Raw genomic sequence first — 144,179 nt, 5'->3', positions numbered from 1 at the left:
TCTGTCCTTCAATGCCTGAAAACTCCGTTCGCAAGCATCAGTCCATTGAAACCTTGCTCCCTTCTGAGTCAATTTTTTCAAAGGTGCAGAAAGGGAAGAAAATCCCTCTACAAATCTCCTGTAATAACCTGCCAAACTGAGAAAGCTACGAACCTCCATCGGTGTCGTGGGTCGAGGCCAAGTCTTTACTGCCTCAATCTTTTGTGTATCAACCCGGGTATCTTCACCCAAGAGATAGAAGGCTACAAAGTTCAACCAGAATTCACATTTAGAGAATTTTGCATACAATTTCCCTTTTTATAGAACTCTGAGCGCAGTACGCAAATGATCTGCATGCTCAGCCTCTGAACGAGAATATACCAATATATCGTCAATAAATACAATTACGAACAGATCTAGAAAGGGTCTGAAGATACGGTTCATCAAATGCATGAATACTGCTGGGGCATTAGTCAAACCAAACGACATAACATGAAACGCAAAGTGCCTGTATGTGCTCCTGAATGCTGTCTTCGGAATATCTTTCTCCTTAACTCTTACCTGATGGTACCCGGACCTTAATTCTATCTTTGAGAAACACTTGGCACCTTGCAACTGATCAAATAAATCATCAATCCTCGGGAGCGGGTACTTATTCTTGATCGTCACCTTATTCAACTGTCTATAATCAATACACATTCGTAAGGAACCATCTTTATTCCTCACAAATAACACCAGTGCTCCCCACGGTGATGTACTAGATCTGATAACACCTTTTTCTAGCAAGTCCTTTAGTTGTTCCTTTAACTCTTTCAGCTCTGCGGGGTCCATTATATAGGGAGGAATAGATATTGGATGAGCATATGGTAGTAGGTCAATAGCAAACTCAATTTCTCGCTCTGGCGGAATACCTGGAAGCTCATCGGGAAAACATCGGGAAACTCATTAACCACAGGGATAGATTGCATGGTTGGTGACTCTACTTTCACATCCTGAACCCGAACTAAGTGATAAATATATCCCTTTCTGATCATCTTTCTTGCCTTGAGATAGGAAATAAATCTATCTCTCGGTGACGCCGTATTACCTTTCCAATCCAAAACAGGCTCCCCTAGAAATTGGAATCGGACCATCTTTGATCCACAATCAACGTTGGCATGACAAGAAGCCAACCAATCCATACCCATTATAACATCAAATTCTACCATATCTAATTCAATTAGGTCTGCTACTGTAGATCGACTATGAACTACTACTATACAACCTCTATATACCCGCCTGGCTATCACTGGATCCCCAACAGGTGTGGACACCTCAAAAGGCTTAACCAACTCAGGTTTTATTCCAAACTTACTAGCAACCAATAGAGTAACATATGATAAGGTGGAACCTGGGTCAATCAGTGCATACACATCATATGAGGAGACTGATAATATACCTGTAACAACATCGGGTGATGATTCTTGATCCCGTCGTCCTGCTAATGCATAAATTCAGTTCTGAGGACCGCTCAAGCTAGATGCTCCGCCTCTGCCTCTACCACAACTTATTGGTGTTTGTGAACCTTGCCTGGGGAGGGGGGCGTACTGATGATGACGAACCAACTATAGATCCTGCTTGCTGAGCTATGCTCGCATCACCTCTCATCGGACAATTCCTCATAACGTAGCCCGGATAACCACAAGTTTAACAAACACCCAACCCCATACGGCACTTCCCGACATGCTACTTACCACACTGAGCACATCATGGCAAGGGCAGCCTTATCTGACTTGACTCACCTCTATACTGAGAACCTGAGACCCTAGCATTCTGACCATGCCCTGAATATGTGGAACGATCAAATCTTTTACCACCAAACTGAAGGGGTGCTCTAGCCGATGGCTGGGCTGGATACCTTGGGTATTGTGGTCTCTGACCACCTCGAAACTCACCAGAAGGACCTGAAGACCTCGCTCTCTTATTCTGGGCCCGATCATGCTCACTATCGGCCCTCTGCTTCTTGCTTACGCTCCTCTACACCCTGAGCGTATGCCTGAATACGAGAAATATTCGTGTCTGGCTGAAGTGAGACCGATATACAGTCGTTAAGCAAGTGCGGCTCTAACCATATCATGAACTGGTGAACCCGATCCTCTATCTTAGATACAATAGTGGGAGCACACCCAGCCAACGAATCAAACTGAAGTCTGTACTCTCGAACACTCATGTTACCCTGCCGAAGGGTCAAGAACCTACCAACTCTGGCCCGTCTAAGCTCTGGTGGCAGATAATGTCGAAGAAAAGCTTCTGTAAACTCCTGCCATACTACTGGAGGGGCATCCTCACCTCTGGACAATTCCCAAGACTCGTAGAAATTAACAGCAATGTCTTGGAGTCTATAGGAAGCTAGCTCTACTGACTCAGTCACAGTAGCCTTAATTACCCTCAAAGTCCTCTGCATTCTATCAATAAATACCTGAGGGTCCTCATTTGGATCTGCCCCAGTGAATACCGGAGGGTCCAAATTAATGAAATCATGAACCCTCGCACTAACAGACCTATTTTCATGACCAATATCTACTTCCTGACACCGAGCCTGTGTGGCTACTAATCGAGTTGACAACTGAATAGCTTCTCTCATCTCCTGACCCGGTGCATCTGGCTGAGGGGCTGAACGAATAGGGGCGGGTGTTGGAGCTGGTGCCCCTCGGAGCTCTTCTGGAGTGGGCGGGGTATGTGACGTATGAGATGGAATCTCACTATGAGACTCTCCCTGAGGCCTGGTAACTCGTGGCACTCTAGTAGTAGTATCGCCAGCCACGGACTTTCCCTTCTGGGCATCGCTGAAAATGTAACATATCGTTAAGAACATGAATTCTTATATCGCACGATCTAAGATAAGAAGAGAGGATAACATCCTATATGTCCTGTAGCCTCCCTTCTATAAGTGTGGGGCACAACACACCCATAAACAAGACTCTACTAGACACGGTCTGTAGACAACCCTAGGACAGAACTACGCTGATACCACTTTTGTCACGACCTAAACTGATGGGCTGCGACGAGTGCCCGAGTCCTACCTGTTGAACACCCTTAAGCATGCGACTAATATATGAACATGAATAATATCTGCTAAATTAAGAGAATAACATGTGTGAGGAAAATCTGTCCAAAAGACATATATACATATACGTGCGAAATACGTAGGGCGAGCCGGCAAGGCTGCTATAGACAACTACATGTCCAAAATTGAAAGACGACAAGGACATATACTACCCAACTATACATGACTGTCTACAGACCTCTAACAGAATATATAACTATAAAAGGACGGGACTGGGATCCGGCATACCCATATATGTAAACAAACCTATTGTACCAAAATCCAAAACAACTACGGATCAAATGGAGCACACCAACTCTCGCTGATCAAGGATCCTAAGAAGGGGGACCGTCTTCTTATCTACCTGTACCCGCGGGCATGAAACGTTGCATCCCCAGGAAAAAATGGGCCGTCATTACGAATAATGTACCGAGTATGTAAGACATAAAAATTAGTACACAAAAGACATAGATGAAACATGGAATAAAGAATTTCGCCTGTAAGCCTAAATGACTTGTAAATCCTGAAACATTTATAATGTCATGCACGTGCGTACAATTGTCGTGTCATGCATGGGTATAGGTGTACATAACATTATCAAGCCTCTGAGGGCATCCCATCATATCATCTCGGCCACTGTGGGCAAAATCATCAACATATACTAGCTGATCAGGTGGTGGTACGTATACGCCGTAACCTCTGATCAGGTGGTGGTGCGTATATAACGCCATAACCTTTTTTCATATCCCATATATATATATAATATACGCGTATATAACGCCATCTGGTCATGGGTCAATGTACATGTATAAATGCATGAAATGCATAAGAAATAAGTTAATAAGATTTTCTCGGAAAGTCATAAGAATAATATGCCCGTCGGATAAATTTTATCAAATACGTATTTTTGTGAAACCCATGAACAGAAGATATAATAATAATTCAAATGGGGAATCAAGAATATAGAAACCCCTAATATTTCGATAAATAGTCATTTATGGAAATTGTGTATTTGCTCATTTCGTTTGTGTTGTATAGATCATGCCAAAAGGAAAGAAGGGGTAGCCTTAACATACCTGAACCGATTCTCTTAGAATTTGCAAATTACGCTTTATAGAATCAACAACTAACGTTATCAAATTTTGGTATGGAATTGTTCTGCCCTTTGAAGAACTCACGTTTATGAAGAACTCACGTTCTTAAGACTTAAATGGGCTTTCTGTCCTTAGATGAATATGTGACTAATGACTCATGTTCCTAAGACTTAAAAATGGATCTCTTTCATTAAATGAATAATTTGACTCACGTTATAAGACTTGTCAAATTCTCACATCTCTTAATCTTGCCACATATATTAATGACTTAAGAGTCATACATGGGGATGGGGGTGCTGCCACGTGGGGGGAGGGTTAGTCTTATCCAACCATTCCTTAATTAAATAGTTAATCTCCCATTAACCAATAATTAACCAATTACCCGCATAATTAAGAATTATCTCAAATTACTTAATATACTACTCCCTTTTAATACACTTTACGTACCCTACTATCGTGGTCATGGGGTACCTTGTATAACACTAGTCCATAAGTTTCGGGTATTATGGCTCGGACCATATTTTATCCCAAATCGACAACCTTCGATGAAACTCACTTCCTTTATTTCGTTTACCCTTTATCCTTCATGACACTTACTTATCACTTGTTATAAAATAGAATAAATATGTATAACCTCAAGATAATCTCATCCCCGAGCTTACGTCGATTAACATACGACAAAACTTTAACGTACACGAACAAAAACATTCATCAGAGAATAATAGAACAAACATGATTTTAACCATAAACAATTAAAATAAAGGAAAGGGTCGAAGTACTAACTTTCCTTTAAGCAAAAAACTAAACAAGGATTCTTTTTAGATGTTTAGGAACCAAAGCTCAAACGACTACCAATGAATTGAACTCAGAACCGGAAATAGATGAAGATAAAGAAACAGTTGGAAACTAGGGTTTCTGATGGACTCTGTAAACTCATATTAGATTGTTTTTCTTACATTGTTAGGTGTTATTAAGTGAGAGCATTGAAGTCCCTATTTATAGTGGCATTCAATGCCTTAGATTCAATAGAAATCAAATTGGGTAGTGGAGAGTGACGGGGGGAGGGGGGGGGGGGTTATGTGAGCTGAAAATCTCAGCAGATAGGAAAATCAATAGAGATTTTACCTGAAAGGAGAAAAGTTGACTGTTGAAGGAAAACTCCATCGGGTAAGAGCCTCAATGTCCAGAGGTCACTTCGCTTGACATTTGGACCAAGAATACGTATGATAGCACCGTGAGAAGGCCATGCATGCCACTAATGTAACAAAATATAAAGGAGTTTTGAGGATTTGACCTTGCATCGTTTGGTCCAGAGTTTCGGATTTGGGGATTTTTGAATCTCAAATACGAAAAGGGTAAAAATTCAACAATAATCGTGGGTAACGAAGACAAAATGGATGATTTATGGGTAATTGGAAATTTGTGCAAAGGTGTCTTGACTAATTATGGTGATGTGAGTTGAGAGAATAGAGAGGAAAGGGGAAAGGAGGAGCGGCTGGTCCTAGACTGAATGATTTAGGGTTTAGGCATTCGTTTTGTTGTCTATAGGTTTAAGATAAGGAGATCGGATCTGGGCCGTTGGATCTACAGATCAACGACCCTGAAAATTAGGGCATTAAATGGTTTTAATGAAGAATTTTGGTGGCTGTTGGATTCTTGTGTTCCAACGACTGTGATTAAGCCTGATGGGTGTTTAAATTAAAGAGAAAACAGAGACAAATTGTGAGCTGTTGATATAAGGAACGGATGACTTAGATTCACTGTGTTTCTTTTGTGAGTGTTATGGAGAGCTGACGTGGCGAGTTTTGATTGGTTCGCATGGATGGGGTGGATTGCCAACATGGACTAGGGGTTGTTCCTGGACCGGGCAGATGAGGGATTGGGCATGTGTATTGGGCTATTATTAATTTAAATAATAGCCCTTTTGTGTTTAATTACACAATTGAAAATGTAGCCATTTGGTCATTGTTCTTTTAAAGATTAATTTAATTAAACTTAAATAAATCCAATATGAATTATAATGATCAAATACACTACTAATTACTTTAATTAGTTGATTAATCACTAAAATATCTTATTTTCCTATTTACTCCATTAATTTTGAATTTATTTTTAAATAAAGGTTATGTTGCCAAAAATTGAGAAATAACTTTATTTAATAAATAATATACCTATGTGAGGAGTATGAAAATTATTTTAATAGTTTACAATGGTAAAATATTAAAGATAATATTTTTATAATTATAGTTACTAAATTACTAATTAACACCATTAATTACTTAAAGTATTATTAACTAGAAAATATATTTAACATATTTATTGAAATCAATAAGTGTAAGTAAAATAATTTTGAAAAGGAGGGTCAAAATTGGTCGTCAACAGCTGCCCCTCTTTGATCGGAGACGATGAAAGAGTTTTCGGGTAAAGAAATTGAACTAAGGCCAATTTTGTCCCAAATTTAAGCATACATTGCTGGAATGTCATATGGATTTAAGGAAGATTATGGGTTATAAAATTTGAGAAAGAGCTAAGGAAAATTCCAGGAAATATTTGAAGAGTTGGGGCCGAATTATCACGACCCAAACCGATGGGCCGCGACGGGCACCCGGTACCTTACTCAACCGAGTATCAACGTAACATATCTTTCTTATATTACTATTATTGGTAACTGGGCCAACATGGCCACAACTCATAATGTATAACTATCAGTGGGAAACACTGTATCAATGAACCATCTTTCTTGAACATGAATACATATGGCCATCAAGGCCTCTGACATACTGTACAAAATGAATCTCTATCTACAAAGCCTCTAAGAGTATTTAACATCAAATAGGACAGGGTACCGGCCTACCCATAAGTCTGTAGCAAAATTCTGACACGATAACTAATAGACTCAGCTGCACTCCGAATGAGGTGGAGTCTTACCGATCCTTTGTTGAATGCTAACCTCGTTTACTATGAGGGCTCGACAAACTGATTTTCTATACCTGCAGGCATGAATACAACATCGCCAACAAAGGACTTCAGTACGAATAATGTACCGAGTATGTAAGACATATAAATAAGTATATAAAAGACATAGAAGACACATGGAGTGCATGACTCAACCTGTAAGTCTAGATAGCTCTGTAAATCTTGAAATACTTATAGTGTCATGCATATACGTATGAATGTCATGTCGTGCATAGGTACATGTGTTCATAACATCATTAAGCCTCTGAGGGCATCCCATCATATCATCTCGGCCATTGTGGGGAACATCATCAACGTATACCAGCTGATCAGGTGGTGGTGCGTATATAACGCCGTAAACTTTTCCCATATCCCATATATGTACATATATATATATATATATATATATATATATATATATATATATATATATATATATATATATCACATATATACGCATATATAGAGCCATCTGTTCATGGGTCAATGTACATGTATAAATGAATGCAATGCTTGAGAAGTACGTCAATAAAATCTCTCGGAACGTCATAAGACCATTATATCTCTGATTAATATCATGAAACAAACTTTATCAACTTACGTATTTTCTAAGACCCATGAATAGACGATAGAACAATAAGACATATGAGAATTCAAGAACATAGGCACCTCTAATACTTCTATGAATAGAGTCATTTATGAAAGTTGTGCATTTGCTCGTTTCGTTCGTGTCGTATAGATCATGCCAAAAATAAAGAAGGGATAGCCTTAACATACCTGAGCCGATTCTCTTGGAAATCCATCTAACATACGTCAATTGCGAAAAATCAAGTAACGGCAGATCGAAGTAGGGAAAAATCCGTATGACATTCTTGAGAAAGATTGCACCGTACTCCCTTAGAATCGCAAATTTCATGCTTTATTGTACTATGAAGTTTCAAACGGGCTATTTGAGCTTCATCCGTTAGCAAGCTTAGTATCCAACGTTGCTGGTCTAATTCACATCCATAATGATGCAAACTAAGGTGGTAATCATATCCAACTCCTAGGAGATTAAAGCTTCTCTATGTAAAATATGTCTCTCCCACTTGCCAAAATATGTATCAAATTTGTTTAGGCTTAAAGGCAATCTTTCAACTATATTTGAAAAGGAGTAAAACACAACAGAACTATTAACATACTTATGAAAGTGAATTACCAAATAAGAAACCTAACCAAGGTAATTCCAAGAACTCTTACGTGTAAACAAGGAATTTTATGTCTTGTGACTCATCATGCACATTGGTGCCACTTTGGCCTAGTTTCATGCCATGTGGCAGCCCCCAAAAGGATCCTAATCCACTTAATCCTACTTAATACCATAATTATCCCCACAATTAATCAATTATCCACATAATTAAGAATTATCTCAAATTACTTAAAATACTACTCACTTTTAACACACTTTATACATCTTGCTATCATAGTCATGTGGTACCTTGTATGGTACTAGTCCATAAATACCGGGTATTATAGCTTGGACCGTATTTTATCCTAAATTGTCAAACTTCGACGAAACTCGTTTTTTTCAATTCGCTTACCCTCTCACCGTCACGAATTTACTTATCATTTGTTTTAAAATAGCATAAATGCTTATAATCTCAAAATAATCTCATTCCCGAGCTTACATCGATTAACTTACGACCAAACTTCAACATACGAAAATGCGGGATGTAACATCTTATTTCCGAGCTTTCATCAATTTACTTATGGCGTACTTTCACGTACGAAAATATGGGGTGTAACATGCGGATAAAGTAGCTGCAGAACTGGCTGGTTGTGCCATGCCCCTGCCCGCACCCTGTTGGGACGAACGACAATCCCTCTGAGTGTGACCCCTCAATACACATCCATAGCATATGGGTAAGTCCATGTAGAATATTACTAGGTGCATCTTTCCACACCTAGGGCATGGGGGCCTCCTTTGATGATGGAATCTACCACCATGACGACCCTGCTGATAGGATCACTTGTTACCTTGATTGGGCATAAAATAGCTCCATTGTTGCTGTTGACTAGGTCTTGATGGCGGTGCACTAGCCGAAGACTGAGCAAAGGACTGTGATGTCCCCGACGACCCTCCCCTGAAGGCTGACCTGCCGCCACCAGAAGAACCACCAAAGTTTCCCGCAGAATGGGCCTTATTGCTACCCTCTCGCTCCATTCTGTTCCTAAACTTGTGAGTCTCTGTTGCTTGAGCGAATGCCACCATTTTTCCATAGTTCATATCAGAATTCAAGGCTACTGTAGCGGCCTCATTAACTACAAAGGGACTGAGGCCCTGTACAAATCAGCGCACTTTAGCCTCCATAGTGGGCAGGATGTAAATAGCATACTTAGACATGTACGCAAATCTCATATGGTAATCCCACACACTCAGGATACCTTGCCTCAAGTTCTCAAACTCAGCAGCACGTGCTGCCTTAGTCTCGGCACGCAAGAAATGATCAATGAAGGCATCAACAAACTCACCCCACCTCGACGGAGGGCTCCCTTATTCACGGTACTCCTCTCATAGTTCAAACAAAGAATATGCCACCTCTTTCAGGCGGTAGGAGTCCAATCCCACTGCCTCTATCTCAGTAACACGCATAACTTGGAGAGTCTTGTGCATCTCATCAATGAAGTCCTGGGGATCCTCCTCTGGGTTAGTACCCGTGAACACTGGAGGATCCAACTGGAGAAACCTGTTCACCCTGGAACTAGTAGAATCCCCTAGCTGACTGGAAGAACTGGGTGCAACATTTCACCTCTGGGCCTGGGAAGCCACTATCTAAGCTAACATCTGTATGGCTCCCCTAATATCAACACTAGAAACACCAGAATCGGAAACTGGAACTGGAGGTGGAATTGGTGTATCAGTTGGAAGGATCGTTGCACCCTCAGTATGTGTAGGGACAGGTGCAGTCTGATCAGTTATAGTAGAGTCAGGCAATGTAGTAACTGGAGGAATATCCTCACTCCTTGGGTGCTCACCCGCATCATCAATTATAGGGTCAAATGTCACTCCTGGGGTGACATTGGCTCTTTGGCCAGTTCTTGCCTTCTTCTTAGGTGCCATGTACTGAAAGTTAAAGTAAAACACGAGTTAAAGGGGGAACAATCTTACCATCAGCTTTATTGCATAACCGAGAATATGAAAGAAGGGTATTATTCCAAAATGCCCATGCAACACCCTAATTATAGATGTGGTCGACAACACACCGATAATAAGGACTCTACTAGACACGGCTTCGAGACATCCTAGGACACTTTAAAACCTTAGGCTCTGATACCAAGTTTGTCACTCCCCAAAACCGAGGAGCGTGACTGGCGCTCAACCGAGTGAACCCGACCGAGCAAGCCTGTTAGATTTTCTTCTACCCAAACTCATCCATGAATGCAAATAATACATATTTTCATTAATTAGAGAAAATCGTGATCATGTATACAATACCAATTCATTACCAATAGTTTTCATCATTTTTAAAGTCTCAAATGGAACAAGTAATACAACCACAAAATAAGATAGTTTGATTTCCCCAGCACCAATACACAACCCACACTATGTCTACGGAGCCTCTATAGATAAAGAAGAGTACAATAATAATGCTGGCAATAAGGCTCCGGCTATACCTCAGACACAATACACGAGGAACAAAGATACATGACCCCGAAATGAAATGGGGCTCACCAAGTCAGCTTGGAAGAGGATGTACCGCTGTAACTGATCAATATTTCCTACTATGGAACCACTTGCATCCATTGAAGATGGAGCGCCCCCGGCAAAAGAGACGTTGGTAGTTATGGAATAGTACTAGTTTGAATGACAAAACACCCTCTCAATAGAATGATAAATAATACAAACAAGAATATCATAATATCAATGGAAGCCTTAATCAACATAAAACCTCAATTTAGGATCACGACAGTGTTCAAATTAATTTCCATATCTCACATTGGGAGAATTTTAGCATCGATATACCATTGTTCACAATACCATTATAATAATACCAATACCACCGTACTCTCGGCACAGAGTCCGATCACGACCCTATCAGCTAGGCTATCTCATTAGAGACATCAACCACAATTACTCTCAATATCAATACCACCATCTTTAACACGGAGTCCAATCATGACCCGATCGGCTAGGCTATCCATTAGGGACATCAATCACAATCACCATTTCAATTACAATTTCTAGCACAATCACCACCATGTGTGCGGCATGGTGTCCGATCACGCCCCGATCGGCTAGGTTGTCTTATTCGAGACATCAACCTTTTTATATCAATCATCTCATTTCATACTTCTCTCACATCTTTTCATTTCATTGGCACTAGTAGCCACAATTATAAAATTATTCTTGGAACGTTGGCCGTATTTAGTATTTCATGCTCACCTTTTCACTTTCAAACATCAACATCATCATTACCTACAACAACAATTCATATCAAGGTGTATAGTACACATGTGAGCAATTATGAGTCTAAGGCACATAGAGATATTTCATAGAATTTGGCATAATAGCCTTCGTTTGAACTTGAATTTAGGTCGAAACATTATTAATGCACAGCCCATACTTGAACACATCCTCAATTGATGACATAATATGAATAAAGAACTTATGGTACTTATTGAACATATATCTTTCAACACAAACTTACTCGGAATAGCCAATTTTATAATGAACCACTCGGGTCTTACATAAATTACATGAATATCATGGGAATCAATTCTAAGAGAAGAGTTTAGCCAACATACCTCAATTGAGCTTCCTTACACTTTAAAATGTTTTAGAATTTTTAGCAACTTCAATCTATTTTTGAAATATAACAAATTGAACTAAAATTAGGAAGATGATCATGGTTCTAGCTCATTTGAGCATTTATCAAACACTAGGTGTGCATAAGGTTTCAAGTTCCTTTTATGGATGATTCCATCATCCAACAACCCATTATTTACCATTCTTAGCTCAACAATCTTCTTACACCCTTTGATAACACATGCATGCAAGATGAACAACTTCTATGTCCAAAAATTATCTTACTAATTACCCGATTCTAGACAAATTCGAAATTGAGGGTTAGAGTGTAGAATCTTACCTTTAGAATGAAAAACTTGTGGGTTATCTTTGTTAATCTTCCAAGATTTGAGCAAGACTTGATGAATAATTAGCCTAGGGTTTCCTCTCTCTCTCTCTCTCTCTCTCTCTCTCTCTCTCTCTCTCTCTCTCTCTCTCTCTCTCTCTCTCTCTCTCTCTCTCTCTCTAAAACACTCCCCCTTCTATCTAAAACATCAGAATGTTTGCTAAAAAATGATCCTTTTCGTGTATTTAACGAAGTAGGGTCGGGTTATAAAAACCCAAAAATGAAGTTTCGGAACAAGGTCTGCGATCGCATAATCGATATGTGGACCGCATATTGGCCGCATAATTGGTGTCTAAAACTGGCAAAAATCTGCCTGGGTCTACGGTCCTTATGCGGCCTGCAGACCTGTTCTGCGGTCGCATAATGAACTGTAGAATGGAATCCAAATTGCCCCTCTCCTGCCTCACTTCTACAGCCATGATGCGGTCCGCAAAGTGATTTTGCGGTCGCATAATGGACCGCAAAAATGCATTTTTCTGCCAATTGTTTTCTGGGCTTTACACTTAAGTGCTTCAAAATTTTCCGGGGTATTACAAAAGTCTTTGCCTAGACCTACGACACCGACGAAGGTTCGTAGCTTTCTCGGTCTGGCAGGTTATTACAGAAGATTTGTAGAGGGATTTTCTTCTCTTTCAGCACCATTGACAAAGTTGACTCAGAATGGAGCATAGTTGTACACTCTATTAGAGGTCTGTAGACTGTCAAGTATAGTTGGAAAGTATGTGGCCTTGTCGTCTTCTAGTTTTGGATATATAGTTGTCGATAGCATCCTTGTCAGCTCGCCCTACCGTTTTCCACATGTATATGTATATATGTCCTTTGGACATGTTTCCCTCGCGTATGTTATTCACGTAATTCAGCACTTTATTGATAGATGTTATTCATGACCTACCCTTAATTCATGTTTAAATCTTAGATGCGTTCTTAGGGGTGTTCGATAGGTAGGACTTGGGCACTCGTCATGGCCCATCAGTTTGGGTCGTGACAATGAGGTGGAAAGGCCGATTTGTGTAGAGTTTTGGTATTGTGGAATACACCTCCACCCGCATACATTGGGGTGAGATGGCAAGGCCACTTTGTGTAGAGTTTTGGGATTGTGGAATATATCTTCCCTCACAAAACTCACAAAACTCACGATTTTTCTTTGGATGCAGGCACGATAAAACAACATTATCCGCAGATACATCAAGTCACTACCTTCATGATGACAAATTACCTAGCGCAGACACCTCTAGCTAAGAAATACTTTACATTCTCACCGTATTCTCATCATTTGCATGAGGTTAAGCTCTACCTCCCTAATTGCATAAGGCTAAGAATTTCCTTTCCCTGCATGAGACTAAGCATTGTCTCCTCTTCTTGCATGAGGCTAAGCATTGCCTCCCTAATTGCATAAGGCTAAGCATTGCCTTTCCCTGCATGAGACTAAGGATTGTATCCATTTCTTGCATGAGGCTAAGCATTGCCTCCCTAATTGCATAATGCTAAGCACTGCCTTCCCTTGCATGAGGCTGAGCACTACCTCCCTTCTTGCACCAGGCTAAGTACTGCCTTTCCTACATGAGACTAAACATTGTCTCCTCTTCTTTCATGAGACTAAGCATTTTCTCCTCTCCCTGCATGAGACTAAGCATTGTCTTCTCTTCTTGCATGAGACTAAGCATTGTCTCCTCTTCTTGCATGAGACTAAGCATTGTCTCCTCTTCTTGCATAAGGCTAAGCACTGCCTTTCCTGCATAAGACTAAGCATTGTCTCCTCTTCATGCATGAGGCTAAGCATTGCCTCCCTAATTGCATAAGGCTAAGCACTGCCTCCCTAATTGCATAAGGCTAAGCATTGCCTTTCCTTGTATGAGACTAAGCATTGTCTCCTCTTCTTGCATGAGGCTAAGCACTGCCTCCCTAATTGTATAAGGCTAAGCATTGCCTTTCCTCGTGTGAGAACTGAATACTGTCTCCACTACATGACCTAAAACCTAGAACTATCCCTATGTTCACCTAGGGCTAAACACTACCCTCATCTTACACAAGACTAAGCCTTGTCTTGTCTCATCTATGCATGTGACCAAGCATCATAATTTTGCATTTCATGGGCTGAAACATCATCGTCTTGTCCAAAGGCATCATAGTCCTAAGGTATCATCCTCATAGCCGGGCGACACCATGCCATGGCCTGAGGATCTCTCAATATTGCACATCATTATTCAAAGGCGTCATCGTCCAGAGGCACCATCCTCATAGCCCGAGGACACCATTTCATGGCCTGCAAATCCTTGTCATGCGCTTCATGGCCTAGGACGTCATGGTCTAAGGATATCATCCTCACTGTCCAAAGACAACCTTCATGGTCCAAAGGGAATTTGCATCATGTTTTAAATTTTTGCAATAATCTATATATATATTCGCATGCACCATGTTTTAAGTTTTGAAGGTAGTCCAGGAGGTAACCGTTCTACAAACGGGAGCAATCTTCGCTCTGATTTTTGTTCACAACGTTCACATCCTTCAATTGTTTCAAACATAACCAACCACCAATAATTGCCCACTTTTTACTCTATGACCATTCAGATACTCTCTATGTGATACATCCGTAACATTTCAGATTCACATGCATGACTCTGCATAAATTCATCCAATACTATTCTACCCAAAAGAACCCTCTCCGAAACATGCAAACACTCCTATAACAACTCTATCGGTTTCGTTCCCCGTTGGGTCCAGAACTACATACGGCCTGATGCCCGTAACACCATGGATATGTAGGAAACTCAGAAACCAGGGTTCAGCCCCCATTTTTCAAATCACATCATTCCTCACCCAAATCGGACAAAATTGTTCATCATTTTCTTTACACGACAACTCTTTCATCATTTCCGGGTAAATATGGGCAGTTGTTGATACCCAATTTTGCCCTCATATTTTCTCAAATAGTATATATACTTTCAAAACATCATTTGGCATCATTATTTAGTTACAAATCTATACAAGCATTTTTCTATAATGTTCCATAATTTTCAGAGCTTTAAAGTTGATTTTTTTAAATTACTTGAATACTTATTAATTACTCTTTTCAATTCTTTTGTGATGACTTAACTACCTAAAATTATTATTATTATTGTTATTATTCTTTGCATCTATAATACTTGCTTCATATATTTTACTCTATTTTTTATAATTACATTAGTATTTTTACGCCATTTGCACAATCTTGCAATAATAGCCTGTATTTTACAATTATATTGCATTTGTCATTTTATTTAAGGTCAAAATAATATCTTATATTTATATAATCTTCTAATATTATTTTAAAATATTAATTTGTATAAATAGCAATTTTTATAATTTAATTAATTATTTTATTAAATTATTCTTCACTTAATTTTCTATTTTTAAAGTCTGATCCAAAATTGGGATTAATTTCGGACCAGACAAGCCCCAAATCCCTGGCCTAATCATAAACCCAATCCAAACAACCCTTTTATCCCTAACCCAATCCAAAAAACCCGACCTAACTCTTCTTAAATCATAGCCATTGATCAAAAGTGACCAACGACTCACAACACCCCACTCTCTTTCCTTATATCCCCGTAACCTAACCCTAATCCCCCATTTCCTAAAGACCGCCACCTCTGTTCTCTATCATGCCCTTATCCTTCACGAACCCTAGTCGTCACACCCCCAATTATCTCTGATTCCGACCTTAATATGGAATCTCTCCACAATTTGCCTTCCATATATGCTCCATTACCGTATTACTTACACAATTTTGGTATCATTTAGCACTTGCCTATTTTTGGCAAGTACCAGGCCGGGAATCATGTGAAAACCGTCTTCAATCTTCAAGATCTAGACATTATTCCGTCTATATACATTCATGGCAAGGCGATATGAAGCTAATTCACCAAAACCTTTGGTCGATTCCCTGAATTCTATCGAATTAGGGTTTGGAATTATATACTTTTCCTTTTACTTGTTCCATTACTGATAGCATGTGGTACTTTCTTTCCATATTTATGTTTGATTGATTGTTTTCCTTATTTGTTTGTTTGATTTCTACTACTATATAAACCCCTCCCCTTTCCCCTTTGAAATAGACTTTGGTCACCCGGATTCACTAAAATATCGAAGCTATTACTCTATTGTTCTCTTATTCTCTTGTTCTTTACTTTGGTTCTTGGTTGGCTGAAAGCCAAGGCCACCGGAATTCGATTTCAACTTTTCTTGGTGCGAGCACTGCCCGGGGTTCATTTGAAGCCCTTGGGAACTCTAACGCACTAAGAATATGGGTTCTTGCTCTTTGTTGACATTCAGAGCACTGTGGAATTTATTCTTTCTTGTTGTCTGTTTATTCAACTGATAACTGGTAAGTCTCTTGGCTTTAGTATTTCATGCTTCTGTGTTTATGTCTTGCATATTTACGCCTCTAAATTTCATGACCTAATGTGTTCTTAGACCATCTCTGTGTGTAACTTTGCTAGCATTAAACTTGCCTTTTGATCTGAACCTCTTTAGCATTTGATTTTTACTTAAATTTCCAGTTTTGAGAGATGTTATTTGAATATGCTTCCCTTGAATAATTTAGACCCTCTTACGTTCATTTAGCCTAATGTATTGGTACCTGAATGTCTACATTTGTGTTTGACATGAATTTGCTTTCCTACTCTACTTTGAATTCCTTCAATGGCTGCCTCACATCTGTAATGTGTTATTAACTATGACTTGCTCCCCTGGTATTGTGTCACTCAGCAGTTCTTTGTTTTTCTTGATTCTATATCCTTAGCAATTATTTGGGACCTTTAGAATGGCTATCTTAATTTGTGTTTCCTTGCAATGTTTGAGACTGTTTGTCTTAGTGATAAATAAGCATGTCTGCTTTCTGGTGTTGTGATGGATATTCAGCTTGATTTGGACCCCTAGGCTTTAAAACCTTTAAGTTAGTGCTTTACTTAGACTCGTTTGGTATTATGCATAGACTCGTTTGGTATTATGCACCTTTGTATGCTAATCTTGTAATCTCAAAAAACTTGATTCCCCTCTAACTCTCTGAATATGTTTTCTGCCAATATGTTACTTCTTGCTAAGTGTTAAACCTGTAATAGCAACCTGCATCTAAGTCTGGTTGACCCTCTTAACTAGCATGTTCTGTGTTTTGAACACCTTTGCTATGTCTGCTTTATAAAAATACAAGTGCATCTCCCCAAATTATGTCGCTTAATCACTGTTCTCTCACTCTCATTTGTTGCGTATACTACTCTGAATCTATCACTCTTGGCCGGCTGAAAGCCAAGGCCACTAAGACTTTCTCTATTGACCTCCCTAGTATGAGCACTGCTCGGGGTCCCTTTGAGACCCTTGTGAACTCTGACACACTAGGACTTGGGGTTCTTTGGCCACTCTCTTTACGACTGAGACTTGAGCTATCTCTGACACTCAATTCTTTCCTCATTCTCCCTACTGAATATGCAAACTGGTATGTTTAAGTGATTCAATGTTTGGGTCATATGGTCAATTTATGGCTATTTGGTTTGGCTTGCGTTTCTTTATAGTTTCTGGGCTGTGCTGATGAATATAGTCCCCTGTTGGGATCTGGGTATGCTATGTGTAAAGAAGGAGTTTGTGAAGGCCCGGGAAATATTGGTTATCTTTTGGGCCTGTTGTAGGCCTACCATAGTTTCTTATGTAATATTTATACTTGTATCCCTCATCTGGTCTGTAATAATTTTGTAATAACAATCGGGGTGTTAGTGAAATAGGGGAAATGGGTATACTCTCATGTCTGCATAAAAGGGTAGAAAACATGCATATAGGGTTTGTATGATCTACTTGTTATTTATCCAAACCAGTCATATATGCTATTCATTTTCCATGCACACTGGTAGAAATCATGCCATTAGGAGAATCACACACTCACACAACTTGTCTACTATCAAAGCTTAAGTACTCTATTTATTCCCATGTCTACTACTATGTGTCGCTAGACACCATGCCTATAGGAAATAAATGTCAATAACTACCTTTCAATTTGCATAACTGCAGCATGTTATTAGATATCATGCCTATAGGGTCATGCTAGCTTCTATTCTACTGGTCATCATCTAGATATCATGTCCATAGGTTCCTAATTGATTCACTAGCTGTTGTTCTATCTATCGCTCGCCTAGAAAGTATGCCTATAGGGATGAAGTGTTATCAAAATCAGTTTTTTAACTGCCAATTATTATAACATAGCTATACAATATTGCCACTCGCTTAAAAAGGATGCCAATAGGATCAAACACGAGTAATTCTGAGTATATCCAATGGTTTTCACTCCCTCTTTATTGCGTAGATCACTTAGAGACCATGTCTATAGGTTTTAATAACTTATAATTTGTAACCTCAGCAAACAACTTAGCAGTATCAGATGTTCTTAAACTATGCAGCTATTTAGAAATCATGTCTATAGGCTTAAAGTGGCGCCTTGCATTTGAAACTACCTGAACACTTGAAATCGGAACATATAGAAACCATATCTATAGGGCTTAATGACTTCAATTTGTCTCAATTCTGAACTATCCGACGTAGAAACCTGTTTTGCGTGCTTTTGTTGCTTAAGTGTGGAGGTTAACTTGAGCCCTTAACTGTCCTTACATGAAGTCAAACTTGTTGTGTATGTTGCCTAGTTTTATCATTCTGAGAAGCTTAAGTAAAGTCTAGAACCACCCTAAATAGAGGTCCAATGCCTCCTGAACCACAGGTATGGGACGGGCAGTGCACGCATAGGGCACGACTTAGAATTGAATTAGAGCACTTAAGTAAACAACTTTAACATAGTAATCGGGTAGTAGGAGATGTTAGTTTGTGCATGCTGAATAATATGAGTAACTCCCTACCTCAAGGGAATTGCGAAGCATTATTTATGTTGCACGGGGTGATCTTTTAGGCTAAAAAATTTAGGACCCCCCCTCTCTTCTTTATACTTTTAGCCGTCTAATGTAGACCGTCATAGTTATATTCTTGTAATCCTTATTTATCATTGTGTTATAATAAATTTCTTTGACCCTTACTCTCTTTGTTTATCTTGCCTAATTATAATCCACAAAATCTTAAGTTCGGGCGGGACCCACAGTTGTGGTCCTCGAAGAGTGCCTAACACCTTCTCTTTGAGGTAATTTGAGCCCTTACCCGATCTTAGGTGGCGTTGACTATTCAAACAGAGTTATCTGCATAATAGGTGCCCTAACGCACCTCAAAAACCGTTTGGTGGTGACTCTTCTTCTTTTAGCACTCTATCTCCCATCCAAAAGAGTTTTCGCAATGTCGAAACCCTCTTTCGCGAGAACAACGGGGCACGACATCAGGCAGTCATGCATTTACCACCGAGCTATGGTCGGTTGGGCAGTTACACATTTACCACTGAGCTACGACCGGTCGGACAGTCATGCATTTACCACCGAGCTATGCTCGGTTGGGCAGTTACCACTGATCAATTGGGCAGTCATGCATTATACAATATGGATAATAGTCTTAAAGAGAAGCATTATATATATAAGTATAATAAGTACGCATATACAGAGATTCTGGTTGATTTTTATATCTGTTTAATTAATGTTGACTTATTGTTATATTTCAGTTCTGCCTTATATACTCGGTACATTATTCGTACTGACGTCCTTTTGTTGTGCACGCAGCATTCATGCATACAGGTATAGGTAATCAGTTTGACGAGCCCTCATAGTAGACGAGGTTAGCATTCATCGAAGGATCGGTAATACTCCACTTCATTCGGAGTGCAGCCAAGTCTATAAGTTATCATGTCAGAGTTTTGCTACAGACTTATTGTTAGGCAAGGGCCCTATCCCATTTGATGTCGAATAATCTTAGAGGCTTTGTAGACAGAGGTTTATTTTGTACAGTATATCAGAGGCCTTGACGGCCCATATGTATTCATGTGTTAAGAACAATGGTTCATTGATACAGTGTTTTCTCACTTATACTTATACATTACGAGTTGTGGCTATGTTTGATAGCTCTACATAAAAAAAATTATAGAGTGGTTCGCTCGAGCCAGTACGGCACCGGGTGCCAGCCACGCTTCCCTACGTTTGGGACGTGACAAATTCAAAGAGAGGTGCTTATATCAAAATGGTAAGCAACGGATCTTCAACAAGAATTCAATCAAAAATTCTTTAGTATCTTAGCAACGTGGCATTTTTGGAATTCTAAGGAAGCCCGGTATAATCTTTCTCAAGAATATCATACGAATTTTTCCCTACTCCGATCTTTCCGTTACATGTTTTTGCGAAAGACATGTGATAGAGGGATTGTGAAGAGAATCAATTCAGGTATGTTATGGCTATCCCTTCTTTCCTTTTGGCGTGATCCATACGATACAAACGAAACGAGTAAACGCATAATTTTCATAAATGAGTCTATTCATAGAAGCACTAGGGGTGTCTATATTCTTAATTCCCTATGTGAATTATTATTATATGTTTTGTTCGTGGGTCTTGGAAAAATTCGTAGTTGATAAAGTTTATCCGAAAGGCATATTAATTTTATGACATTCCGAGAAATCTTATTAACGTATTTCATATGTATCTCATTCATTTATACATGAACATTGACCCATGACCAGATGGCATTATATATGCGTATATTATATGTATATGGGATATGGGAAAAGATTATGGCATTATATATTCACCACTACTTGATCAGCTGGTATAGATTGACATTTTGCCCACAGTGGCCGAGATGATATGATGGGATGCCCTCAGAGGCTTGATGATGAACGTATATACCTAAGCATGGTATGACATTTATACAGATATGCATGACATTGTAAATATTAATGACTCGCAGAGTTGTTGAGACTTACATATTGAGTCTTTTACTCCATGTCTCTCTCATGTCTATTATTTATTGATTTTCATTCCTTACATACTCGGTACATTATTTGTATTGACGTCCCTTTTGCCTGGGGACGCTGCATTTCATGCTTGCAGGTCCCGATAGACAGGTCGACAGTCCTCCAAGTAGGCTATCAACTCAGCGGAAGGTGTTGGTGTGCTCTATTTGCTCCGGAGTTACTATTTGGTCAGTATGATTAAGATATGTATTGATTGGTATGGCGGGGCTCTATCCCGACTTTTATGACAATTATGTATTCTTAGAGGCTTCTAGACATATGTCATGTATATGAAAGATTGTATGGCCTTATCAGCCTATGTTTAGTGTACGAGTGATCAATTTGGCTTTATAGGCAGTATGTCTTATGTATAAGTTGGTATTATATGTTTTATTCTAGTTATCTCATGACAGCCTTCCCGTCTCATTTTCCTATGATAGTATGATACGAAAAGATACGTTATATTGGTACTCGATTGAGTAATGTACCGGATTCCCGTCGCGGCCCATCGGTTTAGGTCGTGACAATTGTATTTGAGGTATAGTTGGGGCCTTGTTGCCGGCATTATCATAGTATTCTTCTTTATCAATATAGGCTCTGTAGACATAGTGTGGGTTGTATATTGGTAAAGGGGAAGTCAAACTAGTTATGTTGTTTTTGAATTACTTATTCCACTTCAGACTATGAAAACTGTGTGTGAAATTTGAGACTTTAAAATGAAGTAACTAATGGTAAGAAATTGGTATTGCAGACATGATCACCTTATTGTTTGATTAATGAAAATATGTATTCTCTTTATTCAGGGATGAGTTTGGGTAGAAGGAAATCTAATAGACTTGCTCAGCCTGGTTCACTCAATTGAGCGTCGGTCGCGCTCCTCGAGTTCGGGGCATGCCAAACTTGGTATCAGAGTCTAAGGTTTTGAAGTGTCCTAGGATGTCTCAGAGCCGTGTCTAGTTGAGTCCTTCTTATTGGTATGTTGTCAGCCACATCTATAATTAGGATGCTACTTGGGCATTTAAGAATATCACCCTTCTTTCATGTTCTCGATCGTGCAATAGAGCTGATTGTAAGATTGTTCCTCCTCTAACTCGTACTTTGCTCTAACTTTCAGTACATGACGCCTAAGAAGAAGGCAAGAACTGGGCAAAGAGCTAATGTCACCCCAGGAGTGGCAGTGAATTCTATATTTGACGATGCGAGCGAACACCCGTCCCTACACCTACCGAGGGCGAACACTTGTCCCTACACCCTCTCACCTACAAGTTACTACACTACCAGATTATACTACAACTGATCAAACCGCACATGTCCCTACACCTACCAAAGGTGCAACGGTCTCTCCAATTAATAATCCAGTTCCACCTCCAGCCCCAACTTCTGGTCCCGCTATTTCTGATGGGGATGTTAGGGTATCCATACATTTGTTGGCTCAGATAGTGGCCTCCTGGCCTAGAGATCAAATGTTACACCCACTCCTTCCAGTCAGCCATCGGATTCTGCTAGTTTTAGGGTGAACAGGTTTCTCTAGTTGGATCCTCCAATGTTCACAGGTACTGATCCTGAGGAGGACCCCCAAGACTTCATTGATGAGATGCACAAGACTCTCCGAGTTATGCGCACTACTGAGACAGAGGGAATAGAGTTGGCCTCCTACTGCCTGAAAGGGGTGGCCTATTCTTGTTTTGAAATTTGGGAGGAGTCCCGTGAGGAGGGAAACCCTCCAGCGAGATGGAGTGAGTTCACCGATGCCTTTATGGATCATTTCTTTCCTGCTGAGACTAGGCGGCTCGTGCCACTGCATTTGAGAGCCTGAAACAGGGTAGCATGAATATGTGGGAGTACCATATGGAATTCACGCGCCTGTCCAAGTATGCTATTCACATATTGCCAACTATCGAAGCCAGGGTGTGCCGGTTTGTGCAAGGCCTTAGCCCTTTGGTTATTAATAAGGCCGCTACAGCTGCCTTGAATTCTGATATGAATTATGGGAAGATGGTGGCGTTACCTCAAGCTACAGAGGACCGTAAACTAAGAAATATAAGGGAGCGTGAGGGTAGCAACAAGGCCCGAACTACGGGCAACTTGGACGGTTCTTCTGATGGTGGTCAGTCGGAATTTAGAGGAGAGTCATCAGGGCCATCTCAATCATTCGCTCAATCTTCGATGAGTGAACCACCATCCGGGCCCAACATCTCTAGCTCGAGGCACCCCAGCACCCACAGGGCGTGGTGCAGCTAGGGGTGGTGCACAGAATTTTGGAGGACCCAGCAGATTCTATGCTATGCAGTGGCGTCGGGATTTAGAGGCTTCTCCATATGTTGTCACAAGTATATTGTCTGTCCAATCCCATGATGTATATGCTCTTATTGATCCCGGTTCCACTTTGTCATATGTCACTCCTTATGTTGCTATGGAATTTGGGATAGAACCGGAACAACTTCATGAGCCGTTCTCTGTATCTACTCCGGTTGGTAAGAATATTTTGGCCGAGCGGGTGTATAGGGATTGTGCTGTCAAGTTGCATGGTCGGAACACCATGATCGATCTCATTGAATTGGGGATGGTCAATTTTGATGCGATAATGGGGATGGACTGGCTTTATTCATGTTTTTCCAAGCTTGATTGTCGAACCAGGACCGTTAGGTTCGAATTTCCAAATGAGCCAGTTATTGAGTGGAAGGGGGATGATTAACAAGGGGTGTATCTACCATATGGTCCGGGTAACAGACACCGACGCTGAGGCACTTACACTTGAGTCCGTGCCTGTTGTGAATGAATTTTCGGGAGTCTTTCTATATGAGCTCCCTGGAATCCCACCAGATAGAGAGATTGATTTTGGGATTGATGTGATGCTAGACATGCAGCCTATATGTATTTCGCCCTACAGCAAAGGAACAATTGAAGGATTTGTTAGAGAAAGGTTTCATCCGGCCGAGTGTGCCACCTTGGGGCGCACAAGTCCTTTTGTAAGGAAGAAAGATGGGTCGCTGAGAATGTGTATTGACTACCAAGGATATATGACTTGTTTGACCAATTGCAAGGTGCTAGGTACTTCTCCAAAATTGATTTATGATCCGGGTATCACCAATTGAAGATCGGGGGGCAGGATGTTCTGTAAACAGCTTTTAGAACCCGATATGGGCACTTTGAATTTTTGGTGATGTCTTTTGGGCTAACAAATGCCCCAGCAGCTTTCATGGATCTTATGAATCGAGTCTTCAAGCCTTATCTTGACTCCTTTGTGATAGTGTTCATTGACAATATTCTGGTATGTTCACAAAGTCGAGAGGACCATATTGATCATCTCAGGGTAGCTTTGCATACCCTATATCAGCACAAGTTATATGCAAAGTTTTCAATGTGTGAATTTTGGTTTGAATATGTCACATTCTTGGGTCATGTTGTCTCTAGTGAAGGAATTAAAGTTGATCCTCAGAAAATTGTAGCTGTGAAGAATTGGCTGAGGCCTACAACTCCAATAGAGATTCGCAGTTTCTTAGGCTTAGCTGGGTATTGCAGAAAGTTTGTAGAGGGGTTTTCTGATAACAACACAATAGGGGTCCAAGAATTAATAAAGAAAATCAAGAAACGTGCGGAAGCTAAAAGAAAATAAAGAAACAAAAAAACAACGGAAAATTAAAGATAGATTGAATTCAAGAAGTCTATACTTGAAGTTGAATCCTAACAACAACAATTAACCAACAAAGAACTAATCGCCTTTGGTAGAGAATTAAAAACAAGAGATAGATTGTGAAACCCGACCTTTTAGAATAACAAGAACAACAATAAGCCTAAACTTATCACCTTTCTTGAATACCTAAAAGTGATCTAAGATTTCGAAAGATTTTAATCTTACCACCTTAAGTTGAGTATTGAAGGTTGAAGAATAAATCCAAGAGTAGCCACACACAAGAGTGAAAGAAAAATCTCACAATTTTTATTGATATTGTCTATAATAATCTAAAATCTAAAAGTAAAGATGAAACCCCTTTATATAGAGAGGGGGTCACGAAATTCCTACTTAAAAATAAGGAAATAAAGTCCTAAACTACTTTGGACAACAAGTCCAAATACCTTGGGAAAAGGAAAAATACTAGGAAACAAAAACCAAGTTAATCTTGGAAAGTAACTCCAACAATCTTAGGAAAACGAAAACATAACCTTAACTACCTAGGAAAGCAATAAATCTAGTACCAAAATATATGGAAATAAGTTAAAACCAATCTTGGATAGAATCTTGAAAGTCCCAAACCAATCATGGATAGGATCTTGGAAATCTTGAAGGCAACTTGCAAGCAACTTGGCACCAACTTGTACCCAACTTCTATCACGCCTATTGAACCTTTATTGGTCAGCAAGTAAGTCCTTTTTATGTTATAAAAACATGGTTTCATATAGGACTTATTGGGCTGCAAGTCTGGATACATTTTTAGGTGCCAAATAATAGTGGCCTGATTTGGACCTTCTTCAGAGGATGTCTCTTAGGATCTAATCCACCTTTTCTTGGACATGAATTTGGACCATAAAATAATTATAATACCTAGACAACTCATATCCTTTATCCTTGAGCTCTCCATCCCAATTAACAACTTCTTTATTTGCACTTGAAGTCTAATGACCTTGTTTTGCAACTCTTTAGCTTGACATCTTGTTAAAGGCCCCCTTTGAGATTCCAAAGCTTCATTCTTGTCCTTGAATAGATTTGAGCTTCCTAGGATGCTATCATTTTCTACTCTTTCCTCTCCGTTGACTAAATTGACGCAGAAGGCAATTAAGTTCCAATGGTCAGATGCTTGTGAAAGGAGCTTCCAGGAGTTGAAAATGAGATTGACTACGACACCAATATTGACTCTACCATACGGTACACATGTTTTTGTAGTATATTGTGATGCTTCGATAATCGGACTTGGGTGTGTAATAATGCAACATGGAAAGGTGATAGCTTATGCTTCTAGGCAACTCAAGAATCATGACAAAAACTATACAACACATGACTAGAACTTGCGGCGGTGGTATTTGCATTGAAAATTTGGCGTCATTATTTATATGGGGTCTATGTGGATATATTCACGGACCATAAGAGCCTTCAATATATTTTCAAGAAGAAGGAATTGAATCTGAGGTAGAGAAGATGGATTGAGTTACTCAAGGACTACGACATTGATATTCTATATCATCCAGGGAAGGCTAATGTTTTGGCAAATGCTCTTAGCCGGAAATCTATGGGTAGTTTAGCACAATTGGAGGCATATCAAAGGCCATTGGCCAAGAAAGTTCACCGATTGGCTAGTTTGGGAGTTTGTCTTGCGGACTCTAGTGAAGGAGGGGTGATTGTGTAAAATAGGGTTGAATGATCACTTATTATGGAAGTCAAAGAGAAGCAATACAACGATCCATTGTTGGCACAATTGAAAGAGTAGATTCATAAATATAAGACCATGGCCTTTTCTCTTGGCATGGGCGATGGTACACTAAGGTACCAAGGGCGTCTATGTGTTCCAAATGTAGATGGTCTCCGATAGAGAATCATGACTGAGGCTCACACTTCTAGGAATTTCGTGCACCTGGGATCTACAAAAATGTATCATGATCTTAAGGAAGTCTATTGGTGGAATGATATGAAGAGGAATGTAGCAGACTTTGTGGCAAGATGTCCAAATTGTCAGCAAGTGAAGGCCGAACACCAAAAGGTTCGGTGGGTTGGCACAGAACATAGCAATTTCAAATGTGGAAGTGGGAAATGATTAACATGGACTTTGTGGTAGGGCTACCACGCACTCCTCGCCAATTCAACTCGATTTGGGTAATTGTGGACCGACTCACGAAATCAGCTCACTTTTTGCCGGTTAAGGCTACCGATATAGCGGAACAGTATGCTCAGTTGTATATCAAAGAAATAGTCAGTTTGGATGGCACTCCCGTTTCCATCATTTCTGAGCGAGGAGCACAATTCACTGCTATGCTTTGGAAGAAATTTCATCAAGGTTTGGGTACTCAGGTGAATCGCATTATAACCTTTCACCCGCAGACTAACGGGTAGGCAGAGCGGACTATTCAAACGCTCGAGGATATGTTGCGCACTTGGGTTCTAGATTTCAAAGGTAGCTAAGATGATTATTTTCCACTCATAGAATTTGCCTACAACAATAGTTATCATGCTAGCATTCAGATGGCACCATTCGAGGCTTTATATGGAAGGAGATGTAGATTTCCCATTTGGTGGTTCAAAATTGGGGAAGCAGAGATGATAGGGCCAGACCTCGTGCATCAGGCTATGGAAAAAGTTAAGATCATTAAGGAGCAATTGAAGACTGCTCAGAGTCGTCAGAAGTCCTATTCGGATGTTCGTCATAGGGATTTGGATTTCAAGGAAGATGATTGGGTATTTTTGAAGGTTTCACCCATGAAGGGTGTAATGTGATTTGGTAAGAAAGGGAAATTGAGTCCAAGGTATGCTGGATCGTACAGAATCACTCAGAGGACCGGTGAGGTGGAGTACAAGCTTGAGCTACCACCTGAGATGTCATTAGTGCACTCAGTGTTTCATGTGTCTATGTTGAAGAAAGTAGTTGGAGACCCAACACTCTGCCACAACCCAAAAATCACAAGTCGTGATGGCACCTAACTCGACCCGCTAGGTAAGCCAACAAACAAAAGATACAATTTAATTGAATTTAGAGGAAAGTAAAATAAGATTTTATGAACTTTTACAAATTTACCCAAGAACTGGTAGTACAAATCATGAGCTTCTAAGATTTAGGATTTACAAAAAAAAAAAAACTGATAGAAATAATTACACGATATGTTTGAAAACTACATAAACAGATTATCAAAGTCTAAAGTTACCAAGGACAAGTGGCAACTTTTATCCAGAATACACGAATATCTTCAGGGTCAGCTCCCGACATCACCAGCAGCTCCGCTCCAAAAATCTGCACGCAATGTGCAGAAGTGCAGTATCAGTACAACCGACCCCACGCACTGGTAAGTATCTTGTCTAACCCCGTCGAAGTAGTGACGAGGCTTTGGTTAAAACATGCTCATTGATAAAATATGTAATGTAAACTAATAATAGAACTATACTGTTACAGTACAACAGAATAAAGCACACGAAACAAATATACAAAGCAATAACGAAGTACTAGAAGAAAACAAAATTCAACAGGTATCAATATCTCACCCAATCCTTTCCTTAGAGCGAAAGCCAATAAATCACAATAATCATCTCGAAACTTTCATAATGTGAGAAATATACTCAAAATGTCAAATCCAACGGCATGACAACACCCTTCGTGCATTTATCTAATCCTCACAAATTATGCGTAAAACAGTACCAACCAAATGGCAGAAATGCCGATAACAGAAATGACAGAGTAGGAAATACGCAAATAGATATGGAGAACGAGAATGTACATGAGATCATCAGTAAATGACCGAACGGAAAGCATAGAGGTAATTAAAACGATTAGGAAAAATAAATGTAACTTCGACTAACTAGAATTGTGAAGGCATGAAGATAGATACGACAAATAAGGAAGCGAACACATGATATTTATAAGTTATCAAGTAGAGATATGAACGACTAGTATGGAAGAAGACCTATATTTAAGTGCAACAAAATAGATGACATGGATGCAATGATAATAGCAGGAAGTAGGCATGATATTGGCAAGTTTAAGCAAATATAAGGCATGATAACACGACAACAAAGGTGATAGAGTATAAAGACAGAACAGTAATGACATATCACATAAGAACCATGAACACGACAATAACAACTCTAGGTAAACACATGAAGATATCTGCAAGAAAGGGATATCACAACATAATGCATGTCTCTCATCCTCACTTGCATGGAAATACCCTTCGTGCCATGAACTCAGCATAACATAAAAGCGTAATAATATAATGCTATGGCACGACATCACCCTTTGTGCTTTTACTCACATAACATGGCACGACATCACCCTTCGTGCTTTACTATCAATAATATGGCACGGCATCACCCCTCATGCTTTTACTCTCAAATAATATGGCAGAGCATCATCCTTCATGCTTTACACTCTCCTTCACATGATAATGTATAAACAAAGGCACGACATCACCCTTCATGCTTTACACTCTCCCTCACATGATAATTTATAAATGAAGTTACGGCATCACCCTTCGTGCTTTACACTCTTCCTTACCAAGCATATGCATATCAATGACAAATAAGGCAGGAAGCATAAATAACGTCAAGGAGAGTTTTTAAACGAATATTCCAAATGAATCCCAATCACAACTTTCCAGGCCAAAAATAGCTCAATAAACCCACAAGAACCTTATTATTCAAGTTTTCCAACAAATCTCAGAAATAATCTACAACACAAGTATAGAATCTAGTATCTCAAGAATATCGGCCGTAGCAATGTATTAATGATTATGCATATTGATGACCGAATTAACCACACCAATGTATTCTTAGAATTCCATCAAATTTAATCAAGTTATAATAAGCTATGTCTTAGTTTCTAACATTTAATACTATGTTCATAGTATCTAGGAGCCAAGTAAGGCATGAAGCAAGAAGGTCACGTGATTCCACAAGACACAATTTATAACATAATTTACCCCCGAGCATGGTTACCCTGGCACATGCATATATACTCGTCACCTCATATATGTATCACCCCCGCATGTAGCAAATAATGTCAAAAAGTAGAAAAAATTTCATCAACAAAGTTAGGCAAGACACTTACATCAATTTGGTTAACTCAATACTCAATTTAGTTTTTTCCTTTACAAATTCAGCTCTGCTCGGCTCAATCTAGTCAAAGACGACTTAAATACATCACACAATGCAAGAGAAAATAATTTCAATTAATAAAGCTGTGATTTTTATTCAGTTTCTAAAAAGTCAACAAAAGTCAACCCCTGGGCCCGCCCGGTCAAAAACCCGGGTCCAAGGGTAGGTCTTGACTACCCACAACCTCACGAGTCCAAATATATGTTTTGTTTTCAAATTCGAGTCCTATTCGACTCTCAAATCCCAAATTTTCATTTTTTTAAAGTTTGACAAAATTCCCAAATTTTCCCTAGATTTCTTATGAATTTGATGTTAAATCTTATATAAAATCATGAAATATAGTTGAGAATTGATTAGAGGTACTTACCCAATGATTTGGAACGAAAATCATTTCACACAATCGCCTCTCACCGATACTAGGGTTCAAAACATATCAAAATGAAGCTAATTCTTGGAATTCTCAGCACTTAATAGGTTGCAGATGTCGCATTTGCGATAGGGGGTTCGCAAATGCGAACAATGTATCGCAAATGCGGACTAGAGGGCCTCCTGCTTAGGTCGCAATTGTGACCACATACTTCGCAAATGCGAAGGCAGAAATTTCGCAAATGCGGCAGGGTTCTTCGCAAATGCGAATCTTCCCCAGCAGCCCAGACTTCGCAAATGCGATGGCTTCTTCACAATTGCGGCTGTCGTATTTGCGACCAATACATCGCAAATGCGATGATACCAGTACCAACAATAAAAAATTATGAAGAATCAATCCGAAACTAATCCAAAACTCACCCGAGCCCTCGGGGCTCCAAACCAATCATGCACCTAGGTCTAGAAATACAACATGAACTCGCTCGCACACTCAAATCATCAAAATAACTTCTAAAACCCTAAATCGGATGCCAAAATGCATGAAGATCAAACTAAACTTCAAGAACTTCTAGAATCGTAACCAAGCGTCCGAACCATATCAAATCAACTCCGAATGGCGCCGAATTTTGCAGACAAGTTACATATGACGAAACGAACCTACTTAAAGCTTCAAATCACGCTTAACAACCTTGAAACGATGAATCACACCTCAAGTCAAAATACAAGAACTTTGAAACTTCAACTGCTACAAGCGATGCCGAAACCCCTCAAATCACCTCCGATTGACCTCACATTTTGCACACAAGTTACATTTGCCATTATGGACCTATTCCAACTTCCGTAATCGAAATCTGACCCCGATATCAAAATTCAAGACTTATTCGACTACGGACCTCCAAATTTCAATCCGGACGTGCTCCTACATCTAAAATCACCCAACGGATCTAACGGAACCGACGACGAAACTCCATTCCGAGGTCAAATGTTAAAAAGTCAAACTTGATCAACTCTTCCAACTTAGAGCTTAAATGTTGAACTTCATCTTTCCAAATCGATTCCGGATAACTTGAAAACCAACACCGACGATTGGCGCAAGTCATAATATATCATGTGGAGATACTCGATCCCTCAAAACACCGAGCGAAATGTAGATACTAAAAACGATCAGTCGGGTAGTTTCATCCTCCACCACTTAAACACATGTTCGTCCCCGAACGTGCCAAGAGTTGTTCTAAAGCTATCAAATCATGGTGTAACCTTACTATGCATAAACCTGGGGGTAATCCCATGTCACCCTGCCCCATATAAACCTGCCAACACAACCAAACTAGAGATCCTTACTTTAAACTTGGTCCTTAAACCTTTGAACCCATTCTCTAACATCCCGAATTCATTACAAGCCCCAAATCTCACATCTACACACTGTATAAGCCTGAACAAGCTGTATTAGGTCATAACCATAAACCCCGAGATGAAATCGCATGATACGCCCCATCACTTGGACAATCACAGCAGGAGCTACATACCATCATTACTGCCCGAAAACAAATCTGGTGCCGATAGCGAACCTCATATCGATTAGAGCCTCGTTTAAAATCTTCATACCCTACCGATGATGAAAGAAACATGCATAACCTCATAACCACTCATCTGATCAACAATTCAAGAAACTCACTAGTCCGACCAGGGACATTTTGCCCAAATCATCAGCAAAACATAGTATTATTCTTCCAAACCTTCCTCATCCCAATACAATAGTGCCATTCTTAAGTCTAGAAACCTCATTTCAGCCAATACAGGCGGCCCCACCGACAAGTATCAACAATAATCATATGGAACCCCACACAACATGGTCTCGAACACCAATAAGTAATAATTCGGACATCAATCAACTTGTAATAATTCAGATATGACAGATAACAGTAGGAGAGCTAAACAAGAAGACTACTAAACAAGTTAAGCATGCATGAAAATTTTAGCATTTTCATATAAACTATTTTCAACAAGGCGGAAGCAAAACTACACAAAGTAAGCATCAGGAGTTACATTTCATCACAGTACCATTGCGGTGTGCAACCCGATCCCATCATATCAATCTATATAGGGTACCTCACAATCCATAATGCTCGGGCTCACTGATCACAAGTGCATCAATATCAAGCAAAATAGAGTGCACAAAATACAACCGTGGGAAAATTATTAGGAACAAACAATACTGAGAAGGACAAGCACCGCTATGGTGTAATAAGCAAATCAAAATCACGAGGCCATCTCGCCCATAGTGTCATGAAGTCTAAACTGAATTACATTATGCGTGCAAAGAACCATGTAACCCTTGAAATCCTTCATAGTATAAGAGAAAAACATATAACATAAATCAAGGCGCGAATAACATTCATTCCGACCGATGACATATATGTGGTAATAGCTGCGCAGGAGCAAGCAAATCCGATCCAATACAGAATACGCATCCTTATCGGGCCTACCAATGGGCCCCTAAATCAACTTCGGTCATCCCTGAACGGACAAAAATCCCTCCAAAAGTCCACAACGACATAGCCATAACACACACTATCATCTGGCTAGTTTTGGCCGTATTTTACAGTCCACAACCACGAAACAATCTGCTTCTGAGAACTCCAGTCTCCCAAATCCATAGAACATACGAATCACCCTACCTGATCCCAACTCTATCGCCCAAATGTCTAACACATCTCTCGTATACAATTATCTCACGAGGAATACTTCTATAATTCTTTCATGCCACATAAAAAAAATCTGAATCTCAGCAGTCGATTAACAAGGTGAGCTCCGCAATATCAATGATGCATCCATAAGTCAAAACACAATGTGTCTTCTGAAATGCACACCCTTCTCAGGCAATACGAAATAGTAATATCATCCATTTAGTCATCCAAAACCGTCCGTGCTGTCTAAGAATTCATAACCTTCCCTTCAAAACTGAATCGTGACCTTGCACATGCAAAACTCAATCCCGATCAGTCAGAAACATTCTATTTGATCTCATCCAGGAGGAAATCCCAATACGCAACATGTTCCTCACACTAGTAGGAAATATTCACTTCGAACTGTGATAGAAATCATCGAGAACCCCTTGAAAATCCATTTGCACATACCCAAGCTATCAGAACCGAATCCCTCTAACTCAACCAAGCAACGCAGTTGCCCAAAACCAATGAGCATTGTCACGAAACACCTATGGAGACCCATCACATCATAAGTACCCAAAGAACCGATCACATCATTACCGTGTTGATTCAATTTACTATCAAACCGCCCTGTTTCCTCTGAGTTCCTTCTAGATTACCCTCAAGTTGATACCCCTCCTTGCAAGAACACCATGATCCTTACCCCAAAGCTCGCCATAAGAGATTCTAGCATTAAAACCACACCACCCTAAGGCCTATAAGCCGCTGCATTCCCTCTTAGCACCCCAAAGTACCACAACCGAGGCACCCTCTCTGAAGAGACCTTCTGTGAATCTAAAGTCATTCCCTCCACCACTTAGTCTTCCTGTTAATGAAATGCATAATCCGCAATGATATAGAAATACCGCGAGCCTCGACACCATCCGATGTAAATCTTAAACCCTAGCCACAACCACTATGCCATCACTTAAGCTTCCTGAGTCTGAACTCATCAATAAGTCATGAGAATCAAGTTCGTTCCACAATTAAACAACATGAAAACCTTTCAATACACTCATAACTCGAGACTATACACCATATCAAGACAGAAATCAACGCCCATTAGCCCTTTTTACACCTCAAGCAGACTTTTTTCGTCACATTCAATCACCCGAATATAGCCTGCAGCCACATCCTACTCGTCATTTAGTCATCCAACCACTCGCCTGCCATAACCTCCACTAATTGGGACACTACCAGACCGTATAAGTCCAAAATTACATTCTCACACAACCGAGATTCTCGTGCTCAAGCTATAGTCACAACCCGGCCTCAACTCCTCCAGACTAATCCATCATCATCACACAGGAATCATATCTCGCATCTCATCCAGGGACTCACAAGCCGTCGATGCTCCGCCAATACCGAGCGCTCCCATGCGCATACGAATGCGTGGAAAGAAATTACACTTCAAGTTGAATCAATGTCGCATGATAAGGAAAGAAGGATGGGAAGTTTATCCTAAATGCCACGCAGCCTCTCGAAGATAGGTATGGACGTCATCATACCAATCCGCAAGACTTTACTAGACACTTGCTCATGACTCGTAGAACCTATGAACCTAGAGCTGTGATACCAACTTGTCACGACCCAAAAATCACAAGTCGTGATGACACCTAACACAACACGCTAGGTAAGCCAACAAACAAAAGATACAAGTCAATTGAATTTATAGGAAAATAAAATAAGATATTATGAACTTTTACAAATTTACCCAAGAACTGGTAGTACAAATCATGAGCTTCTAAGATTTAGGATTTACAAAAAAAACCTGATACAAATAATTACACAATCTGTTTGAAAACTACATAAATAGATTATCAAAGTCTAAAGCTACGAAGAACAAGTGGTAGCTTTTATCCAGAATACACGAATATCTTCAGGGTCAGCTCCCGACATTACCAGCCGCTCCGCTCCAAAAATCTGCACGCAAAGTGCAGAAATGCAGTATCAGTACAATTGACCCCATGTACTGGTAAGTATCTTGTCTAACCTCGTCGAAGTTGTGACGAGGCTTTGGTTAAAAGATGCTCACTGATAAAATTTGTAATGTAAACTAATAATAGAACTATACTATAGTACAATAGAATAAAGCACACGAAACGAATATACAAAGCAATAACGGAGTACTAGAAAAAAACACAATTCAACAGGTATCAATATCTCACCCAATCCTTTCCTTAGACCGAAAGACAATAAATCTCAATAATCACCTCGAAAAGACAATAAATCTCAATAATCACCTCGAAACTTTCATAATGTGAGAAATATACTCAAGACATCAAATCCAACGGTACGGCAACACCCTTCGTGCATTTATCTCATCCTCACAAATTACGTGTAAAACAATACCAACCAAATGGCAGAAATGCCGATAATAGAAATGACAGAGTAGGAAATACCCAAATAGCTATGGACAACGAGAATGTACACGAGAACATCAGTAACTGACTGACCAAAAAGCATAGAGGTAATCACAATGATTAGGAAAAAGGAATGTAACTTCGACTAACTAGCATGGTGAAGGCATGAAGATATATATGACAAATAAGGAAGCGAACACATGATCTTTATAAGTTAACAAGTAGAGACATGAACGACTATTATAGAAGAAGACCTATACTTAAGTACAACAAAACAGATGACATGGATGCAATCATAACAGTAGGAAGTAGGCATCATATTGGCAAGTTTAAGCAAATAGAAGGCATGATAACACGGCAACAAAGGTGATAGAGGATAAAGACAGAAGAGTAACGACATATCACGTAAGAACCATGAACATGACAATAACAACTCTAGGCAAAGACATGAAGATATCTACAAGATAGGGATATCACAACATAATGCATGTCTCTCGTCCTCACTTGCACGGAAACACCCTTCATTCCATGAACTCACCATAACATAAAAGAGTAATAATATAATGCAATGGCATGGCATCACCCTTCGTGCTTTTACTCACATAACATGGTACGACATCAGCCTTCGCGCTATACTCTCAATAATATAGAACGACATCACCCTTCGTGCTTTTACTATCAAATAATATGGCACGGCATCACCCTTCGTGCTTTACACACTCCCTCACATGATAATGTATAAACAAAGGGACGGCATCACCATTCGTGCTTTACACTCATCCTTACCAAGCATATGTATATTAATGACAAACAAGGCAGGAAGCATAAATAATGTCAAGGAGAGTGTTTTAACGAATATTCCAAATGAATCTCAATCACAACTTTTCAACGCAACAATAGTTCAATAAACCCACAAGAACCTTATTATTCAAGTATTCCAACAAATCTCACAAATGATCTACAACATAAGTATAGAATCTAGTATCTCAAGAATATCGGTTGTAGAAATGTATTAATGATTATGCATATTGATGACCAAATTAAACACACCAATGTATTCTTAGAATTCCATCAAATTTAATCAAGTTATAATAAGCTATGTCTTAGTTTCTAACATTTAATACTATGTTCTTAGTATCTAGGAGCCAATTAAGGCATGAAGCAAGAAGGTCACGTGATTCCACAAGACACAATTTATAACATAATTTACCCCCGAGCATGGTTACCCTGGCACATGCATATATGCTCGTCACCTCATATATGTATCACCCACGCATGTAGCAAACAATGTCAAATAGTTGGAAAAATTCCCTCAACAAAGTTAGGCAAGACACTTACCTCAATTCGGCTAATTCAATACTCAATTTAGCTTTTTCTTTACAAATGCACCTCTGCTCGACTCAATCTAGTCAAAGACGACTTAAATACATTACACAATGCAAGGGAAAACAATTTCAATTAATAAAGATGTGATTTTTATTCAATTTCTAAAAAGTCAACAAAAGTCAACCCCTGGGCTCGCCCGGTCAAAAACCCGGGTCCAAGGGTAGGTCTTGACTACCCACAGCCTCACGAGTCCAAATATATGTTTTGTTTCCAAATCTGAGTCCTATTCGACTCTCAAATCCCAAATTTCCATTGTTTTAAAGTTTGACAAAATTCCCAAATTTTCCCTAAATTTCTTATGAATTTGATGTTAAATCTTATATAAAATCATGAAATATAGTTGAGAATTGATTAGAGGTACTTACCTAATGATTTGGTATGAAAATCCCTTCACACAATCGCCTCTCACCGATGCTAGAGTTCAAAACATATCAAAATAAAGCTAAATCTCGGAATTCTCAGCACTTAACATGTAGCAGATGACGCATTTGTGATAGGGGGTTCGCAAATGCGAACAATGTATCGCAAATGCGGACTGGAGGGCCTCTTGCTTAGGTCGCAATTGCGACCATATACTTCGCAAATGCGAAGGCAGAAATCTCGCAAATGCGGCAGGGTTCTTCGCAAATGCAATGGGTGCTTCGCAATTGCGGTTGTCGCATTTGCGACCAATACATCGCAAATGCGATGATACCAGTACAAACAATAACAAATTATGAAGAATCAATCCGAAACTAATCTAAAACTCACCCGAGCCCTCGGGGCTCCAAACAAATCATGCACCCAGGTCTAGAAATACAACATGAACTCGCTCGCACGCTCAAATCATCAAAATAACTTCTAAAACCACGAATCGGATGCCAAAACGCATGAAGATCAAACTAAACTTCAAGAAGTTCTAGAATCGCAACCGAGCGTCCAAACCATATCAAATCAACTCCGAATGACGCCAAATTTTGCATACAAGTTACATATGGCGAAACGAACCTACTCGAAACTTCAAATCATGCTTAACAACCTCAAAACGATGAATCACACCTCAAGTCAAAATCAATGAACTTTGAAACTTCAACTTCTACAACCGATACCGAAACCCCTCAAATCACCTCCGATTGACCTCATATTTTGCACACAAGTTACATTTTCCATTATGGACCTATTCTAACTTTCGTAATCAAAATCTGACCCCGATATCAAAAATTACACTCCCGGTCAAACTTCTCAAAAATCCAACATCCGCCAAATCAAGACTTATTCGTCTACGGACCTCCAAATTACAATACGGACGCGCTCCTACATCTAAAATCACCCAACAGATCTAACTGAACCAACAAAACTCCATTCCGAGGTCAAATGTTAAAAAGTCAAAATTGGTTAACTCTAATAACTTAGAGCTTAAATCTTGAAATTCATCCTTCCAAATCGATTTCGGATATCTTGAATACCAACACCAACGATTTACGCAAGTCATAATACATCACGCATAGATACTCGATCCCTCAAAACACAGAGCGAAGTGCAGATACTCAAAATGATCAGTCGGGTCGTTACACACTCATTGTTCTGGTTGAGACTATTGAGGTTAATGAGAAATTGACTTTTGAAGAGATTCAAGTTTCTATTATTGATCGGCAAGTCCAAAAGTGGAGAAATAAAGAAATTTCCTCCGTGAAAGTGCTATGGAGAAACCAACAGGTTGAAGAGGTTACTTGGGAGACCGAGGAAGAAATGAAGAAGAAGTATCCTTATTTGTTTGAATAGTCATGTATTTATTGTCACACCCCAACCTCGGGGAGTGCGACCGGCACTCAACCGAGTGAACCCGGTCGAGCAAGCCGATTAAACATTTCCTACCCGACTCATTCATAATCTAAAAAGGGATCGCATCACCATTTGTAAAATAGGGGGGGAATCAGTTATATAAATATTTAAACATTGCTAGTTCATTTTTCCTTATATATATTATGCCATAGTTGAGTTCCCAAAATACAACTCGATCCAACGACCACCCCAACATACATACATAACCCACATAAACGTCTACGGAGCCTCTAAGAGTACAAAAGAGCAACATGACAATGCCGGCAATAAGGCCCCGACTATACCTCAAAATATAAAAATTTATACAAAAGAAGGACTACATGACCCCTGGGAGAAATGGGGCTCACCTAGACTGCTGTGAGGAGAGCACTACCTATCTGCAATCGGCACTATCTGCGATGGAACCACCTACATCCATTCAAAGATGTAGCGCCCTCGGCAAAAGGGACGTTAGTAGTGTAGAATAGTACTAGTATGTAAGGCAAACACCAATCTTAGTAGAATGAACAGTGAAACAAAGAGAAGGCAGTCATAATAATCAATAAGAGTTTCATAGAAATACAAAGAAAACACCAAGTAAGGGTCACATAGTTTCCAATTCAATCTTTCCATCTTTTTAGATTAATAATCTTTAGTGCCAAAGCCACAATTCACAATGCCACCGTGTTTTTACACGGAGTCCGGTCTCGGCCCGACCGGCTAAGACATCTCAAGTGAGACACATCCATATCCACAATGTAAATCAATAATTCCAATACAAATGCCACCATGTGTACAGCATGGCATCCGATCTCGGCCCGATCGGTTAAGCCATCTCACTTGAGACATAATCTCTTTCAATTGTTCACTAAATTCACATTTCTTTCCCATCTTTCGTTACATGGCACAAACAGCCTCATTTATTGAGTAGTTCTTGGAACTTGGGAACATTTTACAATTCAAGTCTTTTCCCTTTTTATCCGTTCAAATAGCATCATCACATAAGGCATTGCACACATAAGGGAAGGAGCTTGGAAAAAACATAATTACGTTCTCAAATAGAATGATGACATGGTAACCATCTAAAACAATTAGGGAACATGAATCTTTCAATCCAACACACTAAGGCAAACAATTCTAGTATGATAAAGTAAGAACTTACACCCATAATTCAGACACCAGGAGTTCGATTCTAGGAAGAAGAGAGTTAGCCATACATACCTCAATTGCGCTTCTTTAGACTCTACAATTATCCGGAACTATTAGCAACCACAATCTATTTTAGCAATATACAAATTAAACCCAGAATTAGGAAAACGTTCATGGTTCTAGCTCACTTTTTCCTCAGACTCTTTATCACACATGCATGCAGGAGAAACCAACCTCATACCCATGAAGTATCACCCTAGTACCCCATTATAGCTATGTTTGAAATTAAGAGCTGGGGTGATGAAGTCTTACCTTTTAGGGTGAAGAATTTTGGTGCTCTACTTGAATATTTCCAAGGCTTTGAGTGATGGTTGAAGATCAATTTGATTAAAAATTAGGCCCTCCCTCTAGAACCCTCTCTCTCACTCTAGAAATATCAGAAATTTGCTTCATAATAGACAAAAGGGATGTTTTAATGGAATGGGGGTCAGTTTTTAAATTAAGAAAAATGGTGCCCCGACACAGGTCTGCGACCGCATAATGGTTATGCGGTCCGCAAAGTGACCGCAGAAATGGCCCTCAGGGGCCTAAACTTTCGGCTGAGGTATACGACCAGTATGCGGCCCGCATACTTATTCCGCGATCTCATAATGCACCGCAGAACTCCCTCTGCAGAAACCCAAGAGGAAATATGCGACCGATATGCGGTCCGCAAATCGATTATGCGGTCGCATAATCGACCGTAAAACTGACCTCAAATTGGCCAAACTTACTGCTTCACACTATGGCCATTATGTGGTCCGCAGAGTGATTATGCGGCCGCATAATGGGCTGCAGAAACACTTTCTTCTGCGAAACATTTTCCTCTAAGTCCGTAGGGTACTGTTCAGTCCAAGAAGTACGAACCACAGCGAGCAAGCTCGCCGCGAAGAAATTTTACTATAGTAACGCAGGAATCTATCTTGGCACCACGAAACCCCGAGTTTTTGGTTAAAATTTTTACGGGTCCTTACATTTATAAAGTTGCGTTATATGAAAATGCTAAGAGTTACCTTCAATTAATTATGTATCATTTGTATATTTGATGTTAAAGATGTTCCTTTTCTGGTAATATATTACTTATGAGGCCACAGTTGGTGTTGTTCTTGTGTTATATTGCATCTTCATTTATGTATATGTTGTTAGGATTGGTTTCTGTGATTCTCTGACAGGTGGATAGGCCCAGTTACAGGGGAGACTATAGCGAAAATTTTGGAAATTTAGGGAGTTAGCCAAATTTTGAAACTACTGGGTGTGTGTGAATTAGCAGTTGAGTCGCATTGAATGCTAATGACAGAATTTTTCCCTCATTCAAGGACGAATGATCCTAAGTGGGGGAGAATGTAAGGCCCCGTAAAATTTCATAAAGGAATTATGGTTTCATGGTGCCGATTTAGGCTTACGTGTTTGAGGATTGTAGAAACTTGGACTTTTTGGGTTGAATAGTGCGCTGAAGAGTTAAAGGAAATTGTTTGGCAGAAGAAGGCATTTACACGGTCCAGTATGCGTCCGTAGAATCACTCTGCGGGCCGCAGAGTGGACGCAAATTGAGGCAAGACTGGGCAGGTTTGGGAGCCATTCTGTGGTCGATTATGCGACCGCAGAACTGTTATGCAGTTCATTATGCGACCGCAGAACAGGTATGCGGGCCGCATAGTGACCCCAAACCCATGCAAAATTTTCCCTGTTCTGGAGCTTCATTTTTTTGGGTTTTTATAACCCGACTCTACTTCTTTAAATAGATGTAATGGACCATTTCTTGAGCTAAAACCTGATGTTTTTAGAGTGGGAGAGTGCCCTAGAGTGGGAAAGTGATCCTCAACAATTTATTCTTCAATTCTTGCTCAAATCTTGGAAGATTAACAAGAAAAACCCACAAAGTCTTCATCATAGAGGTAAGATTCTACACCCTAACACTCAATTTCGAATTTTGTCTAGAATTGGGTAATTAGTAAGATAATTTTTGGGCATGGGAGTTGTTCATCTTGCATGCATGTATTATCAAAGGGTGTAAGAAGATTGTTGATCTAAGAATGGTAGATAATGGGTTTGGGATGGTAAAATCCACCATAGGAGGACCTTGAAACCTTAATGCACACCTATTGTTTGATAAAATGCTCAAATGAGCAAGAACCATGATCATCCTCCTAATGTTGGTTCAATTTGTTATATTTCTAAAATAGATTGAAGGTGCTAAGAATTATGGAATATTTTAGAGTTTAAGGAAGCTCAATTGAGGTATGTTGGCTAACTCTTCTCTTAGAATTGAACCTCACATTACTCTTGTAAGTTTCAAGTTGTTTACCATGAACCGATTATTCCGAATAAGCTTTGTGACAAGAGATATATGTTCCGCACATGTTCCAAGTGTTATTGTCGTGTTGTGTTACTATTGTGAGAACATATTCAAAGTATGGATTGTTTATCTAAATATTACAACTTCAAGTCGTGTTTCAAATGAAAACTGTGATGCTAAATTGTGTAGAGATTGTGATTGGGATTACACCACCACCCGCATACATTGGGACGAGCCGGCAAGGTCGCTTTGTGTAGAGTTTTGGTATTGTGGTATACACCTCCACCCGTACACATTGGAGTGAGGTGGCAAGTCCGCTTTGAGTAGATTTTTGGGATTGTGGAATACACCTCCACCCACATACATTGGGGTGAAGCGGCAAGGCCGCTTTGTGTAGAGTTTAGGTATAGTGGAATACACCTCCACCCACATATATTGGGGTGAGGCGGCAAAGCCGCTATGTGTAAAGGTAGTTGTAGAGAATCTCGGCTGGAAATTTATAAATATTATGGGAAGGTCTTAACAAATCTATTTGACTTTTATGGCTATTTAAGCCCTATGATTGTTACCATGATTCATCATATTCATGTTGTATTTCCAAATTCTTGAATAGATGTTTTGGTTTTCATACTATTACTATTCGATATGTACTAACGTCCCTTTTGCCGGGGGTGCTGCATCTTTAATGGATGCAGGTGGTTCCACAACAAGAGACATTGATCAGTGATAGCGGTATATCCTCCTCCCAGCTGACATGGTGAGCCCCACTTCATTTCGGGGTCATGTATCTTTTGTTTCTTGTGTATAGTGTTTGAGGTATAGCCGGGGCCTTATTGCCGGCATTATAATAGTACTCTTTCGTATCAATAGAGGCTCCGTAGACATAGTGTGGGTTGTATATTGGTGCTGGGGAAGTCAAACTAGTTATCTTGTGTTTGAATTACTTATTCCACTTCAAACTATTAAAAATGTGTGTGAAATTTGAGACTTTAAAATGAAGTAACTAATGGTAAGAAATTGGTATTGCAGATATGATCACTTTATTGTTTGATTAATGAAAATATGTATTCTCTTTATTCATGGATGAGTTTGGGTAGAAGAAAATCTACCAGGCTTGCTCGGCCAGGTTTACTCGGTTGAGCGCAGGTCGCGCTCCCCGAGTTCGGGGTGTGACAGAGTCATAGCTCGCCTCCTTTCACTATAACTACCTATTTGAGATATCTTGACATTAGAATAAATATGTATCTTGTAAATTTGGCTTTTTCCCTCTAATATTCTCACCTATCTTGCTTTTTTTCACTCAAAGCAACTTTTGGTCTTTAATCTTTAGATTTATTAGTAAACTTTACTAGTCACAACCTTAGTGATAAGAATGTAGAGTTAGAAAAAGAAAGGGAAAGTGAAGGGCTAAACCTAGGAAGAATAGGAATTGGTTAGTAGGAATAAAAAGGAAAGAATTTAGGAAACCCAAAACTCACAAGAAATACTAAAGAAAAACAAGATAGAAATTAAAGATAGATTGAATTCAAGAAGTCTATTCTTGAGGTTTAATCATAACAACAACAACTAGCTAACGAAGAACTAATCGCCTTTGATAGATAATTAAAAACAAGAAATAGATTGTGAAATCCGTACCTTTAGAATAATAAGAACAACAGTAAGCCTAACGTATCACATTTCTTGAATACCTAGAAGTGATCTAAGATTTTGAAGAATTCATCTTACCACATTAAGTTGAGTCTTGAAGGTTGAAGAATAAATTCAAGAGTAGCCATACACAAGAGTGCAAGAAATATCTCACAATTTTTATTGATATTGTTTATCATAATCTAAGTCTAAAAATAAAGAAGATACCCCTTTATATAGAGGGGTTCACGAAATTGTGCCTAAAAAATAAGGAAATAAAGTCCTAAACTACTTTGGACAACAAGTCCAACTACCTTAGGAAAAGGAAAAATATTAGGAAGCAAAAGTTAAGCCATTCTTGGAAAGTAAGTCCAACAATCTTAGGAAAAAGAAAACATAACCTTAACCAACTAGGAAAGAAATAAATATAGTCCCAAAATATTTGGAAATAAGTCCCAAACCAATCTTGGATACAATCATGGAAATCTTGAAAATCTTGAAGGAAATTTGCAAGCAACTTGGCACCAACTTACACTCAACATCTAGCACGCCTATTGTACCCTTATTGGACATAAAGTAAGTTCCTTTTATGTTATAAAAATGTGACTTTATGTAGGACTTCATTGGTTGCCAGCTTGGACATATTTTAGGTGCCAAATTGGTCCAAAAGTGGACTGGCTAGGACCTTCTTCAAAGGATGTCTCTTGGGATCCAATCCTCCTCTTCTTGGTCATAAATTTGGGTCATAAAACAATTGTAACACCTAGTCTAATGACCTTTTTTTGCAACTCTTTAGCTTGACATCTTGTTAAAGGCCCTCTTTCATATTCCAAAGCTTCATCCTTATCCTTGAATAACGTTGAGCTTCCTAGGATGTTATTAGAAGTTCCTGATCAAATTCTTCCCATCTCGGAAGACTAAGCGCTAAGGAGCTAGCTTTGTGGATTCCAACAAAAGAAAGGCAAAACTCTTTGCCAAGCTTGGGAGCGGTAAAAGAAACTACTAGGAGAAATCCCACACCATGGTCAGACAGATGAAATCTTGGGTCACACTTTTGTGGAAGGTGTAGATGAAGCCTTTAAGATGTACATAGATTCTGCTTGTGGAGGTATGTGAATGGAAAAACCATATGGGCAAATCCAAGCCTTGCAGAACAACTTTACTACAAATGATCATAATTGGCCCTGGGAAGGAGACCCAAGTAGAGAAATCAAGCCTAAGACAGGTGGTATGATCGAAGTAGATGCGCTCACATCATTGAGAACTGATGTAGCCAAGATAGCCAATCAGGTTGGAAAGCTCTCTCAAGCACAAGTGCAACTGGTGCAGCATGTGCAACAAATGCAAGTCTATTGTGAATTTGGTAGGGAATGTCATACTGATGACCAATGTCCCACAAACCCCGAGTCAATCTACTATGTGGGGAAACAAGCTAGAGGCTGATGAATCAAAATGCTTAATATGATAACACCTACAATTCGAACTAGAGGAACCATACTAACATCTCTTAGGGTAGAAATCAGAATAACAAGCCTCAAGGTAATTACAATCAGCCACCTAAACCCCCACAACAAGTAGAGGAAAGTTTGACTAGCATGATGAAAAAGCTCTTGATCGAAAACCACAAAATAATGGTTGACAATCAACAGTTACATATAGCGTTCAGAAATCTAGAAAGGCAATTCGGCGAGCAGGAAAACAATCAAAACACTAGACCTGCTGGAGCTCTCTCATGCAATATAGAGAAAAATCCTCAAGTCAATGCAGTGATGTTGAGAAATGGGAGAGAATTGGTTGAAGTGCCTAAGAAGAAAAAGTCATTGTCTGGGCTCGAAGATGAAAGAGTACCAAAACCCTAGAGGTAGAAGTAAAGAACATATCTGAGTCTGAGCATGTAGAAGAAAGGGTACCACCCCCTTTTCCTCAAAGACTGAAAAAGATAAATAATGACCACATATTTCACAAATTTCAAGATATGCTGAAGCATATACATTTGAACATCCCTCTGGTGTGGACATGCTCCGTGATGTCCCAAACTATGCAAAATAAATCAAGGATATAGTGGCAAATAAAAGGAGGTTAACTGAGTTTGAAACCGTCATACTTACTGAGGAGTGCACTTCCAGGATTAAGCTCAAAATTCCACAAAACCTTAAGGATCTAGGTAGTTTTACCATCCCTATGAGGATTGGTCAGATCGATGTCGTTGTTAGTGTTCAAGCAATTGCGCTTAGGAGCTCCGAGACCCATCATGATGATGCTACAGTTGGCTGATATATCTTATGTTTATCCCGAGGGGGTAACTGAGGACGTGTTGCTACATATTGGAAAGGTTTTTTCCAGTAGACTTTATCATCTTGGACTAAGAGGCTGATGAGCTAGTACCTATCATCTTGGAATGATCTCCTTTGGCCACTGGAGATGATAGTATCATAGGAAGCTCAACTCTATTCAAGGACAAGGATGAAGCCTTGGAATCTCAAATATGGCAATTAACAAGATGTCAAGCTAAAGAGTTACAAAATAAGACCATTAGACTTCAAGTGAAAATAAAGAAGCTTTTAATTGTGGAGGACGAGCTCAAGCCCAGAGGAGATAAATTGTACAAGTTTTACAATTATTTGGTGGCCCAAATTGATTTCCAAGAGGAGGAAGATTGGGTCCCGAACTCGGCCCTTGAAATCTAGCAAAAGAGCACCCAGAAGAGCCCAAATTGAGCTTAAAAGAGTCCCAAAAGGGGGTGTTTGAAAAGGATCCCAATTGGAGTCCAAACCAATGGCCCAAACTAGTAGCTTTAAGGCCCAAATCTGCTCCAAAGGGATTTGGCTGCCCCTACCTAATTTTTTGACTTTTCTTATTTCTTAGCAACCACCCTACATAATTTTAATGACTTTGTTACCCCTTAGCAGTCCCCTACCTAATTTTGATGACTTTTGTTACCCCTTAGCAACCCCTACCTAATTTTAAGGATTTTACTCCTATAAATAAGGAGTTCTTCTCATTCAGTAGGTGCTTCATGATTGATTAAGTATATCATACTTTGAGAGTTCATTTGAACCTTTGTTACTTATGTTTTGAGATTTATCTTTCAACCTTTACTAGTTCATAGTTCAAGATAGTATGATTACTTCTCGATTGTGATATCTGTGATTCCTTTGTGGTATTCTTAGAAGGAGATTAATACTAGTTATTAATTATTGTCTGAAGTTACTCGTAAAGCGGTCAAGATCTGAATCTATTGTTTTGATTTGATTTTAAGTAAAGGCGTTTGATTTCTTCAATAATTCAAGACGTTATTACTTTGATCTTGTCAAGGCTATAGAACTTGCATTCTTGGAAGTTCTTGGAATTCTTTCCTTGAATTTTCCCATATCCTTTATTTTTTGCCCTTTAGTTCTACCTGTTCAATTCCTTATTGTTATTGCTTCCGCATTTACTTCTCAAATTCATACTCTAGTTTGGATTCCCGACCTAGTCATTATAGAGTGGTATCAGAGCAGTTCTATAAAGATTTCGTACTTGATAATTCATGGGATTTCTTGAATATTAAAAACAGAGAAAAAATAATGAAAATCAGTTTAAAAAAATAGAATTGCTTGCTCTCCAGGAACTTTTTTTTGTATCTAATTTGTTTCAAAAAACTAACAAAGGAAACAAGAAGAGAGGATGCCGGATTTCAATTTTTCTTACGCTTTCTAATCTATATATATAATCCTTTCCTTTTTATTTGTATCTTGTTTCAACCGAGCCAAATAGTTCTAGGATTTGATTCTTCTTTCATTTGTTCTCCAAAAATCTGAATTTTACTACTAAGAACTTTACACGAGTTGGGTTTAACTATAAATCTACAAAGTATTTTGTTCAAAGTTTATTTCGAGAGGAAACAAAAGGCAAAGAGAGGTGAGAGCATTATATGGAAAAAGCCAAATTTGAGAGATACATATTTCCCATAATCTATATCAAGATGTCTCAAACAAGTAGTTACATGGGAAGGAGGAGAGTTATGGCTCAACAACTTGAAAAGTGGAACTTACAGTATACCGAATGGAAGGAAGACAATGGTAAAGTTATTTTTCAAACAAGAGCTAAAGTGATGTCTGCAATTTATACCCTTAGAATTGACAAAGCATTTGGCTATAACTTAATTAGCACTTATATGATTGAGAAATTGAACTTGCCTTGTGTTGAATATATTGAACCCTACGTGTTGAATGGAGTAAAGGTAGATAAAATAGTGTTCTTGCCATTCTCTATTGGAAGGTATGAGGATGTGATTTGGTATGCTATTATTTCAATGAATAGTTTTCATATCTTGTTGGAAAGGCCATGGTATGTCTACAGAAGTGCTTCATATAGTATTGAAAAAAATACATACTCTTTTGAGATTAATGGTAAGAAACTCATTCTTGGGCCTTTGACTCCCTCACAAATTTGTGAAGATGAAAAGATTGTTAAAGAGAATAAGGAAAAATATCAGAGAGAAAAGAATGAGAGGAATAAGGGAGTACATGTTGACATTCCAAGAGAGGGAAAAAGAGAGGTTGTGTTGAGTGAAAAGAGTGGGATGTCAAGTGAGGTAAAGAGTGATATTTAAAAAAAAGAAATTGAGAAAAGGTAATGAGATAAAAAAATCTGTGAGGTAGAGAGAGAAAAACAAGAGGGACTGAGTGAAAGAAAAGAAAAACTCTTTAGTGAGAGAAAAGAGGCTAAGGGTGAGGAAAATGTTAGTCTTGTGATAAAAGCCAAAGATAGTGTAAGCAAAAAAAAAAGTTTCTGTACTTCCTAACCCATTAACTCTTTCTTGTTTTAGTTCTTATGATTTTGTGCAGCCACGTGTTGAAATACCTTTTCAAAGGGGTGGTGAGGCGCAGGAGATGGTGGCAAAAGATCCAATCGGATTCCAACATGAATTTGGAGATATTTATTCTTGTTGGATGGTGGAAGATAAAAGCTTGGTTAAATTCTTTGTTATTGAACCTTTTGACTATTTTGATTCTTATTTACAGGGTTATGACATGGAGTTGCCTAAAAGAATTGCTAAGTTGGAGCCATTGCATGAAAGAATACAAGGTGATGATGTTCAATTGGTAAATAAGTCCAGGTATGGTATGTATAATTGGTTTATTTGCATTCTTGGCCTTTCTAGAACACCTAAGGTATTTTTGGAGGTAATGAATTATACTCTTATTTCTTATGTTGGTGACTTTATAATTTTTGTGGATGATGATATTTTGATGCAAATCAAGTCATTAACTGTAATATCTAAGTTAAAGTGCAAGAGTAATTTGCTTCTTTTTGAAATTGTGTATGACATAGATGATTATGTATTCCAACATGGTGGAAAGAGGCATGAAATTTATGAGAAGAGGCTTGTGAATGAGTTAAATATTTCTTCTTCTCTTATTCAAGTGGCTAATGAGTTTTCATGTGATATATTGCTAGAATGTGATTTTTGTTGTGTGATGGGGAGTCATTCTTCAAGTCATGTTCATTGTGAGCTTGTAAAAGTATTTATTAATAGTAAAGATGATATGCGTGATTGTTGTAACACTTGTGATCAAATACTCTTTCATGTAGAGGAATCCATGAGATTTGTAATTGTAGATAGTTGGCTATATCATGAAAGTATCTTCTTTGATACATGTGGTAGAGATACTTATATTAAATAGATGTGTGGTCAATCTTTTATAATTTTTTTGTCATGTATACCTATGGACTACCTTACCGACAAGATCGAATTGCAAGTTCCATTGCATGACACATCTAAGAGAGGTTTTTATTGTAATGATCTAGGTAGGCATAAATTTTATTGGGATGATGATTTCCATATGTTTATAAGGGAGTATTTACACCTATTAGGATTAATTGGGTTAAATGGACACATGGTCACTATCTTGTTTTATTCTTACTATTGTTTCAGTTTAGTGGATGCCATTTACTAGTGCGTGTTTTCTTTTTCTTGCAAGGCCAAAATTCGAGGATGAATTTTCTTCAAGAAGAGGGGTATGATAGCATCCTAGGAAGCTCAAATCTATTCGAGGACAAGGATGAAGCTTTGGAATCTCAAAGATGGCTTTTAACAAGATGTCAAGCTAAAGAGTTGCAAAACAAGGCCACTAGACTTCAAGTGCAATTAAAGAAGCTTTTAATTTTGGAGGACGAGCTCAATCCCAAAGGAGATAAATTGTACAAGTTTTACAATTATTTGGTGACCCAAATTGAAGTCCAAGGGGAGGAAGATTGGGTCCCGAACTCGGACCTTGAATTCTAGCAAAAGGGCACCCAGAAGAGCCCAAAATGAGCTTAAAAGAGGCCCAAAAAGGGCTGTTTGAAAAGGAGCCCAATTGGAGTCCAAACCAATGGCCCAAACTAGTAGTTTTAAGGCCCAAATCTGCCCCAAATGGATTTGGCCGCCCCCTACCTAATTTTATGACTTTTCTTATTTCTTAGCAACCACCCTACCTAATTTTGATGACTTTGTTACCCCTTAGCAGTTCCCTACCTAATTTTGATGACTTTTGTTACCCCTTAGCAACCCCCTACCTAATTTTAAGGACTTTTACTCCTATAAATAAGGAGTTATTCTCATTCATTAGGTGCTTCATGATTGATTAAGTATATCATACTTTGAGAGTTCATTTGAACCTTTGTTACTTATGTTTTGAGATTTATCTTTCAACCTTTACTAGTTCATAGTTCAAGGTAGTAAGATTACTTCTCTATTGTGATATCTTTGATTCCATTGTGGTATTCTTTGAAGGTGATTAATACTAGTTATTAATTGTTATCTCAAGTTACTCGTAAAGCAGTCAAGATCCGAATCTATTGTTGTGATTTGCTTTTAAGTAAAAGATGTTTGATTTCTTCAATAAATCAAGACGTTGTTGCTTTGATCTTGTCAAGGCTATAGAACTTGTGTTCTTGGAAGTTCTTGGAATTCTTTCCTTTGAATTTTCCAATATCCTTTATTTTTTGCCCTTTAGTTCTAGTGTTTCCATTCCTTATTGTTATTGCTTTCGCATTTACTTCTCAAATTCATACTCTAGTTTGGATTCCCGACCTAGTCGTTATCAGGAGATGCAATTATCAAAGCCAGAAAAGGTAAGATGATCATGAGGGTAGAAAATAAAGAAGCAGTTTTCAATCTGTATCGACCCATTCAGTTGCCTCGTTATTACGAAGACCTTGCCATGATTTCTGTAGTGGAGGTAAACGAACCAACCATGGAGATAAGTGCATTTAAAGAAGATGCACTGTGAAAAAGGCATTGATATTGTTCAGTCACTTGGAACTTCAAGAAGAGGTTGAGGAGATGATGAAAATTCTGGATACATCTCGCGAATATATAAGAGAAAGATCCCAGTTTGAGCGTCTGGATAGGCCAATCAGCCTGCCCCCTAAACCCTCCATTGAGGAGGCCCCAAAACTGAAACTTAAACCCTTACCCTCTCATCTTCATTATGCATATTTGGGGAGTTCTAAGACTTTACCTGTGATTGTTTCTTCATAGTTGTCTAACTTGCAGGAAGAAAAGCTATTGAGAGTGCTTAGAGAGCACAAGCGTGCCATTGGCTGGACAATGTCTGACATAAAGGATATTAGCCCTGCATTCTGCATGCACAAAATACTCATGGAGGAGGGACACAAGCCTAGCATGGAACATCAATGTCGCCTCAATCCAATCATGAAAGAGGTGGTAAGAAAAGATGTGATTAAGTGGCTCGACGTAGGTGTAGTATTTCCTATCTCCGACAATAAGTGGGTAAACCCTGCCCAGTGTGTACCTAAAAATGGGGGTATGACTGTTGTAGTGAATGAACAAAATGAACTAATCCCAACTAGGGTTGTGACTGGTTGGAAAATATGCATAGTCTACATGAAGTTGAATAATGCTACACGAAAAGATCACTTCCCCCTCCCCTTCATTGATCAAATGCTTGACAGGTTAGCCGAACAGGAATACTATTATTTCCTCGATGGCTATTCGGGGTATAATCAGATTGTTATTGCCCTGTAAGATCAAGAAAAGACCACTTTTACATGCCCTTATGGTACTTATGAATTTAAGAGAATGTCATTCGGGTTATGTAATGCACCTACAACTTTTCAAAGGTGTACGATGGTTATTTTCACTGATATGGTGGAATGGTTTGTAGAGGTCTTTATGGATAATTTTGTTGTGTTTGTGTCACGACCCAAACTTCACATGCCGTGATGGCGCCTATCTCAATACTAGGAAAGCCCATAACCTCAATAAACCACTATAATCTTTCAAGTTTGAAAATAGAATATTTAGATTTAATAGAAAATCCCACAAATACTGATACAAATACACTCCCAAAATCCGATGTCACTGAGTACATGAGCATCTAAATGATAACATAATCTGACTGATAAAAATGCTATCTGCAAATATAGAAAATCACAAATAACTGAAAGGGAGGGGAGTCAAAGTGTGTGGATGCCAAGCTACTACCTCGATAGTCACCAACAGATAAATCCACAAATCTAGCAACCGCTGTATCCGAAAGTACCTGGATCTGCACACGAAGTGCAGAGTGTAGTTGTAACGACCCGACCGGTTGTTTTGAGTATTACAACCCTATTTCCCCATTTACTGCTCAAATTTTTCTTTATAATTCTTTTGTAAATTGCCGGGGTAATTGGTTTGGGTCTAGTGAGGTTTTAGAATAAATTGGAACACTTAGTTCCAAAGTTTAAAGCTTAAGTTAAAATAATGACCGGATATTGACTTATGTGTAAACGACTTCGGAATTTAATTCTGATGATTCCAATAGCTTTGTATGGTGATTTTGGACTTAGGAGTGTGTCCGGAAAAGTATTTGGAGGTCCGTAGTGGAATTAGGCTTGAAATGTCGAAAGTTGAATTTTTGGAAAGTTTGACCGGGGGGTTGACTTTTTGACTTTTTGATATCGAGATCGGAATCCCATTCTAGAAATTGAAAGAGCTTCATTATGTCATTTATGACTTGTGTGCAAAATTTGAAGTCATTGCGGATTGATTTGATGTATTTCGGCACAAGATAAAAATTTGAAAGTTCAAAGTTCATTAGGCTTGAATTGAGGTGTGATTCATGTTTTTAGCATTGTTTGATGTGATTCGACGCTTCGACTAAGTTCGTATGATGCTTTAGGACTTGTTGGTATATTTGGTTGAGGTCCCGAGGGGCTCGGGTGAGTTTCGAGGTGGTATCAGACCATTTCTAGGCCATTCTTAGTTGCTGGTTTTTGGCCATAGAGGTATGCATTGAGATTCCGGACAAATGGTCGCGATCGCGAAGAGCAATTTTGTTGTTTGGGCACTGTGAATCGCGATCGCATAAGCCTTTTCGCGATCGCGTAGAGGAAAATCCTGCTGCACTGACCCGATTTTGGAAGCTTATATCTCGCGATCTATAAGGAATTTGGGGATGATCCAAAAATAAAAGTTGTAGCCCTTGATGTCTAGTTTTCATAAAGGTAAACCATTTCTCATTTGGAGTTGTGTACCAAAAGTTATGTTGGATACACTATAGGCTGTCCGGGAAGAGTTTGGAAATCTCTGTTGCATAGGGCTGACTTTGGAAGCTTATATCTAGAAATATATAAGAAATTGGGAGATGAGAAACAAATGAAAGTTGTAGCTCTCGGTATCTAAATTTCAGAAAGTTAAACCATTTGCCATTTGGAGTTTTGTACAAAAAGGGATGATCAATATACTAGAGGTTATCTGGAAGAGTTGGGGGAGTTTGTTCTTCGCGATCGCGATTGGTTTTCTGCAATCGCGAAGAGAAATTTAAGGGCTGAAAAATTTTGTACTTCGCGATCGCGAAGCATTTTCTACGATCGCAAAGAGTAAATGCCTGGACAGAAGATATATTTTGAGGTTTTGACCATTTTAACACATTTGGAGCAATGAAGCTCGGATTGAAGCGCTTTTTGAGGCGATTTTCACCATATGGATTGGGGTAAGTGATTCTAACTTGTTTTTGGTTAAATTACATGAATCTATTATTGTTTTTATCAACAAACTAGTGTTTTGGGTTGAAAATAGTAGAAAAAAGTCATAGACTTTAATTGAGGATTTGAAGGCCGAGTTGTGGTCGGATTTGAGTAATTTTGGTATGGTTGGACTCGTGGTTGAATGGGAGTTCGGATTTTGTGAGTTTTATCGGATTTTGAGACGTGGGCCCCACGGGTGATTTTGGGGCATAATTTCGGGTTTTTGGAAAATATTAGTATTTTGATATGGAATTTATTCCTATAATTTTTGTGAGCTGAATCAAATTAATTGTAACTAGATTTGAGCCGTTTGGAAGTTGATATGCGCATAATGGAATTTCGGGAGCATTTCTTAGCTTGCTCGATATAGGATTTGGCTTGTTCGAGGTAAGTAACTCTTCTAATCTTGGAGCTGAGGGTATAAACCCTTAATATATGTATTATGTGAATTGTTTGGAGGTGACGCACATGCTAGGTGACGGGCGTGTGGGCGTGCACTATAGAAATTGTGACATAATTGTATATGTGGAATTTTGTAGTTAAAAAATCTTAGCATTTTCCATGCGGTTTTTTACGTGTTAAAGAAATTGAGCTGAAAAAACATATTAAAAAATCATGTTGAGGCTATGAGCCAGTATTTTTGGACCCACCAAGGTCATATTGCTGTGAATTGTTTGTTTTAAATTGAAAATTCATACTCAGTCATATTCATTTCATTGCATATCATATCTCAGTATCTGTTGTTATTTATTGATACATCATATCATCATTTTTGGGCTATTTTCATGACATTGTGAGCCCGAGAGACTAGAGAGATTGATGAGTGAGTGAGGCCGAGGGCCTGATTGTGAGGATATTTATGGGATCAGGTTGCATGCCGCAACAGGCCATATTGGCTTTATATATTTTATTATTTATGGATTGGGCTGCACGCCACAACATGTTTGATATAGGCCGAAGGCCTAATTGATTTATGCCATGATTTGGCTTGATATAGCGCTTGGGATAAAGGAGCCCCTCCGGAGTCTGTACACACCCCCAGTGATTGCAGGTAACCACTGAGTGCGAGTGCCGAGTGCCGAGTGATGAGTGACTGGGAGTCATGAGTGATTGTGAGGTATGCCCGATGGGCTATTTACGAGTGATTGTGAGGTATGCCCGAGGGGATGTTTATGAGTGATTGTGAGGTAAGTCCGATGGGCTGTTTATGAATTTATCACTGAGTTGCATCGCATTGGCATGCACACATGACATACAGGCATAGAGATGTATTTTTCTCATGCTGTACAACATCACATCATTCATGATTTCTCATACATTTTGACAGATGGGCATAGTGATGCATTTGTTTTACACAGGTTATCTGAAAAGAAAATGAAACATCTCATTTATTATTTAAAAGATTTTGGGAGAAAATTATTACTTTCAAACTTATTCATATTTTTAGAAATTTCGGTAAACGATTTGGGTTTTTCATTGATGTAAGAATTATTTTTAAAAATCATGATTCAGCTGAGTATTTTATTTCTGAGTTACTTCTTATATTATTGGCTTTACATTGTTATGGACTGTGGTGAACTATTGGTTTTGGACCCAACCTTGGTAAAAGCTCGTCACTGCTTTCAACCTAACGTTAGGTTTGTTACTTACTCAGTACATGGGGTCGGTTGTACTGATACTACACTTCTGCACATTTACGTGTAGATGTTGGCTGCTGTTGTTGCTGTGCTCGACGGTTGCCGGATTTGAAGATGTACTTGCATTCCTGTTGTAGCCTTGGATTTATAAAATCTCTGTTTATGTATTATTAAAACAGACTATGTATTAATTTTATCTCCACTTTGTAAACTCTATTCCTGGAAGCTCATGATTTGTACTATCAGTTCTTGGGGAATGTATAAGGTTAAGATAATTATTTACTTAAATTGCTTTAAAAATTATTATTGGAAATTGGATAATTGAAAGTTGGCTTTGGGCTAGGTCCCATCACGACTAGTTGGATTTTGGGTCGTGACAAGGTGGTATTAGAGCTCTAGGTTCATAGGTTCTACCAGTCATGAGCAAGTATCTAGTAGAGTCTTGCGGATCGGTATGATGACGTCCATACTTATCTTTGAGAGGCTACAGGGCATTTAGGATATATACTTCCCATCTTTCTTTCCTTATCGTGCGGGATTGGTTTAGCTTGGGACATTACTCTTTGAATTCCTTCCATGTATTCGTATGCGCACATGAACGATCGGTGTCAGCTGTGCATCGCCGGCTTGTCATTCTATGAACGAGGTTCTAGGTGAGTATTCTGTGTTTTGGTGATGGGCTAGTCTGGAGGACTTGAGGCCATGGTTAGACCGTAGCTTGAGCTCGGTCGCTTCAGTTGTAACCTGTACAATTGGACTCATATGTCCGGTAATGATCCTACAGTGGAATTTGTGGCCCGATGAGCGGTGGAATGGCTTTGTGATGAGTATGATGTAACTGTGGGATGTGTTAAGACAATTTGAATGTGATGAGAGGTGTTTCCTTGAAATGTAAAGGAAGGCCATTGGGTGCTTGATTTTCATTTTGATGTGACGTACAATATCGAGTGTGAATGTTTTGAAGAATCTTTCACGATTGTTAAATTTTGGGACAAATTAAATTCTCATGTCTGGTTAGTGAGTTTGGACTCAGATAGACTAAGTGATTGCATAGTAATTGTGACTGCGAAAGGGTATATCAAGATACCAATTTGAGGTTAAGCAGGTGGGTTATCTCCCTGCAGAGTAATCTACGTAGGTGAATTCCTTATGATGAGAGTGGAGAGTTTCTTTTCTGCCAGTGGGGCATATGTGTGGAGATTTGAATTTGAATCTGGCTAAGAAAGTTGACTTGAGTGTCAAGAAAATGATTGCACGCTTAGCGGATGATTTGGTGTATTTTTATTATTGGCGTTGCATGAGTTGGAGAAGAAATTTCGTTCAACTGACTGTGGCATTATGACAATAATAGAGTATGAGTATTGTGAATTATGGAGTGCTTTAATCTATGGCTTGGAGCCAAGTGGGGGAGCCTGCTATTGATAATTCAATTTCATGATTATATGTAAAGGTTTAGTTTTGGGCCGAGGCATACTGGTGGGTTAGTTATGACTTGCAAAAGTTGAGATCGATGATGACTCGAATAAGGAAATTTTTGGATACGGGTTATATTGCACTTATGAGTATATGAAAATCGTGGGATGAGTGAGTTGTTATTTGTGAATGATGTAGTGCGCATGGAGTATGAATTTGATAGGTGGTATTAAAGTAGAGTAACTTCTTTGAGAGCTTTTGTGCTAATGGGGCACGTGTCTTTTAGCCCATTTGGGCGGTGCAATGTAGATTTGAACAAAAGGGGTGATTTTCGAAAAAGTTCTAATGGATTCAAAATTTATATGTAACAATTGAGAATTTTTGGTGGATTTGTCTGCGACTAAAATCTGAGATTTAAGTTGGATGATGTCGAGACTTGTGGCATTTTTGTATATCATTATGGATTTTATATTTTGGTATCAGGAAGGTGAATGAAACGGCCTTAGACTCAAATGAGGTATTCTCAGAGTGGGTGTTTCGGTTGTGGTATTTATATGGGTAATTATGATGTGGTGAGACTCTACAGATGTTTTGGTGGTAATATTCTTGGGTTTGGTGACCTACGTGGTTTGGTCGAGTTAGAGGAATTTAGTTCTAATATCTTGGTTATGTGCAGATGGATTTCAAAGTGTTCATGATGGTTTCTACCATGGTTTGAACCGGATATTTTCTACTGGTGTGAGAAAAGTGTTGTGTATTGTGATTTCCTCCTAGAAGAAAGCAAGATAAAGGTTTCTAACTAACCGGATATGTAATTTGCTGGTGACCAGAGTTGATAATGAGATTCTTATGCTTTTCACATGATGGCAAGATAGATGTTATGTGTTGTGCGAAAGTTAGATTTACATGTACAAGGTGGAAATTCAGTCTTGAAGGAAGGTAACGAAGTTTGGGCAGAATGTCATGAATTCTTAAACAACATGGGCGGTTCCAAATGACTAGATGAATACGATTACTACTTGGTATTGTGTGAGAAGGGTGCGTATTTCAGAAGGCACATTGTATTTTGACTTACAGATGTTTAATTAGTATTGCGGTACTCACATGGTTGATAGACTACTGATATTCAAATTTTGCCAAGTGGTACGGGAGAACTTTAAAGTATTTCTCGTGGGATGATCATGTATGAGAGAGGTGTTAGGCATTCGGGCGGTGGAGATGGAATCAAATATGGTGATTCGCATGTTCTATGGATTTGGAGATTGGGAGTTCTCAGAAACAGATTGTTTCACGATTGTGGACTGTGAAGTTGTGGCCGAAGCTATCCAGATGATAGAATGTGTTGTGATTCAGTCATTATGGATTTTCGGAGGGAATTTTATCTATTTGTGGGTAACCGAGTTGATTTGGGGGTCCATTGGTCCCAATTAAGATGTGTATTCTACATTGAGCCGGAATGGTTGGCTTCATACTGCTATTGTTGAGAGATGTGTCATTCGTTTGATGTTAAACTTATTCGTGTTCTGACATGATCTATGAGTTACTCTGTTATGTTACGAGGAGTTGTGATTCATTGATTATGTGCACAAATGGTGCGGTTCTATTTGAGCTTTATAGTGGAATTTGAGCGTGATGAGTATTTGGGTGTTGTATGATCGATTGCGTAAGGGTTATGTTCTTTCAGGATTTGTGTGGCATTTTTGTCATTTGCCTCTCTGTGGTTATTGATTTTGAGCGGGATGGCTCGAGGTATATATTATGGGCCAGCGTTTGGATGGGGTCACGCATTGCATCAGAGTTATGTCAAGGTATGAACCTTGTGTTAGAATCGATTGATGGTTCTACTGTGTATGATGAATTTTCAGCATTTTGTTGTGGCGGTACTTGTTAATCTGGCGGGGCAGTTCTCTCATTTGAGTCATTTTCCATGACTGGGTACATTTGAATTTTTGCGTATTGGTGTACGGATGGCACGGGTTGTGGCTTTGAGTTATATTGGTGTGGCATGTCTATGGAACAGTTGTGTTTAGTAATATAAGGTCATTGGACCTAGAATGGGTACTACCAGATTTGATTTCGGTATATTTGGGAGTATAATTTTAGAAAGTGATTATGGTACTAGTTGGGGCGAGAGAGCTCCGTGACTTGTTGATATGGTAAGTGGTCATGAAATTTTGCGTGTTTCTTTTATTATCATTAGTGTACGAAGTGTTTGGGATGAGGTTTGGTTCGATATGGGTTTAATACTAGTGTTTGGTTGGTTTTGGAGTAGTCACTGTGGTCAGGAATGGTGTTATGAGCATGCGAGTGGTGTACTATGTTAGGTGATTATGTCCGTGGTTATGGTTATGGTTATGGCTTGACACAACTTGTTCAAACTCATATAGTGTGTAAATGTAAGATTCGTGTCTTGAAAGAAATTCTAAAGGTTGGAAATTCAATTTCAAGGTTTATGGGCTAAAGTTAAATCAATGATTTCAGTTGTATTGCATTGTCAAGCTCATATGGAATAGGGTGACGTGGGTTCACCCCCGGGTACGTGTGTGGTAAGATAGAACAATGATTTGATGGCTTGGAAACAACTCTTGGCACGTTCGAGGACGAACATATGTTTAAGTTGGGGAGAATGTAACGACCAGGCCATTCGTTTTGAGTATTACAACTCTGTTTCCCCATTTACTGCTCAAATTGTACTTTACAGTTGTTGTGTGAATTGACGAGGGTAATTGGTTTGGGTCCAGTGAGGTTTTGGAATGAATTGGAACACATAGTTCTAAGGTTTAAAGCTTAAGTTAAAATAATGACCGGATATTGACTTATTTGAAAAATTTGACCGGGGGATTGACTTTTTGATATCGAGGTCGGAATTCGATTCTGGAAATTGGAATAGCTTCGTTATGTCATTTATGACTTGTGTGCAAAATTTGAAGTCATTCCGGATTGATTTGATGTATTTTGGCACAAGATATAGAATTTGAAAGTTCAAAGTTCATTAGGCTTGAATTGAGGCGCGATTCGTGGTTTTAGCGTTGTTTGATGTGATTGGAGGCTTCGACTAAGTTCGTATGATATTTTAGGACTTGTTGATATATTTTGTTGAGGTCCGGAGGGGCTCGGGTGAGTTTCGGGATGGTTTCGGACCATTTCTACACCATTCTTAGTTGCTGGTTTTTTGCCACAGAGGTATGCATCGCGATCGCGGACAAATGGTCGCGATCGCGAAGAGAAATTTTGTTGTTTGGGCACTGTTAATCGCGATCGCATAAGCCTTTTTGCGATCGCGTAGAGGAAAATCCTACTGCATTGACCCGACTTTGGAAGCTTATATCTCACAATCTATAAGGAATTTGGGGATGATCAAAAAATAAAAGTTGTAGCCCTTGATGTCTAGTTTTCAGAAAGGTAAACCATTTGTCATTTGGATTTGTGTACCAAAGGTTATGTTGGATACACTATAGGCTGTCCGGAAAGAGTTTGGAAATCTCTGTTGCACAGGGCTAACTTTGGAAGCTTATATCTCAAAATATATAAGGAATTGGAAGATGAGAAACAAATGAAAGTTGTAGTCCTTGGTGTCTAGATTTCCGAAAGTTAAACCATTTGCCATTTGGAGTTTTGTACAAAAAGGGATGACCAATATACTAGAGGTTGTCTGGAAAAGTTGGGGGAGTTTGTTCTTCGCAATCACGATTGGTTTTCCGCGATCGCGAAGAGCAATTTTGTGTGATTACCTAAAAGGTCATCTTATAATTTAGAACTCGAATCCGTGCTCTTAAGCCTTAAAAATCTCATTTTTACCCTCCTCGATTTGCATGCGCAGTCCCGGTAGGTTACCGAAAAGCTTTTATGTTGAAAACTAATGAAAATAAGATTTTTTGCCTTAAAAGTTGATTTTAGTTGACTTCGGTAAACATTTTTTGTAAACGGACCCGGATCTATGTTTTGACGGTCCCGGTGGGTCCGTATCGAATTATGGGACCTGGGCGTATGCTCCGAATCGAATTCGGAGGTCCCTAGGTCAAGTCATGAATTTTTGATGAAAATTAAAATTTTGATAATTAATTATTTTTAAGAAGTGATTGATGTTTGGCATTGTTAGTACAGGGTCTGTATTTCGGTTCTGGATCTCGGTACAGGTCGATTATGATATTTAAGACATGTTTGAGAAATTTGGTGAGAAACAGAGTTGATTTGACGTGATTCGGACCTTCGGTTGAGAAAATAGTAATTTTAAAGTGTTCTTGAGAATTTCATTCGATTTGGTGCTAAAATCGGAGTTCTAGGTGTTATTTTAGCGATTTCATCGCGCGAGCAGATCCATATGATGTTTTTAGACTTGTGTGCATGTTTGGTTTTGCGCCCCGAGGGCTCGGGTGAGTTACGGATAGGCCATAGGATGTTTTGGACTTTGGAAATCTGGTATTTTGCTGCAGTAGGTATCCTGGCATGTCCTTCTTCGCGTTCGCGAAGGTACTCTCACGAACACGAAGAGTAAACTGGGTAGCTGAGGATTTTTTCTTCGCGAACACGAAGGCTTGGTCACAAACGCGAAGCGATGGGGGCGTTACCCTTCGCGAATGCGACAAGCCCATCGTGAACGCGTAGTGTTAAGCACTGGGGAGGGGCAGACAACTTTTCTTCATCGCGAACGCGAACAATGGCTCGGAACGCGAAGACCAGGGAAGGGTAGCCTACGCGAACGCGAGCACTGTCTCGCGAACGTGAAGGCTTGGCTGCCCATACACTTCGCGAATGCGATGAACACTGTTGCCGAACACTTAACAGAACCCAAAAAGGGGATTTTAGCCAAAAACTCATTTTTCTCAAAACCCAAACGATGAGAGGCGATTTTTCTAGAGTCATTTCTTCCCCAAATTGTTGGTAAGTAATTCTAAACCATTTTCTTTCAACTACCCATTACATTTCTCGAATTTTCAGCCTAAAATCTAGAGTTTTCATGGTAGGATTAGGGGTTAGGATAGAAACTAGGGATTTCAGGAATTTGGGGATTTAGACCTCAATTTGAGGTCGGATTCCAAAACTAATTACATATTCGGGCTCGGGGGTGAACGGGTAAACTTTATTTACTGTTGTTGCCACTAGCATGATTATACTGTTTAGGTTATATGTGGGTGTCTTGTCCTAACTTCGTCACTACTTCACCGAGGTTAGGCTCGACATTTACCAGTATATGGGGTCGGTTGTACTGATGCTGTACTCTGCACTTTCTGTGCAAATTTTGATACCGGCTCAGGTTGATCGAGATTTACTACTGGTCCGCTGTTCGAAAACTCAAGGTAGATCTGTTGGCGTACACAGACCTTAAAGTCCCAGTATATCCTTTATGTCCTACTGTTTTCATTCATTCAGACAGTTGTATTTCTTTCAGACTATTACTTGTCGTAAATTCTAAAATGTTCGTGAATGGTGACTCCAGATCCTGGTGGTAGTAGTTAATACAGTTTTATGATATTCCGCCCTTATTACATTTCATCTTAGTTAATTATTTTTATTACTGAATGGAAATTAAGAATTGGTTAATGATTCTCTAACATTGGCTTGCCTAGCAAGTGAAATGTTAGGCGCCATCACGGTCCCGTCGGTGGGAAATTTCGGGTGGTGACAGTTGGTATCAGAGCACTAGGTTGCTTAGGTCTCACGATTCACGAGCAAGCTTAGTAGAGTCTGGAGGATCGGCACAGAGACGTATGCGCTTATCTTCCAGAGGCTTTGATGTTTAGGAACAAGTTTCACTTCTTTTCTTCTCTGTCGTACGATTTTGCATTCTCTATACTGATTGAACTCTTCTAATCTTATTCTCTCGCAGATGGCGAGAACACGTACCGCTTCCTCCGCTGAGCAGCAGCCAGAGCCTGCAGTAACAGCTCCTACGCGGGGCAGAGGTCGAGGTCGAGGCCATGCCAGAGGCCGAGGCAGGGGCACGGCTCAGCCTAGAGCCAGAGCAGCAGCCCCAGCAGTGGAGCCTTAGATAGAGCTTGAGATGGAGGTTCCAGTCCAGACTGTTCCTGTCGGACCAGCTCAGGTTCCGGAGGGATTCATTGCTACCCCAGTACTTCAGGATGCTTTGGTCCGTTTGGTGGGCCTTATGGAGAGTGTGGCCCAAACTGGCGCATTTCCCATTGCACCAGCAGTCTCTCAGGCTGGAGGAGGATCCCAGACTCCCAACACTCCCGCTCCGGAGCAGATAGCTCCCGAGTATTAGGCTCTAATAGCTCAGCCAGTCAGATTAGTTTAGCCAGTTATTGCGGCACAGGTCGAAGATGGGCCAGCTATGTCTTCTGAGGCCTTATGGAGATTAGACAGGTTTATCAAACATTTTCATGTTCACTTCAGTGGTGCTCCTTCAGAGGATCCCCAGGAGTATCTTGACAGCTGTCACGAGGTTTTACCGAACATGGGTATAGTGGAGACCAATGCAGTCGATTTTGCTGCATTTCAAATGACTGGTTCCACCAAGAAATGGAGGAGAGATTACTTGTTGACCAGACCAGCTGGGTCGCCTGCTCTTACTTGGGACCAGTTCTCTCAGCTCTTCATAGAGAAGTTTTTGCCTATCACATTGAGAGAGGAGCGTCGTCGTCAGTTTGAGCGTCTCCAGCAGGGCAGTATGATCGTTACTCAGTGTGAGACCCATTTTGTGGACTTGCCCCGTCATGCTATTCTTTTGCTTCCCACCGAGAGAGAGAGGGTAAAGAGGTTTATTGATGGATTTGCTCAGCTTATCATATTGCAGATGGCTAAGGATACTGGGAGTGAGATTTCTTTTCAGGTGGCTGCTAATGTCGCCAGACGAGTCGAACTAGTTCTTACTCAGGGAGGTCAGGGGTCTTACAAGAGACCTCGTCATTCTTGTGAGTTTAGCGGTGCCTCACCTAAAGGCAGGAGTACTTTTGGTAGAGGCCATCCTCCCGGGCCGTTTCATTCAGAGCTCCAGGCATCCCTTGGTGCCTCAGGTGTTCGTGGCCCTCAGATGCATTATTCCGACCAGCTAGCTTACAGTGCTCCACCAGCTCCTATTAGTGCATCTCCACTCCAGAGTCATTAGGGTGGTTATTCAGGTCGACATGGTCGGTTTCAGGGTTAGCAGTCACAACAGTCGATTTGTCCCTCGGGCAACGGGCAGCTCACAGCATCAGAGTTCTCGTGCCATGGTTCCATCACCAGTTGCTGTACCACCTTCTCAGCCAGCCAAATGCAGGGGTCAGGAAGCTAGAGGTAGAGGCCAGACTGTTAGAGGTGGAGGTCAGGCCGTTAGAGGTGGAGACCAGCCAGCTAGAGGTCATCCCAGGGACGTAGTTCAGGGTGGTGGGGCCCAGCCCCGGTGTTATGCTTTACCAGCCAGTACTGAAGCTGAGTCATCTGACGCTGTTATCATAGGTACTGTTTCAATTTGCAGTAGAGATGCGTTAGTTCTATTTGATCCGGGATCTACTTACTCCTATGTGTCATACTATTTTGCTTCCTATTTGGTTGGGCCCCGTGATTCTTTAAGTGTTCCTGTGTATGTGTCCAGACCAGTGGGAGATGCTATTGTTGTAGATCATGTTTATCGTTCATGTGTGGTCACCATTGGGAATCTTGAGACTCGTGTAGATCTTCTACTTCTTGACATAGTTGATTTTGATGTCATACTAGGTATGGATTGGCTGTCACCTTATCATGCTATATTAGATTGTCACGCCAAGACAGTGACCTTAGCCTTGCAGGGGTTGCCTCGATTAGAGTGGAGTGGGAATTTTGTCCATTCTTCCAACAAGGTTATCTCTTATGTAAAGGCCCGTCATATGGTCGAGATGGGGTGTCTAGCTTATTTGGCTTATGTCTATGATTCTAGTGCAGAGGTTCCTTCCATAGATTCAGTGCCGGTTGTTCGTGAGTTTCCAGAGGTGTTTAGTACAGACCTGCCGGGGATGTCACCCGATAGGGATATTGATTTCTGCATTGATTTGGCTCCGGGCACTCAGCCTATTTCCATTCCGCCATATCGCATAGCCCCGCGAGAGTTGAAAGAATTGAAGGAGCAATTGCAAGATTTGTTTGATAAGGGCTTCATTAGACCTAGTGTCTCGCCATGGGGTGCATCGGTGTTGTTTGTGAAGAAGAAAGATGGATCGATGAGGATGTGTATAGATTATCGGCATTTGAACAAAGTCACCGTCAAGAACAAGTATCCACTGCCGAGGATTGATGATTTATTTGATCAGCTTTAGGGTGCCAAGGTGTTTTCAAAGATTGATTTGAGATCTGGTTACCATCAATTGAGTATTAGGGCATCTGATGTTCCTAAGACAGCTTTTCGGACATGGTATGGGATTTATGAGTTTCTAGTGATGTCATTTGGGCTGACAAATGCCCCAGCAGCATTCATGGATTTGATGAACTGGGTGTTTGAACCCTACTTTGATTTCTTTGTGGTTGTGTTTATTGATGATATCTTGATCTACTCCCACAGTCGAGAGGAGCACCTTCAGATCATTCTTCAAACTCTGAAAGATAGCCAGTTATATGCTAAGTTCTCAAAATGCGACTTTTGGTTGAGTTCAGTTGCATTCTTGGGTCACGTTGTATCAGCAGAGGGTATTCAGGTGGATCCTAAGAAGATTGAGGCAGTCCATAATTGGCCTAGACCCACAGCAGCTATAGAGATCCATAGTTTCCTGGGTTTGGCGGGTTATTACCGTCGATTTGTGGAGGGGTTTTCATCCATAGCAGCCCCGTAGACCAGATTGACCAAGAAGGGTGCCCCGTTCAGGTGGTGAGACGAGTGTGAAGCGAGCTTTCAGAAGCTCAAGACTGCTTTGACCACGACCCCGGTATTGGTGTTACCCACAGGTTCAGGATCTTATACAGTATATTGTGACTCATCTCGTATTGGTCTGGGTACGGTATTGATGCAGGGTGGCAAGGCTATTGCATATGCTTCACGGCAGCTGAAGGTTCATGAGAAGAATTACCCTGTTCATGATCTAGAGCTGGAAGCCATTGTTCACGCACTGAAGATTTGGAGGCACTATCTTTACGGCGTGCCATGTTAGGTATTCACGGATCATTGTAGCTTGCAGTATTTGTTCAAGCAGAAGGAACTAAATTTGAGGCAGAGAACGTGGCTGGAGCTGTTGAAAGACTATGATATCACCATATTATATTATCCCAGGAAGGCCAATGTGGTGGCCAATGCATTGAGTAGAAAGTCAATCAGTATGGGTAGCCTTGCATATATTCCAGTTGGTGAGAGACAGCTTGCATTGGATTTTCAGGCCTTGGCCAACCAGTTCGTGAGGTTGGATGTTTTTGAGCCCAGCCGTGTTCTAGCTTGTACAGTTGCTCGGTCTTCTTTGTTTGAGCGCATCAGAGATCGGCAGGATGACGATCCTCATTTACTTGTCCTTAGAGACACAGTGCGGCATAGTGGTGCCAAGCAGGTTACTATTGGAGATGATAGAGTTTTGAGGATGCAGGGTTGTATTTGTGTGCCTAATATGGATAGGCTTCGTGAGTTGATCCTTGAGGAGGCTCATAGCTCTCAGTATTTTATTCACCCAGGCGCTGCCAAGATGTACCACGACCTGCGGCAGCATTATTGGTGGAGGAGGATGAAGAAAGATATAGTTGCTTACGTAGCTCAGTGCCTAAATTGCCAGCAGGTAAAGTGTGAGCATCAGAGACCTGGTGGTTTACTTTAGAGGTTAGATATTCCTGAGTGGAAGTTGGAGCGTATCACTATGGATTTTGTTATTAGACTCCCAAGGACTGAGAGGAAGTTCGATACAGTTTGGGTTATTATGGACAGGCTGACTAAGTCAGCGCATTTCATTCCTGTGGCAGTTACCTATTCCTCGGAGCGGTTAGTAGAGATTTACATTCGTGAGATCGTTCGTCTTCACGGTGTGCCCGTGTCTATCATTTCTGATCGAGGTACGCAGTTTACCTTGCACTTTTGGAGGGCAGTACAGCGTGAGTTGGGTACGCGGATTGATTTGAGTACAAAATTCCATCCTCAGACGGACGGGCAGTTCGAGCATACTATTCAGATCTTCCAGGATATGCTCCACATTTGTGTTATAGATTTTGGAGGATCGTCGGATTAGTTCTTGCCCATTGTAGAGTTCGCCTACAATAACAGCTACCAGTCCAGCATTCAGATGGCTCCCTATGAGGCATTGTATGGCAGGCGGTGTCGGTCTCCAGTTGGGTGGTTTGAGCCGGGAGAGGTTCGGTTGTTGGGCACAGATTTAGTGCAGGATGACTTGGATAAGGTCAAGATTAATGAGGATCGACTTCGCACAGCTCAGTCTAGCCAGAAGAGTTACGCCGACTGTAGAGACGTTACATTCATGGTCGGAGAGAGAGTGTTACATAGGGTATCACTAATGAAGGGTGTAATGAGGTTCGGAAAGAAGGGCAAGGCGCCCTAGGTATACCTTTTGGGATTATGGAGAGAGTGGGAAAGGTGGCTTATAGGCTTGCGTTGCCACCTAGTTTAGCTGTTGTTCATCCGGTATTCCATGTGTCCATGCTTCAAAAGTATCACGGTGATCCGTCCCATGTGTTAGATATCAGCTCTGTCCAGTTGGACAAGGATTTGACTTGCGAGGAGAAGCCGGTGGCAATTCTAGCCCGGCAAGTTCGCCAGTTGAGATCAAAGAGTTACCCTTCAGTTCGAGTGCAGTAGAGGGGTCAGCCTATTGAGGCAGCTACTTGGGAGTCCGAGTCCAATATGCAGAGTAGATATCCCCACCTTTTCACCAGCCCAGGTACTTTTCTATATCTGTTCGAGGACGAACGGTTGTTTTAGAGGTGGAGATTGTGATGACCCAAAAGGTCATCTTATGTTTTAGAACTCGAATCCATGCTCTTAAGCCTTAAAAATCTAATTTTTATCCTCTTCGGTTTGCGTGCACAGTCCGGGCAGGTTTCCGAAAAGCTTTTATGTTGAAAACTAATGAAAATAAGAATTTTTACCTTAAAAGTTGATTTTAGTTGACTTCGACCAATATTTTTGGTAAATTGGCCCAGATCTGTGTTTTGACGGTCCCGGTGGGTCCGTATCGAATTATGGGACCTGGGCGTATGCCCGGAATCAAATCCGGAGGTCCCTACCTCAAGTTATGAATTTTTGATGAAAATTAAAAGTTTAAAAATTAATTGTTTTTAAGAATTGATTGATGTTTGGCATTGTTAGTACCGGGTCCGTATTTTTTTTCCGGAGCCCGGTACAAGTCCATTATGATATTTAAGACCTGTCTGAGAAATTTGGTGAGAAACGGAGTTGATTTGACGTGATTTGGACTTTCGGTTGAGAAAATAGTAATTTTAAAGTGTTCTTGAGAATTTCATTCGATTTGGTGCTAAATTCGGAGTTCTAGGCGTTATTTTGGCAATTTGATCATGCGAGAAGGTCTGCATGATGTTTTTAGACTTGTGTGCATGTTTGGTTTGGAGCTCCGAGGGCTCGGGTGAGTTTTGGATAGGCCACGGGATGTTTTGGACTTTGGAAATCCGGTATTTTGCCGCAGCAGGTGTTATGGCATGTCCTTCTTCACGTTCGCGAAGGTACTCTCGCGAATGCGAAGAGTAAACTGGGTAGCTGAGGATTTCGTCTTCGCGAACGCGAAGGCTTGGTCGCGAACGCGAAGCGATGGGGGCGTTACCCTTCGCGAATGCGACAAGTCCATCACGAATGCGCAGTGTTATGCAATGGGGAGGGGCAGACAAATTTTTCTTCATCGCGAACGCGAACAATGGCTCACGAATGCAAAGACCAGGAAAGGGTAGCCTACGCGAATACGAGCACTGTCTCGCGAACGTGAAGACTTGGCAGCCCATACACTTCGCGAATGCAACAGTGCTTTCGCGAACGCGATGAACACTGTCGCACAGCACTTAACAGAACCCAAAAAACGGGATTTTATCCAAAAACTCATTTTTCTCAAAAACCAAATGGTGAGAGGCGATTTTTCAAGAGTCATTTCTTCCCCAAATTGTTGGTAAGTGATTCTAAACCATTTTCTTCCAACTACCCATTACATTTCTTGAATTTTCAGGCTAAAATCTAGAGTTTTGATGGTAGGATTAGGGGTTAGGGTAGAAACTAGGGATTTCGGGAATTTGGGTATTTAGACCTCAATTTGAGGTCGGATTCCAAAACTAATTACATATTCGGGCTCGGGGGTGAATGGGTAAAAGGATTTTGGTCCGAACCTCGGGTTTTGACCAAGCGGACCCGGGGTCGATTTTTCGATTTTTTGGAGGAAAATTTGGGAAATTTAACTTATGCAATATAATTGATTCCTTTAGCAATATTTGATATTATTGAGTCATTTTTGAATAGATACGAGTGGTTTGGAGGTGAATTCCAAAGGAAAAGCTGTGATTGAGAATTAAGTGGCCTTTAGAACGAGGTAAATGTTATGTCTAACTTTGGCTTGAGGGAATAGGTATTGTGTGAGTATTTGCTACGTGTTTTGTTGTTGAATACGACGTTTAGTTGAGGTGACGAGCATCTATACGTTATGGTCGAGTCATAGCATGCGAGTGAAATTCCATTTCTTGCAAATTTGTAGTCTTAAATCTGGTTATCCATGCTTATTGTTGTTGTTGAAATATTGGGAGGCTTGTATCCGGTTCCACCAGGGTCGATAAAATTGTGAATATTGATTCGAGGTTGATATATTAAATTGTGAAAGTAATCATTGATGAAATATTGATTTCTTGTGAAATTTCTCTCTATCCGTTGTTATTGATTCTGTGAATTGTAAGGAAGAGTGTAAAGCACGAAGGGTGATGCCATGCATAATTTATTTATATTGTGAGGAAGAGTGTAAAAGCACGAAGGGTGATGCCGTGCATGAATTATTTATATTGTTAGGAAGAGAGTAAAAGCACGAAGGGTGATGACATGCAGTCTTATTTGTTATTTGGTGAGGTTGAGAGTAAAAGCACAAAGGGTGATGTCGTGCAGTTTTTCTTTGCTGTTTTAATTGCTCGATTCGTTTAAGGATTTTCTGTTTAATTCTATCTTTTCATTATTCTCACTCTTTATGTTGTATTCCCCTACTGTATGTTCCCTTCCCATTATTTCTGCGTTATTGCTTTATTTACTATTGTTGCCACTAGCATGATTATACTGTTTAGGTTTTATGTAAGTGTCTTGTCCTAGCTTCGTCACTACTTCGCCGAGGTTAGGCTCGACACTTACCAGTACATGGGGTCGGTTGTACTGATGTTGCACTCTGCACTTTCTGTGTAGATTTTGATACCGGCTCAGGTTGATCGAGATTTGCTACTGGTCCGCTGTCCGGAGACTCAAGGTAGATCTGTCGGCGTTCACAGACCTTGAAGTCCCCGTCTATCCTCTGTGTCCAACTATTTTCTTTCATTCAGACAGTTGTATTTCTTTCAGACTATTACTTATCGTAAATTCTAGAATACTCGTGAATGGTGACTCCAGATCCGGGTGGTAGTAGTTAATACAGTTTTATGATATTCCGCACTTATTACATTTCATCTTAGTTAATTATTTTAATTACCGAATGGAAATAAGGAATTGGTCAATGATTCTCTAACGTTGGCTTGACTATCAAGTGAAATGTTAGGCGCCATCATGGTCCCATCGGTGGGAAATTTCGGGTCGTGACATTTTGGGGCTGAAACATTTTGTGCTTCGCGATCGCGAAGAGTAAATGCCTGGACAGAAGATATATTTTGAGGTTTCGGCCATTTTAACACATTTGGAGCTATGGATCTCAGATTGAAGCGATTTTTGAGGCAATTTTCACCATACGGATTGGGGTAAGCGATTATAACTCAGTTTTGGTTAAATTACCCGAATCTATTATTGTTTTTATCAACAAATTAGTGTTTTGTGTTGAAAATACTAGAACAATTCATATACTTTAATTGAGGATTTGAAGGCCGAGTTGTCGTCGGATTTGAGTAATTTTGGTATGGTAGGACTCGTGGTTGAATGGGGGTTCGGATTTAGCAAGTTTTATCGGATTCCGAGATGTGGGCCCCACGGGTGATTTTTGGGCCATAATTTCGGATTTTTGGAAAATATTAGTATTTTGATATGTAATTTATTCCTATCATTTTTGTGAGCTGAATCAAATTAATTGTGACTAGATTCGAGCCGTTTGGAAGTTGATATGCGTAAAATGGAATTTCTGGATCATTGCTTAGCTTGCTCGACATTGGATTTGGCTTGTTCGAGGTAAGTAACTCTTCTAATTTTGGAGCTGAGGGTATGAACCTTGAATATATGTATTATGTGAATTTTTAGGAGGTGACGCACATACTAGGTGACAGGCGTGTGGGCGTGCACTATAGAAATTGTGACATAATTGTGTATGTGGAATTTTGTAGTTAAATAATCTTGGCATTTTCCATGCGGTTTTTACGTGTTAAAGAAATTGAGCTGAAAAAGTATATTAAAAAATTATGTTGAGGCTATGAGCCAGTATTTTGGGACCCACCGAGGTCATATTGCTGTGAATTGTTTGTTTTAAATTGAAAATTCATACTTAGTCATATTCATTTCATTGCATATCATATCCCAGTCTCTGTTGTTATTTATTGATACATCTTATCATCATTTTTGGGCTATTTTCATGACATTGTGAGCCCGAGAGACTGGAGAGATTGATGACTGAGTGAAGCTGAGGGCCTGATTGTAAGGATAATTATGGGATCGGGTCATTTTTGGGCTATTTTCATGACATTGTGAGCCCGAGAGACTGGAGAGATTGATGACTGAGTGAGGACGAGGGCCTGGTTGTAAGGATAATTATGGGATCGGGCTGCACGCCGCAGCAGGCCATATTGGCTTTATATACTTTATTATTTATGGATCGGGCTGCACGCCACAACATGTTTGTTATAGGCCGAGGGCCTGATTGATTTATGCCATAATTTGGATTGATATAGCGCTTGGGCTAAAAGAGCCCCTCCGGAGTCTGTACACACCCCCAGTAAGCGTAGGTACCTACTAAGTACGAGTATTGAGTGCCAAGTGTTGAGTGACTGGGAGGCATGAATGATTATGAGGTATAACCGAGGGGCTCCTTACGAGTGATTGTGAGGTATGCCCGAGGAGCTGTTTACGAGTGATTGTGAGGTAAGCCCGAGGGGCTGTTTATGATTTTATCACTGAGTTGCATCGCATTGGCATGCACACATGACATATAGGCATAGAGATGTATTTTTCTCATGTTGTACAATATCACATCATTCATGATTTCTCACATATTTTGACAGATAGGCATAGTGATACATTTGTTTTACACGGGTTATCTGATAAGAAAATGAAACATCTCATTTATTACTGAAAAGATTTTTGGAGAAAATTATTGCTTTCAAACTTAGTCATATTTTTAGAAATTTCGGTAAACGATTTGGGTTTTTCATTGGTGTACTTGAAAGGGAAGAACTATTTTTAGAAATCATGATTTAGCTGAGTATTTTATTTCTGAGTTACTTCTTATATTATTGGCTTTACGTTGTTATGGACTGTGGTGAACTATTGGTTTTGGACCCGACCTTGGTAAAAGCTCGTCACTGCTTTCAACCTAAGGTTAGTTTTATTACTTACTCAGTATATGGGGTCGGTTGTACTGATACTACACTTCTGCACATTTGCGTGCAGATGTTGGTTGATGTTGTTACTGTGATCGACGGTTGCCGGATTTGAAGATGTACCTGCGTTCCTGTTGTAGCTGCATCTTGCTCATGGTAGCCTTGGATGTATAAAAGCTCTGTTTATGTACTATTCAAATAGACTATGTATTAATTTCATCTCCGCTTTGTAAACTCTATTCTTAGAAGCTCATGATTTGTACTACCAGTTCTTGGGAAATGTATAAGGTTAAGATAATTATTTACTTAAATTGCTTTAATAATTGTTATTGGAAATTGGATAATTGAAAGTTGGCTTACCTAGCGGGTTGCGTTAGGTGCCATCACGACTAGTTGGATTTTGGGTCGTGACAGTAGTATGACTACAACCGTACTCAATAAGTAACAAGACTAAGCTTTGGGCTGAAAGTAGTGACGAGCTCAACAGGTACAGTCCAGTATAGAAATAACAGTACACAAATATAGGCATGCTTTCAAGTTCAACAGTTAACTCAGTACAAGTAAAATAGATCAATTCTGAATGATATGAGGAATATGACATCTCTATGTCTACATGTCAATATACATGCCATATGTGATACAACATAATGAAAATCTCACGTACTCATAGTCTCAGAGTACTCAATCACTCGGTACTATACGGGGCAAATCTAACACAGGGAAGATCCATCCCTCAATATAAGATCAAATGCGCTCACTATGGGGCGGTGCAGACTCCGGAAGGGCTCCTTCAGCCCAAGCACTATAATAATAAGACATTTAGGGTCCGATCCTATAACAATAAAGCTAGATGGTCTGCAACGGCGTGCATCCCCGATCCATATAATAATAATAAATAAATAAATAAATAAATATATACATTATAAAGCCAATATGGCCTGTTGCGGTGTGCAGTTCGATCCCATAAATATCACTCAAAATCTCTAGTCTTTTGGGCTCACGATGACACGAAACTTGGCCCGACATGATGGTATGATGTATCAATGAATGATAATAAAGACTGAGATATGATATGCAAATGATGGACGTGACTGTGTACAAAACTACCATTTAAACATATAATTCAACAACAAAACGACCCTGTGGGTACCAAAAATATCGGCACGTAGCCTAAACATGATCTTTAATATGAGTCTCAGCTCAATTTCTCTAACAAGTGGGGAACATGTGGATAATGACATGATTCTTTGATTATGCAACTCTACGGAATTTATTTAAGTCATAATTTCTATGGTGCACACCCACACGTCTATCTCCTAGCATGTGCGTCACCTCCAAACAATTCATATAATACGTAATTCAGGGATTCATACCCTCAGAACCAAGTTTAGAAGTGTTGCTTACCTCAAACCGTGCAAGTTCTTTATTCTAATATGCCTTTGCCTCACGAATCGGCCTCCGAATGCCTTGAATCTAGTCACAATTAATTTGATACAGTCAACACAAATTATAGGAATCAATTCCGTATGAAATACTAATTTTCCAACAAAATCCGAAATTCAACTCAAAAATTGTCAATGGGGCCCACGTCTCGGAACCCGACAAAAGTTATAAAATATGAATGCCCATTCAACCACGAGTCCAACCATACCAAATGTACCAAATTCCGACATCAACTCGACTTTCAAATCCTAAATTCTTATGTTCAAATCTCTAGGCCCAAATTCTCGAATTACACCTTAAAAACACGTAATCTAGTCGGAATACTCAATGATAATTCAATATTATTGACTAACAATGATCAAAAGTGACTAATCTCAAGATTTCCCGTGAATTCTATCTGAAAAATCGCCTCCACCCGTGTTTGAAATGTCCAAAAATGAGAAAATCTCGGACCCTTCTGTTATTGTACACTGCCCAGTGCTTTCGCTTCTGTGATATGTTTAACCGCATATGCGGTCCCGCTTTTGTGGTGAAGCTTCCGCTTCTGCGTACAAGCATTCTGCTGCTGCAAAGAAGCCTTGCCCTCCGTGTTCCGCTTCTGCGATCAACATGCCGCTTCTACGGCTTCGCAGATGCGGCAAAAGCTCTGCACCTGCGCATACTTCCCAGCCCCTCACCAGGCCGCTTTTGCGATGCTCATCTCGCTTCTGCGAGCTCACACCTGTGAGCAAAATTCCACAGGTGCGATTGCACCAGAAGGCCAAAAATTCCAAATTTTTCCTTAAGTCCAAATTTGATCTGTTAACCATCCAAAACTCACTCGAGGACCCGGGGACCTCAATCAAATATACCAACAAGTCCTAAAACATTATGCGAACTTAGTCAAGGCCTCAAATCACATCAAACAATGCTAAAGCCACGAATCGCCTACCAATTCAAGCCTAGTGAAACCTAACAAATTCCAACTTCTACATTCGATGTTGAAACATATCAAATCAATTCCGATTGACCTCAAATTTTGCACACAAGTCATAAATGACATAACGGATCTATTCCAATTTTCAAAATTAGATTCCGACTCCAATATCAAAAAGTCAACTCCCGATCAAACTTCCAAATCTTCAATTTCCTAATTTCTCCATTTCAAGCCAAAATCAACTACGGACTTCCAAATATTTTTTCGGACACACTCCTAAGTCCAAAAGCACTATACAGAGCTATTGGAATCATTAAAACTCTATTCCGAAGTCGTTTATACATAAGTCAACATCCGGTCAACCTTTTCAACTTAAGTTTTCATCCTTGAGACTAAGTGTCTCAATTTATTCTGAAACCTCACCGAACCCGAACTAACTACCTCGGCAAGTCACATAACAACTGTAAAGCACAAAATGAGCAGTAAATAGGGGAACATGGTTGTAATACATTAATCGACAGTCCGGGTCATTACATTCTCCTCATCTTAAGCAAATTTTCATCCTCGAACGGGCTTAGAATTATACTTGGAGTCTCAAATAGGTGTGGATATTTTCTCTGTATCTCCCGTTCAGTCTCCCATGTAGATTCTCCGACTGGCTGGCCTCTCCACTACACTTTAACTGAAGTTATCTTCTTTGACCTTAACTTTCGAACCTGGCGGTCCAAAATGGCCACCGACTCCACATAATAAGTCAAATTACCATCCAACTGAACCGTACTGAAATCCAAAATATGAGGCAGATCTTCAACATACTTCTAGATCATAGTTACATGAAACACTGGATGAACACCCGATAGACTAGGCGGCAATGCAAGTTCTTAAGCTACCTCTCCAGTCTCCTTAAGTATTTCAAAAGGCCGAATATACCTAGGACTCGACTTTCCCTTCTTCTCGAACCTCATAACACCTTTCATACGTAAAACTTGGAGTAGTACCTTCTCTCCCACCATGTAAGCAACATCGCGAATCTTCCTGTCGGCATAACTCTTCTGTCTAGACTGCGCCGTGCGAAGTCAATCCTAAATCAAATTAACCTTTTCCAAAGCATCCTGAACTAATTCAGTATTACATCTCACATTTTTATACGTTAAAGTTTCGTCGTAAGTTAATCGGCGTAGGCTTGAGAATGAGATTATTTTTGAGGTTATAAGTATTTATGCTATTTATAACAAGTGATAAGTGAGTACCCTGAAGATTAGAGGGTAAACAAATCGAAGAATGAGTATTCATTGAAGTTTGTCAATTTGGGATAAAATACGGTCCAAGATATAATACCCCGCATTTATAGACAAGTGTCATACAAAGTACGACATGACCATTATACTAAGATATATAAAGTGTGTTAAAAGTGATTAGTATTTTAAGTAATTTGAGTTAATTTTTAATTATGTGGGTATTTGGTTAATTATTGGTTTAGTGGGAAATTAAAGAGCTTATTAGGAAATTGTGGATAAGCCCAATGGACCTCCCAACGTGGCAACAAATGGGGTTCTTAATAGCGCCAAATGGTGACTCTTTGTTTATGTAACTAGGTGGCATATTTAGGGGATTTTTGGCAAAATTAATCCTTATCAGGTGGGGCCCACAACCCACAAGGATAAGATATCTTCCTACATCATTAAAGTTTGATGTTATGGTTGCTAAGTAATGAATGGAGCCTCAAAATAGTCCATGTGAACCCTTATAACGCTACAAAAGCGTGAGATTGTCATACGGATTTTCCTCAAGAATATCATACGGATTTTCCCTACTTTGATCCGTCGTTACATGTTTTGTCGCAATTGATGTGTGTTAGAGGGATTGTCAAGAGAATCAGGTCATAGACAAATGATTGAATTCTTAGAAGATTGTATCGTGGATATTCTATAGCATCCATGAAAGGCTAAAGTAATAACTAATACCATGAGCCGCAGATTGAAAAATAGCTTAAGCCTACATAAAGGTTGATCATAGGGAAGAGGAAACTAAAGAGTTACATCAACTAAGTAAATTAGGAGTCTGATTATTGGACCCAAAAAGTTATAGACATCGTGATTGAGAACATTCAAGAATCACTCTTAATATCAGAGGTACAAAAGAGATAGTACAGTAGCCATATTCTATAACGGCTCTACGAGAAAGCCAGTTAGAAGAGTACCAGCCTCATAAGAAGTCAGTATGAAGCTCCCACCAGATTGTATAAGCGCCAGAGGTGCAAGTATTATAATAGAGCTGCAAGTTGTGGATGTGAATCATACCTATATGGAAGGGAGGTCATGAAAGAAATAGAAGATGTGATGCAAGATTTTAAGGTAAGTAAGGTAAATGTGAACAATGTACGAGATATTCAGGTGCAGAAGGTTGTGAATAATCTATAACTTCAGATGAAGGGCTAGAAGCATTAGGATTCAGTATCCAAGAATGATAGCGTCGTCGTCAGTGCCATGTCTTCCAGCCTATGGTTTCTAGGTATCGAAAAGTCTAATTAAGAGAGTAAAGAAGAGTTATAAATGATGTGATGTCTCTCTTGATGTTCCAGGATGACAAAGGAAATCTATGATGCAAGAAAGTTGAAGGAAGGTTACGAGTAGTATAAATAGATATGTGTAGGTCACAAGCTAAAGTATGGTAAAACGATAAGGTTTTAGCAAGACAGGAGTAAGGATAAGAAAAAGCGAGTGAAGAGGTGACGAAAATGGCCCAGGAAAACAAGAGAGCTACTGGTTTCTCTAGGTTATCGAAAGCTCAGTATAGCCTGAATGAACTCAAGAGAGTCTAAGACTAATAGCATTTAGAAGAGATGGAATGCTGCCCTGGTAGTAGAATGAGTGTGTAATTGTGATAGGTAAAGGATGACGCCTGGGCCTTCGATTGAGTAATGATTTGATTTCATGGACGGCATGGGATTAGAATACCCCCACCCATAAGATGAATCGCGTTGGGATGATATGAAATATGGTTATGGAAGTATGGTATCTCCCCCAGGTGGGTCATGAATATCACTTCAGATGTTCCCCGATTAGACGTGAGCCCTAGCGGCAGTGTTAAAGAGGTCAAGTTATTGGTATTAAGGTAAATCAACAATGGATGGATAAAAGTTACAAAGTATGAGATGAGATTAGACCATCATTCTTAAGAGGAACAGTAATGAAAAAGCATTAAAGGACTTAGATTTATGCATATAGGATAAGCAACGAGAGTAACCTGGAGTTTGGTAGCAAACCTCAATAACGATAAATCAAAGTAAGAGTTATGGTAGTAAAGTCATACGGATGGATAAAAGGATCTATGAAATAAAATATAGCAATATTTGTAAGTTCGACAAAGTACCGAACGAAGAACTTCAGCATACCTATAGATGCCCAGACTGACATCTTGTCAAGCTCTGTATATATTTACAAAGTGAGGCCTAGAGATTGGAAAAAAAGGGGAGAGGGGTCGCATAGGCGCACTTACAAGGTCAAAGTCGTACAAGCTGCATGATAGAAGGTAGCGACAGTTACGAGATTGGAAAGACTCCGACCACAAGTCGTGGAGTAAGAAAGAGGTCTAAAGGGGGGAATGCCTTGGCCTTTGGATTTATTCACATAACAGTTACCTAGATGGCAAGGAGAGTACTCAAGTATTCGGAAGACATAAGTTATCAAAATGATAAGTGCATCAGTCAACATTTGAGGACGAATGTTCCAAAGGGGGGAATGATGTTACAACCCATGTTTTCGTACGTGAAAGTACGCCATAGGCAAATCGATGGAAGCTTGAAAATGAGATGTTACATCCCGCATTTTCATATGTTAATATTTCGTCGTAAGTTAATCGACGTAAGTTCGGGAATGAGATTATTTTGGGATTATAAGTATTATGCTATTTCAAAACAAGTGGTAAGTAAATTCGTGAAGGTTAGAGGGTAAACGAATCAAAGAAAAAGAGTTTCGTTGAAGGTTGTCATTTTGAGATAAAATACGGTCCAAGCTATAATACCCTATAATTATGGACTAGTGCCATATAAGGTACCACATGACCATAATAGTAAGATGTCTAAAGTGTGTTAAAAGTGAGTAGCGTTTTAAGCAATTTGAGATAATTCTTAATTATATGGGTAATTGGTTAGTTATTGGGTAATGGGATATTACCTAATTAATTAAGGAGTTATTGAATAAAGATTAAACCCCTCCCCCCCCCCCAACGGGGCAGCACCCCCATCCCATTTATGTGACTCTTAAGTCTTGCATAGATGGCACATTTTGAGGAATAAGGTGGCTTAGTCATCTATTAAGTGGGCCACGCCCACTAAAGGCTTTCCTACAACTAGTAAGATGTTTATTCCTTAATAAATTAAGATCAAATCAACAATTGAATCTCTTATGTAAAGAGAGTGAGCTGGTCGTGAGTCCTTCAGAAAGCAAAATAATTCCATACCAAATATAGATAATGTTGGTTGTTGATTTTGTAAAGCGTGAATTGCAATTTCTAAGGGATCCCGGTATAATCTTTGTCAAGAACATCATACGAATTTTTCCCCACTTCAATCCACTGTTACATGTTTCATCACAAAAGATGTGTGTTAGAGGGATTGTCAAGAGAATCGGCTCAGGTATGTCAAGGATATCCCTTCTTTCCTTTTTGGCAGATCCATACGATAGAAATTAAATGAGCAAAATATGCAACATTCATAAATGACTCTATTCATAGAAATACTAGGGATATTTATATTCTTGATTCCCCATGTCTCTTATTATTCTATCATCTATTCATGGGTCTCCAAAAATACGTAAGTTGATAAAGGTTATTTCATGATATTAATTAAAGGCATAATGGTCTTATGACATCCGAGAGATTTTATTGATGTATTTCTCATGCATTGCATTCATTTATATTGACCCATGACCAGATGGCATTACACACGCGTATATATGTATATTATATGTATATGGAATATGGTAAAAGGTTACGGCGTGATATACGCACCACCACCTGATCAGCTGGTATACGTTGATGATTTGCCCACAGTGGCCGAGATGATATGATGGGATGCCCTCAAAGGTTGGATGATCTTATGAATGCATATACCTATGCATGGTATGACACTTATACGCATATCCATGGCATTATCAATATTAATGATTCACAGAGTTATTCAGACTTACATATTGAGTCTGTTACTCCATGTTTCTCTCATGTCTATTACTTACTGATTTTCATTCCTTAAATACTCGGTACATTATTTGTACTGACGTCCCTTTTGCCTAGAGACGTTGTGTTTCATGCCCGCAGGTCCCGATAGACAAGTCGAGAGTCCTCCAAGTAGGCTATGAACTCAGCGGAAGGTGTTGGTGTGCTCAATTTGCTCTGAAGTTACTATTTGGTAAGTATTATTAAGATATGTATTGATTGGTATGGCGGGGATCTGTCCCGACCTTTATGACAATTATGTATTCTTAGAGGCTTGTAGACAGATGTCATGTATATGAAAGATTGTATGGCCTTGTTGGCCTATGTTTTGAATGTACAAATGTCATGTCGGCCTTATAGGCCAGTATGTCACGTGCATAAAACTCTATGTCATGTTGGGTTGTCATACGAAATATACGTTATGTTGGTACTCAGTTGAGTAAGGTGCCGGGTGCCCGTCGCGGCCCTCCGATGGGCCCCGTGCCTTACTCAACCGAGTACCAACGTAACAAATCTTTCTTATTACACCATCATAGGTAAATGGGCCAAAATGACCGTCATGAGATAATTGGAATAAAATATAAGGGAATACTAGACATAGGACAACTCAACATGATATAAAAACTTATACACGTGACATACGGGCCTATAAGGACGACATGATCATTTGTACACTCAAAACATAGGCCGATAAAGCCATACAAGTATCCATATACATGACATCTGTCTACAAGCCTCTAAGAGTACATAAACGTCATAAAGGTCGGGACGGGGCCCCACCATACCAATCATTACATGTCCAAATCATATTGACAAAATAGGCAAATCCGGAGCAAGTGGAGTGCACCAACACCTTCCACTGACCTGATAGCCTACTAGGAGGACTTTCGACCTTTCTATCCGGACCTACGGGCATGAAACACAGCATCCCCAGGCAAAATGGACGTTAGTACAAATAATGTACCGAGTATGGAAGGCATGAAAGAAACGTAGTGTAAAGAACTCACCATCTAAGTCTGAATATCTTTGTGAATCGTAAAACATTTATAATGTCATGCATATGCGTGTAAATGTCATACCATGCATAGGTATATGAGTACATAACATCATCAAGCCTCTGAGGGCATCCCATCATATCATCTCGGCCACTGTGGGCAAAATCATCAACGTATACCAGCTGATCAGGTGGTGGTGCGTATATAACGCCATAACCTTTTTCCATATCCCATATATACGCGTATATAATGCCATCTGGTCATGGGTCAATGTACATGTATAAATGCATGAAATTCATAAGAAATATATTAATAAGATTTATCGGAATGTCATAAAAATCAATATGCCTTTCGGATAAACTTTATCAAATACGTATTTTTCTGAGACCCATGAACAGAAGATATAATAATAATTCATATGGGGAATCAAGTAGATAGACACCCCTAGTATTTCTATGAATAGAGTCATTTATGAAAGTTGCGTATTTTGCTCGTTTCATTTGTATTATTTGGATCATGCCAAAAAAAAAGAAGGGATATCCTTAACCAACCTTGTGTAGGAAAAAAATTCGTATGATATTCTTGAGATGGATTGCACCGTACTCCCTTAAAATTGCAAAATCCCGTTGTTATTACGCAGTGCAATTTGGAATGAATTTCTTACAAATTTAAGAACTGTCGTCGCTATGAAGTCTCATATGAACTTCAAAAATTCCCTCACCTTCATTCCTTGGCTTTCCTTTCCGTATAATTCCTTGCAACAAATGAATTTGATAACCTTACTTGTTGAAATCTCTGTTTGAATTAGAGTCTTTGTTACTCTTTAAATTGTTGAAAGAGACGTAGTTTCAGATTGTACCATAACTAGAATCATTACTATTCTTTAAATTGGTTAAAGTTACATATCTATCTTTGAATTAAAATAGCCTTAACATACCTGAACTGATTTTCTTGAGAAAGATTACACCGTATTCCCTTATAATTGCGAAATCTCACAATAGTAACATAAATCCAATGCCTACCAAGTGCTCCATCATGTGTTATTTGGTATTGGGGTAGGAAAATATTATGATTTCCTTCAATATGTTCTAACGTGAGTTTCTAATCTCAGAGACCAAATGAAGCAAAATGGTCACAATTCTTTAAGTGTACTTCAAGTGGTGACTAAGCCACTTAAATCTTCCATAATATGACATCTATGAAAGGCTTTTAAGAGTCATTTTAATTATAAGGGGGGCTGCCACGTTTTTGGGGCTCTCGGGCCTTATCCCAAGGTCTTAATTACCCACTAATGTCTTATTTAACTAATTAATCCCCCATTAATGAATAATCAACCAATTACCCATATAATTAAAAATTATCTTAATTTACTTAAAATACTACTCACTTTTAATACACTTTATACACCTTACTATGATGGCCATGTGGTACTTTGTATGGTACTAGTCCATAAATACAAATATTTTAGCTCGGGTCGTATTTTATCCAAAAATGTCAAACTTCGATGAAAATTCATTTTCTTTGATTTGCTTACCCTCTCACCTTCACGAATTTACTCATCACTTATTTGAAATAGCATAATGCCTATAATCTCAAAATAATCTCATTTCCGAGCTTACGTCGATTAACTTATGACGAAACTTTAACGTACAAAATTGCGGGATGTAACATCATTCCCCCCTTTTAAACATTCGTCCTCGAATGTTGATTGATGCACTTATCATTATCATAACCTATAGTTCTTTAGAATACTTTAGTACTCTTCTTGCCATCTAGGCAACTGTTCTTGTGTATAAATCCAAAGGCCAGGGCATTCCCCCATTTAGGCCTCTTTTCACACCACGACTTGTGGTCGGAATCCTTCAAATATCGTAACTGTTGCTAACTTCTATCATGCAGCCTGTACGACTTTTTCCTTGTAAGTGCACCTATGTGACTCTTCTTTCCTTTTTCCTCCAGTTTTTAGCCCATCTCTATGCCTCACTTTGTAAACATATACAGAGCCTGACAAGATGTCCCTATGGGCACCTATAGGTATACTGAAGTTCTTCGCTCGGTACTTTGTCGAACTTACGACTATTGCTATATCTTATTTTATAGACTCGGTTATCCATCTGTATGACTTTACTGCATCTAGGTAGGTCATACTATACCATAACTCTTACTTCAATTTATCGTTACTGAGGTCTGCTACCGAACTCCAAGTTACTTTCGTTTCTTATCCCATATGTATAAATCTAAGTTCTTTAATGCTTCCTCATTTCTGTTCATCTTAAGAATGACCACCTAATCTCATATCATACTTTGTGACTTTTGTCCATCCATTGTTGAGCACCTCAATATTGATCTACAATCTACCACTGATAACTTGAAACCTTTTACGTAATCACTAGGGCTCAAGTTGCATCGTGGAACATTCGAAGTGATTTTCCTGATCCACCTGGGGGCGATACGATACTATACTTCCTTAATCGTATTGCATAGCATCCCAATGTGATTCTTCTTATGTGGGTATTTTAATCATGTATAATTCATGAAATCATTACTCAATCGAAGGCCCAATCGTCATCCTTTATCTATCACAATTACACTCTCATTGTACTATCAGGGCGGCATTCCATCTCTTCTAAATGCCATTAGCCTTAGACTTCTTTGAGTTCATTCAGGCTATACTGAGATTTCTATAACTTAGAGAAATCATCATCTCTCTTGTTTTCATGGGCTTAATCCTGAGAACTTATCCATTCTTGTCACCTTCTCACTCGCCCATTCTTATCCTTATTCCTGTCATAAAACCTTGTCGCTTTACTATACTTTAGCTTGCGACCTATACGTATCTATTTATACTACTCACAAACTTCCTTCAACTTGCTTGCATCATAGATTTCCTTATGTCATCCTGGAACATCAAGCGAGATATCACATCGTCTCTAATTCTTCTTTACTCTCTTAATTAGACCTCTCGATACTTAGAAACCATAGGTTGGGATATATGTCATTGACGACGTCGCTACCATTCCTGGATACTAAATCCCAGCACTTCTAACATTCTATCTGTAGTATGGATTATTCGCAACCTTTTGCATTTGAATATCCCGTACGTTGTTCACATTTACCTTACTTACCTTAAAATCTCGCAGCACGTCTTCTATCTCTTTCATGACCTCGCTTTAACACATGTATTATTCACATCCACAACTTGAAGCTCTATTATAATACTTACACCTCTGGTGCATACACAATCCGGTGAGAGCTTCATGCTGACTTCTTATGAGGCTGGTACTCTTCTGACTGGCTTTATCGTAGAGCCATTATAGAATATGGCTATTGTACTATCTATCTTGTACCTCTGATATTAAGAGTGATTTCTCTATGTTCTCAATCACGGTGTCTATAATTTCCTAGGTCTAATAATCAAACTCCCGATTTACTTCGTTGATGTAACTCTTCAATTTTCTCTTTCCTCTGATCAACCTTTATGTAGGCTTAAGCTATCTTCTGATCTGTGGCTCATGGTATTAGTTATTACTTTAGCCCGTCATGGGCGCTATGGAATATCCATGATACAATCTTCTAACAATTCAATCCTTTGTCTAGACCTGGACTCAATTATTTCTTTTAACTTATACTAGAGTCTTCTACGGCTGTATGATTGTCATCATATATGCTGCATAGATAATACTCCGAAATCTTTAGTGCGTTCATAATACAACTAACTCTGAATCATTGATCGAATAATTCCTTTCGTTCCATCTCAGCTTTCTTTTAACGTAAGAAATTACTTTTTCTGGTCTTTCTTCCCCCTTGTTGTGTTCATACTTAGCTTATCTTAGTTCCCATGCATGCTAGAATTTTTGTGCAACTCACATGGTCTCGAATATTACCTTTGGTTTCATTTTCCGCTCATTGGCTACGATAGGTTCCACTTTCTTATAGAATGCATACAATTTTGTAGTGAGACTGCTTTTACATGACTATTTCTCCTTCAAGTTACCATGTTTAGGTTGAAGCCTTCTTCGTTATTTCCTCAGCTATTCTTTCACTGAAGTAGTTAGGGAGGACCCTCTGACTCTTGTACAGCTGCGAGGTTATTACATCGTAAACTCGACGGACCTTTTGATCTCCTTCCTTGCCTATAATTATCCGTAGTTACTTACCTCCACGCCCCTGTGCTTGTGGGGTTGCTTCTAAACTGATATTTTGACTGTCTTCCCAGTGGCACTCTCTTTTATTTCCGTAACACTCATTTGGTACCTTTGAATACCCCAACTCCTATATGAATATATCTTAATTATTACAATGTCATAACAGCGAGGCTAAATTCACTATATTATGTTTTACTATGTTTATCTTGCACGATCTGTTGATTTTTCTGTATCCTCTTGTTTAGCCATAACTACACTCTTCATGAATCAACTACTAACTACTCGTTGGCCCATTCTCATATCAATATTCCGTGTAATTTTTCTTTGGTTATTTCCTTTATCTTAACTTATATCTTGGACTGGTTCGTTATCTATCAATAACATCTCGGGTAGGAACCCTTACTTCCTTTCCTTGACGCCGTGCTTTCATAATGTTTTGGAATCATAGCATATCTGTAGGATTCAGATAAGTCAAATCTCATCCCTTTCTCATTTTTATCGCATTCTTCCTTTACCATTACATAGTTACTAGAACCACTTAATTCTGACTTAATGCCACATCACTCCATATTCCCCCTTTAGGGGAGCACTAAGATTTAGTGCTACAATGATCTACGTATAGATGATTTACCTCCTCATCTTTGGCATCTTTGCACATCATCGATGATCCTTACTCGCCTCGCGGTAATCCTTATATACCATGGATAATGAAATTCCTCACTCGCGAGGGTGACATTTAGTGTAACTGGCACATACAGTCCCATAAGCATAACTTTAATCACCTTGTTTGCTTTAGGGAAGCGTCTTCCTGAATTACCTTTAAAGGGTATTCTTCTTTCGTCTATTCCATTATCGCCGGGATGCAATCTCTGAAATTCTCATGATGCCGATTATTACTCAGTCCCTAGTTCATGTTTAGTTTATCTTGTTCATCAGTCCATACAGATTTCTATTATTCTAGGGTCTAACTTTTCCTTTTGGTAATCACGTTAGAGTCACGAACCTATTTTTTTCAAAATGAGGATATGACTTTATAGCCTATATTCTTTTGTTGTCTCAAGGCCTGTCACCTCTCATATTTTCCTTCACTTGACTATAGACTCTATAATACTATCATCCTTTTGATCTACCATTGTCATCCATGTATCATATCTTACTCATATTGCTTCGTTGGCTCTCTTCTTATTTCCCGCTAACATCTATGTCTATCACTTTATTCTGAATGCTCGAACAAGATATTATTTTCCTTTTAGCTCCCCTTGCTTCATCCATTGGCTCTTTGGGTTTCCTAAAATTCTTTCTCCACTGAGTACGGGCGCTAAACTAAGGTATTATTTATCCCTTCAAGGCTTCCAGTGCCTATCTTTGTAATATTCATATCTAGCTGTACTATTTTAGAGTGCACTCTCTGGGTGTCTCACAAGGAGATCTATTAGCACATTTGCAATAACCTTTGGAAATGTCAGCAAACGCTAACAATCTATCCACTATTTTGGGTTACCCTAACCCCAGCTAGATCCCGATATCCTGCCTTCTCTTATACTAATTTTGTTAGCCTCAATAGGGCATAAATGAGATGGGTGTGGCCGATTGTGCATACCTCTACTACTGTTGAAGGTAACTCAAAATGCTTATATCTCCCTTCTTGAATGGTAAATAATGATAATCTTCACTAGCTGGGTACCTCGTACTCTTTTTCATCTTGCTTCTTTACCTTGTTGAAGCTTGTATCTACCTTCTAAATCTCTCGTTGCTTTTTACCATATGGGTGGATAGATATTCATGCCTTAGGACTCCTTTTCCAGAAGCTTATACATCTTAGTACACACATGATCTGCTGAATATCTCATATTTATCCATCATAAGCATGATGCAAAAATCGAGCTCCTCTGACTTAATTCTTCCACATCAATATCTCTTACCGGCCGTCTTTCTGGATATGGGCATCGTCGTATTATGAATAAGATAGAGTTTAGGAAATTGAGTTCTTACAACTGAGCTCTATCACACGATCTAGAGTAAGAAGAAAGAGTGACAGTCCTAAATGCCCTGTAGCCTCTTGCTTATAAGTGTGGTGCACAACACACCCATAAACAAGACTCTACTAGACATGGCTTGTAGATTCACTAGGACAGAACCGCTCTGATATCACTTTTGTCACGACCCAAACCGATGGGCCGCGACGGGCACCCGGTACCTTACTCAACCGAGTACCAACATAACATATCTTTTCGTATCATACTATTATAGATAACTGAGCCGTAGAGGCTGCCGTGAGATAAGTAGAATACAACATGAAATACCAACTTATACTTAAGACATACGAGCCTATAAGGCCAAAATAACCACTCGTACACTGAACATACGCCTACAAAGCCATACAATCTTTTACGTACATAAAATCTGTTTACAAGACTCTAAGAATACATAATTATCATAAAGGTCGGGACAGAGCCCTGCCATACTAATCAACACATGTCCTAATCATACTGACCGATAGTAACTCCGGAACAAACGGAGCGCACCTACATCTTCCGCTGAGCTAATAGCTTACTTGGAGGACTCTCGACCTGTCTATAGGGACTTGCATGCATGAAACGCAGCATCCCCAAGCAAAAGGGATGTCAGTACAAATAATGTACCGAGTATGTAAGGAATGAAAATCTGTAAATAATAGACATGAAAGAAACATGGAGCAAAAGACTTGACATTTAAGTCTGAATAACTCTATGAATCATTAATATTTAAGATATCATAAATATGCATATAAATGTCATACCACGCATAGGTATATGCGTTCATAACATCATCAAGCTTCTGAGGGCATCCCATCATATCATCTCGGCCACTGTGTGTAAAATTATCAACGTATACCAGCTGCTCTCTCTCTCTCTCTCTCTCTCTCTCTCTCTCTCTCTCTCTCTATATATATATATATATATATATATATATATATATATATATATATATATATATATATATATATATATATATATATACACATATATAACGCCATCTGGTCATGGGTCAATGTACATATAAAAATGGCTGAAATGCATATGAAATACATTACAAGCTTTCTCGAAATATCATAAAATCAATATGCCTTTTGGATAAACTTTATCAAATACGTATTTTTCTTAGACCCATGAACAGAAGATATAATAATAATTCACATGGGGAATCAAGAATATAGATACCCCTAGTATTTCTATGGATTGAGTCATTTATGAAATTTGCGTATTTTGCTCGTTTCATTTGAATTATTTGGATCATGCCAAAAAGAAAGAAGGGATAACCTTAACATACCTGAACCGATTTTCTTGAGAAAGATTGCACCGTATTCCCTTAAAATTGCAAAATCGCACAATAGTAACATAAATCCAATGCCTACCAAGTGCTCCATCATGTGTTATTTGGTATTGGGGTTGGAAAATATTATGATTTCCTTTAATATGTTCTATCGTGAGTTTCTAATAAAAAGAACAGTATACTTGAATCTCTTGAAAATCTCAGAGACCAAATGAAGCAAAGTGTGTTTGAATGGGTGTGGGCCCACTTTAAATGGTGACTAAGCCACTTAAATCTTCCACAATATGACATCTATGCAAGACTTTTAAGAGTCATTTTAATTATAGGGGGGCGTCCACGGTTTTGGGCCTCTCAGGCCTTATCCCAAGGTCTTAATTACCCACTAGTGTCTTATTTAACTAATTAATTCCCCATTAACGAATAATTAACCAATTACCCATATAATTACCGAACCTCATAATACCTTTCATCGGTGATACCTTTAGGAATACCCAGTCGTCAACCTGAAACTCCAAGTCTCGCCGTCGATTATTCGCATAAGACTTCTAACGACTTTGAGCTGCTAATAGCCTTTCCTGTATAAGCTTAATTTCTCGATTGCCTGTTGTACCAATTCCGGTCCTACTAACGTAGTTTCCCAAACATCAAACCACCCTATAGGCGACCTATAATTCCATCCGTAAAGAGCTTCGTATGGAGCCATCCGAATACTGGAATGGTAGCTATTATTATATGCAAACTCAATAAGCGGCAGATGATCATCCCAGCTACCCTTGAAGTCTATCATAGAAGCCCGTAACATATCCTCAAGTGTCTGAATAGTACGCTCAGGCTGTCCCTCTATTTGGGGATGAAATGTTGTACAAAGTCTTACCTGAGTCCCCAATCCTTTTTGGAAGGACCTCCAGAAGTTAGCTGTAAATTGAGCTCCTCTATCCGAGATAATAGATACAGGGACACCATGCAATAGTACTATCTCCTTAATTTAAAGCCTTGCATAATCCTCTGAGAAATAAGTAGTCCTAACGGGCAAAAAATGGGCTGATTTTGTAAGCCTATCAAAAATCACCCATATAGAGTCGAACTTACGTTGTGTACGACGTAAGCCTATGATGAAAATCCATATTAATTACTTCTCATTTCCAAGTCGGAATCTCCATAGCCTGCAATAATCCACCGGGCTTTTGATGCTCAATCTTAACGTGCTAACAGTTAGGGCACTGAGCAACAAACTCTGCTATATCCTTTTTCATTCCATCCCACCAATATACTTCCCTGATATCACGATACATCTTTGTTGCTCCTGGATGGATAGAATAACGGGAATAATGAGTTTCTCCCATACCCTGCCGATGCATCCCTGCAACATTAGGGACACATAATCGTCCTCGATATTTGAGGACCCCATCTTCTGTAATCTCAAATGATGTCTTCTCTTTCTGAGGGGTGGTATCCCTATAATGAACTAACACAGGATCCTCGTACTGGCATTTCTTCACTTCAGTTACTAAAAAGGATGTTGTTGTATCCTAAATAGAAATTCCAATATCACCTGAGTCCAGTAACCGAACTCCAATACTAGCTAACTGATGAATCTTATGGGCTATTCCCCTCTTCCCTGGCTGTAAATATTACAGGCTACCCATAGATCTATGGCTGAGGGTGTCGGCTACCATGTTCGCCTTCCCCGGATGGTATAAAATATCAACGTCATAATCTTTAAGTAGCTCCAACCATATCCTTTGATATAAATTCAATTCCTTTTTCTTGAAGATATACTGGAGGCTCTTATGATCCGTATTGATATCAACATGAATGCCATACAAATAGTGCCTCCACATTTTTAGTGCATGAATCACTGCGGCTAACTCTAAATCGTGGGTCGGGTAATTCTTCTCATGCTTTCTTAGTTATCTAGAAGCATAAGCTACAACCTTACCATGCTGCATCAGTACACAACCCAATCCAACGCCTGAAGCGTCACAATAGATAACATAACCATCAGTCCCCTTTGGGAGCGTTAGAACCAGTGCTGAAGTTAATCTGTCCTTCAATGCCTGAAAACTCCATTCGCAAGCATTATTCCATTGAAACTTCGCTCCCTTCTGAGTCAAATTTGTCAGAGGTGCTGAAAGGGAAGAAAATCCCTCTACAAATCTCATGTAATAACCTGCCAAACCGAGAAAACTACGAACCTCCGTTGGTGTCGTGGGTCTAGTCCAAGTCTTTACTGCTTCAATCTTTTGTGTATCAACCCGGATACCTTCACCCGAAATTATATGCCCAAGGAAAGCTACAGAGTTCAACCATAATTCACATTTAGAGAATTTTGCATACAACTTCTCTTTTTGTAGAACTCTGAGCACAATATGCAAATGATCTGTATGATTACCCTCTAAACGATAATATACCAATATGTCGTCAATAAATACAATTACGAACAGATCTAAAAAGGGTCAGAACACATGGTTCATTAAGTCCATGAATATTGCTGGGGCATTGGTCAAACTGAACGACATAACACGAAACTCAAAGTGCCCGTATCTGGTCCTGAATGCTGTCTTCTGAATATCTTTCTCCTTAACCCTTACCTGATGGTACCCGGACCTCAAGTCTATCTTTGAGAAACACTTGGCACCTCCCAACTGATCAAATAAATCATCAATCCTCGGGAGTGGGTACTTATTCTTGATTGTCACTTTATTCAACTGTCTATAATCAATACACATCCGTAAGGAACCATCTTTCTTCCTCCCAATTAACACTGGTGCTCCCCACGGTGATGTACTATGTTTGATAAAGCCTTTTTCAGGCAAGTCCTTTAGTTATTCTTTCAACTCTTTCAACTCTGCGGGGGCCGTTCAATAGGGAGGAATATATATTGGATGAGTATCTAGTAGTAGGTCAATAGCAAACTCAATTTCTTGCTCTAGCGGAAGACCCAGAAGCTCATCGGGAAACTCATTAACCGCATGGATGGATTGGATGGTTGGTGACTCTACTTCCACATCACGAACCTAAACTAAGTGATAAATATAGCCCTTTCTAATCATATTTCTTGCCTTGAGATAGGAAATAAATTTACCTCTCGGCGATGCCTTATTACCTTTCCATTCCCGCACAGGCTCCCCTAGAAATTGGAATCGGACCATCTTTGATCTGCAATCAACGTTGGCATGACAAGAAGCCAACCAATCCATACCCATTATAACATCAAATTCTACCATATCTAACTCGATTAAGTCCGCTACAGTAGATCGACTATGAACTACTATTATACAACCTCTATATACTCGCTTAGCTATCACTGAGTCCCCAACAGGTGTAGACACCTCAAAAGGTTTAACCAATTCAGGTTTTATTCCAAACTTACTAGCAACCAACGGAGTAACATATGAAAAGATGGAACTTGGGTCAATCAGTGCATATACATCATATGAGGAGACTGATAATATACCTATAACAACATCAGGCGATAACTCCTGATCCAGTCATCCTGCCAACACATAAATGCAGTTCTGAGGATCGCTCGAGCTAGATGCTCCGCCTACGCCTCTACCACGACTCATTGGTGCTTGTAAACCTTGCCTAGGGGGGCGTACTGATGATAACGAACCAGCTACAGATCCCGCTAGCTGAGCTATGCTTGCATCACCTCTCGTCGGATAATCCCTCATAACGTGGCCCGGATAACCACAAGTATAACAAAAAGCCAACCCCATACGGCACTGCCCGGCATGCTGCTTACCACACTGAGCGCATCGTGGCAATGGTGGCCTCATTTGACTTGACTCACCCCTATACTGAGAACCTGAGGCCCTGAATATGTGAAACGATCAAATCTCATACCGACTAACCGAGGGGGCGCGCTAGCTGATGGCTGGGCTGGATACCTTGGGTATTGTTGTCTCTGACCACCTCAAAACTCACCAGAAGGATCCGAAGACCTCGCTCTCTTATTCTGCGCTCTATCATGCTCACGATCGGCTCTCTACTTCTGCTTACGCTCCTCTACACCCTGAGCATATGCCTGAATACGAGAAATATCCATGTCTGACTAAAGTGAGACCGACATATAATCGTTAAGAAAGTGAGGCTCTAACCCCATCACAAACCGGTGAACCCGATCCTCCATCTTAGATATAATAGTGGGAGGATACCTAGACAACGAATCAAACTGAAGACTGTACTCCCGAACACTCATGTTACCCTACCGAAGGGTCAAGAACCTATCAATTCTAACCCATCTAAGCTCTGGTGGCAGATAATGTCGAAGAAAAGCTTCTGTAAACTACTGCCATACTACTGGAGGGGCATCCTCACCTCTAGACAATTCCCAAGACTCGTACCAATTTACTGCAACATCTTGGATTCTATAAGAAGCTAGCACAACTAACTCAGTCGCAGTGGCATTCATTACCCTCAAAGTCCTTTGCATTCTATCAATAAATACTTGAGGGTCCCCATTTGGATCTACCCCAGTGAATACCGGAGGTCCAAATTAATGAAATCACAAACCCTCGCACTGACGGGCCTATCTGCATGACCAATACCTACTTCGTGATGCCGAGCCTATGCGGATACTAATCGAGTTAATAGCTGAATAGCATCTCTCATCTCCTGACCCAGTGCATCTGGCTAATGGCTGAACGTACAAGGGCGGGTGCTGCAGTAGGTGCCCGTCGGAGCCCTTCCGGAGAGGGCAGGGTATGTGAAGTCTGAGATGGAATCTCACTATGAGACTTTCCCCGAGCCCTGGTAACTCGTGGCGCTCGACTAGTAGTCTCACCAGCCACAGACTTTCCCTTCTGGGTGGTTGTAGTCTTCGGAGGCATCGCTAAAAACGTAACATATCATTAGGAACATGAATTATTATATCGCACGATCTAAGATAAGAAGAGAGGATAACATCCTATATGTCTTGTAGCCTCCTGTCTATAAGTGTGGTGCACAACAAACCCATAAATAAGACTCTACTAGACACTGTCTGTAGACAACCCTAGGACATAACGGCTCTGATACCACTTTTGTGAAGACCCAAACCGATGGGCCGCGACGGGTGTCCGAGTCCTACCTGCCGAGAACCCCTGAGCATGCGACTAATATATGAACATGAATAAGATCTGCTGAATTACGAGAATAACATACATAAGGGAAACCTGTCAAAAAGACATATATACATATACATGCGAAATACAGTGTGGCGAGCTGGCAAGGCTGCTATAGACAACTATATACCAAAACTGGAAGCCAACAAGGCCACATACTATCCAACTATACATAACTATCTACAGACCTCTAATAGAATATACAACTATACAAGGATGGGATTGGGCCATGTCATACCCATACATGTATACAAGCATATCATACCAAAATCAAAAGCAGCTCCAGATCAAATGGAGCACGCCAACTCTTGCTGATCAAGGATCCTAAGGAAGGGGGCCGTCAGCTTGTTTACCTGCACCTGCGTGCATGAAACGCAGACCCCGGGAAATAGGCGTCAGTACAAATAATGTAATGAGTATGTAAGGCATGCAAATCAGTACATAGATGAAACATGGAATAAAGAATTCTGATTGTAAGTCTAAATAACTTTGTAAATCCTGAAACATTTATAACGTCATGAACGTGCGTGTAAATGTCGTGTCATGCATAGGTATAGGTGTACATAACATCATCAAGCCTCTGAGGGAATCCCATCATATCATCTCGGCCACTGTGGCAACATCATCAACGTATGCCAGCTGATCAGGTGGTGGTGCGTATATAATGCCATAACATTTTCCCATATCCCATATACATATAATATACATATATATGCGTATATAATGCCATCTAGTCATGGGTTAATGTACATGTATAAATGCATGAAATCCATAAGAAATACATTAATAAGATTTCTCGGAATGTCATAAAAATCAATATGCCTTTCGGATAAACTTTATGAAATACGTATTTTTCTGAGACACATGAACAAAAGATATAATAATAATTCACATGGGGAATAAAGAATATAGAGTACATAAATGTCATAAAGGTCGGGACAGGACCCCGCCATACCAATCAATACATGTCCAAATCATACTGACCAAATAGGCAAATTCGGAGCAAGTGGAGTGCACCAACACCTTCCACTAAATTGATAGGCTACTAGGAGGACTGTCGACCTATCTATCGGGACCTGCGGGCATGAAACGCAGTGTCCCCAGGCAAAAGGGACGTTGGTACAAATAAAGTACCGAGTATGTAAGGCATAAATGAAACATGGTGTAAAGAACTCAACATGTAAGTCTAAATATCTCTGTGAATCGTGAAACATTTATAATGTCATGCATATGCGTGTAAATGTCATTCCATGCATAGGTATATGAGTACATAACATCATCAAGCCTCTAAGGGCATCCCATCATATCATCTCGGCCTTTGTGGGCGAAATCATCAACGTATACTAGCTGATTAGGTGGTGATGCGTATATAATGCCATAACCTTTCCCCATAACCCATATACATATAATATACGCATATATAACGCCATCTAGTCATGGGTCAATGTACATATATAAATGAATGAAATGCATGATAAGTAAGTCAATAAGATTTCTCGGAATATCATAAAATTATTATGCCTTCGATTAATATCATGAAATAAACTTTATCAACATACGTATTTTCTGAGACCCATGAACAGACGATAGAATAATAGGACACATGGGGAATCAAGAACATAGGAACCCGTAGTATTTTTAAGAATAGTGTCATTTGTGAAAGTTGTGTGTTTGCTCGTTTCGTTTGTATCATATGGATCATGCCAAAATAAAAGAAGGGATAGCCTTAACATACCTTTGTCGTTTACCTAACCGACGTCCTTTCATCCCATTAGTACTTCAATCTACAACAAACAATAAGGGACCATTGTTAAGCTTACGAAAGCTAGAAGTCGACACAAATGAGCGACTAGCTCATCTACGCAATTTTGGACATCACCTCCCCTTCCCCTTATTCTTTTCATTTTCCTCAAATCAACAAACAATACCAACATACCAAACTCTGCAAGTGGCAGAAACTGATCCCAAGAACCCCCAAAATCTATAACACAAACACGTAGCATATCATCCAATATCTGAATAGTGCGCTCGGATTGTCTGTCTTCATGAGGGTGAAATGTTGTACTCAATTGTACCTGTGCGCTTAATTCTCGCTGCACTGCTCTCCAAAACTGTGATGTAAAATGCATGCCCCGATCTGAAATGATGGACACTGGCACACCGTGAAGGCGAATAATCTCGTGGATATAAATCTCAGCCAACTGCTCAGAAGACTAAGAAGTACCAACTGGAAATAAATACGCGGACTTGGTCAACCGATTCACAATAACCAAAATGGCATCAAACTTCCTCGAAGTCCGTGGAAGTCTAACTACGAAGTCCATGGTGATATGCTCCCACTTCCACTCCGAGATTTCAAGTTTCTGAAGTAATCCGCCCGGTCTCTGATGCTCGTACTTCCCCTGCTGACAATTTAAATACCGAGCTACAAACCCAACTATATCTTTCTTCATCCTTCTCCACAATAATGTTGCCTCAAGTCCCAGTACATCTTAGCGGCACCTGGATTAATGGAATATCGCAAACTGTGGGCTGCTTCAAGAATCAACTCACGCAGGCCATCTACCTTTGGTATACAAATCCGACCCTGCATCCTCAACATCCCATCATCACCAACAGTAACCTCCTTGGCATCACCGTGCTGAACTTTTTCCTTCAGGACAAGCAAATGGGGATCATCATATTGGAGCTCTCTGATGCGGTCATATAAGGAAGATCGAGAAACCACATAACCTAGAACCCGACTAGGCTCCAAAATATTTAATCTCACGAACTGGGTGGCCAAGGCCTGAACATCAACTACAAAAGGCCTTTCACTAATAGGAATGAATGCAAGGCTACCCATACTCACCGCCTTTATACTCAAGGCATCAGCCATAACATTGGCCTTCCTAGGATCATACAGAATAGTAATATCATAGTCCTTTAGTAGCTCCGACCATCTACGCTGCCTTAAATTTAGATCCTTCTATTTGAACAAGTACTGGAGTCTGCGATGATCTGTAAATACCTCACAAGACACACCATAGAGATAGTGCCTCCAAATCTTCCATGCATAAATGATGGCTGTCAATTCTAAATCATGAACATGGTAGTTCTTTTCATGTGGCTTCAATTGATGCGAAGCATAAGCAATCACTCTACCGTCCTGCATTAAGACACACCCAATACCAATCCGAGAAGCATCACAATACACTGTATAAGAGCCTGAAGCTAAAGGTAAAACAAGAACTGGAGTTATGGTCAAGACAGTCTTAAGTTTCTGAAAGCTCTCGTCACACTCATCTGACCACCTGAATAGGGCACCTTTCTGGGTCAATTTAGTCATGGGCGCCGCAATATACGAGAAGTCCTCCACAAAATGATGATAATAACCGTCCAAGCTAAGAAAACTCCGAATCTTAGTAGCTGAAGATGACTTGGGCCAACTCTTAACTGCCTCTGTCTTCTTTGGATCTACCTAAATCCCCTCACTGGACACCACGTGCCCTAAGAATGCCACCGAACTAAGCCAAAACTCACACTTGGAGAACTTGGCATAAAGTTTCTCCTCCCTCACCCTCTGTAGTACAATACTCAAATGTTATGCATGTTCCTCCTGGCTACGTGAGTACACCAGGTTATCATCAATAAATACTATGATAAACAAATCAAGATACAATTGGAATACACTATTTATCAAGTGCATAAATGCTGCTGGGGCGTTGGGCAGCCTAAAAGACAAAATGAGAAATCCATAGTGACCATAACGGGTTCTGAATGCCGTCTTTAGAATATCCGAATCCCGAATTTTTAACTGATGATGGTAAAATATATCATCAATACGAGGCAAAGGATACTTGTTTTTTATTGTTACTTTGTTCAACTGTCTTTAGTCGATGCACATCCGTATATTACCATCTTTCTTTTTCAAAAATGGAACCGGTGCACCCCAAGGTGACACACTAGGCCTAATAAACCCCTTATCAAGAAGTTCCTGAAGTTGCTCTTTCAATTCAGTTGGTGCCATATGATACAGGGGAAGAGAAAGGGGCTGAGTGCCTGACACCAAATTAATACCGAAATCAGTATCTCTGTCGGGTTGCATACCCGACAGGTCTATAGAAAATACATCCGAAAAGTCTCGCACTACTGGTATAGAATTAATAGTAGGAGTGTCTGCATCAACATCTCTCACAAAGGCCAAATATGACAAACACCCAACCATCCGTTGGGCCTTCAAATAAGAAATTACCCTGCTGGGAACATAATCTAGAGAGCCTCTCCACTCGTCCCTCGGCAACCCCGGTATCGCCAACGTCACAGTTTTTACGTGACAGTCCAGAATTGCATGGCATGTAGACAACCAATCAAAAGATTACATCGAAATCAACCATATTAAGCAATAAAAGAACAACTCTAGTCTCCAGTCCCCCAATAGTTACCACACATGACCTATACACATAGTCCACAATAATAGTATTGCCCGCCGACATAGATACATGAACAGGTAAAACTAAGCACTCACGGGGTATATCCAGATAATGCGCAAAATATGATGATATATACGAATATGTGGAACCAGGGTCAAAATATATAGAGGCTTCCCTGTGGCATACTGAGTCAATACTTATGATCATCGTCTCTGAAGCAACGACATATGGCCTAGCAGGAATAGCATAGAATCTGTCCTAACCACTACCTGATCGACCTCCGTGTCTAGGGAGACCACTGGCTGCCTGAGCCCCACCCCAAGCTAGCTGGGCGGGTGGCGTAGCAGCTTGTGTAGGAGTCGTAACCTGAATCCTCTGCTGGACTGGACCTCGCGAAAGGCGTGGACAATATGTCCTCACATGACCCAGCTCTCCACACTCATAGCAATCCCTCTTGAAGAATGGTGGCAAATTCTAAGGCGGACCTCGAGAACCAGAATAACTACCAGAAGAACCCGGTATAGATGAACCTTGAACTGATGTTGCACGAGATGAACTCTGAGCTGGAAGTGCACTAAGAGAAGATTGACTCGGTTGAGCACCATATGAACTATGGCTAGCTGATGCGCCACGATGAGCTGTACGAGCCATCTAAGCGGGCCTATAAGGTCGACCCCTGTTATGATAAGACTGTCCCCCAGAAGGAACACCGCTGGAATTACCCAAACCACGAGACCTCTTGGCCTCCCTCTCCTCATGCTCCTGAGTACGGATCATTTCTAGCCGTCGAGCACTGTCAACTACCTTGTCGAATTTAGCACCTGCTATATTCCCCAGACTCACAACAAAACGAAACTGCTGGTTGAGGCCATTAATGAACCTCCTGATCTTCTCCCTCTCAGTGGGAACCAACCAAACTGCATGACGAGCCAATTCCAAAAACCACATCTCATAGTGGGTCACAGACAGGTCCTCGTGACGTAAATGCTCGAACTGCCTGCATTGTTTATCTCTGCAGGTCTGTGGCACAAACTTCTTCAGGAATAATACGGAGAACTCATGTCATGAAAGTGGTGCTTCACCAACTAGTCTGCTCCTCTTATAAGTCTCCCACCATCTGAAGGCTGCCCCGGTCAGCTAAAAAGTAGTAAATGAGACCCCACTGGTCTCCAAAATACCTGTTGTATGAAGAATCAACTAGCATTTGTCCAAGAAATCCTGAGCATCCTCTGACTTAGTTCCACTGAATGATGGAGGATGGAGTCTCCCAAACCTCTCTAGTCTCTTCTGCTCCTTGTCATTCATAATAGGACCCACCTGGGCCTGAGAAGTTGCAACCGGCTGGACTGGTAGTGCCTCTGGTATCTGGAGTCCCTGCACTACCTGCTGTGGATTACGGGTGATAGTGGTATGAGTACCTCCCCCGGCCTAGGAAGTGGCTGGTGCGGCCTGAGCTGAAACCACCTGGGCAAGGCCATTGCAAATAGTCAATATTTGGGCTAAAGCCTCTGGAAGGCCTGGAGTCACAATAGGCACAGTTGGTACCTGAGCTAGTCCCGCCGGCTCAACTATATCTGGAACCTGCTCCTGAGCTGGAGCAACTGGTGGTTCTACAGGCACTGCTCCAATTGTTGTACAAGCAACACCTAGACCTCTACCACGACCCCGACTTCTCATGGCCCTAACTGGTGGCTGACCGTCCGATCTGGTAGTACGTGTCCATACCATATGTGAGAGAATAGTATAATAGAAATTTAGTTTTTGGAATCAACAAATTCGCACGACAGAATAAAAGAGAGTGAAAATTTTCCTAAGGGTTCGACAGCCTCTTGAAGATAAGTATAGAGGTCTCTGATACCAACTTGTCATGACCCAAAATTCACATGCCGTGATGGCGCCTATCTCAATACTAGGAAAGCCCATAACCTCAATAAACCACTATAATCTTTCAAGTTTGAAAATAGAATATTTAGATTTAATAGAAAATCCCACAAATACTGATACAAATACACTCCCAAAATCCGATGTCACTGAGTACATGAGCATCTAAATGATCACATAATCTGACTGATAACAATACTGTCTAGAAATATAAAATAACGCAAATAACTGAAAGGGAGGGGAGTCAAGGTCTACGGACGCCAAGCAGCTACCTTGATAGTCTCCAATAGATAAATCCACAAATCTAGCAACTGCCGTATCCGGAAGTACCTACATCTGCACACGAAGTGCAGAGTGTAGTATGAGTAAAACCGACCCAATGTACTCAATAAGTAACAAGACTAACCTTTGGGCTGAAAGTAGTGACGAGCTCAACAGGTACAGTCTAGTATAGAAATAACAATACAGAAATGTAGGCATGCTTTCAAGTTCAACAGTTAATTCAGTGCAAGTAAAATAGATCAATTCTGAATTATATGAGGAATATGACATCTCTATATCTACATGCCAATGTACATGCCATATATGATACAACATAATGAAAATCTCACGTACTCACACTCTCAGAGTACTCAATCACTCAGTACTATACGGGGTAAATCCAGCCCAGGGAAGATCCATCCCTCGATATAATATCAATTGCGCTAACTCTGCGGGTTGCAGATTCCGGAGGGTTCCTTCAACCCAAGCGCTATAATAATAATCCACTTAGGATTGTTGCGGAGTGTAGTCCGACCCCATAACAACAAAGTCAATAAGGCCTGTTGCGGCGTGCAGCCCCGATCCATATAATAATAAATATATATATAAAGCCAATATATCCTGCTGCGGCGTGCAGTTCGATCCCATAAATATCACTCAAAATCTCCAATCTATCGGGCTCACGATGACACGAAACTCGGCTCGACATGATGATATGATGTATCAATGAATGATTATAGATACTGAGATATGATATACAAATGATGGACATGACTGAGTACAAAACTACAATTTAAACATATAATTCAACAGCAACACGACCATGTGGGTCCCAAAAATATCGGCACGTAGTCTAAACATGATCTTTAATACGGGTCTCAGCTCAATTACTCTAACACGTGGGGAACATGTGTATAATGACATAATTCTTTGATTATGCAACTCTACGGAATTTATTTAAGTCACAATTTCTATGGTGCACTCCCACACGCCCGTCACCTAGCATGTGTGTCACCTCCAAAAAATTCATATAACACGTAATTTAGGGATTCATAACCTCAAGACAAAGTTTAAAAGTGTTACTTACCTCAAACCGTGCAAGTTCTTTATTACAATATGCTTTGCCTCGCAAATCGGCCTACGAACGCCTCGAATCTAGTCACAATAATTCGATACAGTCAACACAAATTATAGGAATCAATTCCATATGACAATACTAATTTTCCAACAAAATTCAAAATTCAACTCAAAAATCTTCAGTGGGGCCCACATCTCGATACCCCAAAACAGTTACAGAATTTGAACGACCATTCAACCATAAGTCCTCTACTAAATTTACCAAATTCCAACATCAGCTCGACCTTCAAATCCTCAAATCTTATTTTAAAATCCCTAGGCCCTAATTCTCGAATTACACCTCAAAAACACGTAATCTAGTCAGAATACTCAATCATAATTCAATATTATTGACTAACAATGATCACAAGTGACTTACCTCAAACTTTTTCTGTGGATTCTCTCTGAAAAATCGCTTCAACCCGTGTTTGAAATGTCCAAAAATGAGAATATCTCGGACCCCTCTATTTTTGTACATTGCCTAGTTCTTTTGCTTCTGCGTCATATTTAACCGCATCTGTGGTCCCGCTTTTGCGATGAAGCTTCCGCTTATGCGATTACCTTCGCTGCTGCGGACAAGCAGTACACTTTTGTGAAGAATCTTGGCCCTCCGCATTCCGCTTCTGCCATCAACAAGCCGCTTCTGCAGCTTCGCAGATGCGGAAAAAACTCTGCACTTGCGCGTACTGCCCAGCCCCTCACCAGGCTGCTTCTGCAATGCTCATCTCGCTTCTGCGAGCAAAATTCCGCAGGTGCTATTGCACCAGAAGGCCAAAAATTCTTGATTTTTCCTTAAGTCCAAATTTGATCTGTTAACCATCCGAAACTCACTCGAGGCCCCCGGGACCTCAACCAAATATACCAACAAGTCCTAAAACATTATGCGAACTTAGTCAATGCCTCAAATCACATCAAACAACGCTAAAACCACGGATCTCACCCCAATTCAACCCTAGTAAAAACTAACAAATTCCAACTTCTGCATTCGATGCCGAAACCTATCAAATCAAGTTAGATTGACCTCAAATTTTGCACACAAGTCATAAATGACATAACAAACCTATTCTAATTTTTAGAATTGGATGCTGACCCTGATATCAAAAAGTCAACTCCCAATTAATTTTCTAGACACACTCCTTAGACCAAAATTACCATACATAGCTATTGGAATAATTAAAACTCTATTTTGGAGTCGTTTACACATAAGTCAACATTCGGTCAACCTTTTCAACTTAAGTTTTCATCATTGAGACTAAGTATCTCAATTCATTCTGAAACCTCACCGGACCTGAACCAACTACCTCGGCAAGTCACATAATAACTGTAAAGCATAAAATGAGCACTAAATGGGATAACGAGGCTGTAATACTCAAAATGACTGGCCGGGTCATTATAGTTTGGTCCCGCTTTTTTATGAATTCTTGACCAATCTTGCTAAAGTGCTTGATAGGTACAACGAGACTAATCTTTTACTGAATAGGGAAAAGTGCTATTTTATGGTACGTGAAGGCATAGTGTTGGGGCATAAGGTGTCCAAAGATGGACTGGAAGTTAACAAGGCTAAGGTGGAAGCAATTGGAAAGTTTCCACCGCCTATTTCGGTGGAACAAATTCAACGTTTTGTAGGACATACAGGTTTTAATTGCCGATTCATAAAGGATTTCTCAAAATTTCTTCTCCTTTGTGAAGGTTTTTAGAGATGGATGTGCCGTTCAAGTTAGACGATGCTTGTTTGAAGGCATTCGAGGAGCTGAAAAAGAAGTTAGTGAGTGCACCAATCATAGTGGCTCCTAACTGGAATGGGCCATTCGAGCTGATGTGTGATACCAGTGATGGTGCAATTAGGACCGTATTGGGCCAAAGGACGATCAAAGTATTTCACTCCATCTACTACGAGAGAATGACTGTTACTCCTGCTCAAATAAATTATACTGTGATAGAAAAAGAGTTGCTTACTGTAGTTTGGGTGTTCGATAAATTTTAGGCATACTTGGTTGGTACCAAAGTCATCGTCTACAAAGACCATTCAGCCACCAGGTATTTGTTCGAAAAGAAATATGATAAATAAAGGCTAATACATTGGGTTATACTCTTGCAAGAATTTGATTTGGAGATTCGAGACCGTAAAGGAACAGAGAGTCAAGGGGCCGATCACTTGTCCAGGTTAGAAACTCGGAATCATGTAGATGAGGGAGATATCATCAAGGAAACCTTCCTGGATGAGCAATTGTTGGGCGTTACTAGTGGGGAGATGACACAGTATGCGGATTTTATGAACTATCTAGCAAGTGGAGAAATGTCGCCTGACCTTGAACCTCATGCTAAAAGGAAGTTCTTGCAAGATGTGAGACCATATATGTGGGATGAGCCATTTCTGTTCAAATCATGTTCCGATCAGTTGATGAGAAGATGTGTGCCCGAGTCTAAAATAAATGATATTTCACATGACTATAATGCGTCGCTCTGTGGTGGTCACCATTCGAGTGACAAAATGGCAACCAAGGTGTTGCAATCGGGTTTCTATTGTCCTAGGTTTTTTAAAGATAATCACGAGTTGGTGAGGAAGTGAGATAGAAGCCAGAGAAGGGGAATGATTATAAAAAGGCATGATATTACATGGCATGGTATTATGGAGGTTGAAATTTTCGATGTGTGGGGGATTGGATTCATGGGTCTGTTCCCCTCGTCCAACGGGTACAAGTACATTTTGGTGGCCGTTAACTATGTGTCACCGTGGGTGGAGGCCATTGCTCTTCCTACCAATGATGCCAATGTTGTGGTGAACTTTGTAAAGTAGCATATCTTTACAGGGTCCGACACCTCGAGAGTGTTGATAAGAGATGGAGGCACCCATTTATGTAACAAGATGCTGGATAATCTCTTAGCGGAATACGGGGTCAAATGCAAGGTTGCGATCACCTAACATCCTCACACTAGATGGTCAAGTTGAGGTATCAAATAGAGAGAAAGAAAATTCTTGAGAAGACAGTTAGTGCAAGTAAAAAAGATTGGGCTGCAAAACTTGATGATGCTCTGTGGGCATACCGGACTACCTATAAAACTCCAATCAGAGCCTCTCCTTACAAGTTGGTTTATGGGAAGGCATGCCATTTTCTAGTGGAACTTGAGCACAAGACCTATTGGGAGATAAAGAAGTTGATTTTGATGCAGAATTAGCGGGCGAAAATGGATGTTGCAATTGAACGAGCTTGATGAGTTTCGGTTGAACGCGTATGAGAATACCAAGTTGTATAAAGAAAAGACCAAGCGTTGGTATGAAAATCATATTAACAATCGTGAGTTCGAGCCGGCCAACTGGTTCTCTTGTTGAATTCGCGGTTGAGACTCTTTCCAGAGAAGCTCAAATCGAGATGGCTGGGCTCGTTTGTGGTAGTAAGAGTTACTCCACATGGTGAAATTGAGCTACGCATCATAGATGGAAAAATAATATTCTTAGTGAATGTGCAAAGAGTAAAGCACTATTATGGAGGTGACTTTGATCGTCAGAAGTCGAAGGTGTTGCTCGCCAACAATTAAGCGAGATTCTTCATCGTGCCACGACGTTAAATCAGGCACATCATGGGAGGTTTATTCATCATGCCATGATGTTAACTAAGGCTTATTGGGAGGCAACCCAATTCTTAGAGTAGTTAGCTTAGTTTTCTCTTTGTTTTTAATTTTGGAGAAGGAATGAGTTGGTTTGTGTTATTTCAGGTTTGTTGATTAAGTACGGGAGCGCGACAATTGAAAGTAAGTGCTCAGGAGTCAAAATATGAAGTGAAGAAGCACAAGATCGCATCCCAGAGATTTCCAGGGTAGGGTCCTATCTCGCTACAGGCCTGGCATCACATGCCTAGGTGCCTGATTTGGCTAGCGTTAAGCCTGGCGTCACACGCTCAAACGCCTATTGCAACACATGTTTTGGCTGACATCGTACCCTTCCCCCATCCCGTCAGGCTTCGCGACACGTGGTCGAGCGCAATCTTTGCCTCGCGGTGCTAGGTGAGTATTATTCCTTTTCCTTTCCTCTTCTTTTTCTTTTAAAACACAAATACACACACAACTAAAACACACATTCCCAACTCACCGCCTTAAACCCCCATTCAAAATACTCACAGCCCAACCCCTTTCCTCCCTCTTTCACTCAAACAAAAATCATGATCGTGGTTGTGATAAAGTAGGAAGAGTTGGAATGGTGGGAATTGAAGGGATTGTTGGAATTAAAGGCATAAGAAGCAAAGTGACCTTAGGTACTATAAATGGAATTGTTGGCAAAGTTGGGAGAGGTGAGTTTGGCAAAGATAGCAATGTGGTTATTGGTGTGTTTGATTTTCTTTGCAATTGAGGCACTGTAGGTTGTGGCAAACATGGAACTTGCAATAGGCTACGAGCTACAAATTTATGGTTAATGCTTGACAAGGGTAATGTCATGACCCATTTCCCAACTATAGGTCGTGATAGAGCCCAACAGTGTTGTTAGGCAAGCCAACAAATACATCAACTCACCGTTAGATAATTCAAACGCAATAGGCTACGAACTGCAAAGTTATGGCTAATGCTTGACAAGGACAATGTCATGACCAAACTGTCACGACTCATTTCCCACCATAGGCTGTGATGGTGCCTAACACTGCTATTAGGCAAGCCAAAAAATACATCAACTCACCATTAGATAATTCAGATGCATGCAGAAGCAAATAATGTGATAAATAACCGGAATCGTTCATTTCCTTAGTAAATAATGATATTATTTTAAATTCTCAAACATGGTCAAAATATAAATCATGATCTCCTAACAGGATACAATCAAGAACAAAAATCTAAATTCCCAAAACCCAGTGTCACAAGTGCTTGAGCATCTAGTGGAATATACAATACTACTACAATCTAGAATAGAAAATAGATAGAATACAATAAATGGATAAGACAGGGATTATATGTGCTGCAGATCAAAACATAGAGAGTAGCTTACCATAAAGTCTCATCGGCAACTGCGCCTACACGCCCAGATTGTTACATCCCGTAATTTTATATGTTCAGTTCATCATAAGTAAGTCAAGGTGAGCTCAGATAGCAAGAAAATTCTCAGGTATATGAGTGTTTAAAACATGTATAGCACATGAGGGAAGGTTTAGAAGTTAAACAAATCAAGAGAATAAGTTTCGTCAATATAATTTAACACCTCGTACCTTAGTGTTTGGATGCGTCGTAGTAAAATCATGTTAGTTGGAAGAGGTTAAGATCGTACATGATGTCATAGACATGAGGTCATTGATATAGGACCCCGTAAGTTTGATGAATTTCGAAACCATTATATATATTGCCTAGATATGATATTTTCTTTTAAGTGCATCAACTATTCTAAAAGTTTGGTAAATATGATTTTATAGTTATTAATATTAATACTTTTTGGATAGGCTTTGAATTATACACATGATATGAGGAAGTTTTAAATGAGTTTCGTTGAAGTTTGACATTTTGGGATAAAATGCGGTCCAAGCTATAATACCCCGTAATTATGGACTAGTGCTATACCACATTACCATGATAGTATGGTATATGAAGTATATTACTATTTAAGTAAATTGAGTGCTAGATTAATTATATGAATAATTGATTAATTGTGGGAATAATGTGGGAGAATAAGGAAATAATTATGGTATTGAATAGGATTAAGTGGATGAGGAACTTTAATGGGTTTCCACATGGCATTAATTTGGCCAAGGGTGGAACCAAGTGTGCATACATGAGTCATGGCACTTAAAGTGCATTGTTTACACGTGTAAAGGCGAGAAATATCCCTTAAGCCTTAATTTTATTCTTCTTTGAAATTTTGGAGATATAGAGAGGATGTTGAAATCTTTCCTTTTATTGTTTATTGGGATTCTCTTACTTTAGAAACATATCAAAAACGTACACAACATAATACTCCATATGTTCAGCAACATAAAATAAGCCATGATCATAAAAAGTGCTTGGTTCTTGTTCAAAGATATAGAAGGAGCAAAAATTGTTCTTGGAAAGCTCAAGTAAAAGTGTTTGATAAAATACTCAAGTAAAGTATGTTAAGGCTATCCCTTCTTTTCTTTAGGCATGATACATATGATGCAACAAAACGAGCAAACGCACAACTTTCGCAAATGACTGTATTCTTAGAAGTACTAGGGATGCCCATATTCTTGATTCCCCATATGTCCTATAATTATATCGTTTGTTCATGAGTTTTAGAAAATCTTATTATTATCTCTTCTGTTCATGAGTCTCAAAAAAATACGTAAGTTGATAAAGTTTATCCGAGAGATCTTATTGACTTACTTCATTATGTATTGCATTCATTTATACATGTACATTGACCCATGACCAGATGGCGTTATATACGCGTATATTATATGTATATGGGATATGGAAAAAGATTATAGTATGGGGGTATGAGAAAAAGGTTACAGCGTTATATACACACCACCACTTGATCAGTTGGTATACGTTGATGATATCGCCTACTGAGGACAATATGATATGATGGGATGCCCTAAGAGGCTTGATGACATTATGTACGCACATACCTATGCATGATATGACATTTATACGCACATGCATGACATTCTAAATATTTCAAGATTCACAGAGCTATTTATACTTACAAGTGGATTCCTTTACTACATGGTTCTTTTATGTACTGATTTTCATGCCTTACATACTCGGTACATTATTCGTACTGACACCCCTATTTCCTGGGAAAGTCTGACGACCCCCCTTCTTAGGATCCTTGCTCAGCGAGAGTTAGTGTGCTCTATTTTTTCCGGAGATGCTTTTGGGTTTTGGTACGCTATGTTTATATATATATATGGGTATGACGGGGCCTAGTCCTGTCATGTATACAATTGTACACTTTATTAGAGGTCAGTAGATAGTCATGTATAGTCGGATAGTATGTGGCCTTGTCGGCCCGCCCTATCGTATTCCATATATATATGTACATATATATTTTGGGCATATTTTCTGGCATATGTTATTCACATGATTCAGTAGTTTATTGCCAGACGTTATACATGACCTACACTTTTTTCATGTTTTATATTAGACGTATGATAAGGAGTGTTCGACAGGTAGGATCGGGCACTCGTCATGGCCCATCTGTTTGGGTCGTGGCAAAAGTTATATCAGAGAAGTTCTGTCCTAGGGTTGTCTATAGACCGTGTCTAGTAGATTCTTGTTTATGAGTGTGTTGTGCACCATATTTATAAACAGGAGGCTTCAAGACATATAGGATGTTATCCTCCCTTCTTATCTTAGATCGCGCGATATAAGTATTCATTTTCCTAACAATATGTTATGTTTTCAGCGATGCCTAAGAAGGCTACAGCCGCCCATATGGGTAAGTCCGTGGTTGATGAGCTCCGAGGGGCACCAGCTCCACGAGTTACCAGGACTAGGGGAGACTCTCATAGTGTGATTCAATCTCAGACTTCTTATACACCGCCCTCTCTAGAGGAGCTCCGAGGGGCACCAGCTCCAGCACGCGCCCCTGTTCCCCCAGCCCCTAAGCCAGATGCACCGGTTCAGGAGATGAGAGATGCTATTCAACTATTGACTCGATTAGTAGCCACACAATCTCGGCCTCAGAAGGTAGGTATTGGTCATGCAGATAGGGCCGTCAGTGCAAGGGTTCGTGATTTCATTAATTTGGACCCTCCGGTATTCCCTGGAGTAGATCCAAACAAGGACCCTTAGGTATCTATCAATAGGATGCAGAGGACTTTGAGGGTAATGGGGGCCACTGCAACTGAGTCAGTTGAGCTAGCTTCCTATAGACTTTAGGATGTCGCAGTTAATTGGTACACGTCTTGGGAGTTGTCCAGAGGTGACGATGCTCCTCCAGCGGTATGGCAAGAGTTTATAGAGGCTTTTATTCATCATTATATGCCACCAGAGCTTAGACGGGACAGAGTTGATATGTTCTTGACCCTTCGGCAGGGTAATATGAGTGTTCGGGAGTACAATCTTCAGTTTGATTCTTTGGCTAGGTATGCTCCCACTATTGTAGCTAAGATGGAGGATCGGGTTCACCAGTTCGTGATGGGATTGGAGTCTCACCTTCTTAACGACTTTATGTCGGTCTCACTTCAGCAAGGCATGGATATTTCTCATATTCAGGCATACGCTCAGGGTGTAGAGGAGCGTAAGGAAAAGGAGAGGGCTGTTCGTGAGCATGATAGGGGCCAGAGTAAGAGAGCGAGATCTTCGGGTCCTTCTGGTGAATTTCCAGATGGTCAGAAACAACAATACCTGAGGTGTCCAGCCCAGCCATCGGCTAGCGTACCCCCTCAGTATGCCGAAAAGAGAGTTGATCGTTCCACATATTTAGGGCCTAGTCAGAATTCCAGGGAATCAGGTTCTCAGTATAGGGGTGAGTCAAGTCAGATGAGGTCGCCCTTGCCACGATGTGCTCAGTGTAGTAAGCAGCATGCCGGGCAGTGCCTTATGGGGTTGGGTATTTGTTATACTTGTGGTTATCTAGGCCACATCATGAGAGATTGTCCGACGAGAGGTGGTGCAGGTATAGTTCACCCAGCGACATCTGTAGCTAGTTCGTCATCATCAGTACACCCCCCAGGAAAGGTTCACAAGCACCAATCGGTTATGGTAGAGGCAGAATCCTCAGAACTGTATTTATGCATTAGTAGGTCGACAGGATCAAGAGTCATCACATGATGTTGTTACAGGTATATTATCAGTCTCCTCATATGATATATATGCATTAGTTGATCCAGGTTCCACTTTATCGTATGTCACTCTGTTGGTTGCTAGTAAGTTTGGTATAGAACATGAGTTGGTTAAACCTTTTGAGGTGTCCACACCTGTTGGGGATCCAGTGATAGCTAGGCAGGTATATAGAGATTGTATATTAGTAGTTCATAGTCATTCTACAATAGCAGATCTAATTGAGATAGATATGGTAGAATTTGATGTTTAATGGGTATGGATTGGTTGGCTTCTTGTTATGCTTACGTTGATTGTAGATCAAAGATGGTTCGATTCCTATTTCTAGGGGAGCCTGTTTTGGAGTGGAAAGGTAATACGACATCGCCGTGAGGTAGGTTTATTTCCTATCTCAAGGCAAGGAATATGAATATAAAGGGCTATATTTATAACTTAGTTTGGGTGCAGGATGTGAAAGTAGAGTCACCAACCGTTCAGTTTATCCCTGTGGTTAATGAGTTTTGCGATGGTTTTCCCGATGAGCTTCCGGGTCTTCCGCTAGAGCGAAAGATTGAGTTTGCTGTCGACATATTACCAAATACTCAACCGATATATATTCCTCCTTACAGAATGGCACTTGCAGAGCTGGGAGAGTTGAAAGAACAACTAAGGGATTTGCTTGAAAAAGGCTTTATGAGATGGTTGAATAAAGATGGTTCCTTGCGGATGTGTATTGATTACAAGCAGTTGAATAAGGCGACGATCAGGAATAAGTACCCGCTCCTTAGGATTGATGATTTATTTGATCAATTGCAGGGTGCCAAATGTTTCTTGAAGATAGACTTTAGGTCTAGGTACTTCAGGTAAGGGTTAAGGAGAAAGATATTCCGAAGGCAGCATTCAGGACCAGATACGGGGCACTTTGAGTTTGTTATGTAATTCAGTTAGACAAATGCCCCAAAAGTATTCATGGACTTGATGAACCATGTGTTCAGACCCTTTATAGATCTGTTCGTGATTGTATTTATCGATGATATATTGGTTTATTCCCGTTCAGAGGCTGAGCATGCAATTCATTTGCGTACGGTGCTCGAAGTTCTACAAAAAGAGAAGTTGTACGCAAAACTCTCTAAATATTAATTCTGGTTGAATTCTGTAGTTTTCCTTGGGCATATTATTTCAGGCGAGGGTATCCAGGTTGATACATAAAAGATTGACGCTGTGAAGACTTTACCTAGATCCACGACACCGACGGAGGTTCGTAGCTTCCTAGGTTTGGCAGGTTATTACCAGAGATTTGTAAAGGGCTTTTCTTCTCTTTCAGCATCATTGACAAAGTTGACTCAGAATGCAGCTAAGTTTTAGTAGACTGATGCTTGTGAGCGAAGTTTCACGGCATTAAAGGACAGATTGACTTCAGCACTTGTTCTGACACTCCTAGAGGGAACCGATGGTTATGCTATCTATTGTGATGCTTCGGGCATTGGATTGGGTTGTGTATTGATGCAACATGGTATGGTTGATGTTTATGCTTATAGACAACTGAGAAAGTATGAAAATAATTACTCAACTCATTATTTAGAGTTAGCCGTGGTGATTCATGCACTAAAGATGTGGAGGCACTATTTGCATGGTATTCATGTTGATATCTATATGGATCATAAGAGCCTTCAGTATATCTTCAAGCAAAAGGAATTGAATTTTCGTCAAAGGAGATGGTTGGAGCTACTGAAAGACTATGACATTGATATTTTATACCATTCGAGGAAGGCAAATGTAGTAGCCGACACCCTCAGCCACAGAAGAGTGGGATAGCCCATGAGATTCATCATCTAGCTAGTCTTGGAGTTCGATTACTGGACTAAGGTGATACAAGAGTTACTATTCAGGACACGGCAGCATCCTCTTTAGTAACTGAAGTGAAGGAACGCCAGTATGAGGATCCCGTGTTAGCTCATTACAGAGATATAACCCTTCAGAAGGAGAAGGCAGCATTTGAGATTACAGGAGATGGGGTCCTCAGATATCGAGGATGATTATGTGTCCCTAATATTGCAGGGCTGCGCCGACATATTATGGGAGAGACTTACTATTCTCGTTATTCTGTTCATCCAGGAGCAACGAAGATGTATCATGATATCAGGGAAATATATTGGTGGGATGAAATGAAAAAAGATATAGTAGAGTTTATTGCTCAGTGCCCTAACTGTCAGCAGGTTAAGATTGAGCATCAAAAACCTGTTGGATTATTGCAGGCTATAGGGATTCCGACTTGGAAGTGAGAAGTAATTAATATGGATTTCATCATAGGCTTACCTTGTACCTAGCGTAAGTTCGATTCTATATGGGTGATTGTTGATAGACTTACAAAATCAGCCCATTTTCTGCTTGTCAGGACTACGAATTCAGCAGAGGATTATGCCAGACTTTACAATAAAGAGATAGTATGACTTCATGGTGTCCCTATATCTATTATCTCAGATAGAGGTGCTCAGTTTACAGCTAATTTTTGGAGGTCCTTCCAGAGAGGATTGTGGACTCAGATAAGTCTTAGCACATCATTTCATCCCCAGACAGATGGTCAGGCTGAGCGTACTATTAAAAAACTTGAGAATATATTACGGTCCTGTGTGATAGACTTCAGGGGTAACTGGGATGATCATCTGCCACTAAATGAGTTTGCGTATAATAGTAGCTATCATTCCAGCATTCAGATGGCTCCATATGAAGCTATTTACGGATAGAAGTGTAGGTCGCCTATCAAATGGTTTGATGCTGGGGAAACTAAGTTAGTAGGACCAGAGTTGGTACAATAGGCAATCGAGAAGATTAAGCTTATACAGGAAATGTTATTAGCAGCTCAAATCCGTCAGAAGTCTTACGCAGATAATCGACGACGAGACTTAGAGTTTCAGGTAGATGACTTGGTATTTCTAAAGGTATCACCGATGAAAGGCATTATGAGGTACGGTAACAAAGGAAAACTTATCCCTCGGTACATTGGAATATATAAGATCATACGCAAGGTAGGCCAGGTAGCATATGAGTTAGAATTACCTTCTTACTCAGAGTTTGCACATCCAGTCTTTCATTTGTCTATGCTTCATAAGTGTATCAGAGATCCTTACAGAGTCGTGTCAGTTCACGATGTTCAGGTCACAGAGCATTTGTCATATGAGGAAGCTCCCATTGCTATACTAGATAGACAGGTTTGGAGATTGAGGACTAATGACGTAGCTTTGGTTAAAGTACTTTGGAGAAACAAGAAGGTGGAAGAGATGTCTTGGGAAGCTGAAGAATACATGAAGTCTAGGTATCATCACTTGTTTCCGCTTCCAAAAGAAGATCAGACTGAGACATCACAACCTCTAGGTGAGTGTATGGATTCTTGTGTTAATTATTGTCATTGGTCGTGTGAGGCCATTGTCGTTATTGATGATTGTGGCCCTATTGGGTTTGCTACGTGAAAGGTTGGTAGTAGTACTGTTGTGGAGGAGACTCTACCAAAAGTTTTATAGACTGGGAATTTAAACATTCGACGACGAATGTTTCCCGTAATTGTATATGTTCAGTTCATCATAAGCTAGTCAAGGTGATCTCAGAGAGCATGAAAATTCTCAGGTATGTGAGTGTTTAAAACATGTACAACACATGATGGAAGGTTTAGAAGTTAAACAAATCAAGAGAATAAGTTTCGTCAAAATAATGTAATACCTCGTACCTTAGTGTTTGGATGCGTCGTAGTAAAACCATGTGAGTTGGAAGAGGTTAAGATCGTACATGAGGTCATAGATATAGGACCCCGTAAGTTTGACGAATTTCGAAACCATTATATATATATATATATATATATATATATATTGTCTAAATATGATATTTATTTTATTTTAAGGGCATCAATTATTCTAAAAGTTTGGTAAATATGATTTTATATAGTTATTAATATTACTACTTTTTGGATAGGCTTTGAATTATACACATGATATGAGGAAGTCTTATAAATGAGTTTCGTTGAAGTTTGACATTTTGGGATAAAATGCAGTCCAAGCTATAATACCCCTATACCACATGACCATGATAGTAAGGTATATGAAGTATATTAGTATTTAAGTAAATTGAGTGCTAGATTAATTATGTGAATAATTGATTAATTGTGGAAATAATTATGGTACTAAATAGGAAATAATTATTATATTAAATAGGATTAAGTGGATGAGGAACTTTAATGGGTTGCCACATGGAATTAATTTGGCCAAGGGTGGCACCAAGTGTGTATACATGAGTCATGGCACTTAAAGTGCATTGTTTACATGTGTAAAGGCAAGAAATATCCCTTAAGCCTTCATTTTATTCTTCTTTGACATTTTGGAGATATAGAAAGGATGTTGCAATATTTCCTTCTATTTTGTTGGGGATTCTCTTACTTTAAAACATAGCAAAAGGTACACAACATAATACTCCATATGTTCAGCAACATGAAATATGCCATGATCATAAGGAGTGCTTGGTTCTTATTCAAAGATTTAGAAGGAGCAAAAATTGTTCTTGGCAAGCTGAAGTAAAAGTGTTTGATAAATTCATCAAGTAAGGTATGTTAAGGCTATCCCTTCTTTCCTTTTGGCATGATACATATGATGCAACAAAACGAGCAAACGCATAACTTTCGCAAATTACTGTATACTTAGAAGTACTAAGGATGCCCATATTCTTGATTCCCTATATGTCCTATTATTATATTGTCTATTCATATGTTTTAGAAAATTTGTAAGCTGATAAAGGTATTTTGGGATATCACCCTAAGGCATATTGATCGTATGGCATCCCGAGAGATTTTATTGACTTACTTCATTATGCATTGCATTCATTTATATATATACATTGACCCATGACCAGGTGGCATTATATATCCATATATATATGTATATGGGGTATGAGGAAAGGTTACGACATTATATACGCACCACCACATGATCAGTTGTTATACGTTGATGATTTCGCCCACTGAGGCCAAGATGATATGATGGGATACCCTCAGAGGCTTGATGACGTTATGTACGCACATACCTATGCATGATATGACATTTATATGCACATTCATGAAATTATAAATGTTTCAGGATTCACAGAGCTATTTAGACTTACAAGTGGATTCATTTACTCCATGGTTCTTTTATGTCTTTTATGTACTGATTTTATGCCTTACATACTCGGTACATTATTCGTACTGATACCCCTATTTCCTGGGTCCTGTGTTTCATGCTCGCAGATGTAGGTAGACAGGCTGACAGCCCCCCATTTCTTAGGATCCTTGCTCAGCGAGAGTTGGTGTGTTGCATTTGATCTTGGGTTTTGGTACGATATGTTTGTATACATATATGGGTATGGCGGGCCCAATCCTGTCATTTATACAGTTGTACACTCTATTAGAGGTCTGTAGACAATCATGTATAGTCGGATAGTATGTGGACTTGTCGGCTCGCCCTACCGTATTCCGTATATATATGTCTTCTGGGCATGTTTTCTCGCGTATGTTATTCACATGATTCAATAGTTTATTGCCAAAATGTTATACATGAGCTACACTTATTTTATGTTTTATATTAGATGTATACTTAGGGGTGTTCGACAGGTAGGCTCGGGCACTCGTCATGGCCCATCGGTTTGGGTCGTGACATAGATGACCATAAAATGTACCTGTCTCAGTACCTGCACAATTATTGGAGAAGTGTTATATGAGTACGTAAATCAACACGTACCCAGTAAATATCTAGCCTAACTTCGAAGAAGTGGTGATGAGGGGTCGACATCGACACTCCAATAATCAAAATACAATAAGGGTAGACAGGTATAAAGCATAACCAGTAAAAGGAAAATAGATATATGTGCATGACACAATCCTTAACAGAAGAGTAGATACGAAATTCTCAAATACTGATTAATACCTCGAATGGGGAATGTATATGATCAATAACAAATAAAATGCAAAACCTTAAGTTAGAAAGACTCCTAGATACGCTGACTCTCGATCGAATATAATGTATGACTCTACCGAGGTTATTCGGCCCGATCCATAAAATAGTATACACTGTCGAGGTCGTACGGTCCGATCCGTGGATGCACCTCATAATACTGCCGAGGTCGTATGACCCGATCCATAATAGTACTGTTGAGGCGTTCAGTCCAATCCCATAAGAATAGTAAGACTTTGACAGGTCACTGGCTCAACGCGGGAGAAATCTGAAACAAAAGTATAATTTCCGCGACTAATCAAGTATCTAGAGCAAAGCTCAATACCTTATGCAAGTCCAGTCTCATGCTAAAGATAAATTAAAGCATTTAAACACGCAAGAATAACTCAAGTAGTATAATTAAAATATTTTTGTGAGTCAACATCTACTCGGACAAAATCAAGAATCTGGCAAACGCACAGACACTCGTCACCCCATATGTGCGTAGCTCCCATAACACATAGCACATAACAAATATTGCACCCACGGGGTATATTCCCTCTTACAAGATTAGACAAGAGACTTACCTTGCTGCAAAATCTGAGTACCAACTCCAACACCTCTCTAACACCTTAAACCAATGTGAAGCGATCCGCAACTAGACAAAGAACGTGCAACCCAATCAAAATATACCCAAAGACTCGTAATTTAACAATTCAAAATAATTCCCAACTCCACACGAAAAGTCAACAAAGTCAACCCTGGCCCATGCACCTAGATTCAAAAAATTTCTCGAATATAAATATTACCCATAGCACCATGAACTCAAATATATAATTTATTCCCAATTCCATATCCAATTTAGTGGTCGAAACTCAAAAATGCAATTTTTAGGTTTTCTTCCAAAAATCCCCAATTGATACGGTGTTCCAAATCAACTCTAAACTGCTCGAAAATAAAAACCGACTACACGCGCAAGTCATAATACATAAAGTGAAGCTACTAAACTTCTCAAATCATTGAACAACATGCTAGAGCTCAAAACGATTGGGAGGTCGTTACATTTTCCTCGAACGTGCAAAGAGTTGCTCCCAAGTTGCCAACATTGCTATATAAATCATCATAAACATACCCGTGGCATCTCAATCCATATAAGAACATTAGCACAACCCCGACTGAAGATCCTTCTGGCGATCATAGCCACAAGCCATAGAACCAAATTCCAACATCTGAAATTTCCTATAAGGATATGATTCTAGCATACACACAAAGAGGGGAAGAGGAGGCGAGGCTGGACTCGCAGGCCATCCCTAGGAGAGGGAGTTTTAAGTACCTTGGGCCTATTATTTAGGGGGGTGGAGAGATTGATGAAGATGTCAAACATCGTATTGGGGCGGGATGGATGAAATGGAGACTCGCTTCCGGTGTTTTGTGTGACAAGAAGGTGCTACCGAAACTTAAGGGTAAGTTCTACAGAGTGATGGTCAGACCAGCGATGTCGTATAGGGAAGAGTATTGGCCAGTCAAGATCGTTCAAGTCCAGAAGATGAAGGTAGAAGAGATGATGATGTTGAGATAGATGTGCGGGCACACCAGGTTAGCTAGGATCATAAATGAGGTTATTCGCGATAAGGTGGGTGTGGCCCCTATTGAGGACAAGATGCGAGAAGCGCGACTTAGGTGGTTTGGTCATGTGAGGAAGAGCACAGACGCCCCGGTGAGGAGGTGTGAGAGGTTGACATTGGAGGGCCTACAGATAGGTAGAAGTAGGCCAAAGAAGAGGTGGGGAGAGGTGATTAGGAAAGACATGGTGTAGTTTAAGATGACCGAGGACATGGCCCTTGATCGGAAGGTATGGAGGTCGAGGGTTAGGGTAGTAGAGTAGGTAGTATAGAGTGTTTATAATAGTAGTATTGGTACACATTCTCGCTTTCTGTTGGTAGTAAGTTTTTATGACTAACCGTTGTTTTCTTTCATTGTTGATCACCTTACTATCTTGTTGTTTTTATTTTGGTTTTATATGGCTTTTTGGTACTATCCCTTCTTGTCTATATTTTCATTAATGTGGTGCATATGCTTTCCTGAGCCGAGGTTCTATTGGAAATAGTGCCTCTATCCTCACAAGGTAGGGGTAAGGTCTGCGTACACGCTAAATACCGTATGAAGCCTGAAGTGTAAACTAAACTATTTGACCCACAAAACCTCTACCATGTCGAACCCAACCTCCAAAACTATTCTTAGCCTCCCTATCCTTAGCCTCCCTATCCTCTATCTCCTGACCCCGCATGACTTCTTCCTCCTAGTCCCGCATCCCCTCTAATCGGCGAGCGATCTCTACTACCTGCTGAATTGGAACATCCGACTCCAACTCTTGAGCCATGCTGAACCGGATATCATGACTGAGCCCCCAATGAACCTGCGGACTCGCTCTCTAACTATAGAAACCAAAATAGGTACATGTTTGGATAATCACTGAATCTAACGGCATACTCTGATACCGACATAGTGCCCTGGCATAACTGCTCGACTCTGTGAGCCACGCTTCCCGAAAGGTCTGGGAATAACTCTCACAAGAACACCTCTGAAAATGGAGTCCATGAAAGTGAATTTGCATCGGCCGGACTACCCAACTCATGTGCTCACCACCACTGATATGCTTCCCCCCTTAAGCTGGAACGTAGTAAAAGCAACCCCACTCATCTCCACAATACCCATAGTGTGGAGAATATGGTAGCACACCCATAGGAACCCATGCGCATCCTCTGAAGCCAAACCACTGAAAGTAGGAGGGTAATACTTCTTGAACCTCACAAGTCTAAGTTGTTCTTACTCATATGCTACAACCCTAACCACAGGCTGAACTGGGACAACAGGCTGTGTTGGCATAACACCTAGAACCTGACCAACGTGGACTCGCTGCTCCGGAATATGGGCGGCTGGAGTCTAAGCTCCTTCCCTGATCTATGAAGTAACTGGTGCAACTGGAATCAACCCTGCCTGAGCCAATATACCAAACATGCTCAGGAACTGTGCTAAAGTCTCCTGAAATCCTGGGGTCACAACAGGCACCTCTGGTGCCTGTCCCCCAACAGAAGCTATTGGCGTCTCCTCAATAGTTGCTCTCACAGGTGCTCTAGCTATAACACATGCTCCTCCTCGACCCCTGCCTCAGCCCATAGCAACACTGGCTCTGGGGCAGTGTCGTCGGTAGCTGTAGCTCTTGTCCTCACCGTTTGTGAGAGAATAAAATGACAAAGGTTCAAACTCCGAGATCAATAAACTCGCACGATAGGAATGAAAGAAGTGAAACTGTCCTAATAGTTTTGTAGCCTCTCGAAGATAAGTACATACATCTCTGTACCAATCCGCAAGACTCTACTAAACTCGCTTATGACTCGTAGCACCTATGAACCTAGAGCTCTGATACAACCTTGTCATGACCCCAATTTTCCTCCGTAGGATATCGTGACAACACCTAATCTCTAAGACTAGGTAAGCCTAACACTTATGAAATAAATCGAGGAATTCAACCATCAACTGATAAATATAAAATAGAAATCTTTATACACAACTTACAATTCCTAAAACCGGTAGTACAAGTCATAAGCTCTACTGAGTTTGATAGAAAATCCTTAAATACAACTATTCGGAATAGAATTAATGTCACGCCCCGAACTCGGGGAGCGCGACCGGCGCTCAACCGAGTGAACCCGGTCAAGCAACCCTGTTAGATACTTTCTACTCAAACTCACTTATGAATAAAGAGAATATATATTTTCGTTAATTAGACAATAAGGAGATCATGTATACAATACCAATTCATTTCCATTAGTTACTTCATTTTAAATTCTCAAATTACACACATATTCATGGTCTGAAGTGGAACAAGTAAATCAAACACAACATAACTTGTGTTAGTTCCCCAGCACTAATATACAACCCACACTATATCTACAAAGCCTCTAATAGATACTAAAGAGTACTATGATAGTGGTGGCAACAAGGCCTCGGCTATACCTCAGACACAATATACAAGGAACAAAAGATACATGACCCCGAAGTGAAGTGGGGCTCACCAAGTCAGCTGGGAAGAGAGTGTACCGCTATCACTGATCAATGTCTCCTTCTATGGAACCACCTACATCCATTAAAGATGTAGCATCCATTGAAGATGCAACGCCCCCGGCAAAAGGGACGTTAGTACATATGGAATAGTACTAGTATGAATGAAAAACACTCTCTCGATAGAACGATTAATAATATAAGCAAGAACAATCATAATATCAGTGGAAGCCTCAAACAACAACAAACCTCAAGTAAGGACTAGGACGATGCTCAATTAAATTTCCATATCTTAAGTTGGGAGATCTTTAGTACCAGTATGCCACCGTTCACAATACCTCCATACTTTTAGCACGGAGTCCGATCACGACCCGATCGGCTAGACCGTCTCATTCGAGACATCAACCACAATCACAATTTCAATTACAATTTCCAGCATAATCAACACCATGTGTGCGGCATGGCGTCCGATCATGACCCGATCACCTAGGTCGTCTTACCACAATGATGTGTGGATCGACATCATATGTTTCTACCAATCATCTCGTTTCATACTTCTTTCACATCTTTTCATTTCATTGGCATTAGTGGCCACAATTATAAAATCATTCTTGGCACGTCGGCCGTATTTAGTATTTCATGCTCACCTTTTTCACTTTCAAACATCATCATCATCATCATCATCATCAACAGTAAGGCATTTCAAATCAAGATTTTTAGTACACATGTGAGCAATTTAAGAGTCTTAGGCACATAGAGATTTTTCACAAAATTTGGCATAATAGCCTTCGTTTGAACTTGACTTGAAGTCGAAACATTTTTAATGCACAAACATTTTTAATGCACAAGCTTGACTTGAACTTAACATGACAAAAGCATTTGGGATACATATTGAACATATATCTTTCAACACAAGCTTTCAACACAAACTTATTCGGAATATCCAATTTTATTCGGACTTAAATAAATTATATGAATACCATGGGATTCAATTCTAAGAGAGGAGTTTAGCCAACATACCTTGCTTTGAGCTTTTCTTAAATTACTACAATGTTCCAAAAATCCTAGCAGTCCCAATCTATTTAGAAACATAACAAAATTGAATCATAATTAGGAAGATTTTTGTGGGTTCACCTACCCACCAAAATTGACTACAAAGTTCTTCTACAAGATTTCCTCACCCTACAACCAATTCAATACCAAGAGTTTACTCATATTAGCTCAATAACCTTCCCACCATCCTTATATTTACATGCATGCATATATAACAACTCTGATACCCAAGAATCACACTCCTAATCTCACATCTTCTGCCCAAACTCGAAATTGAAGACTAGGGTTAGAACCTTACCTCTTAGATGAAGACCTTATGAGTTTTCCTTGTGAATTCTCCAAGTCTTGAGCAAGGATTTAGGAATAATCAGCCTAGGGTTTCCTCTTCTCTCTCTACAACACTCTCACTACTCTCTAAAATATAAGATTTTTGCCTTCAAAATGACCGCCCAAAGGCCTTATATCAAAATAGGGTCGGATAAGAAATTTTGCAAAAATGGCCCCCGATGCAGATCTGCGGTCGCATATGCGACTCCATAACACTTCTGCGGTCCGCAAAGTGGACCGCATAATGTCCCTTTGGAACTGTGTAATCCTGCCCCACTCTACGACCAGTCTGCGGTCCGCAGACCTATTCTGTTGTCGCATAATGCGCCGCAGAACTCCCCTCCGAAAAATTTTATATTGGATCTGCGATTTGTGCAGTCCACGAAATGATTATGCGTCCGTATAAAGGTCCAAAATTTTCCCAGGTTTCTACCTTAGTTTGCAGTAGTTCTACGGTCTGCATATCATTTCTGCGACCGCAAAATTGTAACACCCTGGAAAATTTCAAAGTACTTAAGCGTTATTAAGAAAGTTGATATGCGCTAATTATATTATTTTGTGTGCAAATGAGGACTATTAATACGATCGATATCAATTGGATATGATAATAAGTGTACGAGGCATATTATAAGTGATGTGGGGCCTAAGGAGAGCCCTAATTCCAAGTCAAGATGGAAATTTCATGATAGACTGAAGTTCCAAATGAGTACTCACAAGACCAAATTTTGGACGAGCATATATACATATATATAAGGAGTTATATGATGGATGACCTATCAAATTAAAGTTCTTTGAGTCTAGTTTCTAATGCTTCAAACCGTTCGTCCTTTAGACAATCCTACAAGAAGTTATGACCAAATAACAAAAGGATAGAAGAATGTGATTCTGTGGGCAGATGTGTGACCGCAGAATCATTATGTGATCGCAAAAGTGGTTATGCGACCGTAAAATTGTCACAAACCTAGCCAGTGCAGCCCAATTCTGGGCATCGATTTTGCGGTGCATTGTGCGACCCGCATACCTATTGTGCGGTCCATTATGCAACTACAAACCTGAGTTCGGAGGGTTAATTTTTCTATTTTTATAACCCGACCCCGTTTTGATAAATAGGCTTTGGGGCTTATTTTGGGGCAATTATCTGAGGTTTTTTTTAAAATAAAAGTGAGAGTGTTTTAGAGAGAGGAAGTAGATGAAGTGTTTTGTTCATCAAGATCTTGTCCAAGCTTTGAAATCCAACAAGGAAATCTCACAAGTTGTTCATCTAAGAGGTATGGTTCCATTTCCTAGTTTTGAATTTTGAATTTGTGTAGAAGATGGTTGATTAGGAGTATGATTCTCGGGTATGAGAGTATTATTTATACATGCATGTACCAATAAGGTTTGTGGGAAGATTGTTGACCTCAAATATGTAAAGATTGGGTTGTAGAATGAAGGAAATCTTGTAGAAGAACTTTGTAGTCAAAGTTGCACACCTAGTGTTTGATAAAATGCTCAAATTAGCTGAAACCATGAATACCTTCCTAATTTGTATTCAATTTTGTTATGTCTCAAAATAGATTAGGATTGCTAGAATTTCTGGAACGTTTTAATAATTTAAAGAAAGCTCAAAGGGAGGTATGTTGGCTAAACTTCTTTCCTAGAATTGAATCTCATGATGTTCTTGTAAGTCCTGAGTTATTCTTTATAAATCAACTATTCCAAATAAACTTTGTGTTGAAAGGTATATGTTCAAAATTAGTTTCAGATGCTCTTATGATATGATGTTGTCCTTTGGGAATGTGTTCAAAGTATGAGTTGGGTATAAAAAGTGTTATGACTCCAAGTAGTGTTTCAAGTAAAGGCTATTATGCCAAATTGTGTAAAAAGTCTCAATGTGCTTAAGACTCTTAATTGCTCATAGGTGTACTAAAAGTCGTGATTAGAGATTCTTTGTTGTCGATAATCTATAAAGTTGATTGAAAGTGAAAGTAGTGCGTTGAGGATATAATGTGTGAACACCGTGCCAAGAATGAAAGTTATACTTGTGGCCAATAGCGCCAATGAAATGAAATGATGTGTGAAATATTATAAAATGAGCCTTGATTCAACTATTCCAAATTGAGTCCGAAAATAGAATTATCCAAAAGCTTGTGTATTCAAGCCATGTCCAAATGTGGTTGTTCTAACTAATAATATGCTTGGTAGGTATTTCCAATATGTTTCGAATTCTTACATAGTCATGAGTTGAAATTGTGTATTACCCTTTTTGGGGAAAGGTATTTTAAGAGTATTCTATATGATGATGTTTATGATGATAATCCTTGAAAGTAAAGAAATGAAAGTGCGGAATATGATATACGGTAACATTGCCATAAATGAAGAATAATATGTATGGCCAAGGGAGCCAATGAAATAATGATGTTGTAAGTAGTTGAAAGTAATTGTGAAGTGATAAATGGTGTGAAAGGTTTTGAGATGAACGTATTTGTACTTATGTTCCCAATGTGTCATAAGCTCCTACGCCCTCATGAGGAGAGGCTATGGTGTTTCTAAATATTTTAAATGTTCTTAATGTTCTATGATCACCTATGGCAAATACAAGTAAGTGATAGTATGAACATGAAATGTGGCCGTTGGCTAATTGTTAATTATGAGGTGTTGTATGTCCTAATGGTTTCAACTATAGCTGTATGCTTCTGAAATAATGTATGTAAATGACTTCGATTGTTAAGTGCCCAAGAGTCATGAACCTAGATAATGACATCAAGATTTCAAGGGAATGAATAATGTGATGGAAGGAAGATGTCCTTTGTTAAATGATGATGAATCTTAAGAACGTGAATTGGGCCCATGTGCCATTGATATCGACTTAGTGATTTACCATGCATGTGCTAATGTAATGAGTTGTGTTTCTCCATGATGAGCATGAAGATGAAGTATTCCAATGATATGAGAAATTACGACCTTAAATGCAACGATAAACTATGTCGCTTTGAGTTTATATATGGTATTGTGATTGGGATTACACCTCCACCCGCATATATTAGGATAAGGCGGCATGGACGCTTTGTGTAGGGATTGTGGTATTTTGATAAACCTTCACCCGCACATATTGGGATGAGGTGGTAGGACCACTTTGTGTAGGGATTGTGGTATTGTGATACACCTCCAGCCGCACATATTGGGGTGAGGCGGCTGGACTGCTTTATGTAAGAAATTGTGGTTTTGTGATACACCTCCACCCGTATATATTTGGGTGAGGCGGCAGGGCCGCTTTGTGTAGAGATTTTGGTATCGTGATACACCTCCACCCACATATGTTGGGGTGAGGCGGCAGGGCCGCTTTGTGTGAAGGGCGTTATAGAGGATCCCCGACTTAATATCTATAAATTTGAATGGAAGCTCTTAATAAATTTGCTTGACGTTAACGACTATCTAAGACCTTTTACTGTTACCATGATTCATCATAATCATGTTGTATATTTAAGCCCTAGAATATGTGTATTTTTATTATGTAAGTGAACACTGGGAACGGTCTATGAAACGCATAAGTGTATTGTATAAGTGATACTGTGAATGGTCTATAAGATGCATAGGTGTATAATATGATATGTGAACACTAAGGACGGTCTATGAAATGTATATGTGAAAAATAAGAGAGGAAGGTGCCACTTTTATTGGCCTTGTTTGTACATGTTGTTACAATTACATTATATTATGTATTCCATGAATAGTTCATATGGCTCAGTTAATCCTAGAAGAGATTTGGAATGAGGCAAGTACAATAAGACTTGAAATGTGATTCTATGGGATGTTTCATAGTTTCTTGATGCACTTCATTTGCCTCTTATTTGAGTTACCGTACATACGAGTACTATTCCATATGTACTCATGTCCTTTTTGCCGAGGACGCTGCATCTTTTAATAGATGCAGGTATACTTCTACAGGATGATATGGATCTTTGATAGGGATCTTCTTCACTACTTAGCTTATGGTGAGCCCGCTACAGTCTAGTGGGTGTTTGGGTATAGTTCATTTTATGTATATAGGTATCTATTTTCATAGAAGCTCCATGTACATTGTGGGTCATGTAATTAAAGATTTGAGTTTTGTCATGTATTTATGTTCACAGTATTTACAGCTATTTATAAAGCTGTGTAACCATCACGGGAAAGGAAATATGGGCCATTGAGCCAAATGTATTCAATATAAAAGTCAAGATCTAATTATGTTATGGTAAATCATGCGTGAGTAATGATGAGTGGTTAATGTAAATTAGGCTTGCTCGACTGGGTTTACTCGGTTGAGCGCCGGTCGCGCTCCTCGAGTTCGGGGCGTGACAAACTTGGTATCACAACATGGTTTAGGAGTCCTAAGGTGTCATGGAACTTTGTCAGTAGAGTCCCTCTTATCGGTGTGTTGCCGGCCACACTTGTCATGGAACTTTGTCAGTAGAGTCCCTCTTATCGGTGTGTTGCCGGCCACACTTATAATAGGGAGGCTACAACGACATTTAGGGAATGTTTCTCTTCTTCTATCCTCGATCGTGCATTAAGGTTCCAAGTTAGTCTTAGAGTTCCCTTGTTAATACCAAGGAGTGTTGCACATCATTCTACGAAATGAGAAAGGCCTAAGGATTAAACGAATGACGCACATTACAAGTATAATGTGTGAGGTACCCAAATGACCTAGTAATGGAGGAAGGAAAAGTCAAGGATACGACCAAGGTAAGCAAGGTCATACAGTTGGCCTCGAGAGTCATAGTTATTGATTTCATGTATATGCTGCAATGTGGTGTTATCTATATGTTTTGTAGGATTGATTTCTGGGATTCTCTGACCGGTGCATAGGCCTAGTTACATGGGAAATTCTGCCAAAATTATTAAGAATTTGTAAAGATAGCCAAATTTTAAGTTCCATAAGTAAGTTGTAATTTTGGAAAGGAAGTATAAGACCCATGTAGTCATAAGTGCCTATGCATAATGGTTGGAGGTAAAAGGATGGTAACTCTATTATTAGAAGTGACTTTTAAAACATTCGAGGACGAATGTTCTTAAGTGGGGGAGAATGTAATACTCCGAAAAATTTCGAAGTACTTAAGCACTATTAAGAAAGTTGATGTGCACTAATTATATTATTTTGTGTACAAACGAGGACTATTAATATGATGGATATCAATTGGATATGATAATAAGTGTACGAGGCATATTATAAGTGATGTGGGGCCTAATGAGAGCCCTAAGTCCAAGTCATGTTGGAAAATTCATGTTAGACTAAAGTTCCAAATGAGTACGCACAAGACCAAACTTTGGATGAGCATATCTACATATATATATATATATATATATATATATATATATATATATATATATATATATATATATATATAATATAAGGAGTTATGTGATGGGTGACCTATAAAATTAAAGCTCTCCGTGTCTAGTTTCTAACGCTTCAAACCATTGGTCATTTGGACACTCCTACAAGCAGTTATGACCAAATTACCAAAGGCTGGAAGAATGTGATTCTACGGTCAGATGTGCGACCGCATAATTATTATGCGATCGCAAAAGTGGTTATACGACCGCAAAATGGTCGCAAACCTGGCCAGTGTAGCCCAGTTATGGGCATCGATTTTGTGGTCCATTGTGCGACCCCACATACCGATTGTGCGCTCCATTATGCAACCGCACACCTGAGTTCAGAGGATTAATTTTTCTATTTTCATAACCCGACCCCATTTTGATAAATAGTCTTTGGGGCTTATTTTGGGGCAATTATGTGAGGTTTTTTGGATAGAAGTGAGAGTGTTCTAGAGAGAGGAAGTAGATGAAGTGTTTTGTTCATCAAGATCTTGTCCAAGTTTTGAAATCCAACAAGGAAATCTCACAAGTTCTTCATCTAAGAGGTAGGGTTCCATACCCTAGTTTTCAATTTCGAATTTGGGTAGAAGATGGTTGATTAGGAGTATGATTCTTGGGTATGAGATTATTATTTATATATGCATGTACCAATAAGGTTTGTGGGAAGATTGTTGAGCTCAAATATGTAGAGATTGGGTTGTAGAATGAACGAAATCTTGTAGAAGAACCTTGTAGCCAAATTTGCACACTTAGTGTTTGATAAAATGCTCAAATGAGCTAAAACCATGAATACCTTCCTAATTTGTGTTCAATTTTGTTATGTCTCAATATAGATTGGGATTGCTAGAATTCTCGGAACGTTGTAGTAATTTAAGGAAAGCTCAAAGCGAGGTATATTGGTTAAACTTATTTCCTAGAATTGAATCTCATGATGTTTTTGTAAGTCCCGAGTTATTCTTTATAAATAAACTATTCCGAATAAACTTTGTGTTGAATGGTATATGTTCAAAATGTGTTCCAAATGCTCTTATCATATGATGTTATCCTTCGAAAATGTGTTCAAAGTATGAGTTGGGTATAAAAAGTGTTATGACTTCAAGTAGTGTTTCAAGTGAAGGCTATTATGCCAAATTGTGTAAGAACGCTCAATGTGCTTAAGACTCTTAATTGCTCATAGGTGTACTAAAAGTTGTGATTAGAGATTCTTTGTTATCGATAATCTATAAAGTTGATTGAAATTGAAAGTAGTGAGTTGAGGATATAAAGTGTGAACACCGTACCAAGAATGAAAGTTATACTTGTGGCCAATAACGCCAATGAAATGAAATGATGTGTGAAATATTATGAAATGAGCCTTGATTCAACTATTCCAAATTGAGTCCGAAAATAGAATTATCCAAAAGCTTATGTACTCGAGCCATGTCCAAATGTGATTGTTCTAACTAATGCTATGCTTGGTAGGTATTTCCAATATGGTTCGAGTTCTTACATAGACATGAGTTGAAATTGTGTATTACCCTTTTGGGGGAAAGGTATTTCAAGAGTATTATATATGATGATGTTTATGATGAAAATCCCTGAGAGTAAAGAAATGAAAGTGTGGAATATGATATACGGCCACAATGCCATAAATGAAGAATAATATGTATAGTCAAGGGAGCCAATGAAATAATGATGTTGTAAGTAGTTGAAAGTAATTGTGAAGTGATATATGGTGTGAAAGGTTTTGAGATGAACGTAATTGTACTTATGTCCCCAATGTGTCGTAAGATCCTACGCCCTCATGAGGAGAGGCTATGGTGTTCCTAAATATTTTAAATGTTCTTAATGTTCTATGATCACCCATGGAAAGTACAAGTATGTGATAGTATGAACATGAAATGTGGTCGTTGCCTAATTGAGAATTGTGAGGTATTGTATGTCCTAATGGTTTCAACTATTGTTGTATGCTTCTGAAATAATGTATGTAAATGACTTCGATTGTTAAGTCCCCAAGAGTCATGAACCTAGATAATGACCTTGGGATGTCAAGGGAATGAATAATGAGATGGAAGGAAGATGTACTTTGTTAAATGATGATGAACCTTAAGAAAAGGAATTGGGCGCATATGCCATTGTAATTGACTTATTGATTTACCATGAATCTGCTAATGTAATGAGTTGTGTTTCTCCATGATGAGCGTGAACATGAAGTTAGCCAATGATATGAGAAATTACGACCTTAACTGTAATGATAAACTATGTCAATTTGAGTTTATATATGATATTGTGATTGGGATTACACCTCCACGCGCATATATTGGGATGATGTTGTAGGACCGCTTTGTGTAGGGATTGTGGTATTATCGTAAACCTCCACCTGCATATATTGGGATGAGGCGGTAGAATCGCTTTGTGTAGGGATTGTGGTATTGTGACAAACCTTCACCCGCACACATTGGGGTGAGGCGGCAGGACCACTTTATGTAGTGATTGTGGTATTGTGATGCACCTCCACCCGTATATATTAGGGTGAAGTGCTAGGGCCGCTTTGCCTAGAGATTTTGGTATTGTGATACACCTCCACCCGCATATTTTGGGGTGAGGCCGCTCTGTGTGAAGGTGGTTATAGAGGATCCCCAACTAAATATCTATAAATTTGAATGGAAGCTCTTAATAAATTTTCTTGACGTTAACGGATATCTAAGCCCTTTTACTGTTACCATGATTCATAATATTCATGTTGTATTTCCAAGCCCTTGAATATGTGTATTTGTAATGTGTAAGAAACACTGGGAACGGTCTATAAAATGCATAGGTGTATTGTGTAGGTGATACTATGAATGGTCTATAAGATGCATAGGTGTATAATATGATATGTGAACACTAATGGCGGTTTATGAAATGTATATGTGAAAAATAAGAGAGGAAGGTGCCACTTTCATTGGCCTTGTTTGTCCATGTTGTTACAATTACATTATATTATGTATTCCACGTATAGTTCATATGACTCAGTTAATCCTAGAAGACGTTTAGAATGAGGCAGGTATAATAAGACTTGAAATATGATTCTATGGGATGTTTCGTAGTTTCTTGATGTACTTCATTTGCCTCTTATTTGAGTTACCGTATTTTCATATGTTATTTTGACTGCCTTACATACAAATACTTTTCCACACGTACTCACGTCCCTTTTGCCGGGGGCGATGCATCTTTTAATGGATGCAGGTATACTTCTACCGGATGATATGGATCTTTGATAGGGATCTTTTTCACTACTTAGCTTATGGTGAGCCCGCTATAGTTCTAGTGGGTGTTTGGGTCTAGTTCATTTTATGTATATAGGTATCTATTATCATAGAAGCTCCATGTACATTGTGGGTCATGTAATTAAAGATTTGAGTTTTGTCATGTATTTATGTTCACAGTATTTACAACTATTTATAAAGATGTTTAACCATCATGGGAAAGGAAATATGGGCCATTGAGTCAAATCTATTCAATATGAAAGCCATGATCTAGTTATGTTATGGTTCATGCGTGAGTAATGATGAGTGGTTAATATAAATTATGCTTGCTCGATTGGGTTTACTCGGTTGAGCGCCGATCGTGCTCCTCGAGTTCGGGGCATGACAAGAATTAACCGCAAAAATTCTCTGCACCTCTAAAAATATTCTTCAACTCCCCAACGCATCAACACATAGTCTACCCCGGCATCACGAAACTTCAAGTTTTAAGTGAAATTTTACCGTGAACTACATCCTCCCCCACTTAGGATCATTCATCCTCTAATGAGGGTCAAAATTCACCATTAGCACCCAATGTGACTCAGTTGCTATAACACACACCAGCAGTTCCAAATATTTTGACTAACTCCCTAAATATTCAAAAACATTTCGCCAGAGTCTCCCTTGTAATTGGGGCCTATCCACCTGTCAGGGAATAACAAAAACCAATCCTAACAACATATACATAATTTGATGATGTAATATAACATAAAAACAACACCAATCGTGGCCTCATAAGCAATATATTACCTGAAAAGGAAAACCCTTAGCATAAGTTGTGCAAATGATACGTAATTCATAGGGAATGATTTCATAGAACGATTACATATCTATTCAAACAAATAAGGATACTTCTTCATCATTTCTTCCTCGGCCTCCCAGGTTGCCTCTTCAACCTGCTGGTTTCTCCATAACACTTTCACGGAGGCAATTTCTTTATTTCTCAACTTCCAAAGATGCCGATCAATAATAGAAATTGGAATCTCTTCATAAGTCAATTCCTCATTAACCTCAATAGTCTTAACCGGAACAATGAGTGTCGGGTCTCCAACTACTTTCTTCAACATAGACACATGAAATACCGGGTGCACTAATGACATCTCAGGTGGTAGCTCATGTTGTACGCCACCTCACCAATCCTCTGAATGATTCTGTACAGTCCGACATACCTCGGACTCAATTTCCTTTTCTTACCAAATCTCATTACACCTTTCATGGGGGAAACCTTCAAGAATACCCAATCATATTCTTTGAACTCCAAATCCATACGATGAATATCCGAATAGGATTTTGATGACTCTGAGCAGGTTTCAACTGCTCCTTAATAATCTTAACCTTCTCCACAGCCTGATGCATGAGGTTCGATCCTATCAACGCTGCTTCCCTAATCTCAAACTACCCAATGGAAGATCTATATCTCCTACCATCTAAAGCCTCGAACGGTGCCATCTGAATGCTAGCATGATAACTATTGTTGTAGGCAAATTCTATGAGCGGCTCGCGCTCCATTAAGTGTATAGATTGTGATCCAGTAGACGAGGGAGTGCCGCAAGGCTCTTGAGTTAAATGCTGCTCAGGATTGAGGAAATGGTCTTATTGGCATTCAGAATGGAGTCTGTCCCGAAGGAATCTCATCTCTCTTCCAATAGAACAGGAAGTCTTAAGCCAGTAGTGTAAGGCCCCGATTAATAATAGTAGAAATTTTTTGTGGCTCGCAAACTCGCCGCGGTTCGGAATTTTTGGATTGAACAGTGCATGGTGGGGTTGAAGGAAAATGTTGGGCAAAAGTGAGCATTTCTATGGCAGCAAAACCACTCTGCGGACCACAGACTGGTTGTAGAGTGGGAAAGCTTTCTTGGGAAATATTTTATGTCAATTTCGCGGCCATTATGTGACTGCATAAACATTTCACGGGCTGTATTCTTGTCGCATATCCCGCCTTGGGATTTTTCGGAGGGATGTTATGTGGTGCACTATGCGAATGCAAAACTGTTATGCGGTGCATTATGCAACCGCAGAACATGTCTGTGGGCCGCATAGTGACCGCAGGCCAGGTAAGTTTCTTTCAGTTCTGGCACCCAGATTATGCGGCGATATACGGACCACATAACCATTCTGCGGTCGCATATGCTACCGCATAACCTGTTCCAGGGCTTCATTTTGGGGGTTTTTAAACCCGACCCTATTTCGTTAAAACACCTACCTTGGACCATTTTGATCATATTTTCTGATATTTTAGAGTGAGAGAGAGGGTCCCAGAGGGAGGAAGTGATCTTCATCAAATTTCTCTTAAATTCCTCCTTAAATCCTTGAAGATTATCAAGAGAGGCACCTAGGTCTTCTTCATAAGAGGTAAGATTCTATCACCCAAACTCTTAATTTCAAAATGTAACTAGAATGGGCCATTAGTAAGGAAATTCACGGGGATGTGGGTGTTTACCTTGCATGCATGTGTTCCTAAGGTATGTGTGGAGGTTGTGAGTTAAAGATAGAAAATAATGGGGTGTGGGTTGGTGATGTCTTTCACAAAAAGGGCCTTAAAACATCGATGCACACCTAGTGTTTGATAATATGCTCAAATGAGCTATAACCATGTTCATCTTCCTAATTTTGATTCAATTTTGTTATATTGTTAAAATAGATTGAAGTTGATAATACTCTGAAACATCTTAGAGTTGTAAGAAGCTCAATTGAGGTATGTTGGCTAAACGTTCTCTCTTAGAATCGAGTTCCATATTGTTTTTGTAAGATCAAGTATGATTGGCACAAGATTCCTTACTTCTATATTCTGGGTTATTTCCTATAAACTTGTTCATTCCGAATGAGCCTTATGTCGAAAGATAGATGTTCAAAGTATGGGTTGCGTATTAAAATATTGTGGCTTTGGGTTGTGTTTTAAATGAAAACCAGTATACCAATTGGGTGAGAAAAACTCGATTTGCCTAAGACTCATAATTGCTTATATGTGTACCTAAAGTCTTGATTGGAAGTGCCATGTGGTTGCTAATCTTTAATGATGCTTGAAAATGAAATAAGCGAATTTAAAAAATAGAGTGTGGCCAACGTGCCAAGAATTTAAGTTATGACTGTGGCTAGTAGTGCAAATGATTTGAGAGAATGTGATAAACAATATGAAATGAGTCTCGACTCGATTGTTTAAAAACGATTTCGAAAAAAGAATTGCCTAAAGGCTTTTGTACTTAATTCATGCCCATAAGTGCCTGCTTTAACTAATGCTTTGCTTTATAAATATATCCAGTGTGATTCGAGTTCTTACATACTCAGGTGTTGGAATTATATATTGTCATTTTTGGGAAGGAGTATTGTAAGAATAGATGGTGTATTGATTGCTTATGATTTTGATGTGTGCTTGTATTGCTGGTAGATATGCCCCATTATTTAGGAAGGAACCTTGTGTGTTTAAAGTTTCCATTACTAATAAATTCAAGGTATATGATTGCTGAAATATTTTATATGTTGATATTTGATGGTGACCTTTGAAATTGAAAGAGGTGAAAGTGTGGAATATGAAATACAATCACCGTACCAGGAATAAAGAATCTTATGAATGGCCAAATGAGCCAAGGAAATATTGTTGTTGTGAGTGCCTAGAAATACTAATAAGAATTTATACAATGTAAAAGATGTTAAGGTGAGTACAATTGTATTTATGTTACCTTTGTGTGCAAATCAAATCAAAAATATTTTTGTGAACATCATTAGCAAAACCGAGGAAGGGTGGGTCATAAGGCCCACACCTAAAACTACACGTGCCGGTGTAGGGGTGGATTGAATTAGAGGCTCCGTAGATAGGTTGTGGGTTGTGGTTGATATTGGGAATTGAATTAGAAATGTTGGTATTTGGAAATCATGTTTTACATCAATTCTATAAACTCGTAATATTTTTGAAATTACGAATGAGGCTGCTAATGGGAATGAAAAGGTAGTTGTTAGTAGAATCTTTTTAGTGTTTGAGTAATGGAGTACATCTCCTCTATATTCATAGATGAGTTTGGGTAGAAGGTAATCTAACAGGCTTGCTCGGCCGGGTTCTCTCGGTTGAGCACCGGTCGCGCTCCCCGAGTTTGGGGCATGAGAAGTAGTACGATAGCAGTCCATTCAATCCATTCAGTCAAGCCTTTCCAGGTCGTCTTGAAAAAGGATGACAAATGATCATCTCAACTACCCTTAAAGTCAAGAATACAAGCGCGCAGCACATCCTCAAGCGTCTGAATAGTCCGCTCTACCTGCCCCGGCATCACGAAACCTCGGGTTGAAGGTAAAATTTTACGGGGCCTTACAATTAAACAGTACAAGTAAGATATCAGAAGGTGACTCCGAGGCCTGTGAACACGATGGCGGGTTTACCGTGAGTCTCCACAGTAATGCTCGGTTAGCCAACTCATAATTAACAATAACTGTGGCACCTGGATCTTCACAAAACTGTTCAGAAGCGTAGTATGAATACACCACAATAGTACCCAGTAAGTATTAAGACTAACCTTGGAGGAGTAGTGACGAGGAACAACAAAGACACCTACCGGACAAAACAACCTGAACAAGTGTGGAGGTGAATTAACAGAGAAACAATATTAATAATAAGCTAAGCAGGATAAGGAATACAAAATAATGCTTGCAATGATACACTAGTAATACCAGTATTTAACAGGAAGAAGTGAGCTAATAGTGTTGTAAAGTAAGTTGAAAATAGTCTAAGTCCGGTGATACCAAATAAACAAAAACCAGCAACAACTCAATAAGAATAGCCGCTTTCACACCATATCTATCAATCATTTCCACGAGGTACCAAACCTCATAATGACAGCTCGCGGGTTCCAATTTGTCATGACCCAGACCAATGGGCCGCGACGGGCACCCGGTACCTTACTCAATCGAGTACTAACGTAACGGATCTTTTGTATCATACTATCATAGGTAAATAAGCCGTAGAGGCTGTCGTGATATAAGTAGAATAAAACATGACGAAACATTCAACATTTGACGACCCAACATGTAATACAAACTTATACATATGACATACGGACCTATAAGACCAAAATGATAACTCGTACACTGAACATAGGCCGACAAGGCAATACAATCTTTCACGTACATGACATATCTATACAATCCTCTAAGAGTAGATAAATACCATAAAGGTCGGGACAGGGCCTCGCCATACTAATCAATACATGTCCAAATCATACTGACCAAATAAGCAACTCCAGAGCAAATGGAGTGCACTAACATCTTCCGCTGAGATGATAACCTACATGGAGGACTCTCAACCTTTCTATCGGGACAAGCGGGCATGAAACGCAGCGTCCCCAGGCAAAAGGGACGTCAGTACAAATAATGTCCCGAGTATGTAAGGAATGAAAATCAGTAAATAAAAGACATAGGGAAACATGGAGTAAAAGACTCATCATGTAAGTCGGAATAGCTCTGTGAATCATTTCATATTTATAATGTCATGCATATGCGTATAAATGTCATACCATGCATAAGTATATGCGTTCATAACATCATCAAGCCTCTGAGGGCATCCCATCATATCATCTCGGCCATTGTGGGAAAATCATCAACGTATACCAACTGATCAGGTGGTGGTGCGTATATAACACTGTAACCTTTTCCCATATCCCATATACATATAATATACTGGTATATAACACCATCTGGTCATGGGTCAATGTACATGTATAAATGCATGAAATGCATAAGAAGTGTGTTAATAAGATTTCTTGGAATGTCATAAGATCAATATGCCTTTGATTAATATCAGGAAATAAACTTTATCAACTTACATATTTTTTGACACCCATGAATAGAAGATGTAATAATAAGATAAATGGGAATTCAAGAACATAGGAACCTCTAATACTTCTACGAATAGAGATATTTATAAAAGTTGTGCATTTGCTAGCTTCGTTTGTATCGTATGGATCATGCCAAAAGGAAAGAAGTGATAGCCTTAACATACCTGAACCGATTCTCTTGACAATCCCTCTAACACACGTCAATTGCGATAAAACACGTAACGATGAGATCGAAGTAGGGAAAAATAAAAATGATATTCTTGATATCATAGCACATTATTTCTTATCTAACTAATATTCACTCCATTGAAAGATAACACTTGCAATGATAAATAACAACTAAACCTGTTAATCACCAACATTGCTAGTCTAAATTCTAATGTGACAAGTATGCCATAAATTCATTCTTATTCTCCAAGTTACATTACCAATAAAGAGACCAAGAAAAGGTAATTATCCAAAAAAACGTTTACGTGTAATCAAGGCACCTCATGTGTTATGACTTATCATGCACATTGGTGCCACCTTGACCTAGCTTAATGCCATGTGGCAGCCCACACTAAAAAATCTTTATCCCTACAATTAATCCACTATCCACATAATTAAGAATTATCTTAAATTACTTAAAATACTACTCACTTTTAACACACTTTATATACCTTACTATCATAGTCATGTGGTACCTTGTATGACACTAGTCCATAAATACCGGGTATTATAGCTCAGACTGTATTTTATCCCAAATTGACAACCTTCAATGAAACTCATTTTCTATGATTCGTTTACCCTTTAACATTCACGGCACTTACTTATCGCCTATTATAAATAGCATAAATGCTTATAACCTCCAAAATAATCTCATTCCCGAGTCTGCGTCGATTAACTTATGAAAAAACTTTAACGTACAAAATTTTTTGGATGTAAAAACTCATTTTAGATCTTTCATCAATTTAATTATGGCGTACTTTCACGTACGAAAACATGGGGTGTAACATCATTGCCCCCTTTGGAACATTCATCCTCGAATGTTGGCTGATGCACTTATCATTCTCATAGCTCTTGTGAATACTTTAATGCTCTCCTTTCCATCTAGGCAACTGCTCTTTGAATAAATCCAAAGGCTAGGGGTATTCCCCCCCCCCTTTAGGCTTCTTTCTCACACCACGACTTGTGGTCGAAATTCTTCCAATCTCGTAACTATTGCTACCTTCTGTCATGCAGTCTGTACGACTTTGTCCTTGTGTGCGCCTATGCGATTCTTCCCTTTTAGCTTTTAGCCAATCTCTAGGCCTCACTTTGTGAACATATACCAAATTTTGACAAGTTGTACCTCTGGGCGTCTATGGCTTTACTACATCTAAGTAGGTCATACTATACCATAACTCTTACTTTGGTTTACTGTTACCAAGGTCTGCTACCAAACTCCAGGTTACTCTCCTTGCTTATCTCATATGTATAAATCTAAGTCCTTTAATGCTTCTTCATTATTGTTCATCTTAAGAATGACGGCCTAATCTCATCTCATACTTTGTAACTTTTATCCATCCATTGTTGATTCACCTCAATATTGATCTACAATCTACCACTAATAACTTGAAACCTCTTGCGTAATCACTAAGGCTCACATTGCATCGAGGAACATTTGAAGTGATTTTCTTGATCCACCTGGAGGTGATACCATACTTCCATAACCGTATTTCATAGCATCCCAATGTGATTCACCTTACGTGGGTATTTTAATCCTGTACAATTCATGAAATTCACCTTTTATTTTCAAATCATTACTCAATCGAAGGCCCAAACGTCATCCTTTATCTATCACAATTACACTGTTATTATACTACCAGGGCAACATTTTATCTCTTCTAAATGCTATTAGTCTTAGACTCCTTTGAGTTCATTCAGTCTATACTGAACTTTCTATAACTTAGAGAAACCATTAGCTTTCTTGTTTTCATGGGATTAATTCCGAGGACTTATCCATTCTCATCACCTTTTCACTCGCCTTTCCTTATCCTTACCAATGTCTTCCTAAAACCTTGTCGTGGTACCATACTTTAGCTTGCGACCTACACATATCTATTTATACAATTCGTAACCTTCCTTCAACTTGCTTGCACCATAGATTTCCTTATGTCATTCTCGAACATTAAGCGAGACATCACATCGTCTCTAACTGTTCTTTACTCTCTTAACTAGACCTCTCAGTATCTAGCAACCATGGGCTGGAAGGTATTCCACTGACGATGCCACTATCATTCCCGGATACTGAATCGCAACGCAGCCTTCTAACTGAAGTATGGACTATACACAACCTTCCGCATGTGAATATCTCGTACGTTGTTCACCTTTACCTTACTTACCTTAAAATCTCGCATCACATCTTCTATCTCTTTTACAACCTCCCTTCCATATATGTATAATTTACATCAACAACTTGAAGCTCTATTATAATACTTGCACCTCTGGTGCATACATAATCCGGTGCGAGCTTCATACTGGCTTCTTATGAGGCTGGTACTCTTCTAACTGGCTTTCTCGTAGAGCCGTTATAGAATATGGTTATTGTACTATCTCTCTTGTGCCTATGATATTAAGAGTGATTCTGCAATGTTCTCAATCACGATTTCTATAATTTTCTGGGTCCAATAATTAGACTCCTAATTAACTTAGTTGATGTAACTCTTTAGTTTCCTCTTCCCTCTAATCAGCCTTTATGTAGGCTTAAGCTATCTTTCGATCTGCGGCTCATGGTATTATTTATTACTTCAGCCTTTCATGGATGCTATGGAATATCCATGATACAATCTACTAATAATTCAATCATTTGTCTATGACCTAGACTCAATTCTTTCTTTTAACTTATACCAGAGTCTTCTACGGTTGTATGATTAACAACATATATGCTGTATGGATAATACTCTGAAATCTTAAATGCATTCATAACCTAACTAACTCTGTGTCATTGATCGAATAATTCCTTTCACTCCTTCTCAGCTTTCTTTAAACGTAAGCTATTACTTTTCCTGGCTTTTCTACCCCCTTGTTGCGTGCATACTTAGCTTATCTTAGTTCCCACGCAAGCTGGAATTTTCATGCAACTCATATGATCTCGAATATTACCTTTGATTTTACTTCCCGTTCATTAGCCACGGTAGGTGCCACTTTCTTATGGAGTGCATACAATGTTGTAGTGAAACTGCTATAACAAGACCATTTCTTCTTCAAGTTACTATGCTTAGTTTGAAGCCTTCTTCCTTGTTTCCTCAGCTAGTCTTTCGTTGTATTACTTAGGGAAGACCCTCTGATTCTTGTAAAGCTGCAAGCTTATTACCTCGTATACCCGATCGAATTTTTGATGTCCGTACTCACCTATAATTATCCTTAGTTACTTACCTCCACACTCATGTGCTCATACTGTTGCTTCTTAACTGAAGTTTTGACTGTCTTCCCAGTGGCACTCTTTTTATTTCCATAACACTCATATGGTACCTTTAACTACCCCAACTCCAATTTGAATATTTCTCAAGTGTCACGATGTCATATCTGCGAGACTGAGTTCCCCATGTTGGGGTTCACTATGTTTATCTTGCATGATCTGTTGATTTGTCTGTATCCTTTTGTCTAGCCATAACTAGGCTCTTCCTGAATCAACTGCTAACTATTCATTAGCCCATTCTCATATCAATATTTCGCGTAATCTTTCTTGGGTTATTTCCTTTGTCTTAACTTACGTCTCGCACCGGCTCCTTATCTATCAATAACATCTTGTGCAGGAACCCTTACTTCCTCTCCTTGACGTCGTGTTTGCATAATGTTCTAAAATCGTAGTATATCTGTAGGATTTGAATAATCTCGTTCCTTTCGCCTTTTCACCGCATTCTTCCTTTACTATTCCATAGTTACCTCTTATATATGTCTAGGGGTATTCTAATCTTGTGTTGTTTTCTTCACTTGACTATAGACTCTGTAATACTGTCATTTTATTTTATCTACCATTGTCATCCACGTATCACATCTTACTCATAATGCTTCATTAACTCTCTTCTTATTTCCCTGCTAACATTTCTGTCCATCACTTTATTCTGAAAACTTCAACAAGACATTCTTTTGCTTTTAGCTCCCCTTGCTCCATCTACTGGCTCTTCGTGTTTCCTATCATTCTTTCTCTACTAGGAACTGGAGCCACACTAAGATAATATTTATCCCTTCCAGGCTTCCCGTGCCTATCTTTGTAGTACTCATATGTAGCTATACTATTTAAGAGTGCACCATCTGGGTGCCTCTCAAGGAGATCCATTACCACGTTTGCACTATCCTTCGGGATTGTCAACTAACACAAATAATCCATCCACCATTTTGGGTTACTCTAACCCCAGTCGGATCCTGATATCCTGTTCTTCTCTCAAACCATATTTGTTAGCTCCCATAGGGCATAACTGAGATGGGTGTGGCCGATTGTACATACATCTGTTAATGTTGAAGGTAACTCAAAAGGCTTATATTTCTCTTCCTAAATTGTAAATCCTGATAATCTTCATTAACTGGGGGCCTCGTACCCTTCTTCACCTTGCTTCTTTTACTTATTGAAACTTGTATCTACCTTCTGAATCTCTCATTGCTTTTCACAATATGGGTAGATATTCTTGCCTTATGGCTCATTATCAAGAAGCTTACACGTCTTAGTACACATATTTTCTGCTGAAGACCTCACATTTATTCATCATAAGCATGATGCAAAAATCGAGTTCCTCTGACTCAACTCTTCCACAGCTACATTAAATTGCTTACCAGATGTCTTTTGGATGTAAGTATTGTCTTATTATGAATAAAATAGAATTTAGGAGTCTGAATTCTTACAAGTGAGCTCTACCACACGATCTAGAGTAAGAAGAAAGAGTGACAGTCCTAAATGCCCTGTAGCCTCCTTCTCATAAGTGTGGTGCACAACATACCCATAAATAAGACTCTACTAGACACGGCTTGTAGACTCCCTAGGACAGAACCGCTCTAATACCACTTTTGTCACGACCCAAACCGATGGGCCGTGACGGGCACCCGGTACCTAACTCAACCGAGTACCAACGTAATGTATCTTTCATATCATACTATCATATGTAAATGAGCTGCCGTGAGATAAGTAGTACAAAACATGAGGAAACACTCAACATTAGACGACCTAACATGTAATACAAACTTATACATATGACATACGGGCCTATAAGACCAAAATGATCACTCGTACACTGAACATAGGCCGACAAGGCAATATAATCTTTCACGTACATGACATATCTCTACAAGCCTCTAAGAGTAGATAAATACCATAAAGGTCGGGACAGGGCCCCGCCATATTAATCAATACATGTCCAGATCATACTGACCAAATAAGCAACTCCGGAGCAAATGAAGCGCACCAACATCTTCCGCTGAGCTAATAGCCTACTTGGAGGACTCTCAACCTATCTATCAGGACCTGCGAACATGAACCGCAGCGTCCTCAGGCAAAAGGGACGTCAGTAAAAATAATGTAATGAGTATGTAAGAAATGAAAATCAGTAAATAAAGACATGGGGAAATATGGAGTAAAAGGCTAAACATGTAAGTCTGAATAACTCTGTGAATTATTAATATTTACAATGCCATGAATATGTGTATAAATGTCATACCATGCATAGGTATATGCGTTCATAACATCATCAAGCCTCTGAGGGCATCCCATCATATCATCTCGGCCACTGTGGGCAAATCATCAACGTATACCAGCTGATCAGGTGGTGGTGCGTATATAACGCCGTAACCTTTTCCCATCTCCCATATACATATAATATACGCTTATATAACACCATCTGGTCATGGGTCAATGTACATGTATAAATGCATAAAATGCATAAGAAGTATATTAATAAGATTTCTTGGAATGTCTTAAGATCAATATGCCTTTGATTAATATCAGGAAATAAACTTTATCAACTTATGTATTTTGTGATAACCATGAATAGAAGATGTAATAATAAGACACATGGGAATTCAAGAACATAGGCACCTCTAATACTTCTATGAATAGAGTCATTTATGAAAGTTGTGCATTTGCTCGTTTTGTTTGTATCGTATGGATCATGCCAAAAGAAAAGAAGGGATAGCCTTAACATACCTGAACCAATTCTCTTGACAATCCCTCTAACACACGTCAATTTCGATAAAACACGCAACGATGAGATCGAAGTAGGGAAAAATCCATATGATATTCTTGATATCATAGCACGTTATTTCTTATCCGACTCATATTCACTCCATTGAAAGATAACACCTGCAATGATGAATAAAAACTAAACCTGATTAATCACCAACGTTGCTGGTCTAATTCTAAAATGGCAAGCATGCCATAACTTCATTGCTATTCTCCCAGCTACATTACCAATAAAGAGACCAAACAAAGGTAATTATCCAAAAAACCTTTTACGTGTAATCAAGGCACCTCATGTGTTATGACTCATCATGCACATTGGTGCCACCTTGGCCTAGCTTAATGTCATGTGGCAGCCCACACAAAAAAATCTTTATCCACTTAATCCAATTTAATACTATAATTATCCCCATAATTAATTAATTATCTACATAATTAAGAATTATCTCAAATTACTTAAAATACTATTCACACTTTATATACCTTACTATCATAGTCATGTGGTACCTTGTATGACACTAGTCCATAAATACCTGGTATTATAGCTCGGGCCGTATTTTATCCCAAATTGACAACATTCAACGAAACTCATTTTCTTTGATTCGTTTACCCTTTAACCTTCACGACACTTACTTATCACCTGTTATAAATAACATAAATTCTTATAACCTCAAAAATAATCTCATTCCCGAGTCTGTGTCGATTAACTTACGACGAAACTTTAACGTACGAAAATGCGGATGTAACATCTTATTTCTGAGCTTTCATCAATTTATTTATGGCATACTTTCACGTACGAAAACATGGGGTGAAACACAATTCATGAACCCTAATCACTTGGCATCTTGTGCTCGCATTACAATTCATTACCGCACGGATGACTCATATGCCGGGAGAACAACTCTTACACAGAAGACAAGTAGACAAGAGTACATGTAATGGTCAATAGCGTCAGGATTCATCTTCTTCAACCGATATGGGTGATTCATCTACGTGTATGCTTGTATTAGTGTTATACCACAATTCAAGTCAACAAATGAGAGTAAAGACAACGAATGGCATATAAGAAATTATCACCACGCAATGTACAGTGTAAGCAAGACAATAATGAATATGAAGCAACGGCAAGCACAACAAGATTGGCTACATAGAACTAAGCAAATATTGCAACACGGAGGAAGACAATTAATAGTATGCTAAGTGTCACGCCCCAAAACCAAGGAGCGCGACCAGCGCTCAACCGAGTGAACCCGACCAAGCAAGTCTGTTAGATTCCTTCTACCCAAACTCATTCATGAATAAAGAGAATATATGTTTTCCTTAATTAAATAAAAAAGTGGTCATGTCTGCAATTACCAATTCATTTCCAATTGTTTCATCATTTTTAAAGTCTCAAATGGACAAGTAATACACCACAACATAACATAGTTTGTCTTTCCCCGGCACCAATACACAACCCACACTATGTATACGAAGCCTCTATAGATAAAGAAGATTACAATGATAATGCCGGCAACAAGGCCCCGGCTATACCTCAACCATAATACATAAAGATCAAAAGATACATGACCTCGGGATGAAGTGGGGCTCACCAAGTCAGCTGGGAAAAAGGTGTACTGCTATCACTGATCAATGTCTCTTGCTGTGGAACCACCTGCATATATTTAAAGATGCAGCACCCCCGGCAAACCATCGAATAGTACTAGTATGAAAACTAAACACCAATTTAGGAATTTAGGAATACAAATAATTATGATGAACAAGTGCGGCAATAGAATAATATAGATAACTGTCTCAACCATAGCACGCTTATTAAAAGCTATCAACAACATTTATAGGATTTGAGATGAGATCCTATGTAACCATCTTCACACAAAGCGGCCCCGCCGCCTCACCCGATGTATGCAGTGGAGGTGTACGTACAATACCACAAATCTAATAAAGCGGCCCTGCCGCCTCACCCCAATGTATGTGGGTGGATATATAACCACAGTACTAAGAACTTACACAAAGCGGCTATGCCGCCTCACCCCGATGTATGCGGGTGGTGGTGCCACAACAATACCAAAACTATACACAAAGCGGCCGTACCGCCTAACCCCAATGTAAGCGGGTGGAGGTGCAGTCCCACATTATAATAATCCCTACACAAAGCGGTCATGCCGCCTCACCCCAATATATATGCGGGTGGAGGTGTATCACAATCACAATCTCTATACCATAATCCCCACACAAAGCGGTCATGCTGCCTCACCCCAATGTATGTGGGTGGAGGTGTATGACAATCACAATCTCTACACAACTTGGCATAATATCTTTCACATAAA

The 144,179-nt window shown here is 39.6% G+C and overlaps 1 protein-coding gene across 1 annotated transcript; it reads left to right on the top strand.

Moving 5' to 3' along the window:
* Positions 1-45,329: 45,329 nt before the first annotated feature.
* Positions 45,330-103,716, top strand: LOC142180095 (uncharacterized). Its single transcript, XM_075251020.1, has 9 exons — positions 45,330-45,542; positions 48,528-48,635; positions 48,705-48,776; positions 49,619-49,701; positions 50,745-50,799; positions 51,224-51,642; positions 102,598-102,729; positions 102,837-103,104; positions 103,261-103,716. Exons 1-9 carry the CDS (start codon positions 45,330-45,332, stop codon positions 103,714-103,716), a joined length of 1,806 nt encoding a protein of 601 aa, XP_075107121.1.
* Positions 103,717-144,179: the final 40,463 nt, after the last annotated feature.

This window comes from Nicotiana tabacum, chromosome 4, assembly GCF_000715075.1.
Source record: "Nicotiana tabacum cultivar K326 chromosome 4, ASM71507v2, whole genome shotgun sequence".
In the NCBI taxonomy this organism is placed as follows: domain Eukaryota; kingdom Viridiplantae; phylum Streptophyta; class Magnoliopsida; order Solanales; family Solanaceae; genus Nicotiana; species Nicotiana tabacum.
The sequence above is the reverse complement of the archived record's forward strand: the minus strand, read 5'-3'. Positions and strand labels throughout refer to the sequence as shown.

Bases quoted from the DNA above. Each gene is read 5' to 3' on its own strand.
- LOC142180095 (XM_075251020.1), top strand. From the start codon at position 45,330: ATGGTTGACAATCAACAGTTACATATAGCGTTCAGAAATCTAGAAAGG. The intron at 45,543-48,527 runs GTACCAAAACCC...GATTTTGTGCAG, and splicing joins CTGGGCTCGAAGATGAAAGA to CCACGTGTTGAAATACCTTT. The intron at 50,800-51,223 runs GTAAGATGATCA...TCTAACTTGCAG, and splicing joins AATTATCAAAGCCAGAAAAG to GAAGAAAAGCTATTGAGAGT.